Below are 143,242 nucleotides of genomic sequence, written 5' to 3'. Positions count from 1 at the left end.
AGGGGCAACGGTACTCATTCTTGGCCTTCAAGTTTGTATTTCAAGTCAGAGTAAATGTTCCAGAACACCTAGCTGAAGTAAGCCTCCCTGGTCGTTCTCATTCACTGCACCCTATGGCATTTCTTCGTAGCCCTTATCGGGGCTTGCAGTTAAAGCTTTTGTTCATTTGTTTGCACCTATGCTGCCTAGTTCCTCCTCTGAGCTATGAAAACGGAGGCCATGGGTATTTTGTTTACCAATACATCACCCAGCACAATGAATTACCCCTAGTAGAGTGAGAAAAGCAGCCACCTAATGCTGTGCTTCCAATGCCAGCTTCAGGCACAGTTGGATCCAAGTGGCTTCGTCATCAGGGGACCTTTCTCCGCTCACTTAGATCTGCTCTCCTCCGGCTGTCTTCATTCTCAGGCCTTTGTTCTACCAGAATAGCAGCTCCAGTGGGAAAAGAGCCTCTCTTAATCACTTCAGACAGAGTTGAGCCACTGTTTATCCATTGGACAGGCCTTCACACTTATCACTCGGCACCTACAATGTTCTAGGCACTGCTCTAAGAACTGGGGAGCCATCACTACACGAAAGGGACAGCGTTCTTGTCCTCTTAGAGCTTATGTTCTAGCAGTGGACGCAGACAACATATAAGTCAGGATAAGAAGGCCTCTAAAATAATTGTAGCTGAGAGGGGGTTGGAGAGTAATGGGCAGGAGGTAGCAGATATGTGGTACCTCTGAGTGCCCTGGCCGGAGCCACTGGCTCCTCAACCAATGTCATGGCAGTGAGAGGAAGGGGGGAATTGTTCCCCAAAGGAAGATGGGAAGGAAGATCCACCCAGAAAAGGGTGGGATGCGGGCAGTCAGGCAAACCCAGGAGATGCCTCCAGCAAGTGCACATGGCGTGTACTCCTCTGTGCCAACTATCGGGGAAAAGGCTCGGGCACCGGATGAGAGAGGTTGTTTCTGGCCCCATGGCTTAGGGTGGTGGTCCTCTCCCCCAGGGCGGGACGATGGTGTGTCAGGACCAGCCTAGAGACACTAGGGCACTCTAGTGTGTAGAGACCTGACTCGAGACAAATCAGAGCACATTATAGGAGGTCCCCACATACATATCCCTGGCAGTAAGAGAAACTTTCAGGAGCAGAAGAGAAGGACCTAGAGTCTCCCACGGGTGCATGAGGGCTGTGTGCACCATCGCCCCATTTCAGCCACACTGTGCCTGACGCAGCGAACTCACCGGTGGGAAGTGGCACTCCTGGTGGTGACCAGGACTTTATTTCTCTGTGGTTATGTTTTTGCAGCCTTAAAATCAGGCACGCCCGTGAAGGTGCATTGCCTTATCTCTTCTGTAGGTCTCAGAAGAGTGAGAGCCAAGAATTGCAATTGAGCGGTACTAAACGAAAATTGGTGCCAGAAAGGGTACCTCCCAGAAATAATTGTGCTTTTGGGGAGGCAGCCAGACCTTGGGTGGGGTTTGTTTTCAGCAGGCTTAGAGGCCTTTTGGGGTTCCCTCATGTCTTTGGGAAGTCATCTGAGGCTGTGGGATTTGTGACCAAGGGCTTAGAAACGTCGTCTTGTCCTCAAGATGACCCTCTGGGACAGGAGTAACACCTGATTTTTATCTAAATGCCATCTCAGAATGTTTGGAAATGACTGCCTAGACCACCGCGTTGAACACAGGCACAGGCTCAGCAGGGAAGTGTGCTGTGATCTGCTAGTAATGTCTGCCAGGGGCAAGGGAAGAGTGGGCTGTGTGCACAGACCAGCTATTTACCAGCTATTAGCTGATGAAATGGATAATCTCGTGCATCCTGGTGAAAAATGCCCAACTAGGAATAGACGCAGAGCAGTAACAGAGGGATTGTCCTGAGGCCCCTTGTCACGATGAAGGGCAGACTGAGTTCAGACTGCTCCTGGCTCCGCCACGTATGTCCCGCATGACCTTGGGCAAGTTACCTGCCTCTCATAGCTTCGGTTTCCTCGTCTCGTTACTACAGCAACGACATCGCTCCTGTCAAGTACTATTTTTTAAAGATTAAGTGCGATCATATATGCAAAACGATTCAATACGTTCTATGTCTCTGCTTCCCGCCCTGTCCCCCTGCCTGGGGGGTGAAGCAGGGGGGGGAGGTGAGAAGTCAGGAAGGGAAGGGAGAAGAGCCTGGAATAACTGGATAAGGAATGTGTGGAGGGGCTGATCTAGACAGGAACTGAGATTGGAACAACTGGAAAGGAACAGGAAGTTTAAAAAAAAAAAAACAAAACCCAGAGCTTCCACTAGAGATATGAGCTCATCTGGCTGGCACACAGCTGCCTGGAAAGGCGGTTGGGAGCTGTGGCTAAGAGCATGAGCTTTGGAGCCAGACTAGGCAGAATGGAAGCCCAGCTCCACCTCGTCCTGGCTGTGCACTGTCACCTCTCCGGGTCTCAGTTTTCTCATCTGCAAAATAGGAGCAAGTAAGGAGCCTTCCTCGCAGGGGCAGGGTGTTTATTAAAAGAGACCTGAGGGGCGGGGGGCTGGGGGGTGGGGAGACTGGGTGGCTCAGTCGGTTGAGCATCCAACTTCAGCTCAGGTCATGATCTCACGGTTCGTGGGTTCGAGCCCCACACTGGGCTCGCTGCTGTCAGTGCGGAGTCCACTTCGGATCCTCTGTCTCCTCCTTTTCTCTGCCCCAACCCTCAACTCGCGCACGCACTCTCTCTCCCTCTCAAAAATGAATAAGCATTTATTTTTTTAAATTTTTTTAATGTTTCTTTATTTCTGAGAGAGAGAGAGAGAGAGAGAGAGCATGAGCAGGGGAGGGACAGAGAGAGAAGGAGACACAGAATCCAAAGCAGGCTGCGGGCTCCGAGCCGTCAGCCCAGAGCCCGACGCGGGGCTCGAACTCGTGACCTGCGAGATCATGATGTGAGCTGAAGTCGGACGCCCAACTGACTGAGCCACCCAGGTGCCCCAATAAACATTTAAATAAATAAGTAAATAATGAATGAATGAATGAATGAATGAGACCTACGGAAAGCACCAGCACAGTTCCCGGCACATAGTCTATACTGCGATGATCGTAGTCGTAATTATTGTTATCATCATGGTCTAGCAACATTCGCTTCTCTGTGGCCTGGAAGTCCACCATGAGGCTCCTTCTTTCTGCCACGTCATCACCACATGAACCTGGGGAGATGGAATACCTCCCGCTGCGTCCAAGAGATGCACCGTTCCTGTGGTCTGGGGTTGGAGGGCGTCCAAGGCTGCTGGGTGACCACGCCATGCCGAGGCTTCTGAGTCCCATCCGGGCAGATGGCGTCTCCTGGGTCCTTCATTAATTATCACACAACAGAACATTGCTGCTTCCCACTCTGATGCCCTGTAATCAGCCAAGAACCCTCACAATTCGATATTTGGAAACAATCAGCCCAGTTCACGGCCTCGGCACCATCAATTAATGTGGACGTGGACATAAATTATGGGGAAGCAGGGATGCACACAGGGGGATGAGGTCACAGCAGCCACGAACCTCTGGCTCAGATGAGATTTCCCCTGGAACGGGGCTGATAGTGGGGTGCTTTGCCCCTCAATCCCACAGCGGGGCCGTTCTCCATCAGGGGCCTTCAGGGACCCAGAGGCAGAAGCCTGTGGCCAGGGCCTCAGGGCTCCGATCCAGGAGGATGTGGGAGGAGTCCAGGTCGGCCAACGCTCATACAGGCCACCTCGGCCATTCCCCTGCCTCCACTGCAGGCTGTTCCTAAGAGGAAGAAGCCACAAAACCACTTACGTCTTGGGACAGGTCTCAGCTTCGGATGTCCCTCTGGGCAAGACGACAACACTGATGCCCTCTTCCAGCCCGGGCACAGGCTAAGGGTCCTTCCTGGACCAAGCAAAGGGCTCCTTGGGGCCCACTTCCTGGGAGGCCCACCCTATCTGTTGGGAAGCAAAGGCTCAGAGGCCAGGCCAACTCTGTCTTGAGTCCTCAGACACGTAGCAGCTGCGTGACTGCGTACAGGTGTCTTTTTATTTATTTATTTATTTATTTTATTTTTTAAAAAAAATTTTTTTTTTCAACGTTTATTTATTTTTGGGACAGAGAGAGACAGAGCATGAACGGGGGAGGGGCAGAGAGAGAGGGAGACACAGAATCGGAAACAGGCTCCAGGCTCTGAGCCATCAGCCCAGAGCCCGACGCGGGGCTCGAACTCACGGACCGCAAGATCGTGACCTGGCTGAAGTCGGACGCTTAACCGACTGCGCCACCCAGGCGCCCCCGTACAGGTGTCTTAACCGCTCCCTGCCTCAGTTTTCACATCTGGAAGATGGGGATTTCAAAAAACCAGATGGACCGGTGGGTTTCACACAGCGCCTGGCGCACAGAGAGGACTCAGGCCGTGCCGGTTGCCCGCGTAACGGTTAACAGATGGCCTGCTAGCTAGCGTCTCAGAGGGCTTCGGAGCTTACAGAGCTCTTGAACACCACAGTCCCCGTGGATCCTCCGAAGGCCAGGAAAAGAAAGCAGACCAGGAGTCATCTCAAGGCGCCACCGGGGAGGAATCCACATCCAGGCTCGCTCACAAGGCTCTTGGCAGGCCTCGGCTCCTCGCCCCGTGGGCTTCTCCGTGGGGCTGCTCACAGCTTTCCCCAGAGTGAGGGCTCCCAGGGACCCGCGAGTACTGGGTCAGCCGCGTTGCAGCCATCGTCTTAATTAATCCTAAGGCAAGGGCAAGAGAAGGCAGGGAGACAGAGTTTCTTTTTGAAACCTAATCTCAGAAGAAGCGTCCGTCATTTTAGCCGTGTCATTAGAAACAAGTCACACTGAAAGGGGCGGGCCTCACAGGGATGTGGGTGTGACCACCAGGAGGCAGGGATCACTGGGGGCTCTGCGGGGGCCACCTGCCCCAGAGGGACAGTTAGCCAGGCACCAGGTTGAATGCTTTGCCGGCAGCATCCTATATAATCCCGATTTACGAGGGTGGGGTGGGAAAGTCTGCCAAACGCTGTTCCTCTCCCTGTTTTATAGGTGAGAAGGTTGAGGGTCAGAGGAGTCAGGTGACTGGCCCCGAAATCAGGAAGAGCGGCTGGAATTTGAACCGTGTTTTTGTCATTGGCATTTTGCTCCACAGAGGTCAGGCCAGTGTCCTCTGGGATGCAGCCACAGACCGTCTGGGCTGCCCTGAACTTGGGAAGTTGAATATCTGACTAATGGGGTCAGGAAGCCAGCCTCCTGGCTGGTCAGGGGAACCTTGCAAACGAACCGTAATTCGGTAATGCAATTTCCTTGACTAGGGAAGACTTAAGTCTTCTGGGCCAGCAGGAGCAAAAGACGTGCCCTGTCTGGCTTGATCTCATGGGACGCCTGAAAGTTACTGAGGAATTGCAACCGGCCGGCACTGCCTGCTCAGGTGAAACTGGGAGGGTGAAACTGGTCCCACTGGGAGGAGGTTGCCTCGGACCCCCAGAGATGGCAAAGCACAGTGGCCCAGCCAAGGAAGCAAAGGGAAGGGGCCTGTTCATTCCTGACCCCAGCAAGCCCAGGGCAGGGCAGACTTCCAGACGTGGGCAGAGCTCATACCCAGAAGGGACGGGGACCCACACCCCAGCCAGCCGGGTTCGCCATCCCACCTCCGGCACTGACTGTAGGACCCTAAGCAAGCCACGGACGCCTCAAAGCCCCGGTTTCCAGAATTGCAAAATGGAAGAGGCAGTTATCTAACCTCACAGGACCACCGTGAGGGCCTGCAAAGCACCCTGCAGAAAGTAGCTGTCTAGCAAACGGTGACTCTTTTCGGCGTGGGGGGGACACGCCGGGCAGAGCTGTGTCACCACCGTGCTTGTTTCCCTCGTGCCTGGCACAGACTCAGCCCTTAATCACGTTGGGCTAATCGATTAGAGAATCAAGGAAAAATGTAATTTCTGAACAGGGTGAGGGTCAGAAGCTGCACCTTCCAGACTTGGGACCTTTTCTCAGCTGCAGAGTTGACATGAAGTGGGTTGTAAGCCTATTCTATAGAGAGCTTTGGCCAAAGGCGTCAGCGACATGAACTCCCTGCTTGGCAATCACGTGTCCTTCAGCCACCTCAAGGGACCAGACTGCCCACGACACCTGAGGTGTAGCCAGGCTGGTAAGCAGGTCTTGTGCCTCCTTGAGAGGGCCCCCTGAGACCCCACGGGGATATGGATTAATCCGGGGTGCCTGCCCTATGCCAGCTCTACCCTAGACCCTTAGGGATGATCTGTGGCCATTCGCAACATACTAGGAAACCTGAAATAGTGTACTCGCTCTGTGACCTTGGGAGAAAGACTTGACCTCTTTGAGCTTCAGAAAACGGGACTCATCTCAGCACCTACAGAGCTGTCCTAAGGCCTTGAAGGTGACACAAGAATTGCAGTGCCTGTGCCTGATAGAAATCCTCAGTTACTGGTAGCTCCCCGTTGCTATTAAGAGATGTGCTTCTGTAGAGGGATTCTGCAGCCCTAAAGACCCCCTCGGGTCCCGAGGAATAAAGCTAGATGTGTTTCTCTGGAAGCGGATCAAGGAGGAGCAGGACATGGGCTGGAAGCTCACAGGAGGGAGAAGGGACTGGGGCCTTTCTGAAGGCTAACGGTGGGCTGGGGACAGCCAAGAGAGATCCAGGTGTCACCTTGCACTCCTGAATGTCTGCCCTGGGTGCATCAAGGCTCCGCTCACAGAAATTTTGGTGTTGGCACAGGGGACAAAGAGACCGCCCATCACAGCTCAGTACTCTAGGGAGTAGCAGTGACAGAGGAGAGCAGGCATGGGGCAGGGAGAGGGACACTTTCAGTGCTCATCAGAGCTCCTGGCACTCAGGAGATGGAAGCTGGGTGTGTGGGCGTGTGTGTGTGTGTGTGAGAGAGAGAGAGAGAGAGAGAGCCCATAGGACCAGCAGGGAATCCAGTGTGCAGGGCTGCTGGAAGAGACTTCTCATCCACCGGGAGGGCTGCCTGCCGAGTTCGGGGGCTGCTGGCTGCAGATGGTCAGATATTAAATTCTACTCTGCCTCCCATCTGGCGGCTGCACTGGCTGGCCTGGAGAATTCCCCGTAGGCCAGCTCTGGGTTCTGGACAAGCCACTCTGCCCCGACCCGACCCTCCAGTGACCCTCAGACAGGGCGGTGCTCGGCTAATCAGGAGAGTCCTCCCCCTCCTGCCAAGCACCCGCCTTCGTCCCCCCTCCAAGGCGGCCACCTCTGCTCTCCCCTCGAATCTGCTCATCCGGAGCAGGGGCTTAAAAGAACACAGGGTTGAGCATCAGATTCACGGGTTCTGATCGTGTTCTGGTTCCACTGGGCATTCACCTGGACCTCTCTGAGCCTCTGTTTCTTCCTCCATGATTCCTGTGACACAGGGCCATTGGAAGGACAAAATAGGGTCTCTCGACCTTGATGCTGCTGACTGATCCCCTGGTCTGGATCATTTTTGTGGTGAGGGGCTGTCCTGCGCTTTGTAGGGTGTCCAGGACCACCGTTGGCCCATCCTTGCCCATCCTTGACCTCAACCCACTAGATGCCGTGACAACCAAAACTGTCTCCAGACCCTGCCAAATGTCCCTGAAGGGTCAATGTTGTCCCTGCCAAAAATCACTGCTGTGGGTGTTTTGTACTCTGCCTGGCAGGTGGGGAACACTTGATAGACAGAGACTGCCCCAGACCAGCGTCCGGGGCGCTTAGAACATTTCCTGGCACACGGTAAATGCTCAACAAATGTTAGCTCTGACTGTTCTCTTGCCAAAGGACCTTTCCAGTCCTTGGAAAGCAGGCTTCAAAGTCTGTGGTTCAACATGCATACATCATGCTTGTATGGAGAGCTGTAGGCCAGCCTGGGATGGATACGTATGTGGACCCGGTTTAAGTAGGTAAGAGCAATGCGACCAGAAGATTGAGGGGGGAGGGGGGACACACCTGAAACACAAGAGGAGCACCGTTCTCGTCTCCATCGCCTGGTAGTTTTCTATCGCCACTGTTGTCCTTACTATGATCACTTAGCATTTGTTGACCACGGACTCTGTTGCAGGCAGTGTTCTAAGAACTTGAAACATTATCTCACGGAATCATCCGGATGACCCTAGGAGGTCACTCCTCTGATTCCGTCTGTTGTGCAAAGAGATGACGGTATTTCAGTAGCTTGCCTGAGGGCTTGTGACAGAGGGCTTTCTGCAGGGTCCCAGGGGCGCCGTGCAGAGAAGGGTTACCCAGCTGGCGGGTCAGGAAAGAGGGCTGATATCTGAGCTGGGTCCCGCGCCCTTCCCAAAATTTCAAGGAAAGGAGGGAGGGTGGGGAGGTCCAGGCAGTGGGTGCGGCCTGAATAAGGCTTTGAGGCTGGAAAGGTCAGCTTTCATTCCGCAAGACAGCCGACTTGTGGGGGAAAGAGGTGCAGAAAAAAAGACAGTAGCAGCCCTTCCTGTGCCTCTCCCTGGGCCTCTGCCCCAGCTCCAGCCGGGCCGGGTGGGCAGGACCACCCGCCCACCCCCCACCCCCCCCAGGGCCTCCAGTAGCCACATCTGTTCCCTACTCAGCCTCATTATGCACGGAAGTGTTAGGATCCGCTGGGCTACGGTGGAGACTGATGGTCCCAGGTTGCCCAGGACTGAGGGGGTTCCCAGGATGTGGAACTTTCTGTGCCCAAACTAGGATAATCCTGGGCAAACCAGCAAGGTCAGTCACCCAACCCGTGGCCCCTTTACCGGCCCTTTACACAGGCCACCCTGGGCTTCTGCGGGCGAATCAGCCCCGCTTTCCACCCAGCCAGCCTTCTGAGCACCCCCTGAAAGGGCAGGCCTGGGCCAGGCGGTCCGACAGCTGCTTCCCAGCTGCTTGGCAAAGCCCACCTTCCCCGGGGCGGGAGAATCCGAGCACAGCCGCGGAGGCCCAGAGAAGGGAAGGGACTTGCTCGGACCTGCGCCCAGAGGCCAGGTCTTCTGGGTAAGCAGGATAATCTCCCTTTAACTTTAAAGGACAATAATGATAGTAACTGAGGTTCATCAAGCTCTTGCTACATCACCGGTCCCATCATGAATAATTCACCAGCAACATGGCACTGAAGGCCCATCCTGACCCCAAAAGTCTTTTCTCATCAAGATCATTTTTACAGAAGGGGAAACTGAGGCACATAGAAGGTAAATGATGGGGGCAAGATTCAAACCCAGGAAGCCAGACACCCCAGCCAGAGGAGGTAACCATTGTGCCACATGGTCTCAGAGGGACAGCGTCTCACCTGGCCCCTGGTCGCATTGCTGTGGACAATGAGACCCTTTCAGAGTACTACAGTGTGGAACACGCACACCCCCTTCTGGGTCTTTTGTCCCATGGGACGCTTCCCTGACACTGGAAAAGTCACATGCTTAACATAAGGTCTTGACTTGAGGATCCGCATGGCCTTTCCAGCACTGTGGTAGGTCAGAGCCATAGTGGACGGGGACAGGGTGTGCCTCCCGCAGCTTCTCCCTCCCAACCTTGTGGGAACCAGTAACTCTCTTTGCAACTACAGGGCCCTGATGGATCGTGGCAGGGGACAGGAGTCAGAAGTGAAGGAGAGATGGCATTCATTCAGAACTCTTTATTTGCAACTTTGTTAGGCGTTAGAGAGCCGGCCAGTCAGGAACAAGACACAGACACAGAGAAGCAGCCAGGGAACCAAGAGGCGTGTGGTCTATGATGAGTTGGAGGTGAGCCCAGGAGACTCAGAAACACAGAGGGGGCACTCACCCCAGTCTCTGGAGGTAAGACAGGTCTCCTGCAGGGAGTGATATCCTAGCTGAGATTTGAAGGAGAAGTAGGGTTTAGCCAGGGAAAAAAGGTTAGGCAGATATTCCAGGCATAAAGAAGAGCTTGTGCAAAGGCCCAGGGATGGAAGACAATGGCCTATACTAGCAATTGTCAGTCACTTTATTCTCTACTTGGCCAAAGTCTGGGTCATGGCGGGGACAAGGGGAGAGGAAAGGCTGGAGAGGTGGGCAGGGATCAGATAGGGATCTGCAGTTCATTCTATCTTGAGGACAACAGAGGGCCACTGATGGGCTTGGAGTAAAAGCATGGCAGGATTGATTATGTTTGTGTGTCAGAATATCACTCTCACTGCTCTGAGGAGAATGAATTGGATAGATAGGGTGAAGCTAGTGTAAACGTGGGGTTGTATCTTCTTAATTCTCCATCTTCAATACTATTACAGTAGATGAATGGATGGGAGGGAAGGAAGGAAGGGAGGGAGGAAGGAAGGAAGGAAATGAATGAATGAATGAATGAATGAAACCCATAAAACAAATTAATAGGGGTACCTGGGTGGCTCAGTCGGTTGAGCGTCCGACTTCGGCTCGGGTCATGATCTCGCAGTTCGTGGGTTCGAGCCCCGCGTCAGCTGTGCTGACAGCTGAGAGTCTGGAACCTGCTTCAGATGCTGTGTCTCCCTCTCTCTCTGCCCCTCCCCTGCTCATGCTCTGTCTGTCTCTGTCTCTCAACAATAAATAAATGTTAAAACAATTTTTTAAAAACAAATGAATCAAGTTCAAGAAGGAAATATTTCAACTTAGAATGGGAGAGAATTTTTTTCATAACAATAAGAATGGAAACAAAGACAGAAAGAGCTGCCTTGGGGATATTGAAGCACAGAATGAGATAGGACTCAGTCTCACAGGGGTAAACCACAGCATTGGTATCTTACTTTGTATAGGACTTCACATTTCTAAAACAGTTTCATGTTCTTTGTCTCTTAATTGTCATAACACCCGTGTATCTTGACTAGCATCCGGAATATTATCTCCTTCTCACAGATGAGGAAATTCAGATTCACAGAAGTTAAGTGACTTTTCCAACTAGTAAGAAACAGAACTTGCCCTGGAAGCCTTCTCACTCCCAGTCCGCTGCTCTTTCCAGAGAGCCCCAGCTGACTTCGGAAGTTGCTTCTAACCCTGAAATGATGGATTTCTTAGTAGAAGATACTTATGCTTGCACTCACAATAGAAAATATAAGGTCAGCTCCAACTTGGAAAGCTGATTCGTCAGGACGGGCACAGTAGCACAGTGGAAACAGAACAGGTTGGGAGTCATCAAAACTGCCTCCTACTGGCTGTGTGGCTTTGGGCAAGTCTTCTCACCTCTCTGAGCCTCAATTTCATCTATAAAATGAGGGTTATTAATACCATTTTCATAGGGTTGTTGAGAGAGACAAGGTATATAAAGGGCTGTATCAGTCAGGATTCTTTTTTTTAAGTTTATTTATTTTTGAGAGAGAGAGAGAGAGGGAGAGGGAGAGCGGTAGAGAGGCGGGGGAGGCAGATGATCTGAAGATGATCTCTGTGCTGACAATAGAGAGCCTACTGTGGGGCTGGAATTCATGAATCGTGAGATCAGGACCTGAGCTGAGTTGGATGCTTAACCAACTGAGCCACCCAGGTGCCCCGGTCAGGATTCTTTTGGTTGCAAGTGACAGAAACCCAACTCCAGACAGACAAAAGGGAATGTATCGTGTCCCTCGTTCCCTCTGTTCTCTGCTTGTCTCTTCTTCTCTTAAAATGGAACCCTCAGTCTCTCCTCCCACAGATGAGCCTCTTCCAAATGGCGTGGACAGAACCACCCTCAGCAGAGAGAGAGAGCTTCCTTCACCTAGTAACAGTGTATCAGTCCCAGGGAAAGCCCTTGATTGGTCCTGCTTAGTCACATGCTCACTCTGCAGGCCAATCACTTTGGAAGAAGGGAATGAGGTACTATGATTGGCTACACCTTAGTCCTGTACTCACCACCATGGCCAGGACACATTACAAAAGGCTACTAAAACCCATTGCAAACACCTAGGACAGTGTCTGGAATGTAGTAGCTGCTCATTAAATGGGAATGTGGTTGGCACCATTTCCTGGGGGTGTCAGTGACAGCTTTGTTTGTAGAGAAGTCTGGAATTGTGACTTAAAATCTTGGGAAAATTCTAGCTGGGAGAGAAGGTCAGCTACATACGCCTTGTTAACGCTAAGTTCATGTTCACCTCCATGGAGACCATCGTAGGTTGCACCAGCATCCTATAGGTGTCCTCTGTAAAAGAATTTACATGTAGCAGAAGTAAAATGGGGGTCTTGGGAGACAGCCGGGCCACTCACCAAGGGTTCCCACACCCTGAAGCATGCAAACTTGCTTCTGTGGTTATTACTCTTTTATTCACCCAGTCCCTTTCATTCATTACTTTATTCAACAATATTTCTGTGCACCTTCTCAGGCCTGAGGATTCAGCAGTGAAGAAGACACAGCCCTCATGCTCTAAGTCTAGCTGACTCTCAGTCCTCACTCTTTTCCTCACCTGTTGATAAGCTTTCAATGTTTACCTCACCAATGAGGGGATAAAAAGTTGACACACAAATTATGGTTCACAATGTATGTGGCTGAGTCAAAGAACTTGTGTTCGTTCAGTAACAGTTCCAAAATGATTCTATTTCTTCCCCTTTGGGAAATTTCTTAGGAAGGAGGCACACACCCATTCCATAACTCCCTGAGGCTTTCAAGCTGGTTCCAAGCCCAGGGATCATATGCACAAGGCACATGCTCTTTGGCCCACAGATCACTCTTTAGATGTAATTCGTTGCCAGCGTTTTAAACTCAGTAGATTTCTAAAATCTGAATCTGAGGCTTCTCTTGGGAAGCCAGATAGACCTAGTGATGATGGATGCATGTTCCACATAGAAATGATTGGCTGGACCCACGTTGTATCCACCCCTTAAATAAGACCTGTACTCTCCCATTCTTCAAGGTTCCCACACGATGCATTTTTCTGAGTCATGATGCATTAACTGGCTGGTTCCTGCAGGCATTTGACAAAGTTTGCTATCCTGGGAGTAGAGAGCATTGGGGGAAAGTGTCAGCTTTGCCAAGAGTCTCTGCCTAGTCAAATTGCCTCCAAGCCTGCCCAGAACCCTTTCTCTCCGCCGTGGCTCCTCCAAAGCCTCCATGGAGCAAAAGACATTTAGCCTGGGGAGAGAGACAAGTGGCCTTATCCAGAGGCAGGTGAAGCCCAGACTTGCCTTTTTCACACTCTGTTTTCAAAACCCAGCCTATTAGGTGAAGCCACTTGAGGGAATAAAAGGCAGAGATTCAAGTGGTTTTCAGTGCATCAAAGATGAGTGAGTGTTTTACCCAATGTGTCAGGAAGGCAATTTCCAACATCGTCAGAATTACCTTCATTCAGCCTTTGAATGGCTGGATTCTCAGACTTCTCTGAGCTCAGAGAGCCTGTTCAATGGGCATATGAGAGCAGAGCAAGAAATGGATGGTTCTTTGGCTTGCTCTCAGGTTGGGGAGGGGTGTTCATCACTTTTGGGTGATTTGTGCCCATGGACTTCCAAATGCTAGCTAGAAATAAAGAAGAAATGATTCACGTTCTCATTCAGAGAGGGTTTATTAAGTACCTACTATGCACTTCAGATTCTGTCTACAAGACAAATCCGTAAATTACGTCACCAGCTCAGACCTCTTTTGAATTTTTATATCTTTCTACTTGACATTGCCATTTGAATGTCTCCCAGACTGCAAACATCCGTGTTCTAAATGCAGCTCTTTACCTGCCCCCGTGACACACACACAGAAGACTCTCTCACGTCTTCCCAGCTCAGGAAATATCAACTTCATCTCCGTAGTTGCTTAAGCTAAAACTTCAAGGTTGTTCTTGACCTCCTTCTCACTCATCCACAACAGCCAATTCCTTGCCAAGTCCTGATGGTTCTTTCTCCTAACTGATCTGTTCACTGCGTAGTTAAAGTACTGCTAGCTGCTCTAACAGATAGACCCCACGCTCGCAGTGGAATCCATAGAATAGAAATGTATTCTTAGATCAAGTAAAGTCTAATTAAGGACCCAGATGATGATTCGGGGACCCAGGGAGCTCCGATCTTATGAGTCCACCAACCCTTAAGGCATCGCTTCCAACCAATGGACAGAAAAAGAGAAGGCAGGGAAGACACATCTGCTTCTAGCCACTTGAGCCCAGAAGCGATGCCATCACTTGCATTGGTGAGACCCAGTCACGTGACTCCATCTAGATGCAGCGTCCCTGGGAAACGTGGTCTCTGGCTGGGCAGCTCCTTCCCAGCCACAACATTACACTATGGAGATAGACAGCCAGCCATCTCTGCCTCAGTTCCCTGCCACTTCCCCCACCTAAGCCCCCATCATGTGTCACTTGGGTGACTGAAACAGTCCCCTTCTGCTCTCCCTGACCTCATTCCTATTGCTTCTCTAGTCTTTTCTTCACACAGCAGCCACAGTAGCGCTTCAAACCATGTATCAGACCATCCATATCACCCTCCACACTCAGAATAAAACGCAAACCCTCACTGAGGCGTGCAAAGCTGGATTAGCCTGGTCCCTGTGACCTCTCCCACTTCGTCTTCTTCTTCCCCCATCACTCGTGCTTCCTCCAGCAACCACCCTCATCACTGACCTGTTCTGTTATCTACACTCGGATCACCTTTCCAACCGGCTGATCTTCATCTTCCAAGACTCAGCTCAAACATTAGCCATTTCTTCACAGAGGACTTTTCAGTCCAAATGGGACCCTTCAGGGAAGGGCTAGTTGAGTATTTGTGTGGCTCCTTGTTTATGTCCTTTTCCCCACATAGGCTATCAGTTCCCGGAGGATAAGAGCAGTTACCTGTTCTCTTTACTGCTGTGTCCCCAGCACCTAGCACATTACCAGGTACATAGTAGAGCCCAGTACATATTTGTTGAATGAATGAATGAATGAATGAATGAGTGAATGATGAATGAATGAATAACATGATGTCATTGACTCCCTGGCACAACTAATGTGGTAGGCTCTATTACCATTCCCATTCCACAGATGAGAAGATAAGGCCCAGAGACAGGCAGTGGTTTTTCCTCAAGGCACACAGCAAGGAAGTGGAGAATCTACAGCTCAGAGCTCTTTCTAGCTGGGGCTCTCCTTAGCAATCCTATTTGGAGGTACTTGGTGAGACTTCTCTTTGTCTTCTCTCAGACCTCCATTCTCTTCCCACTTCCCAAGATCCTGGGAAACTCACCACTCCTTCCGATCTCCTCTGGATCCTAGGCAGGTACAGCTCATGGCAGACACTCCTCCTGTATCAGTCAGGGCCCTGGCAAGAGAGGGATGCACACTCAAACTGTGTAATCAAAGAGAGACTAATGAAGAGTCTGTTTATGAAGGTGCGGTCATGGTCAAGAGAAACCAACAAGGCGCATACAGGAACCAGGACCATGGGGATCCTCACAGAGCAAGAGGAGGGAGCAGCCAACAGAGTGAGCTGTGTGGGAAGAGCTGCCTTTAACAGAGGGACATAGCCACTGTTCCCCCAGCCCACAGGGAAGGACCCAGAATGGAATAAACCCACCCTCACTGTCCTCCCAACTCCCACTGTTCTGCCCATGCTTTCCACTGGCTGATTCCAACCAGAAGCTGGAGGCAAGGGGCTCTGCTGATTGGATCAGCCTACAGGGGAACCAAACAGAGATGCTGAAGTGGGGTGAATAGACCTGAAGGAGCCAACAGCAGCCCATGAGACTTTCAGGTTGGAACATAAGAGGTAGTGCCATCCGTTAGGGTCTCTTTGGTTTCAGGCACCAAATGACTCTGGCAAAACTCTAGCAAAACCAAGAATGTACTGGAGGGATTCAGGTAACTCTAAGATTTCAAGAAAAAGCTGAAAAGCTGACCCTCAGGGGTAGGAACCCACACTCCAGGACTGTACCTGAAGGGGGAGGGGAGCTCCCCAAAGAAAATTGAGGCGCAATTGCCAGAAGAAAGGATGCAAGGGCCGGGCCCACACAAATGAATGAATGAATGAATGAATGAAAATAAAAACAAGAGATGTCCTCACAAGACTCACTGCTACCAAAAAGAAAATAAAACCAAGTCAGTTGAGAAGCTAATGTTTCATCAAACCTCAGAAGGATCACTCATTGGTGCTCAATCAACATTTGCAAGTTGGAAGAATAAATGAACCAAGGAATGCTAAAGAATGTGGGCTTTACCCAGAGGGCATTGGAGATGTTGAGGTGTTTCCAGCTCAGGAGGTGGCATGGTCAGATTTGCATTTTGGAAAGGTGTCTCTGACCTGCATGGGGAGACTGGACTACAGTGGGCAGGGAAGCCGTAGATGGGATGCCCTAGATGAGCAAGATGGCAGCTCAGACTGGAGAGCGGTCATACAGAAGGAAAGATAGAGTTTGAGGGTTGGGGCACATTCGGAGCCTTTGAGACTATAAACCTGTGACAGTTGATCAAGCTGCTAAATAAATGCAGCTTAGAGCCCCATCAATGGGCCTGGATGGGGCAGCTGCAGCCTTGGTGAGGTGATGAGGAGCGCTTGATGTGAGCAGCTACAGCTACTGATATGCTAGTAACTTGTCAGATGCTACAGTCACCTCTAACCCCCCCATAGCTGTGGACCCCCCAGGCCCATGCCATGAACCAATATGAATATCCCTCTATCTCCCAAGATGATGGAGACCCAGTCACTGGCCCCCAGGATCTTCTGTTCTGTTGGGCAGAGGGAGATGGGCACAAGGATAACCTTGCCACCCAAAGAAGGACTAGGGGATCACCCAGAATCATCTGCCAGGTGCCCACGCTCTGCTTACAGATTTCCGGGAAGTATGGTGCAGCCCAGAATTGAACTCTGGCTGCAGACACATGACCTGCTTCCTGCTGAATCCTGAGCCACACAAAATTAGGCAAGGGGCTAATTCTGCATTGGACAAAATGCAGCCTCCAAGGGGTTCCAGAATGTGCCATCACTTCTGGGTCTTTGCATGTTTCTGGAGTTCCTCCCCCTTCCCCTGCTCCCCTCCTCCCTTCCCTGGGCCAACTCCAATCTTCGCCAGACTTTGGCTTGGAAGTCACACCCATGGAATAGGAGTTTCTTTGTCCCAGGCTGGGTAGGCCTCCTTCCTGCTCCCACCACCACCTCCCATTATTGCCCACGATACCCTGCCTTGTCATTGTGTGACCTTGAGCCATTCCTTAGCCTTCTCTGAGCCTCCCTTTCCTCCCCCCTGGAAAACAAGGTCATAATAGCAGCCTCCTAACAGAGTCTTTATGAGCCTTAAATGGCGTGGCTCTTATAATGCATCTAGGAAGGTACATAGAGCAGAGCAAGCAGACAGTCAGTGTTAGCTGTCACTGGCCTCAGCCACTTCTTGGTCAGGAGACTTACTGCAGAATCTGCTACAGACCTTTGCTTTCCAGAGGCAGAGGATTTTTCCAAGACCTCGGATGGCCCCTCATTGATTCTGGCAAGACTCCTACTAGTATTGATCAAATATCATGGCTGCCTTCGTCTCAAGGGTGTTCATTGGCCCAAGAACTGTGTGCATGGGGACCTAACAGATTTCTGAATGAAATCGTGGATACCTTTCTCGTGGCATCACCTCAGACAGGGGTTAGCAGTCCTTGAAGGGCTTGGAAAAGCCTTCTTTTATATACTGAATGATGAGGTTTCAGAGGGATGGTGGGGTCTGGAGCCAACCGCCAAGAAAGAATACTTGAGATGTCTTTGGTGCAAAAAGGGTGATTTTATTAAAGCATGGGGACAGGACCCGTGGACAGAAAGAGCTGCACTGGGGTTGTGAAAAGTGTCCTGTTATATAGTATGGAGCTGGTGGAGGTAAAGTCAAGAGGAAGTTTCTTTTAAAAAAAATTTTTTTAATGTTTGTTTATTTTTGAAAGGGGGGGGAGGGAGTGGGGGAGGAGCAGAGAGAGAGGGAGACACAGAATTTGAAGCAGGCTCCAGGCTCTGGGCCGGCAACACAGAGCCTGACTCGGGGCTCGAACTCACAAACTGGGAGATCATGACCTGAGCCTGAGATGGTGACCTGAGCTGAAGTCAACCGACTGAGCCACCCAGGAGCCCCAAGAGGAAGTTTCTTAAAGGGATTTCCATATGCTAAAGAAGACTCACAGGAGGCCTAGTTATTGTCAAGCTAAGGTTGTTTTTCCCTCCAGCAAAGTATTATCATTAAGACAGTAGAGAGTTCCTGGAGATTAGGCTATTGATAAGATTGCTTTTTTTTTTTTTTTAATTTACTAAGATATTTGTAAACTGATGGAGACTCAGTGTCTCGAATGACTGTGATCTCTTACCAGTTAACCATTTGTTTTCCCCTTTCTTTTGTTCTTGGGGCAGCCAGGAGTGCCTGAGGGATGTCACACACCTATCCCCCTTGTTGGTGGGGGAGGGTAGCGTGTGCCTGGCAAGTATGCTTCCTTGGCCCTGAGCTTGCTTTATGCTCCCTCATCACTGAAGATGCTATCCTCTTCTGTGCTATTATTCATTGGTTACATAACTAAAGGTTTTACTTCCTGTGTTCATCAGCCCTTTATTGAGCACCAACTGTATGCACATCCTCCAAGAGATCTTTTCTGCCACCTTACCTACAATTACCCCCGGCCCAGTCCCCTCTCTGCCCCTTGCCCTGTTTTTGTCATAGTATTTATCCCAGTCTGACATCATATTACTTGTTTCTTTGCGGATGTTGTATGTTGTATGTTGTTTATGTCTTTACTTATTTTGTGGTCGGTCTCCCAGACCAGAGCGTCAGCTTCTTGAGGGGCAAGACTGACTCTGCTTTGCTCACTCTTATGTCCCCACAGCCTAGAACACACAGTTAGTGCTCACTGAATATTTATCAGATGAACACATGCCAAGCACTGGGCCAGGGATTTTGCAAGGGGAAAAAAATTTGAACAATAAGATGTGGATTCTGGCTTCAAAGTGCTTATTCATGGGGTGGTCAAGAAAAAACAATTACAATTCTGGACAGAACTTGGGTGTATTCTGAGAGAGAGAGAGACAGAGAGAGACAGAGAGAGAGAGAGAGACCTTACCATTCCCCAAGGGCAAGTGAAGAGAGATGGGTAAGAGACTCCTATACTGACCACAGTTAATTCTTCACTGTCTGTTTCCTCTCCTGGCCTAACTACAGATTCTAAATGGACAGCAGGGACCATGTCTGTCTGGTTAATCATTAATCCAGGCACAGGATGGAATGTGGCACATAGTCGCTCAGTCAATGTCTTCTTTTAGTTTTAGTTAGGAGATTGAGACTAGGGTTGGAGTGCAAGGGATTTCTTTGGGAGGTGATCCCAGAAAAATATGTGTTATCATGCAAGTTACCACGGTGGGAAATCAGAGCTTAATCCCGCAGGGGAGGCTTAGGAACCAGTGTAGACCACACATCTCAGAGTTACCTTACTCAAGGGGACTTATGTCCCAACTCCTGTCGGGCAGTGGTTGAAAGCACTCTAAAGCGGGCGGGAGGCGGGGAGAGTATGCTAATCCCCACCCCCCCCCCCCCCCGACATTTCTTCTGCAAAAGAGGAAAGGTGCTTCAAGCTAGAGTTTGGATCAGTATGTGTGAGAATTGTAGATGCCAAGAAGATACAGGTGGGGCACTGCTGGAAGGTGCTACAGTAATTGTTTATTGAATGAATCAATAATGGACGTTGGTTGGGTGCCTACTACATGCCAGGTGCCTTGTAGCCATTTATTAATATGATTTTCAAAGCTTTTGAAAGACAGGTAGATACTGGGGCTCAGAGAGGCTAGGTAACTTGCTCAAGGTCGCACAGCAAGCAAGAGGCAGAGCTTAGATTTGGCCCTGTCTTGTCTGGTTCCATGCCCATTCTCTTTCTTTCATAATGTCAGCTGGTGGGATACTCTGGGCTAGAAAATAGCAATGTGGATACTCTGGGCTAGAAAATTCAAGAAGGGTCACTGTTTGTCTCATTCATCTTGTTTATCTGTCTTCTTTTTGGGTCCAGGTGTGGGTCAGCCCAGCCTTGTCCCAAGCTTCAGCCAATGAACCCCCTTGCCCTGAGGTCACTATAACCCTCCAGGGCTTCACTTCAACCAAAATTCCCCCCTTAAGATTGGTGGGCTTTGGAGTCCAATAGATCTGGGTTCAAATTCCGGAGCTGCCACTACTTAGCTATGTGTCCTTGAGCAAGTCATTCTGCCTCTCTGTGCCTCTGTTTCTCCCCAAAGAAGGTCAATGATACCCAGCTGCAAGGTGGCTGTGAAGATTAAGAAGGATTAGCATGGCCCATAGTAAGTGCTCAAGAAATGGTAACCATGGCGATCTCCAAGAAGTGATGCTTACTTATTTGTCACTTGCTACCCCACCTTGCTGTACCCTGAGCTGCTTCCTTTACCCACTTCCTCCTCAGTATCAGCAACCAACATGTAGGGGTTTCATTGCACAGACCCTGGAGCCAGTCTTCCTGGGTTCAAATCCTGGCTCCTCCACTTACCAAGTGAGCAAGAGGTAAGGTGTAGGAAGTGCCTGCCATGTTATGAGTGCTCACATGCTACTACGTGTCTATCCAAGTCTTTACCACCATCATACTTCTTGTTATTGTCATCCTTAATATTACCTAAAAGTCCTGTGAGTCAGCAAAATACTATTAAACACCTACTGTGTGCCAAACACTAGGTGGAGCGCTGGGGCCCAAGACATGAAAAAAAAGGATCCCTGTCCCCAAGGAGCACTGGATCGGATGGAGACGCAGAGCCAGAGGACAATGAATACAGAGCAAACTGATCAGCACTGGGACAGTGGGAGGGCCAGAAGAGCATTGACATCACATCCAGTGAAAGGCCAAAGCGTCCAGACCCTTCCCTGTGGACCCAGACACAGCTTTCTCTGAACACCCTGCTATCCCCTCTGTCCATACTTCTCACTCGCCTCCAAAGCTCCCACTTCCTGCCCTACAGCATGGCTAAAGCTCTTGATGAGTCTTTATGCTTCTCCTTGGCAACCCAGCCGTAAGCCTTTCAAGGCCAGGGCGGTATCTTAAGTTTCTTTTCTATGCCATGAAGTAGCCAACACACAACGCTGCCACGGTTTTATGGATGCTGGCAGGAGACATGAGACTCCTGGGTCAGAGACATGGGATTTCATTACTCCTAGCAATAGTAGTAACCAGGGTATCAGCATTTGTGTCAGTAGCCCAAACCCCAGTTCCCACAGGGCAACACAAAGAGGACCAGGTGTTGTGGTTTGGACAACAGGAGAGGAATCTCACATTTAGAGAAACTGAATTATTTATAATGGGAGTAAGCAAACCTGCCCTTTGCTCTTGAGGAAGTCAGTGTCTTTTTTTTTTTAATTTTTTAATGTTTATTTTTGAGGGAGGAGGGTCAGAGACAGAGGGAGACATAGAATCGGAAGCAGGTTCCAGGCTCTGAGCTGTCAGCACAGAGCCCGACATGGGGCTCAAACCCATGAACCATGAGATCATGACCTTTGCCAAAGTCAGAAGCTCAACTGACTGAGCCACCCAGGCACCCTGGGAATCAGTATCTTTATTATACAGGACAGTAGGCATGCCTGCCTTTTGCTCTGAAGGGAGATACTATTTCCATTTTTCAAAACTGTTATACAAACATCTTGAAAAGAGAGTCTGGGGGCGCCTGGGTGGCGCAGTCGGTTAAGCGTCTGACTTCAGCCAGGTCACGATCTCGCGGTCTGTGAGTTCGAGCCCCGCGTCAGGCTCTGGGCTGATGGCTCAGAGCCTGGAGCCTGTTTCCGATTCTGTGTCTCCCTCTCTCTCTGCCCCTCCCCTGTTCATGCTCTGTCTCTCTCTGTCCCAAAAATAAATAAACGTTGAAAAAAAAAAAAGAGAGAGTCTGGAAAAAAGGCAATCAGTGCCTCTTCTGGCAAAACTTGCAGAAATGAATAAGATAGGTGGTCTCCCAACAAATATAGATGGATGGATGGATGGATGGATGGATGGATGGATGGATTGGAGGATGGATGGATGGATGGATTGGTGGATGGATGGATGGATGGATGGATGGATGGAAGAATGGATGGATGGGTAAATGGATGGGTGGATGGATGGGTGGATGGATAGATGGATGGATGGACAGATGGATGGATGGATGGATGGATGGATGGATGGACAGATGGGTAGATAGATGGGTGGATGGATTGGTGGATGGATGGATGGATAGATGGATGGATGGACAGTTGGATGGATAGATGGATGGATGGATGGATGAGGATGGGTGGGTGGGTAAGTGGGTGGATGGATGGATGGATGGATGGAAGAATGGATGGATGGGTAAATGGATGGGTGGATGGATGGGTGGATGGATGGATGGATGGATGGATGGATGGATGCACAGATGGATGGATGGATGGATGGATGGATGGATGGATGGACAGATGGGTAGATAGATGGGTGGATGGATTGGTGGATGGATGGATGGATAGATGGATGGATGGACAGTTGGATGGATGGATGGATGGATGGATGGATGAGGATGGGTGGGTGGGTAAGTGGGTGGATGGATGGGCATGAGGATTAAAAATTGTGATGCTTTTTAAGCTTTATTCCTAGAAGTCATAAGCACTTCAGGGCTTCCTTGGAGGAGGATACGGTAGTCAGGGATCTTGCCTCCTCCCCAGTGATTTCTCAGGAGTTCCTCCTTCACTTATTTTATATATTGGCTTCTGCCTACAATTCCATTTGGAAATTTAAAATATATGTATTACCACAGCTAAAACAAGTTTGGAAATCATTGGTGTAGAAAAGTAATTCTCAAACTTAAAAATGTGTCAGGATCACTGCAGGTTTGTTGAGACTCAGATTGCCAGACCCCACCCCCAGAGCTGCTGAGGACCACTTTTGCAGAGAAATTGTCCTGATTCTTCCATGCAAGAGAATTCAGTTTTTGAGTGCCTGGGATGTACTAGCAAACTGCGAGGCATATTGAAGTCTATACAAATGGATTCAGGCATGGCTCATACTTCTCAGAGATCTTCTAATCTCGAAACAGAGACAAGAACGCCCTACATATTAATAATAACAATAACAACAATAATAATAGGAGAAGGAGCTCTCACTGTCTGAGCATGTTCTATGTGCCAAAGACCATGCGAAGGGCTTCACATGCATTATCTCAGTTAATCAGCACAATTCTGGGAGGTAGGGACTGTCATCACCCCCATTTTGACAGATGAGAAAGCTGAGGTACGGGAAGGGTAATTAACTTGCCTAAGGTCACACAGCTGGGAAGTGGCAAATCCCAGGACTAACTCCAAAGCTTTTAAATCACACCATATCCTTGCACACTCCCCTCTTCCACACAATTAGAGTATAAGACAGTTTGCTTGAGTGTCAGATTAAATAAATCAAATGCCAAAATATATGAAGCTAATGGAGCTCTAGGCTGTCAGGCTGAGAGGAAGAAAGTGGGTTCTCTCATTAAGGCTTTAAAAGACAGGGTAAGGCCAGCAGAATCGCTTTCTGGGGTTCAGGGCGGTGTAGACTGCAAAGCATGGCAGGCTAGCAGGCTGGACTGTGAACTTATCTGACTTCCTCGTTGTACAAAGTCCTTCAGGAGCCAGGAATCCTGCCTGGGGGTTTTGGTTGCCCCAGCCCCTGACATAGTGCCTGTCAGTGCCACCTCCAGTCCTACCCCCTGAATTTTATAGATGGGAAAACTGAGACCCAGAGAGGGGAGGGGCCTTGCCCAAGGTCACGCAGTGAATGGAGGACAGAGTCAGATGAGAAGTCAAACACGTTGGCCCCAGGTTGGTAGTTTCCAGAACACTGAGCTGGCATTTCCATCTGCTCCTGTCTCTACCACCTCCCCATTACCCTCCCCCAGGGATTGGTCTCAGAAGTTTCCTAACTCTTAGAAATAAGTCCAAGTGTGTCATCTTTTTTATGCATGTCTCTGGTATGGGGGAAGGGTGGGGGGAGGAACAGAATTGCTAGATCGCTGCTCTGATGGGGGGAGGGAGCCGTCATTGTTGCTGAGAAGCTGTGTCATTGAACTCCAAGTTGCAAGTGGAGGTTGAGGATCCAGCCCAGGTCACTGGGGTGGCCTCGCTGGCATGGAGTAGCCAACCTGGGACCAGAAGACCGCCTGCCTCAGTTTCCCCTGAGGAGTTTGCTAAAAATTTAGCTTCTTGAATCCTCTTCTCCCCCCTCTGAGACCTACAGATCCAATATCTATGGAGGCACGGTCCAGGAACTGGTGGTCTTCTCAGGTAAATCTCATGCCCCTGGCATTTTAAGGACCACTGCTTTATGTTCCTTTTTTTTTTTTAAAGTTTGTTTCTTTATTTTGAGAGAGAGAGAGAGCATGCAAGCAGGGGAGGGGTACAGAGAGAGGGAGAGAGGGAAGTCCATACAGGTCCCATGCTGTCAGCACGGAGCCTGATGTGGGGCTTGAACTCACAAACCGTGAGATCGTGACTTGAGCCGACACGTAGAGTCGGATGCTTCATTGACTGAGTCACCCGGATGCCCCTGGGACCACTGCTTTATGTTCTCATTAAGACCTGCCTTGCACTCAAACATCGACACTGCCAGGTGCTGAAATCCATTCCCTTGGTCAGAATTCTTACACTGATGGCTGACTTTGAATGTGAATGCCTTCAGGTGGACCCTGCCCTCCAGTTGGCCACAGGTCCTACCGCTCCCTGAAGTCTCAGGGCCAGCCCACCTCATCTGTTCCCTGGAGGCACTGGCTTCCCCAGGTCTTTGCCTTCAAAATGCAAATACTTTGATTCCCATTCACACCCCCGTGTGACAGGCTATCAAACACTCCAGGGTTTGGAGGAGCCTGAGATATGGCACCTCGGGTTGAGATGGGGGAGTACAGGAGGGGGTCCTGTATTGGGGGTGCAGGGGAGAACAAAAGGACTAAATAAGGCTCCTTTTGAGTTTTCAGTTCATTCTCTGGGGTGCTCAAGACACCCACACTCTAATGCCCCCACCTTCACATCCTTTTTGGTGTCTCCTCTATGGACAGACACTGCAAGACTGAGTGGCAGCCAGAAGATACAGACAGCCCCCAGGATGACCCAACAGTCTCATGCCATTCAGGTCAGCTCAGCGTAAAGGGGACCCAGGCCCGGAGGTCCCCAAAGCTGAGTGAACAGGAGCAGAACGTACCTGAAGAGTCTCAGGAAAACAGGAAGGCTATAGTGAAGGTTTAGCGCCATCTGTCGGTCATCCGGGGAACTGCCTCTGCCGAAACGGCTGCGTAGAGCAAAGGGCAGCTGCAAACTTGCCTGGGGCGGGGTTTCCCGGGCAAGAAGTTGCCTCCATTTTGCCCATTAAAGCACCTGAAAGACCATTGGTTCAGTTTCTCCTGGCCTTTCCAAGGTTTTAGACTCTTTTAAAAAAGCTACTCAATACTGAAAACCCTCTACCCCAGAAAAGCGCACTTGGGCTTGATTTTGTGTATACTTCCAGGAACCATCTTCTGGTTCAGATCACTCTTCTGAGACTGAGAGATTCCAAGGGGTTTGTCCAAGCGCCCACAGCCCATTAGTGACAGAACCAGGCCTGGAAGCCAGGTGTTCCAGCTTCAAATCCAGTGTTTCCTAGGCCCAGGCAGCCTCTGTAAGCCTTAAAGGGCTCCTCCCTCGTTCTTCTCTGCAGGAGTCCTATGAATGAATGTCTACCAGGGGTGTTTGACCAGTCAGTAGCCGTCCTGGGGACTGTGGCACCCCCACCCCTCGCAGGAGTTCTAGGCCCTCAAACAACCTCTTTCCCTGCTCCCTGGCCCTGCTGGCCTGCCCTCCCACAGATGCCCTGGTGCCACTATGGTGACCCACCCCTCTTAGGGGCACCGGAACCAGCATCTCGAGCTGGGAGCCAGGACAAGGATCTTATAGGCCACTAACAGGCTGTTGCTCTTGGATCAATCACCAAACCTCCCTGGACTTTGGCCTCCCCCTGTGTAAAATGCCACGGCTGGGGACAGCCATCTCTAGGGCCCTTCCGCGGGCTGCCCCTCCCACTCTGTGCAAGACTGACCCACAGGCATGGTCCTTCATAAGCATATCTAAGTGACTTCCCAAGCCAGGCACCCAGGGACAGGGTCTAATTCTTTTCCAGAATTAGAGGACCTGCGTGGGTGGGCGGGGGGGAGGACAACTTAAGGGAAGGGGCATCTGTGTGCAGTGGGAGCAGAGGGAGGACACAGAGGAGGCACCCCCCCTGGGTCTTTCAATACTCCCTGTGGGTCTCCACGTCAGGACAGAGAGGCCAACCGAGGGGCATTGCTGGCGAATGGAGGGGTGGTGGAGGACAGGGAGTGGCTGGGAGGGGCACAGCCTTTGGTATACAGTTGGTGGCTAATTAGGGAGCTATTGCCATTTCATGGCTGGACCCCAGGAAGCTCTTCATTCATTGATTCAACAAACATTAATTTGGTTTCTGTTTGGAGCACAAGCTTTCCAACTTGAGCGTGGACCAGCCCCTCCTGAAGAACCTGCATAAAACACAGCTCGCTGGGCCCCCACCTCGGTGTCTGCTTCAGCAGGTGTGGGGGCAGGGCCCAGGAACTGGTAACTAAGTTCTAAGGGGATGCTGAGGCCTCTGGCCCAGGGAACATGCTTTGAGAAGCACTGACTTTGAATGGCGGATGAGACAGACCCTTGCTACCCTTGTGGGGCTCTTAGCAGCCCAGCAGGAACCCAGCAAATATCCCAAAGTGGGTTTCCTCAAGAAAAGGCAAGCGCAGGGCATTAGGGGAGCCCAGAGCAGGAGCCTCCCCGGAAGAGGGGGTGTTAATGCTGAATCCCGAAGGCTAACTAGAAGTGGCTCAGCAAAGCAGCAGAAGGGGGAAGTTTTTGTTAAACGCTTACTTAGAATGTGCCAGAACCCCTCTCATATTCCTCATCTAGTCTTCCCAGTCAATGGGAGGGAGGCAGGATTGACCCCACTTTACAGATGAGGAGGCTGAGGCTCAGAGAAGCAGAGGACTGGCCCAAGATCACGCAGTGAGAAAGCAGTCCCAGTCGGCCTGTGCATAGGACACCTCCCCAGCTGCTGCACCCCCGCCCCGTGCTGCTTCCCACCCCCCTCCCCTCCCCTGGGGGGGCTGCCACCCACATGCAGCTGCTGCCCGGCCTGCCTGCCGCTGACCAGCCGCGCTCTGCCGCTCTCCCCACCCCCACCCAAGCCCTTCAAGTGTTTTCACTGCTGGGTGAATTCAACAGATGCCTTTCGATCGCAGCCTATTAAATTAGCCCCTCTCTGCAGCCAAAAGAAGATAATTATGTTTTCATTAGCCCTGGATAATGTATTACCCCCTCAGTGGCAGCCACATCAGCCAACCTCCTCCTTCCCCCTCCTCCCCTTGGTCCCGCTGGAGCACTGTGCTCCCCTGGGCTCACCTCTAAGCTGCTGGGTGGGGACTGGTTCCGGCCCAGGGTGGCAGAGAGGGGGGACAGGCGGCAGCCTCCTTTCGGCCGGCAGAGGCCTTTTACACACCCACCATCCACACGGGGATCGAGGGTGTGGGCCCCAGAGAAGCTCCAAGAATAATTGTTCTCATGGTGACCATTTATGGAGAGCTTGCTCTGAGCTGACCCCTGGATGTGTCATAGCTGCTTGACTCCTACAGCAGTTGGGGAGAAGGGTGGCTTTACCGACATCCCCCCCCTGCCCCGCCCCGTTTTAAACACCACGGGGGTCCTGTTGGAATCAGCTTAGAGTGAATGCCCAAGCAGCCTCGGAGAGGAAGAGACATCAGGGGGCACCACGCATGAGCAGCTTTCGGGGACCGCCACTCCACATAGTCCCGGGACGGCCACGTGGCTGTGAGTCTCTGGTCCCAGCGCCAGTTGTTGAAGCCCTCCGGGGTCCATGCCCGGCACAAGCGAGGGGAGCCCCCCAGTGTCAGACACGCCCCCGCCATCCCGAAAGAAGGTCTCTGACTTAGTCACTCTCTTTCTCCACGAGGTGGCGGGGGCAGGGAGGGCCCCACTTCGGGATCAGCAGGACCTGAGTTCTCACAGTTGCTTTTCCACCAATGAACTGGGTGACCCGGAGCAAGCCTCTGTGCCTCTCGGAACCTCTGCTTCTCCGCCCCCCTCCCCAAATGTACGATGGGACTAAGAAAAGGAATCATCTCTTAATTTTTATGATGAGCCCATGAGATCTACCTATAAAATGCTTGGTTCACGCTGACAGCCATTATTCTTTCTACTGTGAGGACTATATTGTCCGAGTCCCCTAAGCCGATGGCAATAAACACAGTAAAGGAAGGGGAGTCCCTGCCTAAACTCCGCCCCCCGCCCTCTCTCTCTCTCATCTCTCTCTCCTTCTCTTTCTCTTTCTTTCTCTTTTGCTCTCATACCCGCACGCAGGACCCCTCAGGACGACAAGCTCCCACCCTGGGCTCCAAGGCCCCGTCTCCCCACACCTCTGTCTGGAGAGCCACATTCGGGGGACTTTGCCGTCAATTGCACCAGGACACCTGGCGGTGAGGACAGACCTGAAGGAGCAGGGTTTCTGTCTCCCTCTCCCCAAACCCAGGCCACCTCTGCCTTTTGCAGACATAGCTCAGCCTGGGCCCTGACCCCACCATCTCGTGGCTGCCCATTCCCCACCAGCCACCCCTCTCCCCAGATCCGGGCAACTGGTTCTCCAGGAGAGGAGGTGCCCCGCCTTAGGCCTATTTTGGGCCCAACCCCGCACGCAGGCGAGGTAGCTGCTTTGAGCAGGTGAACGGCCAGCCCAGCGGAAAAGTGGCTTCCCTTCCCCTGGCTTCCTGATTTTCCCCAGTTGCCATGGTAATTGAGGGGAGCAGCATTCTGAGTGTGACACCACTGAGAGCCTGTGCTCAACTTTGAAATGGTTCAGGCCGGGGAAGCTGGAAGGACTCAGCTGCGGCCCCACGTCCCCGGGGTGCCCCATCCAACGTTTATGTCACTATTAGTCTCGGCGTTGTTACTATCTTTTCTGGCTACTGTTTACTGAGCATTTACTATATGCCAGGCATTTTTGCCAAGAGCTTCACCAGCATCAGCTCATCGTACACATGTTCCCGACGACCTCAGGCCCATTTCACCACTGGGGAAACCGAGGCTCTGGAACTTGGCCCATGTGGCACAGTCAGGAAGTGGCAGCAGAGCCCTGGGGCCCAGAGGGAATTTCTGGCATCTTCTTTCCAGGACCAAGCAAACAGCTCCGTGTACCCGCCAGCTTACTCCTTATTCCTTCCTCCCCTCCTCATCCCCCCCATACCTCTCTTTCTGGCCCCAAAGTCACACCCCCCTCTCCGGAGCGTCATATGCAAGAGGATCTGAAAAGCATTTCTTAGTGACAAGGGGTGGGGGGGGGCGGTTTCTTCTTTGCCTCATCTCTGCAGAATTCAGAACCTGAAGAGGCTTGTTTCTCTCAGCAAGGCTGGTGGGGGAAGTCAGATCAAGCCACCTGGAGCCAGGTGGTGTGTGTGTGTGTGTGTGTGTGTGTGTGTGTGTGTGTGAAGTCTCCTCTCTTTCCTTGATTTGCTGTTTCCCCAAGAGTGTGTGAGCAGCAGTAACAGTGAAATGCAAAATCCTTTGCAATCTGCCCAGGAAAAGACAGCTTTTGAGACGGGTTTATATGGTTACCCATATGTTAGAGCCCCTAAGAAAGGGAGGAAAGCTTGGATCTCGATCTTCTCCTCCCACAGCCCAGCCCCGGCCCTCTCCCCACCTGCAGGCCCACTGGGCCACAGGTGAGCCAGGCCCCTCCCCAGCTGCCAGGCCTAAGTGCTGCTCCGGGGAAGACCAGAACAAGGCAGCGTTTCCAGAACTGGCTGCTTCTGTCCCAGTCTGCCCACCCAAGAGCCAGGGCCGGAACCCAAGCTGCGACCTCCTGCGGGCTCCTGGGGGCTTCCGGCCACGCCCCGCGTGGGGGAACCGCGGGGCCCACTGTCCCGTTAAGGAATCCTATCCAACACTGATGCAGAGACCGAAAGAACCATCCCCGCCTCCCATGGGGCCTTGTCTGCCCCCGAGAGCTGCCCTGTGGCCACTGCATTCAGCCCCCTCCAGGCTCCCAGAAATCGTCGTGGTGTGTGTGTGTGTGTGTGTGTTTCCTGATAGGGGGAAAAAAATGGAAATTAGGTTATATAAAAGATGTATGCTTTGGAGCCCAGAGCGGCTCTTTTAATGAGGGTTGCGACGTCTCCCGCCCCACACCCATAAACCAGCCGGGTTGGACGTCACCGCTAATTCGTTTCAGCGATGATAGGATAAAGGAGGGACATTAAGAAATAAATTCCCCCTCACGACCCTCGCTGAGCTCACGGCTCAGTCCCTACATATTTATGCCGCGTTTCCAGCCGCTGGGCGAGGAGCCACTTAGCGCGGCGGCTCCTCCGAGGGGCGGCCAGGCGGCGAGCGGCAGCCGGGCGGCCGGGGTGAGCCAGGGGCGCACGCGGGGAAGCCCGCAGCCTCCGTCCCGAACTTGGGTTCGCTGGGGCGGAGGGAGGGGAGGGGACTCGGGAGGGGTGGGGGCTCGGCGAGAGGGGGCGGGGAGGGATCAGAGAGGCACAAAGCGGAGGGGAAGGGGGAGGGACGCGCGCGGCTCCCATCGGGAGGTGAGTGGGTGCCACTGGCGCCCTCCAGCCGCGCGGGGCGGCGGACCGGGAGGATTCGGAACCGCGAGCGCGGCGGCCGCGGGCGCCCGGGAGGAGGAGGTGGAGAAGGAGGAGGAGGAAGAGGAGGAGGAGAAGGGCAGGCAAGCGGACCCGCGGCCGGGCGGGCGGGCGGGCGCGCAGCGCGAAGAGGCAGCCTCGGCGCTGCCCGGCTCGGCGGCAGGTGAGTTCTCGGCCCAGCCGTCCCGCGTCCCCTCCCGGTGCCCTAGGGCTCCCCGCCCCGGCGCCAGCCCCGGGAGTGCACGGGAGGCGCGGGGTTTGCCGCGCGTCCCAACTTGGTTCGGGCGACCCTGTTTTCTCCTCCCAGCGGGCGGCCCCAGGCCGGGGGCGCCGGGCCGGGGGTCGACGCGCCCGCCGCGCTCCAACTTTGCAGGGACCCGCGTCCCTCTCGAGCCGCGCGCTCGGCTGCGAGCTGCGCGCCCGCGGTAATGGCGGACCCCTTGGCACCGCTCGCTGTCCCCGGCGGGCAGCCCGCGGCTGGGGGACGCCGCTCCCCGCGGATCGCTGCACCTGCCCGGCCTCAACTTTAAGCTTTGCTGCGCGCCCGGCCCTCCGGAGGTATGGCACCTGCGCGCCCGCGGTAATGGCGGACTCCGCATCGCTGGCCTCCTCCGGCGGGGGCCCGGAGGCTGGGAGGGCTCCGCTCTCGGGAAACGTCCCTCCTGCCTGGCTTCCAACTTTGCGAGGATCCTCGTCGCGCGCCCGCGGTCATGGCGGGGCCGCCTGCACCTCTTACTTCTCCAGCCCGGGCGGGATTGGGGTGTAAGAGCGCCGGCTCCCAGAACCTAGGAAAGTTGTGCCTCTCGCTGGAAAAGAGGCTCTGGGGCTCCCGGCGCGCGCGTCCCCCGGACGGACGAGGGGCGCGCTCCGCGGTTGGGATTTGGGACCGGGCAGTGCACTGCGAGCAACGGCTTTGCTTCCAGGTGATCAAGGGTCAGGGCAGGGTCCCCGGGAGATCCAGCTTCCAGGACCACCCGAAGGTCCCTTGGGTCCGAGGGTCCCGACAGGGCTCTCTGGATTGCGCCCTAGAAACCTTGAGACCCTCGCCTCCATCTCGGGGTGGGGGTCGGCACTGCGGCCGGAGCGCCGCGGGCTCTCTGCGGGCTGGAGACCGTGCTGCCTGCGGTGGGCACCCGGAGGGAAGAGGTGCGCGCTGACAAGGCGTAGAGTGAGGACTGGGAGCTTCCGAGGGACACCCCTGGGCTCCAATCCTAGATTTACCTTTTACCGGGTGTATGGCCTCAGTTCTCTTGTCTGTAAAATGGGAAAAGCAATTCCTTTCTCGTGGGGCTGTGGTGAGGACGTTAAAAAATTATGAATGTGAATAAAGTGCTCAGTGTTTCTGATAGTTTATTATTATAACGCCCCTGGGCCAGATCCGGGAGACTCAGGGTCAGGTGTTTCCTGCCAGTAGGACCTACAGATCCGCCCCTCAAGGCCCCCAGGCTGGGGTCGGAGGCACTTACCTCTAGCGGAACCCGAGTAGTCCAAGAGAAGATGCATAGGGTTCTTCCTGGCAGATGAGATCCCATTCTGATTCCATAGTTTAGTTCAAACCGTGCACACAGACCCCAGAAGAATCTACAAGTGGCCAGTGACGGAGCACCCCCAAGGGGGTCCCTGAGCATAGATGTGGTGCTGGTGAGCCTGCCCAGGGCACATGGTCTGGCCTCCGGTGGCCCACGACCTTGACAGAGAGGAAAAAGGAACTAACCCCTCAAGCCAGCCCCCCTGAGGAAGGAGAAAAACCTTCTCCCTCTCTTCTACCCCTTTCTCTAATTGGGGTTGGGGCAAATGCTGCCGGTTCAGACTCAGGGAAGCACTGATTTTCCCCATTGTTATTTTGAACTTGAAGCCGGCAAGGGGCCTTTGTGCCCCAGCTGGCAGGGGTGGTGTCAATTCTTCTCTGCCCCCAGGCACCTCAGCAGACAGATCTGAGAAGCCTTGGCAAGAATCCTAAGGGAGACATTCTATGCCACCACTTTCACTACCACCGCCCCAGTCCTTACGAAGAATCCAATTTCCAGAACCCCTGAAAGAGTGCACGGCTTTGTGCCATCGCCAAGGGGAGGTCACATAATAAGGTATCCCTGGAATACCCCCAGAATACTCCCCTGAACTCCCCCAGGTTACCAGTGCAGTGATCTGAATCCCATTTTGCAGATGCAAAAGCTGAGGCAGATTAAACTCAGCAACCTGCCCACAGTCGCCTAGGTGGTAAGTACACAGCTGGAGAATTTAGTCTCAGGTTTTAGCTCTTTAATTTGCGGGAGGGGGGCACCCATGTCTGGACACCTAAGTGGTCTAACAAGTCCATGTGGGTGCCCTTGCACCCACAGCCTCATTTCCTGATACATCTGCTCAGCAAGAGACTACCCCAGTGGTCAGGGGCACGACTGTGTCTCCAGAAATTGTAATTTCCCCAAAGTCCCTGACCATGTAGAGAAACAGCTATCAGCATAGTAGAGAGATCTGGTGAAGATCTTTGCTTGAGACCAAGCCACTTAACCTCTCTGAGATTCAGTTTCATTATCTGCAAAATGAGAACGTAACTCCCACAGGGTTGTGTTGTAGATTTTCTTCATAATGTATGTGAAAGGTGTTCTGGAAACGATAGGTTTATGCCAAGATTGGTGATTCCAGAAGAAGTCTTCTGTCGCACTCTTTGGGGCCAGTAGTGTGGCTGTGGTTTCCAGACCGGTCTGCCCTATGCTTTTCCTGCCCCTTCTTTATTTTCCCCAGATGGCCAACGCAAGCCGTCTAGGAGGCTGTCATCCACAGAGAAGCACCTTGCAGGAAAGGGTGAGAGTCTAGGAGTGGTGAAGCGGGGTGCTTTTCTTCCTGAGGGCCTCTACCTCTGAGGCCCAAGACGCTGTCCAAGGTACCAACTGGACAACTGTCCCAAAACTTTCCTACTGGTGGGGTGCCAGTTTCCTAGGACATAGGAAGACTTGGGGGGGGGGTCAGTTCACCAGGGTATTGTGAGAATGCACAGATCCGGCTGTGGTGCCTTCTTGGCTGTATGTTTTGGGGTGTCTTATGACAAGACTCAGTATATTGCCCGTCATTCTGGTTCTGTGGGTCTGTGCGTGCCTTGGTAAGCTTTGGAACGTGGTTGAGAGCCATTGGCAACAGTCTGTGCCCATTAGAACCGGGGCTTTTCCTAATTAGAAACTGGAATGCGCAGAAGTTGAATTTGGCATTTTAGGACCAGTTTTCACCTGGCCCGTTTGAACAAAGGGGCACACTTCCCATTACAGGTCATTGTGGGTTGTGTGTTTAACAACACAGTGGCTACAATGACTGTAGATATGACCGTTTTTATCATCCTCATACATGATAGCATTTAGACCTCACTAATCCAGCAGCTTCTGAACGGCAGCCCAGTAGACTGTCGCCATCAGAACCCAGAAGCACAGATGCCAGATTCTGACGCCCAGGTCTAACGAGTCAGCATTTCCGAGGGAGACCTGAAGTTTCTGTGTTTTTAACATGACTTCTGCAGCAGATTCTAATCCCCTCAGCTCTTGTCCACCACTTCATCTTCCAGAGGGGGAAACGAAACTCAGAAAAGGTATGTGACTTGCCAAAGGTCACACAGCACTGTATTGACAAACCTCTGTGTCTTGACTCTTTGCCAGTGCTCAATCTGATAGCATCATGTTTACTCCAGGATAGAGAAGCCCCATAGTTTCCGAACTTAAAGGAATTTGATTACGTCTCTCTCTCTCTCTCTCCCTCTCTCTCTGTAGCTCGCTCTCTCTCTCTCTCCCCCAGTTGTTGTCAGATTGTTCAGGAGAGACTGATCAGGATTCCTTCCAGTCTGACCTTGTGGCGCATCAGCCCTATGACCCTGTGTCTTGTTGGGCATTAGCTCCGTTGGTGGACCCGTCTGTCCTTGCAGAGAGGATTTCATTTAAAAGTGATCTATTGGGTAAAATTTTAGGAGCCGAGTAATCACAGATGCTGATAAACCCTGTCTAACTACCATCGATTTCACCAAAACCATTGGTTTGAGCTCTTCGACAGCCGCGTCAGCCCCCGACCCAACCTTTCCAAGTCCTGCAGGTTTATATCACTCACAGGCCTGTTCCTATGAACAGCACTCAGCAATGCTGGAAGATTGAGTCTACTTGAATCTGTTAAATAAAAATGATCGATCAACAGAAAAGGTCCCTAAGTCCCCCATAAAAGTGTAGCTAACAGGGTGCAGCAGGCATGGGTCTTGGCATAGGCGTGTTTCGTGACGATCGGCCGAAGATGAGTAGCAGTTATCCGTGGCTCTGCGGCAGACGTCAGCACATTTGTCAAATGTGTAATGATGAGTGCTAAATGGCAGGCTCGGTGCCGGACCCCAAGGGCAGATGCTCAGATTAAGGTGGGGTGAGCCCTTCTCCGACGAAGCCTGTGGTCTGGTCGGGCAGTGGGCTCCAAACAAGCCTTGTGGCACGTGTGACGGTTCTGCGGGAGAGGCTGCAGTGAAATGTTGCAGCAGGCATCCCGGATGGACGACTGGGGGTATCCATGTAGGACTGCTCAGAGGAGGCAGCATCGGCCTTACTGATTCGTAGCATCCTGCCAGTGACAGGGTCTCCGGTGCCAAACTGGGTCAAGTGCAGCCAGGTTGAAAGGCAGAGACCACACGGAACATCGAGAAGGGATGTCATCTGGGGAGGCACCTGACACCAGGTCCTAGCACTTGTGGATTCTGTGACTCGGGGTGAGTGAGTTAACCTCTCTGAACCTCAGGTATGTCATCCATAAAATGGGGGTTATGGCTAGCGCATGGAGCTGTTAGGAAGATTCAGTGAGATAGTATATGTGGAACTCTGGAACGGGAAACAGCTTCAGGCCCGTGTTAGTGATCAGAACAAAGCAAAGAAATGGAAACAAGAGAGACCCCTTTAGTTAGCCCTCTGATGTGGACCATGCCTGTTCTCGCTCAGCGCCGATTTTCTCATCTGTGAAATGATGTTTAGCATTCAAGGGCAATGCCGTTCGGAAACCTGCAGGAATGTTCTGGCTGCCTGCTACGGGCTTTGCATTTTGGTCTGGTCTGGTTTAGTTTTCTTTTCTTTGCACCTTTAGGTCAGAAAGCCCACCATTAAATATTGTTTATGTCACTTGCGTGGCCCTTGAAGACATTTTCCATTTACAACCCCTCAAAGACCTTTTCCACTTTAACGTTCTGGGGCTCGCCGGAGACCAACATTTGCCCAATTCTCGTCTGTCAGTGGCATTCGTGATTTCTGCTGACAGTTCCTGAAGGAAGACTGGTCTGTTAGCACTAGAAACACAGGGGCCCTTGGCAGGGGTGAAGTTCTCATTTCCAGCCCGGGCAACGTTTTCTCTTTCCTCACCTCTGATTTGTGATGTTCTGCCCCCGACCATCATAAGGTCACCTCTTGTCAGTTGGGGTTCCCAGAAAACAAGGTCTTCTTTGTTTATTTGTTTGTTTGTTTTTTGGCCACTCAAGCTGCTTTAGGCATCTTGACTAAAGGCACCTAAAAGAAATTCCACAGATTATCAGGGGTATCCCAAAAAGTGTCTCAGCTTCTGCTGGGAAACTTGGCCCACTGGTGTTAAATAATACTCTGGAATGCCCTCCTTATTCAAAACTTGACAGCTACATCATTACCATGGGGATTTAAATGGTGGGCCTTTCTGGAACCTGTTTCCAGGTTGAAATGAAGAAGGGCACATGGCAACTTCAGATGCTGTGGATGACCAGTCAGTGCTTCTGAGTTAAAGGACTTCTTGTCGTGAACAAGAGTCTGGGCAGCCGTTTCTTCATCTAGCAAACGAGCCCCAAGCTCCCAGCTCTGTGACAGAGCCCCGCAGAGGCTGGGGCGTAAAGAAACAGAAGACGTTCTCCCTACCCTCAAGGGGCTCGGGTGTCCAAGAAAGCGACCAACTTGCCCATAACTAGAATGCAGTGGGGCACATGATGTGGGCAGTCCATTGCCTTGGGTCATTAAAACAGCCGTGTGGATTTCATTGTGCTGTATTTCATCCCAGGAATTGTAAGCCTAAAAATGTAACCTAGGGGGATAAATCAAAATACCACCTGATAATAACTGACATATTTTGGGCATGTTTCTTTTTTTTTTTTTTTTCCTTTGGATTTTGAGGCAGTCTCTTAGCTGTGACTGTTCAATATCCAATAAGGAAAATGAAAACAATTACGTTCATGTAACCAGAACGCAGGTAATGAAAATAGTCAATAACATCTATGTGCTAGTTCATTAAGATAAGTCTTAGCTGGAAAAACCTTCATCTGTCATTTCTTTCCGAGTATCACTGTAGTCGCTGAAATAAAATCCTTTTATTTCTCGCCAGGCAGGGCATAAAATAATGAGACAGGATGGATGTTTGGGGTTGATATTTTTATTGGTTTTGATTATTTTTTTAACAAGCATGCAAAACTCCTACGTGTAGGTAAATATTTCCTTAACTGCTGTCTTCAATGCACAGGATTTCTTGGGGGTACCTCCTTCAAGGCTTGCCTTCCGAAATTACACATTTCTTTCCGACTCTCCTGCCTAGTGATGGCTTCTTGGGCTTTTGTGGGGGGGGGGGATTTGCATTTCAGAAATAACAAGAAGTCATTGAAAGGCACATTTTGTGTTCAAGATGGGTGATTAAACGGGATGAAATCATGTGGAGATTCTGTCTTGAGGAGGGGCTCTTTTTAAAAAACAGTATGGTATAATTAGACTTGGAGGGTTTTTTTTTTTTTTGTCTGGTTCCAAACGGGTGTCTAAGTCAAGGATTGTGCTTTGTGCACTTGATCTTGCGACTCTGATGACGAGAACCAGTCCCCATGAAGCCAACAGTCTGTCTGCTCAGGAACCACTTGACAGCCTGTTTCCATGTTGCGATTGGCTTCTGTCCCCTGAGCGGTAGGGATTAGATTTAATACTTCAGTTGCCATTGTTTAAAATGTGACCTTAACTGAATATTTGGGGACCTTTTGCAAGTACAGGTAATTTTCTTAGGTGTTATAACAGCACTGTGCACCTTGTGAGACACTGTCTTTAAGATATGTGTGCTTAAGGGGCGCCTGGGTGGCGCAGTCAGTTAAGCGTCCGACTTCAGCCAGGTCACGATCTCACGGTCCGTGAGTTCGAGCCCCGCGTCGGGCTCTGGGCTGATGGCTCGGAGCCTGGAGCCTGTTTCTGTTTCTGTGTCTCCCTCTCTCTCTGCCCCTCCCCCGTTCATGCTCTGTCTCTCTCTGTCCCAAAAATAAATAAACGTTGAAAAAAAAATTAAAAAAAAAAAGATATGTGTGCTTAAGAGTTAGGGGCTGAAGCTTCATGACATTTGCAACTTATTTTCAGATGGGTCGGGAAAGATAGTTGCAGACCGAAGATAATAGGGTAGGTAGATAGATGAAGTCAGCGAGAGCTGATAGATGGATGGGTAGGTGGGTAGATGGACAGATGGACAGACAGGTACAAGCAGGACAAATATAGCAAATGGTAAGAGTCGTCCAATCTGGTTAGAGGTTCATAATTGCTATTGTACTATTCTTTTCAATTCTCTGTGTTTAAATATTTCATAATGAGAAGTGGGGTGGCAAGAATAGCTTTAGGCTTTCCTCTGTGTTGAATTTTCCCAAGTTTCTTACAAGAATAACATTCGGCTTCTCGTCTCTGCCCCCCCCCCCCCACACACACGCGTACGCACACATGCACACACATATACACACGCTCACAAGCACCGCTTTTCCTGGAAGAAATAATCCTGCAGTTTAGCAGAATGTCACTGTTTTTCATGGCAGCCTTTCTTTACATTTTCCCCCCAGCATTTTAATTAGGGCTATGAGTCACTGTGCTTTATGAAGGCTGGTGACAATGTCATTTACGGCTGTTTAGCATCCCAATCGAGCCCTCTTCTGAGGCGCTCATTACATCAGGGGCATTGAGCAGTGAGCAGACACTTCTCTCTGTCAGCAGCAAAACAGGTTCTGGGCCTCTTGAGGAATTCAGAAACAAGGTGGAGGTTCGTCTCTGGAATATCTTCCCAAGTTGCCTTTTCCACTGCGAGGCTTGATAGCCCGGGTGTGGTTTGAGTGCGTTTCAGCTCCAAAAGGTGATCCAAAATTGAGGATTTGACATCCTTCTTGGAGACAGCAGGCTCTTCTCCCAGGCACAGGGCTCTGACTTGCCCTGACATTGGCTTTTAGATGTATGAGACCCCTCTGGATATGAGGTGATGGCAGGAGGCAGGATTCTGGAGCCCATCCATGCCAGATTCGAATCCGGCCACTGCCACTTACTCATCCTGTAACCTTGGGCAGGTTATTGAATCTCTCTCTAAACCTCGTTTTCCTCTTCTGTAAGCGTGGGGATGATTCCACCTCACTGGGTTATTGGGACCGTTAAATGCTCGGTGCCTATTAGGTGTTCCGTGCATTTATTCGTAAGGACGAGGATCACCATTAAGGTAATCCAGTGTAGACATGCTACACCCTTGACCATTGCGGTTGCTTCTGGTACTCCTCATCCCTAGACCCTGGTCAAGGTTTCTCAGCCAGGGTCCAACCAGGAAACAGAAGACACCTGTAGCTGTGATACTTTGATTCCAAGATAATGTAACGAAAGTATTATTTAAGAATGCAATTTAAGATGCCAGCAAGGGAGAGTGAAGCATTCAAGGACCAGCAACTGGGCCAGTGATGACCACCCCAGGCCCAATGGAGCAGGGGGAGGGAGCACGTTACCGAAATCTTTGGGCCATGGAATGGGGTGTGGGGAGCTGTGCTCAGAGAGGAATGTAGACCTCTCCAGACCACAGCACTGAGATGGCATGGATCCCCCTCTCCCTCCTCCCCATCTCCCTTTTCTCCCATTGGCCAAACCCAATCAGAAGCCAAAGGACAAGGATCCTGTTGATATCCATAGAGGTCAGCCTCCTCCCGGGGCCCAGATAAGTTAGGAGAAGGATGGAGAATAGATCTGGGGCCAAAGGATAGAGAACAACCATCGCTGCACAGACAGAGAAAAGAGGAAGACCTTGTTGATTATCAGGAAGAAAGCCAACCCCAACTCGGCATCTTTGGGCAGAAACATGCTTCCCTCATCTGGGATGAGCTGGAGTGTCTCCAGTTTTCTGTAGGATCCCCATGAAATTCTCAAAATGGATCCGGCATTTACTTTCATTGCAAGCACCAAAATACATCCCAAGGTACTTTGAGGAAATGGGGAGTGGGCATTATAAAGTCCAATCCATTTCAAGGCATCATGACTTAAGCAGCAAGTTGTAGGGTAGCATCTTGGGTAAATAAAGCATGCGGTCTTCTGAGGAGGTAAGGCTTATTGGAGAGGCTGCTGAAATAGGCTTGGTGTTCAGTCAACAAGCAACCAGTTGGATGTCTACTCCATGATGCTCTGAGCACATAGCTGGAGGCGATGGCCAGGTATGACGTACCTGCCAGGTACTCATGTTGTGAAGCAGGAGTTCTTAGATGCCTTCGAAGCAAGGCATTCTAGTGGTGGCGTCCCAGGGACCCTGAAATTTTGTTGCTGGCCTTCGAAGAGCTGTAGATCAAACATGGAGGAACTTCTTGGCCAAAGCCCCATGATGATGTGGAAAGACTCACAGAGTAGGAGCCGGGGCACCGGTGGGGTCCAGCAATGATGTCAGCACAGGCCAGCATTCTTCGCATACATGCCGAGGGCTGGGTGCTGTGCTAAGCGCTGGGCTTGCAGAAACAGAACTTTTCCAAGTGGTCAATTATGGTAAAATTCACATAACATAAACGTATCATTTTAAACCGTATGATTTAGTGGTATTTGCATACATCCTCAGCGGTTTACAACCATCAATTCTGTCCCGCTCCAAAACGTTTCCCCACCCCAGTGGGAAACCTTATCCCCACTAAAACTTGGAAACAAGCATTCCGACAAAAACCTGTACGTGAACGCTCAGAGCAACACCATTCGTGATAGTCAGTAGGTGGAATCAACCCAAATGTCCATCAACAGGTAAACCAAAGGTGGTGTATCCGGCCGTAAAAAAGGAACGAATTACTGACGTATGCCACAATGTGGATGAGCCTTGACAACGTAGTGCTGAGTAAAACAAACCAGGCACAAAAGACCACATGTTGTAGGATTCCGTTTGTACGAAATGCCCGGAACAGGCAAATCCATAGAGACAGAAAGTAGATTGTTGCCAGGCGCTCGAGGGGGACGGGCGGGGAAAGGCAGGGGAGAGAGAGAGTGCTTCACTTGTACTCATTTTTTTAAATCTTTTATTTTGAAGTAGTCTTAGACTTACAGAGATGTTGCAAAAATAGTGCACCAAGTTTCTTTATATCCCTTATCCAGCACCCCCTGATGTTAACGTCATTCAGAGCTTTGGTACGATCGTTAACTAAGCTACCAACCTCACTTGAATCTCACTTTTCCCACAAATGACCGTTTTCTGTTCCCAGATCTTATCCAGGATCCCACACACCTTTCGTGCTAATTTCTCCTTAGTTTCTTCTCCTCTGCGACAGTTTGTCACAGGGGCTGCCTCTTAGGAGTTTGAAACTTCTGAAAGCTACTGGTCAGTTACTGTGGAGGAGGTCCCTCAATTTGACTGTATTCAATGCTTGTCTCACGATTGGAACACGGTGGTATCCCTTTTTTAAATTGACTCATTAAATACTTGTTTTGATCGATAATAGACAAATGTAGCTGGCATCTGTGTACCATGGTTCCGTGGATATTATTCCTTAAGATGGGGCTATAATAAGGGCGCCTGGGTGGCTTAGTCGGTTGAGTGTCTGACTTTGGCTCGGGTCTAATCTCACCATTCGTGAGTTTGAGCCCCGCGTGGGGCCCTATGCTGACAGCTCAGAGCCTGGAGCCTGCTTTGGATTCTGTGTCTCCCTCTCTCTCTGACCCTCCCCCACTTGTACTCTGTGTGTGTCCCTCTCAAAAATAAATCAACATTTAAAGTTTTTTTTTTAAAAAAGATGAGGCTATAATAAGTATTTAAGGTAAAAAGTGAGTCAACTGTGAGGAAGACAGATGATTGCATAGGTGAGGCGCAGGTGGTCGGGGAAACACGACATCGTTTTGTGTAATTTTCATAAGAGCCTCGCAAAGTAAATACTAGTATTTGCCATTTTACAGATGAGGAAACAGAGGCACAGAGACGCTAGATGTCTTGCCCAAGGCCACCCAGTCAGTAAATGGCAGAGTCAGGATTTGAACCCAGGGCCTACAGTCTTAACTATGACAATCCCCCGTAAGACTTCCTTCCTGCCTCTGTGATGTCAGCTTAGATGGTGCTCATGGTGGTTTTACTTTCCAGGGGGGACGTTCGCAGAGCTCTGCTCAGTAAGGCTGAATCAGGCGGGCATGTGTCGCTCAGGGCCGAGGGAGGGGTGTCTTCTAGGGGCTTTCCAGATGCACTGGTACAACATGGGATGAAGACCCAGCCAGTGCAGGGAACCCCAAGGTAGAGTCACCTAAGGAAAATGAATGAGATCTTGGACTGTGTGTTCCCTCTAAGTGAAGGGAAGCTGGTCTCTGTGCAGCTCTTGTCGGAACGAGTAGGCAGACTGCTTTGACGTCAAAAGCGAAAGCTCCATTTAGAGAGAAAGGTGTCACTCCAGGAAGGGTTTTGTAAACCCCTGCACCAAGTGGAGTGAAGCAGCAGCTAGGGAGTTAAAGGTGACTGCTGTGTGAAATGCTCCCCCGTTCTCGTAGCTGTAACCCAGGGAACATGAGGGCTGGATGAGCATCGGCCACGGGGCACAAGCGGGGACAGATGCAGAGGGCTGTCAAGAAGGTGGGCATCCCATTGAACACCCATATCAACCAGGGGCACCTATGGCAGGACCCAAGTCACTAAGCACATCTGTCCTTTCATTGGGCAGCTTCTAAAGGTGACCTTCCTTGTTTCTCTTAAAAACTCCCTATGTAACAGGGGTCCCACGGTCAAATAGATACCTCCAAGGTCCTGGCAAGCAACAAATGAGTGAGGGCGGCTGCATGGGGCTGAGGAGAACTGGAGAGCCCATGCCCCATCTACAGGGGGCACTGCTATGGGGCGCCTGGGGGGGCTCAGTTGGCCAAGCATCCAACTCTTGATTTCTGCTCAGGTCATAATCTCACAGTTCATGGGTTCAAGCCTCATGCTGGGCTCACCCTGACAGCACGGAGCCTGCTAGGGATTCTCTCTTTCCCTCTTTCTCTCTCTCTCTGCCCCTCCTCTGCTAATGCACATGTGCATGTGCTCGCTCGCTCTCTCTCTCTCTCTCTCAAAAAATAAATAAAAATAAACATTTAAAGTGGGTGCCACTACCCACCCCAGCTGTTTGCCGACATTCAGAAATGCAGATCGAGGACTAGCACACCATCCAGCATTCCAAAAAAACCAGAAATTTGCATTTCATGTGAAACTTCCAGGTTTTTTTACGTAGTGGTAACCAATTTGAAAAAAAAAAAATGTTTTTAGCTCTGTTGACCAAACAGAACTCATGTGTATGCCTATGGGCTGTTGTCTGTAGCATCTGACCTAAGACTTTTTGAAGCAAGTGATACCCTGGGTCTAAAGCACTTTTGTGCAGAACGGTTTATAGTTTAGGTGGAAATGAAATTTCACTGGCAATTGCCATTTTTGCAGGTCACAAAATAGGTGGATATCTGCAATTTTACTCGGTTTGACCTAATATTATTCTACCCACTTGACTCAAGTATTCTGCTTGAAGCCTGAAGGGACTGCAAAAGGGTAACACAGGCATTTAGAGTCAAAGTGGACCAGGGTTTCTCAAGACATAAGGGCACACCAATCGCCCGGGGTCGTCTTAAATTTTTTTTTTTTCCAACGTTTATTTATTTTTTTGGGACAGAGAGAGACAGAGCATGAACAGGGGAGGGGCAGAGAGAGAGGGAGACACAGAATCGGAAACAGACTCCAGGCTCCGAGCCATCAGCCCAGAGCCCGACGCGGGGCTCGAACTCACGGACCGCGAGATCGTGACCTGGCTGAAGTCGGACGCTTAACCGACTGCGCCACCCAGGCGCCCCCCGGGGTCGTCTTAAAATGCAGAGTCGGATTCCTACGTCTGGGTTGGGGGCTGAGGTTCTGCAATTCCTAACCAGCTCTCAGGTGGTGATTGCTGGTCCGTGGACCACAGCTTCTATATAGTAGGCACTGGACCGTGTCCATCACTGGTGACTTTACAAACTTTGTTGAGAACCCCCTCCTCTTTGCCTCTCCTTTTTCTGAATCCAAGTGTTCTTACCCGAGGACGTGAGGTCTCCTTTATTTGTTCTTTGATTTGTAATGGGCCGTGTTATCACCTTCCTGTAGCTGCGTGACAGCAACAAGTGAAATGACCCCGGCCCTGCCTTCCTGTGTGGCAGCCACCAGCCAAAATAGTGCTCTGGATGTGGCACGGGGTTCTCCAGGTCCCTACGGTCCCCCTCACTCCCTCTCACTTCCTGCCTGGGCTGCCTCCTTCAATAGTGTGGACTCAGGGATTGAGACTCTGATTTACTGAGCACCTACTGTCTGCTGGTCACCTTGCTGTGCCCCAGGGATCCAGTGGTAAACCAGAAAACCAGGGTTCCCGTCTTCAAGGAGCATACGATTTCATAATTCATTTAGGATGATAGGTTTGGGGAACAACATAGTTACTCAGTAAAAGCTGAGTAAAGGAAGGAGTTGTGGCTGGGGTCTCTGACACTACGATCTTTCTTTTTATTTCATTTTTTATTTTAAAAACTGTGTTATTGTTTGTGGCTCCCTTCATCAATACTAGACAAGTATAATCAGCTTTTTATCCTAACAATGAATTTGATCTTTTAAACATTTTCTTTGACAAGCAATTAGTATGGGGTCTATGGAACCCTACAGAGCTCTAGGGTATCTAGGACACCTGAGAATCCTGAAATTGCATGTGCGGCTTCTGTGATGATTTTCCCCCTGCCTTCACCTGTCATGGTTTCTTCCCACCCCCTGTTATCAACCCTGGATAGGCAGATAATAATTGGAGGTGGTTCATCAGGAAGGGTGGGGAGGGATAAGATACTTGACTGCTTGGATTTATTTTGAATAATCAAGAAACAGTACATCAAGGATATCTACTGAGGAGGCTGTGCCTCACATCCTGAGATGAGCATTAGTGTCAAATATAGGACCCTGAATACATTTCCTGATTTCATGGGGGGAGTAAGGAAAATAAGCATGGAACTTGAGGTTGAGAAGAAATCATGCAAGAGACCTGAATCCTAGTTCTGACTCTGTCTCTAAGAACCTTTGGCAAATCCTTCCCTATCTGTAAGCCTCAGACTTCTCATCTGTAAAAGGTAGGGTTAGTCCAGTGACTTCTACTCTTATTGCTTACTGGGTCATGGAGTGCTTAGACAATCATATTAGGGATTGTCTCCCCATGTAAACACACATATGCACGTGGTCACAAAAGTTGTGCACACAATTCCAGGATTGTCAGGGATCCCTGAGGCCTGCTGGGGGTCCATAGACTCCATATTATGAACAATTGGAATAGAAACCCCCTACAGTCCTTTCAGTGACCAATTACTAAAATTATAGGTAGTTATCAGGCCAGCTGAAATAAAAATACACAGTAGTATTTGGAAAGTGACAACAAAAAAGTCTTTGAACTGTCATTATTTGTAGGTGATATAATTATCTGCTTAGAAAATCTGAGACTAAAATTTACTGGAGATAATAAAAGAGTTTATCAAGTAAAAAAAAAAAAGCAACGACTTTGAGCTCAGACAAACTTGGTTTGAATCCCCATCATTGGCAGTGGCTGCATCAACTTCTATAATATAATTAATCTCTTTGAGCCTCAGTTTCAGCATCTATAAAATGGGAATCATAAGATCATGTCCTTCATACAGTTGTTGCAAGAATGAAATTAGGTAATTCAACAAAGTGTTTATATATACAAATGTTCAAAATATTGGGTTGAATTTGATCATTTGCAAAACCGCTAATTTAGGAGAGTTAAACCTAATTAATAAAAATTAAATTAAAGAAATTGCTGTGGATAGCTGATCATTTATTTAGTAAATATTTATTTTGTGCTTACCAAGTGCTAACATATTTTAAGAGAGTGAATTATATCTTTCAAATCAAAGCAGACCTAGGCTGCCTTTACAAATGTACATCAAACCCATACCTGCCTTGGTGAGCTATTTTTCCTCCTGTCTTTCACCCTTGTCCCCACATCCATGCTAATATAGGGCAACCAAAATGCATTTAGTTAATCTGAGAGTCTTGATCTTTTACTCAAGTTTAACCCATTTACATTTATTGTTTTTCCTGATATATCTGACATATGTGGTGTTATTCTTAATGTTGTAGTTTGCATTTTCTATTTAACATATTCTCCCTTTTGCTGAAATTCATTTGTAACTGATTCAGACCTATGTGGATACTGTGATCTATTTGCAGGGAACTTTCAAGTTAAGGGAGCAGATATTATCACTTCTTCCTTAAGATAACCACTCTTACTTCTTTTTCCTTCCATGGGCACCTTTTGCTTGACCCAGTTTCCCTGCACCAGGGACACCTGGGCATGAGAGGAGAAACTTGGTTGAGTCTCAAGTTAATACTGAGCAGCAATTTGAAGAGTACCATTCTTGATGTTGTCCTTGAAATAAAGACGTAGCATCGCCACTACAGTTGACATTCACAGTTTACAAAGTGCTCTTTACAGCATCTGTCTTATTTAGTCTTCACAAAAACCTTGGACATGGTTGTTATTACCTTTTCAATTTGACAAAAGGAAATTGAGATTCAAAGTGTTTAATGATTTGCCCAATATCAAATGGCTGGGGAATGAGCCAAATCAAGTGTACGTTTCCTGTAAATATACAGTGTTGATGTGTCCCCAAATTATGGAAATAATGATATCAGGAAATGTTGACTTTTGCAATATCCTAGACCAGAGTTAAATTATTTATTACTATGCAAGCAGGACAGTTCATCCAAATAAGATTCATTCATTCTTATCCTTTCTTTTACCCTATTTTTTCCCTGCCCTCTGATGCTCTCAGCCAGGAAATAGCATCACATTCCATCTACTTGTGGAAGCCAGAAGCTGGGAAATCACCATGGACACCTCTCTCTCCTTTGTGCCCTCTACCCACTCAGTCACCACATCTTGTTGGCCCAAACTCCTAAGTATCTTAAACCTACCCTAAGGAGCACCTGGGTGGCTCAGTCGATTGAGCATCTGACTTCAGCTCAGATCATGATCTCATGGCTTGTGAGTTCGAGCCCCATGTCGGGCTCTGTGCTGACAGCTCAGAGCCTGGAGCCTGCTTCAGATTCTGTGTCTCCCTCTCTCTCTGCCCCTCCCTCCCTCATGCTCTGTCTCTCTCTCTCCAAAATAAATAAACATTAAAAAGATTTTTTTTTTAATTACAAAAGGGGTGCCTGGGTAGCTCAGTCGGTTAAGCGTCCAGCTTTGACTCAGGTCATGATCTCATGGTTCATGGGTTCAAGCTCCACGCTGGGCTCTGTGCTGACAGATCAGAGCCTGGAGCCTGCTTCAGATTCTGTGTCCCTCTCTCTCTGCCCCTCCCCCACTCACACCCTGTCTCTCTCTCTCTCAAAAAGAAACATTAAAAACAAAGTTTAAAAAAATTAAAAAAAAAAAACCTGCCCACTTTCCCCCTTCCTCCCTTCACTATGCTAACCACTGTCATTACTCATCTCTGGCCTGCCACAGCCTCCTAACTGGGCTCCCCGTAGCCAGCCTTGCCTTTCTGACCCATTTTCCATGCAGCAACCAGAGTGATCTTTATCAACTCTAAACCTGACCATAGAACTTCTATCCTCAAAACTCTCCAGTGCTCGTCATTGCTGTAAGAATAAAGGCCAGAATCTTAGCTTAGCTCTCAAGAGACCTATGTGATCCAGCTTCTGAAGACCTCTCCAGATTTATAAGACATTGGCTTTCTTCTGCCACAGTGGAGAGGGCACAGTGGACTACCTCAAATGTCTGCTCTCTCCCTCTGCCTTCTCAGCGCCTTCTCTCCTCCCCTCCTCCCTCTTACCATCCACCGCTTCAGTCTGGCTAACTCTGACTCTTCCACCAGGAAGCCTTCCCTGACCACCACCACCTAGACTGTTTGGTTTCCTGTCCGTGTTCCTGCTAACAGCCTGTATTTCCACTTTGTTCTGCCTGCTGCACTTGTCACTAATACCTCTTTTCCACCCCACTCTCCCCCACCCCCAGGTTGTAAGCTCTGAGGGCAGGGAGCTATCTTATCCATCCCTGCTTTTCCACCGCCATCCTCCTTGCTGACCCAGGTGGGAGCTGTGTACACTTTCATAATGAATGAATGGATGGTGTGAATGGAAAAAAAAGGAAGGAAGAGAGGAAGGGAAGGAGAGAAAAGGGGAGGAAGAAAGAGAGAAAGAGGGTAAGGTTAATTGGGGGTATGAAATATGCACTAAGTCTTTGTAATGGTTCTTAAGCAATGTTTCAGAGCCCACTGGTAGTGCTTCATTTTTACAGTAATGAGGCCATCCTCTTGGCTGTGATTATGTTCACATATCTGGCCTGAAATTGCTCATTTTCCTTGAGGTGCAGTCGAAAGCGACTCTAAAAATAGTCACGGAGCAGTGCCACACGTTTCACGTAGATTATCCCATTGGATGTGCTCCCACTTCATTTCTACCTGAAAGGTAGAAACCATCATTGTTCCCATCTTACAGATGACAAAGCTGAGGCTAATAGGTAGTAGAAGTGGGTCACAAACTCTCGTCTTCTGGCTCTAACGCTCGCCACTCTGACTGCTGCATGACACCACCAGCAATGGAGCATGTCTGGCGAGGGTCGCGGGCAGTGGAGGTGCATCTTTGCGGATTTTTGTGCCACTGAGGGGTGATGGAAGGAAGCTAATTACCTTAGCCCCAAACCCTGGGGTTTTCTGTCTGTATGATGGATTTAGTGCTCTGCAGCTGACTGAACTCACTCATAAAAATGAGCTTTGCAAAATGAAGATGAAATGTAGGCTCCATAATTCCCCAGATCTATTCCAACATGGGGACGACAGCCCTGTAGCTCTCTACTGATGATGGACTGGACCCACGACACCCCCATCCCACCCCATGGTGGTGACTCATCACCAAGATCCGGGGCCTGAGTTTCTGGCTGCCTCTCTTGAGTTCCACATTCCAACACACCAAACCCTGCTCCTTTGGTGATGCGAGGACTCGGTGACAGGCACCCACTTTCACCCACTGAAAACCAAGACCAGCCTGTGTGTCCACGGCTTTTAGTTGTCCTTCGACACAAAGTACTTTAAGCCACGTATGTCCGTCCATTGACATCACAGAGGACCAAGAGCATAATGGCTGCCAGTGTGATAATTATTAGTAAAAGCAGTGGGAAGAAGATTCGTCTGATGGGCACTGACTGTAGGTACGGCATGTTGTAAGAGCTCAGAAAATATTAACTATTATTCCGTCTTCACGGACACCCTGAAGAAATGCTGTTCTCATCCCCATGTTATAGATGCAAAAACTGTGACTCAGAGAGGTTAAGCAAACTGCTCACTATCACAAAGCCAAGTGGAGAACCCAGAGTCCAGATTTAAGACAGTCTGGCTTCAAAGCCCACGCTCTTTGGTTTATATATGATACAAAAACAGAGTAAAAGATGAATAAGTAAGCATCACCAAAGAACATATAAAAAAAAGAATATATAATAAAAAGTAAGCTTTTCTCCCACCCACCCCTAGCCTCCCAGCCCCCTTTCCCAGAAGCAAGCATATTTATCAATATCTTGGGTGTTTTTCCAGAGATGTTCAATGCATCATCAAACTTCTATGGAATTATGAATGAATACATAGGATGGATATGTAAATATATTTATATGTCAGTGCTCTCCACCTTTTAAAATTTAATAGTGTATCTTGAAGCTGCTTCCCCATTGGTCCTTTTTTTTTTGAGAGAGAGAGAGAGAGAGCACAAGCCAGGGAGGAGCACAGGGAGAGGGAGGGAGAGAATTTCAAGCAGACTAGGGCTCAGCATGACCTGAGAGTATGACCTGAGCCTAAATCAAGCGTCAGATGCCCAACCGACTAAGCCATCTCCCCATCCCCATTGGTCCTTTTAGATCTATCCCCCACCCTTATTTAATGCCTACACAGGATTCCACTGCATGGATGTGCCATTGTTTATTTAATCTGTTGATACTCTGAACAACCCTGCAAGGAAGGTGTGTGTGTGTGTGTGTGTGTGTGTGTGTGTGTGTGTGTGTGTGAAGGATGTTCCCTCTAGTGTATCTGCAGGAGAAAGTCCTAAACATTGAATTTCCAGGCCAAAGATCTGTGTATTTTAGGTTTTAGGCTAAATCTTGCCAAACTGCCATTCAAAGAGATGGTACAGTGCAGCAGAGTGAGAGAGTGAGGGCTTCCCGAAGCCTCACGACGAGGCACACTATCAAACTTGAAACCCCCATGAAGCCTCATTCTGCTAACTCTGAACTACTTGTAAGATGTGGGCATCCGATCTGAGATCAGGGCCATCACCACCAGCAAGCTGTAGTCATGAAACTGGGGGAGTTACATGTCTCTGGGACCCCCAAGACACAGAACGCCAGCTCACCTCCTTGATTTGCAGAGGTTGGCGGGTTTGTAGCAATGACTTGCCAGCGTGGGAGAAAGCGTGTCAGCTTGATTCCCGGGTGGTGTTCTCTCGGGGGAAAGACTGCAAATTAGCAGTTCGGGAGATACAAGGAAGTTGGTTGTTTTGTTGTGTTTTGCTGTTGTTTTTTTAAAGAGCACGGTTGAGTTACGGTTTGAGTCTTTGGTTTTGTTTTGTTTTTAAGAGATGGAGACTTGGAATTTGTTCTTAAATGAGATTGAAGGGAGATGGCAAATGGTGCCATAACTCCGTCCGCGAGTTTGTGAGTGTGCAAGCAGAAAACACCCAGGAGTTCACAGGCTGGGTGCTGTTTCTTTGATACTGCTCACTTAAGAGGTAATATGTATGTAATTAAAAACATCATTTAAATGGTGTTCAAAGAGAAAAATAAGGTAGTCAGTGCAAAGGATGTCTCCCTCCTACTTCTGACTGCTAGTATTCCTTGTGAATTGAAACCAATTGCTACCCATTCTTTCCAGAATATTCTCTGCATTTACATGTGAAGAATTCACACATGTGCATCTTTCTTTTTGTACCTTGGAGCTCATTTTGTACCTGTGAATAGAGATCTGGCTCATTCTTTTTTATTATTATTTATTTTGAGAGAGAGAGCAAGTGCATGCATACATGAGTGGGCAGGGTGGGGGGGCAGAGAGATGGAGTCGGGGAGAGAGAATCCCAAGCAGGCTCTGCAGCTGTCAGCACAGAGCCTGATGCGGGACTTGAGCTTACAAACCATGAGATTATGATCTGAGCCGAGAAATCAAGAGTCAGACGTGTAACTGACTGAGCCACCCAGGTGCCCCTGTTCTTTCTCTCCTACTAGCCTTTGAAACCCAATGTGTGTTTTGCTCCTGCAGCAGACCTCAATGGAACCAGCCACAGTTAAGGAGTTCAATGGCCGCATGTGGCTAGTGGCTAGCCTCCTGGAGGGCACAGCCCTAGACCCCCTCCCCCCACCTGTTGTTAATCCACGTTGAATGAGTCTCTTGCTTCTCCAGGCCTCTGTTTGCTCATTTTTGAACGGAGGTTGGGTTGGATCATCTCATCGGCTGTCCTTCACCCTAATGTCCTCTGACTTTCGGTGCTACAAATGGAAAGTCACGGACAAGCCAGGACAGTCAGGTCTTCTATGGCAGCTTGATCTCCACATCTAGAAGATGGGGACAATCAATGGTGACCCTGATCAGAGTGAGGATGAAAAAAATATGGCAGCTGATGAGGGTGTGCTTTCGGGAGGAGGATAAATGAGGCGTGTTGGTGTTAGGGGTGGTGTTAGGATTAGGACCGACCCTGGTAAGCGCTCAGAATCCACCTGCTAGATGCAAGGTTGCCGCCTGGGTTCACCTCACCTTGTCCATGGGTAAGGTGGGGATAGCAGTTTCTCCTTGCGGTCCCTGCCAGGATCCAATAAGGCACCCGTGCCGAGGGCTCAGCGCTGTGCTTAGCACACAGGAGACTCTCCCTTCCTAGAGACTGCTGCCCTCCCCACCCTTCTGGTTGCAAAAATGCAGCCCAGAACGGGGAGCGGCTTGCCCAAGGTCGCACAATGAGATGGTACTGGCAGACGCTGGCCTATTTTGGCTCCCTCCTTCTCCCTGGCAATTGTCCCGAAAGTCAGCCGCTAATTTCCTCGCAGCCAGGTAAATGAAATAAATACCCCCGACACCACTGAACTACTCGAATGAGGCCCGGGTCCAAGTATTGTTTCCATGGTATGCACGAGGGCGTGCACGCATGTGATTTGTTTAAAGTCACTGCTCCAAAGGGTGGAGGCTGGGTCGGCAGGATACGCGGCCCGGCACCCGGCTCCTTGTGTTCAGAGCCCTGTACCTCGACCAGCGCCAGATTCCGCCGTGTGATTTCCAGCAAAGGACCCCCTCTAGATGGCACATGAACGACCTCTGGCAAAACTGCGATGGTGTAGAAAATTAAAATTAAAAGCCAGGAAGCCCGAATCGTTGCATATTATGTAACAATAACAGGAAGCCATTTCTTCTGAGCGTTTGCTGTGTGACATTGCTTGAGGACCCCGATTTTGCTATTTTATTTAATCCCCCTGGTTACCCAGGGAAGTGTAATTGCTTACCAACCCCATTTTACAGATAAGGAAATAGAAGTTCCGAGAAAGTAAAGAACTCCTCTGGAAACACACAGAGCCAAAAAGGCCCTCAAAAATCTCCCCTGTGGGGGCACCTGGGTGGCTCAGTCGGTTAAGCTCTGGACTTCGACTTAGGTCGTGATCTCATAGTTTGTGGGTTCGAGCCCCATGTTGGGCTGTGTGCTGACAGCTCAGAGCCTGGAGCCTGCTTCAGATTCTGTCTATCTGTCTGTCTCTCTCTCTCTCTCTGTTTCTCTCTCTCTCCCTCCCTCTCTCTCTCTCTCTCAAAAATAAACAAATATTTAAAAAATTTTTTTGGGGCGCCTGGGTGGCGCAGTCGGTTAAGCGTCCGACTTCAGCCAGGTCACGATCTCGCGGTCTGTGAGTTCGAGCCCCGCGTCAGGCTCTGGGCTGATGGCTCAGAGCCTGGAGCCTGTTTCCGATTCTGTGTCTCCCTCTCTCTCTGCCCCTCCCCCGTTCATGCTCTGTCTCTCTCTGTCCCAAAAATAAATAAACGTTGAAAAAAAAAAATTTAAAAAAAAAAAAATTTTTTTAATCTCCCCTGTGCCAGAAGGGTATCCAACCACCCCAGCTGACCCAGGAGCCTCCTGGACACTGGACATTCACAAGCTGGGACAAATCGGTCTCCCTGTGGCAACTTAATGTATTCATCTGTTAAATGGGGATATTTGAACCTGACCCTGGTCAGAGTGAGGATAAAAATATGGCAGTAGGTGAGGATGTGCTTTGGGGAGGAAAAGGAGGGAGACAAAAGTGTTGCGGGATTGTTATTAGGATCTAGATAGATCCTGGTGAGTGCTTAGAGTCTGGTCACTGAGACACAGGGCTTGTTCTCTCTCTCTCTCTCTCTCTCTCTCTTTCTGTCTCAGCAGACAGTGAATATCCCTGCTCCTCCCAAGCCCAGCCTCTTTCCGGTTGTTTCCAAAGATCAAGTTGCCTTCCTAAGGCCGAAGTCTGAGAAACAGCACCCCAATTTCCCAAGTGCCAACCAGCAGCCCTCCCGGATTTGGAAACCAACTGAGAAAGAGGAAAAACTGAGCGTGGCTGGGAAGGCGTGTGGATCGCTTTATTCTTTTCCTTTTCTCTTAAGCCAAGCCCAGGTTCTGTCCTTTCCAAGGTCTGGCCCAAGCCAGAAGTGGCAAAAAAAAAAAAAAAAAAGCCCTCGCGAACCTCGCCTCCCTAGAAGCTTACGTGCGAGTCCCTTCTTTAATTAATGAACAGAGTCCGCTGCCTAACTTTTGGACGCTCAAGAGAGATCTAGAGGTCCCGGCTGTCTCTGCTTCCACCTAAACAACGAACGTCCCGGGTTCAGTACCCAGAAGAAATGAGTGGAGGAAGCCAAGGGGTGGGGGGAGGGCCGGTCCTCCACGGTGAGGAGAGACACAGGGGCTCTGGGTGGTTTTCTCTGCAGAAAGAAGACACTTGGTTGGTCGACACACGGGCCACACGCGCTCACACACACAGCAGAGGAATGACACAGCATGAGGGCGATGCATGAATACACAGAGAGAAACACACACGCACAGAGACGCCAGATGGAGAGCGCAGCCCGGGCTGGGCCCGGGGATTCATTCTCCCCTCACCCACGCACAGGGACTGGTGAAGTTACATACTGCGAGCTGCAAAGGGGGAGGTGGACTTGCTCCCCGCCCTGCCTCGAGGGGATCCAGGAAGTGGCACCTCCTTCTTGGGGGTGTCTGCCCCCCCCCGCCTCCTGCTCACAGAGGCAGTGGGAGCCGGTCAGCTGCCTCAGCCCCCGGATGACCCCGGGAATTCGCCAAAAGGGAAACGAGGGAGTGTCACTTTGCTGGTAGTGGCAGATGGGGGCTCCCTCCCCGCGCTGAGTGTGGGGACGATGCCCGCAGGGAAGGGTGTTGGGATAGAGCTGGAACCAGGACTTGAACCTGGGGACAGAGAACGATGGAGGGGTCCTCTGCTGCCTCCCTCCTGCCCCCACTTCACCCACAACCCACAGACGATCTGCTCCAACCCAGACACGTAGGACTCACTAATAGCCGCCTGCTGTGTGTGCATTGCACAGGTGCACCCCCCCCCCGGGCCATAGCATCTTCAGCGAAGTCCCCTGTTGCGCCCTGGTACCCCCAACCATACCCCGTGTCTCCAAGCCTGGGGGAGCCAGGGAGAGTGAAGAAAATAACCAGAATATGAAATTTAAAAAATCAGAGTGTAAGTTTAAAAGCTCGGGCTCAAGAGTGGGGCACACCTGAATTTAAACCTCTCTTTGCCATCATTTCTGCATGACCTTGGACAAGCGAACTACCCTTCCCAGGCTTCTCATCTACTGAAGGGTAATTGTGAGGATCAAAGGAGAAAAAATATATACATTAGGAGCGTACATACTCAATAAGTGTCTGCTATGTTTAATCTTTTGGGATTTTTCTTCAGTCAACAAATACTCATTGAGCACATGCTGTGCGTCTATGCTAACCCTTAGGGGGACACAGTCGCTCTTCCAAATGTTTCCGCATTAGAGTTTCGGGTTGTCTGTGGAATGCAGATGCCCTCCAGAGTTTTGCGTGAACCCATGTCTTCCGAATTTATCACACCAAATTTGGTTTATACTGGTTTGTAATGCGGCCACGTCTGTCCTTTTGAGCCTGGAACAAGTCACTCATTACAAAAATGGTCAGAGAGGCCAATTGACATCATTGGTGGCCCTCCTCCTTCCAGTGGATTTGTGTGGGGACTTTGGGGGTAGCTGGGACAGAGGGCCCAAAGGTCCATGCCGGCTGAGCTCCTGACCCGTGAGCGGAAAATGTTTGTAAAACACAGAGAGCCAAAGACCACGTGACAGGTTGACTTCACGAGGTGGGAAAGAGATAAGAGATAAGATCGTGATTCTTGCCATCTGATTTCCACAGTTATCAGTGGTTTTTCAAGGAGACCCTCGGTCTTAGAGGGCTTTGCTCATGGGAGATGAAACCAGGCAATTTGCAGCTCACTAGGAAGGTCCCCCCACTCCCCTCGAGGAGGAAGGATTTCATTTCTAGGTTGGCTTCCAAGCTCCAGCGTCTCGTGGTTGGACTTCTCAGTTGGCTGCATTTTCCATCTCGGTTTTGAAGGTGGTGTTGGGCACTCCACATCAATCTCTCTTTTGTGATTCTCTCCACCCCCTCCCTTGTTCCTCCTCTCCAGCACGGGTCTGACGGGCTGGCGGCGCCCGGAGAATAGTGTGCCGAAGCTTGCGTCACCTCTAGACACATCTAGACACATCCACCAGACACATCTCCTCCCCAGTCTGCCTGACCTGTTGCTTGGGGACACGTCCCACGGCTGGTCCTGACGTCCGCCTGATCAACCATCGCTTCCTAGAGAACGAGGAGGAAGGCAGACGCAGGAGATCATGCCACCGATGGCCGGACGGCAATGAGCGGGTGATGCCGTGTTGACGTCAGAGACGGAGAAGACAAAGCCCCAGAGCAGCTCATTCCTGAGACGCCTCAGCACCAGCCCCCTCTTCCTCCGAGCACGCCCTGAAGCCTGGCTCCTCCTGGTGAAACCATCTTGGCTTGACGCATTTTGAGGTCTTCAGACACCTGGGTAGTAGACACCATGGAGAATCAGGTGTTCAGCGTTCAGCAGATCCAACCCAACGTCATCTCCGTCCGCCTCTTCAAGCGCAAGGTGGGGGGCCTGGGGTTCCTGGTGAAGGAGCGGGTGAGCAAGCCGCCCGTGATCATCTCCGACCTGATTCGGGGGGGTGCCGCGGAGCAGAGCGGCCTCATCCAGGCCGGTGACATCATCCTTGCAGTCAACGGCCAGCCCCTGGTGGACCTGAGCTATGACAGCGCCCTGGAGGTGCTCAGGGGCATCGCCTCTGAGACCCACGTGGTCCTCATTCTGAGGGGCCCCGAGGGCTTCACCACTCACCTGGAGACCACCTTCACCGGGGACGGGACCCCCAAGACCATCCGCGTGACACGGCCTCTGGCTGCCCCCACCACCGCTGTCGATCTGTCTCACCAGTCATCGGCCAGCAGAGAGCACTCACCGGCAGTGGACAGGGCCACGGGTCCTGGCAATGGGCCGCAGCACGCCCAAGACGGTGGGCAGGAAGCCGGCTCTCTCCCCCATACCAAGAGCCGGGCTCCCGGGCCCCCGGGCCAGGACTCTGCCAAGAAGAGTATCCAGGGCAGCCAGCACAGTGATTTGCTCAAAGAGATAGAACCTGTACTGAGCCTTCTCACCAGTGGGAGCAAAGGGATCAATGGCGGGGGACCTTCCAAGGCAGAGACGAAGGATGCAGAAGTCCAGGTGGACAGGTAAGCCCTGTGTGTGTGCATGGATGTGTCGTACGCAAACGTGTGTCGCAACTCAGTCTCATAGCCCAGAAGCCGACCTGAGCCGTCCCAGACACCTGCAGAGGCACATGCCCTCAACCGCTCTTGCCTCTTTCTCTCAAAACTGCAACCGTAGGAACAGAATGGGCGTAACCTCCAGCCTGTATCTCTTGCCACGAGACCCCGCTGACAGTCGCGGTGGCTGATGTCACGTCTTCCAGCAACCCCTCACTCAGCATGAGTATTTTTGCGATCCGCAATTCATGGGGCAGAAGACTGAGGCTCAGAGAGGAGGGGCCCTTCCCGAGTCGCCCCGTGAGCGAGAGCCGCGTGTCCGCGGCGGCCTCCGCGTAGGGTGAATGCCAAGGTCCTGGGAAGAGAGAGGGGATGGGCTGAGGCCTGCACAGGCCTCAGCCTAAACCAGCTCTTGCCTTGGGCAGCCGCTGGAGAGCAAGGGAGGTTCTAAGGGAAGGGAATGGAATCGAAGTAGAGGCCCTGTCCGTCCCCCCCCCCCAAAACGGCGCTCTTGCTCAGAGTCTGCAGGAACCGAGGCGAGAACAGGAAAACCCGGGTCCCGGCCCCTCTGTGTTTGCCAGATTGGCATTTTCTGACTCTGTGGAGGAAGAGAACAGGTGACACAGTGGGCGATTCTAGCTCCTTCTCTGGGGAGGAGTGGGCAGCTGGGCCAAGGGGTCAGAGAATAGTGGGTCCAGGGACAGAGGAGAGAGGCGAGCTTCTCTGTGCGCCCATTCTGGTCTCAGGTTAGCACAGCCCCCACTTCTTATCCAGCCCCCGTGTGGGGCCACCCAGAAACCCAGGACAAGATTTCCCACCCACCCACCCCGTCCCCAAGGATCCCTGAGTGTCCAGAGAGCACTTAGAGGTCCCCAGGGTGTCCCTCAGGAACCTGGATTAAAGCAACTCTCTCCAGGCCCCTGCACTGGTTTCATTTAACATATGTTGGTTGAAGACAAACCCGGCACCAGGGGTGGAGGGAACACGCCGACCCTCTGACCTTGTGAGTGAATGAAATAGACAAGCCCCGTGAGCTTGGGGACCTTACAGTGTCACGGGGAAAAGGCAAAGAATCAGTGAGATAAAAATGTTAACATAAGTAGGCCGTCAGATATGTGCTAAGGAGATACACGGAATCAGACGGGGGTCAGGAAGTATTGCGGAAGGTGGATTTCAGAGAGAGAGGCTGGGCAGGTCTCAAGGAAGCAGATGTTGGAAGACCCGGAGGGAGTCGAAGCTTTATGGAGGAGGGGCATGCCGGGCAGAGGAATGGCAGGTGCCAAGGTCCTGAGGTGGGAGGGTGCCTGATGTGGTGGAAGGCCTGCGTGGGACCCAGTCTCCCTTCCTGACGGGTCAGCCCCCCAACCACCCTTTGAGGGGGGCCCTCGGTCTATGGCACCGCACCTCAGGCCGCCGTTGCATCCTGGAGCTTTTCCAACTTCTCCCACCTGAGCAAAAGCCCAGCTGATTCCAGCAATACCCCGAGCGGGAAGGTGGGGTCTCTGCCAGAAGCCCCAGGGGTTCCCTGGTGCCCTTTGAGCTCCTGTCCTCCAACCTGCTTCTTCCCTCTTCTGTGAGCTCCTGGGGGGGGGGCGCAGTTTGGAGTCTCCCCATACCTTTGGTCCCATCTCCACAGGAGATGGAGAGTCTCGGCCCCAGTACACAGGACGTGGGGTTACCCTCTCGGTGGGGCAAGTGGGTGGGGGCCCCTATTGTCCTGACCTTCCTTGCCAGAGCTGGGGGCTGGGACCAGTCCTCAGGGCTGTCCTGGCATACAGAGATCTGGGGCCCGCTTCACCCATGACTAAACCTGAAGACCCTCCCCACCAGGCTAGAGCCGGGTCCTCAGGGGAGCTGCCATTTCCCAGGTGTCCCTACGACAGCACCTGCAGCAGAGATAACATATTTTTGTTTTGAGATAACATAGGTCTTGATGTAGTTTCTGGGCAGCCAGCGGCCCCCAAGTCTCATCCGGTGGGCTTAAATCCTAAAGCATCTATAGAATCCAGAATCAATCATTGGCCTGGTTTTCTAGGAGGCACCAGATTCCCCCCCCCCCCCCCGCCAATGAAGTCTTCTGAGCACAACCTCTTCTTCCCCATTCTGGATATATGTGCCTCCCTGCTCCTCAACACCCCCTTCTCCTAGGAAGAGCAATGGGGCCCTGAATGAGTGTGACAGTCCCCTCCCGGAGGCTGTACTTAATGCTCCAAACGCTTGGTTCTGATTCTCAGCTGGGCATGGGGTGGGCATGGGGTTGTGAGCATCAGAATTCCCTGGGGCTTTCCTTCAGCCCCGCCCCAGACCTAGGAGCCTGAATCTCCCTGTGTGACATAGAGAAGTCCCCCGGAGGGTCCCTCTTAGCATTGGGAGCTCGGCCCTCCCCCTCCGAGAAGCCAGTGTGACCCTCTCCCAGCTGGCAGTGCGGGATGCAAAAACCTGATGCAGGACACTAGGCTTGGGTGAGGTTGCCGAACGTGAAGGACTTTAACGGGAGCCTGGCCTCAGGGGCCCCTCCAAACACCGCCTCCGAAAAGCAGCCTTTGTTTCCCCGAGGACCGGGGCAGGACATGCTGGTCTGACACGGGGTCTCCTCCGGCAGACCTATTTTCCCAAATTGGGAGGCTGCACCTCAGCTCTCAACCCGCCCTCATCCATCACAGTCCTCCCTCCAGTGACCAAAAGGAGCAGGAAACACTGCTTTGGAAGAAAGTGGCCCAGGGCAAGTACAGGGGTCCATGAACCCTGCTAGGGTAAATGGTTCTCATCAGGAGTATTATCCAATAATAGTGCATGGTCCCCTAGCACAGTGGCCCACGCCTGTGCTCAAAGCTCCCCACCCCCCACGTTAACAAATATTTTTAATTTTTTTAACGTTTATTTATTTTGAGGGACAGAGCACAAGCAGGGGAGAGGCAGAGAGAGGGGGGGAGACACAGAATCTGAATCAGGCTCCAGGCTCTGAGCTGTCAGCACAGAGCCCAACATGGGGCTCGAACCCATGAACCATGAGATCATGACCTGAGCAGAACTCAGACGCTTACCCGACTGAGCCACCCAGGCACCCCCACAAATGTTTTTAAATGCCCCCTTTCTTAACCAGGAGCTAATAATGCCCTAACTATAAACTAAAGGAGACCAGGCATAAAAGTAATTTATCATAACAGAAGCTGTAATTTCATCTATCAGCGCTCAGCTATTTGCCCCTAAACAGAGAATTGGTCCACTCACGACCGTGTCAAATGCAGGTGGAACCAGGTGTATTGTTTTGGCCACTCAGATGTCACCAGCGGTGTCTCCTTGGTGATGTGATCTTCCGAAATGGTGACAGACTCCCAATGAAATGATGTCCTGTCTTTTCCCAATGGTTGCATGCACGGAAAACTGAGTGCGTTTTAAAGCCATGTTTTAGCGTAAGACTGAATCGGGGTCTTGACTCAGAAGTTTAAGCTTGCTTTTCATCTTGGTTGATGTGCTAAGGTCGCATGGCAGGCAGGACCCTTCTTCCTTGTGTGGGTTTGCCCCTGGACCATCCCCAATGCCACCTCCTTTCCACCGTGATGCCAGGGACCCTCACCATCATTGGAAAAACCAAAAGTGCCCTCAGAAATCACCAAACTAGGTGACAGGAATAAGTGCCTTGTTAAGTGTCAGCGTCCCAAGTCAGGAAATGCAAGCCCAGAGACCGAAGGGTCTTCAACGTCACTCTCCGGGCTTGGCGGGCTGGGGACGATTCCAGCCCCTCGGAGCACGTGGCCGCCTGGAAATTACTCAGCCTTCCAGTGGCTTCCCCATCCAGGCTGCTTTTTGGGGTGGGGGTCAGAGCTGGCAGCCTGGATTCTGGATGCCCAGTGAGGCCGGCTGCCTACCAGGCCTGGAGCCCCACATCCGGGTCACAGCCAGCAGGCTGTGGCTTCCGGGGGCCAAGCAGAGGCTGGGGCTGTCCCTGGTTCTCAGCGGTGCCCTTGACTCTCCTGCTCTCTTGGCCTCATTTCCTTCCTTCCGTCTTTCCTCTTGGACACGGACCTATTCACCTGCTTCATCTAACTCCTTGCCCTCACGGGGCGTCCCTAGTCCTGTTGTTTGGGAATGCTGGCCCTCCGTTGGGGAGAGAAGCGATGTTTAGTCTAGACACAGTCTCACCCTTGATCCCAGGGGGAAGGTGGGCCCGGCAGGTGGTGGCAGTGTGCGGGGAGCGTAAGGAAGGGAAATCTGGGGGCTTCTGGGACCTTCGGCACTTGCGAACGGTCACTTTAAAATGCTGCGTGTCAGAGGATATCCAGGTTGTTCAGATTGCTGCCCTGAAGGAGGGTTCTAAAGAGGCCAAGGTCCCTGGTCCAGCATCCATCTGGACCAGCCGGTCAGCCTCGCCCTGCGTTCTGATGACTTCTCCACTCGCAGGGCACTCGGTTACTTACAGAGAACCTTCATAATAGCCATCTCTTCAGAGCTTGGGTGAATTCAGCCCTGCTTCCTAAGTAGGTTGTATGGTTTGGGCCGCCTTATAGGCAAGGAAACTGACGCTCAGAAAGGTGGGGCAATTTGCCCAGAGTCACACAGCCCTGGCCACAGAGTGCTCATCTTGGTTCTGCTAGAAATCTCACGGTGGGTGGCTACAGTTGACACGAAACCGGGCGAGAAGAGGTGGCTGGAGGCTCAGAAGTCAGTTTCGATCCTAGAGAATGAGCTTAACTGGGGAGAGGAGGTCTCCTGTGACAAGCCTCTGTTTTATGACCAACATACTAATCAAGCTGTACTGAGCCCTCCAGGGGGGCCTGGCCGCACACTAAGGTCTTTACATCAGTTACCTCATTTGCTCCTCGTAGCACCCCATTTTCCTAGTAAGCAAGCCAAGGCTCAGAGAGGCACAGTCACATGTCCCAGCTCACAGAGCCAGCAAATGACAGAGCCAGGACTTGACCCCAGGCCCATGCTCTTGGCCTCCACTAACATAGATTACACTGTTGGCCACAGTGCACTTGACCACTAGCCATCAAGTTTCTGAGGACTTGGGCTTTTTTCTCAGTCTGGTGCCCTCCACGCAAGATAGCACCCCAGGAGAACTGACCTCAGACCAACCAATGACCGCACTGATTCCAGGACTGTCTGCAATAGAGGGTCTTCTCCGTGACTGCACTTGACATGTCTTATGGCTTTGAATCAGTCCGTTGGCATTGACTCCAATGACTGCCTTCACACTGAACCTCAGTGCAAGTTTTCATTCTCACCTTAACCATGTGAACATAAGGGGCTTCCCCAGTCCGTCGTTTCCTGGGGAGGGGAGAGAAGTCCTGGTTATAGAGCTATTACTCTTACTTTGCACTCTCTCCTATCTGTGTCCCCGCCATCTTGTCAAGTGGCACCCAGCCCCTCATTCTGAGGAGGAGCTATGGAATGAGCCCACGCAGCCACCCATTCATCCCCAGATTGTGTGCAAGGAAGGGGAGCTTCTCACCATCTTTCATTCAGCAAATATTCACGGAGCATCTTTTCTGCCCCAGATACTGTCCTTGGAACTGGGGATCCACTGATGAGCCTGTGCCATTATGGAGTCACAGACAAGAAATGAATGATAAACAGATAGACTCAGGCTCTCAGGCAATCATGTTAGATAGTGACACATGCTATAAAAGAAATGAAATAGTGATTTGAAGAAATATGGCTTGGGATTGGGAAAAAAAAAAAAAAAACTAGATCAGAGGGTCAGAGAAGGCCTCCCTGAAGAGGTAACATTTATTCTGAGGCCAGAAGGTATGAACCATGTGAAATCTAGGGAAGGGCGTTCCTGGCAGAAGGTACAGCAGGAGCAAAGGCCCTGAGGCAGGAACAAGGTTGAGATGTTCAAGGAACGGAAAGAAGGTCTGTGGGACGTGAGTGTAGTGAGTAGGAAGAGAGAGCTAGGCGCGCATACACACACACACACACACACACACACAGCCCAAGCCATCCCTGCCCCTGCCACCAAATATTCATTGTATCCATTTCCCTTTGCAGTCGTAACAAATGACCACAAATGTGGTGGCTTGAAACAGTATACATTTATTCTCTTACAGCTCTGGAGATCTTACATCTGGAGGCTCTAGGGACAAATCTGTTTCCTTACCTTTTCCAGCTTCTAGAGCTGCATCCCTTGCCTTTCTTGGCTGGGGCCCCTGCCTGCCCCTTCCAGCATGAGCATCTTGCTTCTGGAGTCTCATGGCCTTTGTCTTCCATGGCAGAACTCCCTCTGCTTCCTTCTCATAAGGACACATGTGATGGCATCCTTACGGCCATTATAGTTAATGGCCCATCCAAGATGATCTCCCCAATTTCAAGATCCTTAACTTCATCACCCCTGTAAAGACCCTCTTTCCATATAAGGTAACATATGTGGGTTCTGGGGATTAGGATTTGATGTCTTTGGGGGCCGTTTTCAGCCCCCCACCCCCATCCAACAAGCCCTACTGAGCAATTCTGTGGCCAGACCCTGGACTGGCCATTACTATGAGGTCTCATTGGACTGGGCTCAGTGTCCTTCCTTCTAGACCCCCCTTTGCCATCATTAGCTACATATTTTAGGAAAGCCCCTTGACCTCTCTGGGCCTCGGTTTCCCCATGTGTAAAAGTAGCGTGTGGGCCAGATGAGCCCTAAGATTCCTTCCAGAACTACCATTCGGGGTCCTCCTGAAGGTCAATGGTGGGCACGCTCATCACAGGCCAAGCAACTGACCGGTCCACCTCCTGTCAAACCCACCTGGAAGGTTCACTGCTCCATTCGACCTCCCCAGACCATCACTCCAGGGAGAGGCACTCAAACACCGCTTTAGGTCAAAGGTCACAAACTGGGGACCGAGGGTCACAGTCAGATCTCCCTCGCGTTTTATCGGGCCTGCGGAGTTTTCTGAAAAAGCGATTTTGTGGCAAAACAGAGAAATCAAGAGGTTTCACATTAAACCTGATTTCCAGCCTCTCAAAAATAAAGAGAGCATCGGAAGAGCTATTAGGACCAAGTCTCTATTGTGGGGAGACAACCAGCCTCGGGAGCTGTGCGGGAGCTGGCATGGGCTCTCCAGTGGCCCAGGATCCAAAACCAGCCAATCTGCTCAGCCCAGACGCTGCAAACACTGGAGGTTGAGGATCCTGCCCAGCATTTGTGATGTGAGCAATTACAGTCGTGATTGCTGCTGAGCCCAGAGGCCCTCACCTCACTTCTCAGCTAGAGGATTGCGGTAAAATTCCAGCTCTCAAGAGCATACTTTTCTCTCTCACAACCTTCCCCCACCCCAGCACGAAGAGCTCTAGAACAAAGCTTTGCAGAGACCCCAGATTCATTTTCCACAGCCCTGCCCGGTTGGGCCAGAGCAGGTGGCCCCCACTTCCAGACTGTGCCCTGCACACAGGCTTGGCCCTCCTGCTCCCCATCCTGGATACTTGGGGTTGGTTGGTGGTCAGCACTGGGCTGATCAACACATGTGCCAACTTCCTGTGGAGTAGAGCCCACCCCCTGTGTGAGAATCCGAGGCCTGGCCCCCAGGAAGCCCCCCAGTTGGAAGGATTTGGCAAAGGTTCTTAGAAGGTCTAGAGATGCCAGACTGACTGTTGGCTTGGGTATGATTGTCTAGCTAGCAAAGTGGAGGAAAAGGAGCTTTAGTTTAGTCCTTGCCAGAAAGGATAGAAAATGCTCGCCAAGTGGGAGTTAGATTTCCATGCCTGGTTTTATGGGGGGGGGGGGGGAAGAAGAGAGGGAGCTTGGGGGATATTGATATTTCTGACCAGGAGGGCGCCTTGCTGTTCACAGCCAAGAGTCAGGCCCAGAGCCCTCCCAGGAAGGTGGGTCTTCAAGGAGGTCTGTGAACCATGTGGGGTGCTTTTGATAATGCAGGTTCCAGGGTTCCCTGGGGACCCAGACTCTCCAAAGGGCGAGTTCAGGAGAGTTTTAACAGTTGATGCTGATGCACTCTGAAGTGAGAAATGCCAAACATGATGGCATGATGGCTCCGGGGTTACTGGTCCACCTAGAATGCAAGCCCACTGGAGGATGGCCTTTCCAGAGGGCTAAGGACACCTGAGAGGAGATAAAAGCCACTTAGTGAAGACAGTCTCTTCAATCCCATCTGGGAACAAGGGACAACTGGTAAATAAAGGCTTGTAGACACAGAGATGGGATGGGTATAGAACAAGGAAGGGAAGGACTGGGAAGCATGAGATCGGGGTCCTCAGCCACACCCAAGCCAGTGCTTCTCAATAAGGAGGAGTACATTTGGTTTCCTCCCCAAAGGGACATTGGGCAATGTCTGGAGAGATTTTGGATTGTCACAACTGGGAGGGACTGTGGAAAGGGAAGGAGTGTTACTGGCATCTAATGGGTAGAGACCCCCTAGAGAACGCTGCTAGACATCCTACAAGGAACAGGACAGCCCCCCACAACAAAGAATACCCGGCCCCCCAAATATCAATAGTTCCAGTTTGAGAAACCCTGATCTAAACTGAGACCACTCCAGGCAGCTGGAAGGACCCACACTCATGAGTATGGCAAAGGAAAGTCGCCATCCTGGCTTCTAAGAAGTCAAAACAGTCCCCATCTACCTCCACCTATGGACTCCCAGTATATTTATTTAAATGAAGAAATGATGCATTAAAGTTACAAAAATCTCATTCAACAGATAAAAACATTCAACACCCCTACTTCATTTGGAAGGAAAAATCAATACCTAAATTTGAAGCTCTTCAAAAGTATGAGGTTCAACCAAATGGCCCCTCTACTACCCTCTTAATCCCTGTTCTCAGTGATTCTCAACCAGCACAACAGCAAGAAGGAAACACCTGACTTTCAGGCTTTCTCCACTGCTCATTGGTGCTGTGACCTTTAACAAGTTACCTAATCTCTCTGAGCTTCAATTTCCTTAGTTGTCAATGAAGATGCACATGTTTAGTTAGTTCTGACTATGTGTTAGGCATTTTACATGCATGACTTCATTTAACCCCCAGGAGAGGAAGAGTGTGAAGTGGGTGTTGAAGGTTGAGTAGGAGTTGGTTCCTGGCAGAGGGAAGATGAAAGGGCATCCCGGGGACGGCGAGTATAAAGGTAGGAGTGGACAACAGTGTGCTCCTCGGGAAGAGGGGAGAGTGGAGATCAGGACTGAGAATAATGGAAGTTGGGAATCTAGAATGGAAGCAGAGAATTCCCAAAGTCCTGTGCTCTGTGAACAGCTTAGAAAAGGTCCTGTCTGAGGACCCCGATCTCATGCTTCCCAGTCCTTCCCTTCCTTGTTCTATACCCATCCCATCTCTGTGTCTACAAGCCTTTATTTACCAGTTGTCCCTTGTTCCCAGATGGGATTGAAGAGACTGTCTTCACTAAGTGGCTTGGGGTATCTCTGTCTGTGCCCCCCAACCCCCAGGGAAGATGCCCTTCTTGGCTAAGAGCTACGTGCGTCCGTTCCCCGGTGTTGAGGGACGTTAGGCTTTGAGGGATGCTCACTGCTATAACCAATATGTCCAATGCTACAACCACCAGCTACATTCGGCTACTTAAACATGATGAAAGTTAGATAACATTTAGATTCAGTTTCTCAGTGACCATAGGCACATTTCAAGTATTCAATTGCCACATGTGACCAGTGGCTATAAGACGGGAGAACATAGACGTAGGATGTTCCTCTCATCACAGAAAGTTCTACTAGACCGTGCTTGCTTAGAGGAATCTTTTTTGTTATTATTATCTCAGAAAGAGAGAGAGTGCATGAGTGGGGTGGAGGGACAGAGGGAGAGAGAGAGAGAATGAGAATCACAACCAGGCTCCACACTGAGCATGGAGCCCGATGTGGGGTTCAATCCCACAAGTCTAGAATCATGACCTGAGCCAAAATCAAGAGTCAGACACTGAACCAACCAACACACCCAGGTGCCCCTTAACTGTTTCATAGAGAACTAGCATTTCCCTTTTTCTGTTTCTGTCTGATCATCCCATACATTAGCAGTAAGAGCAACCACCAGTAGGTACCACACAGCTAAGGGCTGTAAGCTTTACCTTATTTAACTTTGCAGCAATCCCATGAGCAAGGTATTATTAACCCTATTTTAGAGATGAATAAATGGAGAATTCGAAAGTGTGAGTATCCAAAGTTGCACAGCTTATAGCCAGCAAAGCCAAGAGTTGAACCCAATGCTACCCAACCCATAGCCCATGCTCTTAACCAGCAAACTACCCTGCCTGTACGAACCCCATCAAGCAGCTAGATCCCAGGGTGAGCAAATTTGCAGCAATAAGCCAGATATTTCCCTCAGACCTGGTTATCACTGTCAGACTGAGAGTTGGGAAATACTGACGTGTACTTCTGTTTTTGCTCCTGGGTGAATAGAAACAAAATAGTTCAACCTGGATGTTCCCTCTGGTCCCATATTAAAAATATTCTTCCCCTGCTCCTCGCACAGGACTCTTAAATAAGTTTGTTGTTGACAAAACACTTCAAATGCATTATTTAAACAGAGGTGTTAAAGGCTTTTTACAAAGGGGGGAACTGCAACACAGAAGTAGCTCTCCCTGAAAATTCACACAAGACAAGCCATTTTGGAGTTGCTTAGGTAATTGTTGCCTGTTTAATTCTTGCAAACTGGCCTCATTCAGCAAGAGATGTTGCATTACTTGCTCCTTAGCCTCTGGCTTAGAGTAACTCGTTTTTCCTGTCTCTGTTTTAAAAAAGGAAGGATCTGGGCCAAACATTATTCAGACCTAGTTTCAAATCCCAGCCCTTCTTTGTCTTACTGTGGGAACTCGGGAAACTTACATGACCTTTCCAGGCTCAGTTTTTGCATCTGTAAAATAGGGCTTTTGTTGTCTGTTGGGATAAAATGAAGTAACATCTGTGCAAGCACCTGGTATGTTACACATGCTTCAACAATGCTAACCTCTCTTCTCCGCTGAATCGCCACTTATAGTCATGTGGTATCATGGGATCAGGACTTTCAGAGCTGAGAGGGAGCAGAGTGACATTTAGAGCAGCCCTCTCAACAGACAATTTCTCTGTTTATCACCATGTAGGTGAGCCGTTGACTTGTGAAATGTCTGTAATCAAGAACCACTCCCCGTGTGTTTTGGTGACATTTTTAAAGAGGGTAAAACAGAATGTTCCCTCTGACAATTGCAGACCTCTCCGACCAGAAGAGTCAAAGTGGCTCTGACGCAGGCCACCAGGACTTTTGGAACATTGTGAGGAGGAGAGGTCTGGGTGGCCCCGAGTGAGCAGCCAGAGGGCTTGAGCCCTGGCTTCCGATTGACCCCAAATGACTGTCAGCGCCAGACTAGAGGGTGGGGGAAATTACAGAACCAGGATTCTAAGTCCCCAAAGCTGGGAATGTAGAACAAAGGGCTAGGTAACAGCTTCCACACCTGGGACCAAAACCAAGAGGGGCTCCAGAGTAAGCCACAGACAGATGCTATAATCAGAGTAAAAGTGGACGGGCGAGTTCAAAAGAAGCCAGTTGTCAGGAAGCAGGGGGGCAGCGCCTGGAGAGAGAAAGAGGTGAGGGATGGTCAGGAGGTCTGGATTTTGAGGCAAAGTCAGTCCCATCTCAGCCATGACTTCTCTCCTTCTTAGAGGATGACCAGGCTGTGGAAACTAGCTAAGATAGTCTCCCCCTGAATCTGAGTTCAAGAACAGAGAGCCAGGAAAACTTTGCCGTTAAGAAGCCAGCCTTTTGAGTCAGGAACCAGTCTGGGTTTGAATCCCAACTCCATCATCCCTGGCTGTGTGACTTAGGCTAGTGTTTTAACCTCTCTGAGCCTCAGTTTCCTGATCTTAGGAAGATTCTGAGGATTATGATTATAGTAATGAAGATGCTAATGACGGTGATGATGGAGGAGGTTGGTGATGCTGGTAATGATGGTGATGATGGTGAATATTATGATGTAATGAAGGTGATGATAGTAATGATGACATTGATTATGGCAATGGTGATAGCGATAATGGTTATGCTGATGAGAAGTTGGATGAGGAAGATGGTGGTGGTGATGGTGATGGTGGTAACAATGGAAGTTTGGATGGTGGTGATGATGGTGGTGATGGTGATGATGGCCATGGTGATGGCAGTAATGATGGTGGTGATGGTGATGATGGTGGTGGTGGTGATGATGGTGATGATGGTGGTGGTGGTGATGGTGGTGATGGTGGTGATGGTGATGATGATGGTTGATGGTGACAGTGGTGGTCGTGGTGATGATGCAATCGTGATGGTGATGATGGTGATGATGGTGATGATGGTGATGATGGTGGTGGTGATGGTGGTGATGATGCAATCATGATGGTGATGATGGTGATGGTGTTGATGGTGAGGATGATGGTGGTGATGGTGATGGTGGTGATGGTGGTGATGATGGTAGTGATGATGTTGGTGATGATGGTGGTGATGATGGTGGTGATGGTGATGATGGCCATGGTGATGGCAGTAATGATGGTGGTGATGGTGATGATGGTGGTGGTGGTGATGGTGGTGATGGTGATGATGATGGTTGATGGTGGCAGTGGTGGTCATGGTGATGATGCAATCGTGATGGTGATGATGGTGATGATGGTAGTGGTGATGGTGGTGATGGTGGTGATGATGGTGGTGGTGATGGTGGTGATGATGCAATCATGATATTGATGATGGTGGTGATGATGCAATCGTGATGGTGATGATGGTGATGGTGATGATGGTGGGGGTGGTGATGATGGTGATGGTGGTGGTGGTGGTGATGATGGTGGTGGTGGTGGTGATGGTGATGGTGGTGATGGTGGTGATGATGATGGTGACAGGGGTGGTGGTAATGATAATGATGCTGATGAATGGTAATAATGAGAGCCCCCACTTCAGAACGGGTGTGAAGAGTGGGCGGAAAAACTGTGACCTTGAGCATCTTAGCCTTTGTCTCACTTACACCGTCTATAAAATGGTGGTTAATATTCACACCCACCTCACAGAGTCGTCACAAGGGTTAAATTAAAACATTTGTAAAGTGCTTGACACACAATACGTGCTCAATAGACACTAGCTATCATTCTTAATGGTATTTTATTTTTTTGCTCTGTTCCCCTCATTTTCAGAATCATTTCTGTTTCTCTTGGGCTGGTATCATTCGTCTTATTATCCGTGTTTATTCAGCACTGAGATAACTTATCAGCCTGGACCCCAGGACTCGTTATCTTATCTGTGGGCATTAAGTTGTCCAGGGGGGTCTGCCAGGAGATGAGCCTTCTGCGTTCCTAGGTCTTTGAAACGGGGAGGGAGGAGCAAAAGCCCTGTCATGGTCATTCTGAAGGGATATCCACACGGTGGGTGCACGCCACCCATCGGTGCCGACGTCAGTGCGCTTTGTGCTTGACGACGGGGCTGCCTTCCCACGTGTTGCTGGCGATACTACCAAGGGGCACGCTGGGTGCCCACAGCTTGCTGGCTCTACATAGAGTCACGTGGGTGAACCATGGAGGTTCTGTACAGACTCGGAACTTTGAGGGCAGGGCAACCGGCCTGTCGTTCCTGATGTCTCGCCTTTCTCACTTCCCCTGCTTTGCCTTTCAGAGGTATGGATGGCAAGTCACACAAGCCACTGCCCCTGGGCGTGGAGAATGACCGAGTCTTCAGTGACCTGTGGGGGAAGGGCCACGTGCCTGTCGTCCTCAACAACCCGTATTCAGAGAAGGAGCAGGTAAGTGGCTCTCACACTCTACCCGCGGTCCCTGGACCTTCTCCGGTGTGAAGATGGGGGGAGGGATGCCAAATGGCCAGCCATGTGGGGATGGAAATGAGCCACCATGGCTGAGGGGCGTTGAGGCCAGGAGTGTGTATTCTGGGATATGGATTTTGCCTTTGTTTTGTTTTGTTTTGTTTTGTTTGTAATCTTGCTGAACCTCAAATGTAATTCTGTTTCCACCAAGAAAGGCACTCACATGCCATTTGCACTCCAAATTTAGAAGGTAAAGACACATGGTAAAAAGTTTTCTTCTCTCCCCAAATCCCAGCCACACAGTTTCCCTCCACCAAGGCAAGCGATAGTCATCATTTCTGTGGTCCTTTTAGTAATACTTTATGCATAGACTGACAAAGACACACACATATTATTTTCACACAAGTGAGAGCACATTATACATGTTGCTTTGCACTTTGCTTTTTTCACTTACCGCCGTATCTTGGTGATGAGTCCCCATTAGTGGGCAAAGAGAGCCCTGGTTCTTTTTCATGGCTGTATAATATTCCATTGCATGGCTCTGCCGTACTTACTGAGCTCATCCTCCATAATGGACACTTCAGTCACTGCCAGTATTTTGCCGTGACACCCATAAATGCCTTGCTGTGGCACATGGACAGACTTTTCAATAGAATAAATTCCTAGAAGTGGAATTTCTGGGTCCAATATTACATACATTTGTGGTTTTGGCAGACATTGAGAAATTGCTCACTGTAAGATTGTCCCAAACCTACCAGCCAAGCAGGAGAGTGGTGGTTTCCCCATAGCCCTGCCAACCTAACGTATTACCGAATTTTTCGGTCTTTGCCAGTTTGTGGAGATGTGTTTTGACAGCTGAGTCGATACTGTTTCTGAGCACGGATAGATTTGGCCACAGATCAGCAGTGCCTTTTTGTTACCTTTTCGGGTAGCTAACGGACCAGGCCGGCGCAACCCCATTAAAGCATATGAATTTCCCACCCAGCCTCTGCACTGCAATAGAGTATAGGCCAGAATGACAAATGCGAGGTCAGAACCGGGAGATGGCCCAGGTCACTCAGCAGGCCACCTTCTTCTCTCCATCTGTCTCAAGCCCTGGACGGCATCGGGCAGGTTGCCAAATTCTGTCTTCTGATGCGTGTATGTGGATGGCACCTTTCACTACCACCAGTTCACCTGAGCAATGACCCAGAGCCTCTCTGTGTAGCCTCAGGGGAGGATGGGACATTCCAGAGCCTCGGTGGGGATTGCTTTCCTCAGCTGCTGATAGCTGGCCAGGAAGATAAGGATGTCACGGGTCTGCGGTAGGTCAGAGCCGTGCTCCCACCGGCCAGTTCCTCTCTCTCTTGCAGTGACCTCTGAATGCTTGGAAGATGAACAGCATCGTAGACTTCTGCTCTGCTGTCCTCAAAAGTCAGGGCCACTCTGTGAGCAGGAGGGGACTACTTTCCGTTCATGATTAAATGAACAAAAAAGTTAGCATTTTTCCTTGTATTCTCTTTAACTTACAATAAAGGGGTATTGGCATAATTCAGACCCTCCCAAGACAAATAAAAAGGACGGAAAGAGGCAGCCTCAGGCTAGATCCAGGCTATGGACATGAAGTGTTAGGTCTGCACTCTAGAGTCCTAAGAGAAATTTATATCTGTACTTTGAATCTACTGCCAGTGTTTTGCAATTTTATATAAATATCATAATCACAGCTTCTCTTAACAAAATGTGGACAATCTGACCACCTCGAGCCTGTGTTCTAACGGGACGATAATCTGCATGGACTGAGCAGCAGCTGTCCCTCCAGACAGAGCAAGGACTCCCTAGTTTGTCTCAATCCCCTCTACTCCATATCACATCCCTCTTGTTAAGGCTGTTGTCTGTTGTCACCTTTTGTAACATCAATGCTGTTGATTTTCTTAGGACGAAAGGGAAATATTTTCACATCCATGACTTTGTGATAAGTGGCAGTTAGAGTTAGACCAAGAGATTTATATGTTTCAGGAGACACGAGGAAGATTTCGTGTCTTACAACAATGAAGAATATTCTTTCATGCTTACCATACATCCGTCTTGAAGTTAGCCAGGCTGCCTTGCTGGTTTACCTTAGCTTCCTACCTGTCCCCTCCAGGTATCGGAGTTTATAATCGCTGGTCTGCAGTAACCCCCGAGATCTGACTCACAGAGACAAAGCAGAGGAAGCCTTGACCCCACTAGAAAGACCCTTAAAGTCACTGCCGAAATCGGGGCAGTGGCAGGACGAGAGCCATCTCCTTTTATGCTGTCCACCTCGGTTAGAGAGTCACAGCTTGAAAGCCATAACCTCGAACACCAAGCCTGAGTAGTGAGGTTCTCAATGTTGGGAACAAGGCAAGAGTGATTAATAGGACCGCTGACCACCCCCGTTTTTGGAGCTTTGTGATGAAATGATCAAATGTCTTAGGTCAGGCAGGCTGCTTTATTTCCAGAATTCCATAAACTGGGTGGCTTACGAACATCAGGTATTTATTTCTCACAGCTCCAGAGGCTGGGAAGTCCAAGATCAAGGCACAGGCAATTCAGTGTCTGATGAGAGCCCACTTCCTGGTTTCTGGCAAGTGTCTTCTCACTGTGTCTTCACAAGGCAAAGGGGCATCTCTCTGGGGTCTCTTTTATAAGACATTAATCCTCTCCATAGGGGCTCCACCCCTGTGATCGAATCCTGTCCCCGAGGCCCCACCTCCCAATACCATCGACCTGGGGATTAGCTTTCAACATATGAATTTGGGTGGGGGACTCAAGTGCTCAGTGCGTAGCCATCAGGGAGAGGTGCTGTGAGACCTTGTCTCAGGGCCCCCTCGAAATGGCAATTCCCTTTGCTTGGAGAAGTAGAGAAGGTGCTAAAGAGAGAAGAAAAGACTGCATCTTCCTGAGATGAAGGCAGCCAGGCAGTTTTAGAATTTGGGAGCCCCTGGACGTATGGGATACAGACCAGCAGTGGTTAGGATGTACATTCACTCCTTTATCATGAGCAAATCCTTGGTGTCGTCCGTGATCCCCAAACCACTGGCCAGCGAGATCATCCTGGCTCAGTTGTCTGAGACTCAGTGTTCGTATGCCTCTCAGAAATACAGCTGGAAGGGGACAGAGATCCAAGCGCCTGGTTAAATTGGAATCCAGCCCCAGAGCTAAAGGAAGCAGCCCTGTTACCTCCTGCGAGACATCTCCATAGGCACAGTGCTGAGAAATGTTTCCCAGGCTGAGCAAATTAACAGAAAAACGTAACGTTCTTCGTTCTGTCCTAAAAGATCGGCGTATGTGCTTAGTCTCTTCTCTACCTGCTCAAAGCCCCTTTACCTGGAGCTCCTGGGATCGGCTTCCTTCCTCCCAGTTGTAACCCACATTTGCTGCTTTTTTAGGCATCTGTGGGGAATAGCATTGTTAATAACACAAAGAGAGACCCGGCCGCTACCTGCCTTCGTGAGTCAGGAATAGACAGCAGAAAGTGGAAGCATAGCTGGTCCGCATCTTCCCCAGGGACCCGGAAAAGGCAACAGAGTCCAAGGGAAGCAGGGCGGATGCCGGTTAGACAAGAGAAAGAACTTCCTGATTCAGAAGACTGTTAGCTCCCCAAAGGAATAGTGAGGTCTGCTTCATCCTTCTTGATTCTCTCCTTTGTCCGAATTCAAGTAAAATCAGCCACAGAAGCACCTTCTCTTAAACCAGTCTCACGAGGCTGAAATGTCAATCTGTATCTAATGGTTATTTCTCTTGCTAACAGTCTGGTTCAGCAGTGGGCATAGCCAGTGAGACCCAAGTCCCTGGAACACTGGGTGTGATTCTAATTCTCATCTTTATTTGTATCTGGCATGTGCTGGTGGATTAAAAGGATCAGTTTACCCATCACCAAACATTCACCCCATGCCTGCCATGTGCACAGCTCTGGTAGAAGCAAAGATGAGTAGACATGGCCCTCCCTGCCCTTAAGACCTTCGCAGACAAATGTGGGGAGACAGACACAGATACAGCGCAATTAATCTAAAACACAAAGGGACACGAAACACTTGGGGGACATAAATACCTCAGCAGGTATCAGGAAAGGTTTACCTAAAGAAGGGACATTTGAACTGGGTTTTGAAGATCACGTAGGAGTTTGCCTAGTAGGAAGTAGGAAAAGGTATTCTAGTAAAAGGAATAGCAGTGGCTCATACACTGCCCTTTTTTTTTTTTTTTCTTGCTAAGGATCATTATTGAACCTCTGAGGTTGTCTTTAGCGTTAATACCAGCGGGGACACATACTGAATTTTGACACCATGCTAAAGGCCCTTTACGTAATAACCCTCTTAAGTGCAAATGCCATCCTGGGAAAGTGACTTGAGAAACTGCCATTGGTCTATTCTCCCTGCAAAACCTAGAATTTGAATCAAGCCCTTCTCAGCTTCCCTTCTTATTTTTTTTCATTAAAAAAAATTGAATGTTTATTTATTTTTGAGAGAGAGAGAGAGAGAGAAAATCCAAAGCGGCCTCCAGGCTCTGAGCTGTCAGCACAGAGCCCGACACAGGGCTTGAACTCACAAACTGTGAGATCCTGGCCTGAGTTAAGTCAGACTGAGCCACCCAGGTGCCCCTCAGCTTCCCTTTCATTAAGCACCTTACCCGCCTGGTTTGCTTTCCTAAAGGGGGAAAGGGTGTCCGCCTTAAGGGCAGAATGTCAATTTTCAGATGCTAATTAAGCATTGGTCGTCCAGTCCTTAGTAGATGTGAGGGAGGGTCTTGAGCCTGGGGGAGGTGGGATGTCCACTGCCACCCTCCCCCCATCTTATTCAGCCTGCTGCCTGTCTCTCCAGCCTCTTGCTGACAGAGATGATCAGGTAATCAGAGAGATGACTGTTTCATCGAACAGTCCCCCTCCCCCTGCCCGTACTACATCCGGAGCCTGGCATTTCCTCACCCCTGGGGACCTGGGGCTGGCTGGCTGCTTTCAAAATGTCAAAATCTGTTGAGAAGCTCTTCTCTACTATGAGGTACGCGTCGGCATCATCCCAGTCTCTCTGGGGAGCCCCAAATTATGAGGCATGTGGGGAGTGCTTGCGGATCCCCAGTCTTGAGACGATCAGAGGAGGTCTGGGCCCCTCTCCACTCAGGCACAAGCCCCAGCTGGCCAGCAGGTGCTGGCTTTGCTGGAAACCGAAAGGCGAAAGGCGGCAGCCAGCCCCACCCCGGCTGCATCCGAATGAAGGCAAACCAGCAAAACTGTCTGCCTCTCGATGACAACCCAGCCTGCCACAGGGAAAGCTAAGTCAGCCCTGACTCACCGCGCGTTCACGATGTCAGGACAAAAATAACAATAATGAGGATTCCGACACCACCCTGTGCGGTGTGGCCATTGGAACCCTCAGACTCCCCACCCTCAGCACGGGGCCAAGAGCTCAGCTCTGGGGTCCGCTGGGCTTGGGCCTCATCCCACTGGTGACCTTGGACAGAGAACAAATTCGCACCTGCACCGAGGCTCTGTTTCCTAACAGATTCATCCAGTCGTGGGGAGGTAAGGTGTGCAATGGCAGGATCTGTGGCAATAGTCGCTGATATTTGCTGAGCAACCTCAGGCACGGTGCTGGGCGCTTCGGGTCCGTGGTCTCCGTTAACCCCCAGCCCAATTCAGTGAAGTTCTGTCGCCCCCATCTGACAGGTAACCAAACTGCGGCACAGAGGGTTAGCTGGATGAAGGTCACGTGACTAGTGCGTGCTGGAAATGGGCCTTGAACCCAGGCCACGGAGCCCACTCTTAATTCTTAAAGGTCCGGCGCAGAATAAGCGTTCCAAAAATGTGCGTGATTATTATCGCTGCTTTTGCTGGCGTTTCATCTGGCTAATTCTCACGTTGCTGATTCAGATGTAGATTCACTGCTAATTGTTATATTGCTAACAGGAGGCACGTAGGGCGGGAAGCACGATCCCCGTTATGCAGATGACACCCATGGGGCTTAGAAAGGGAAGGTAAGTGGCCACGGAGTCACCGAGTGACACAGCTGGACCTGTCTCCCTCTGTGACTCCGTCGTCGTTCTCATCGATTGTTGATCGAGGCAGTGTGTGTATCTTTCTGCCACTGCTTGAGGCCAGGCTCTGGGAGGATACACTGCGAGCAGCCTGTCTGCAGTGGGAAGGCGGGGGCTTTGCGGGCCCAGCTCTGTTGCCTGTCAGCTGTTAATTTGAAGCCTGTCATTGCACCTCTCAGAGCCTCTGTTTTCTCCTCTGAAAAATGGGTTTATCATGAGGATTCCGTGAGCCCCTGGATGCGCAGTGGCCTGGCCCCAGCCGGGCACCTAATAGGCATTCACGGACCGCCGCTCACGATGGAAGGAGATGGGACATGATCACTGCCCTGGAGAAGTTCACCGCCTGGGCGTCGTCTTTTCGTCAAATAGTTGCCTCGACCTCCGGAAACTTCCATGTCCGGGACAAGCTACAGACATCACATACACGCACACATGGCAGTTATTATACCGTGATAGTTGGAATCTCGTAGAATCACACTCAGACGTTCCCCGCAGACCTGCCTGGCGGGCGTTAGCCAGAGACACTGGCTCCATCGGGCTGCCGGTGGATTATTCCCTTCCCTAAGCCTCTCTGAGCACTTAAGGAAACTCCTGTGTTTGGAGATTAATCTCTCTGTGGGAAGGTGCCCAAATCCCAAGCGATAAACAGCTACTGAACTCATTATCGCCCCCAGCTCAATCGGACTAGCTATCCCTTGGTTGGTTCCAGCTCGTGACCAGGATAAGACCATCTAGGCTGGATTTCCCCAAAGTGCCTTCAGTACCCCCCTCTGTTACGTTACCCAGTGTTCCAGGGACGCCCTCAAACAGGGGACAAAAACAGCCTCAACAAAGATACTTCTGGGAATTATGTGGGGCAGAGTCTTCGTCAGGCCCCAGCGGCAGCCAAATCCAAACCTTGTTTCCCTCCACCCACGATGTCACCTGCTGGTGACCCTCAGGGTCTTTATAGGTCATTTAGCCATGAGATCAGCCTTCCTATCCTGCCGCCCCAGGTGTTCAGAGCCAGGGAGGAGCCAGGAAGCGGGGCCTGAATTGATGGGGGTTTGGGTTCAGCCCTGCAGGAATTTCCACGTCTTTTGCTAACTGTTTGTTTTAATAGTGAGTATATTCAAAGCAAGCCGTCCTGGCGCTTTCCAGTGCGACAATGATGTCTGGTTCAGGAATCCGTGACACCACTCCGCGTGCTTATTCATCGCATCAAACCGTATTCCTATTCTTTTCCCAGATAAGCCAAATTCGGTCAAAGTCACTTTTCTTCCTCTTTGTGGAAACTGGTAGTTCTCCAAGCAGATCCTTAGAGGTCGATAGAGCCCCAACCCACTTCCATTTTCCGAGGGTCCTAGGATATTTTAAAAGGTAAAAAGGACAAAACATAATCACCAAGCTTGTTGTGCATTTTAAATATTTACCTTTAGCAAGTTAATGCTCTCATTTAAACACGCACACGGTGCCAACAGAGCAGAAGGGGGTTAGGCCACAAGGTAATTCCAAGATTTCTTTTAAAGTGAATTCGGGGCGCCTGGGTGGCTCAGTTGGTTAAGTGTCCAACTTCAGCTCAGCTTATGATCTTGCAGTTTGTGGGTTCGAGTCCCCAAGTCGGGATCTGTGCTGACAGCTTGGAGCCTGGAACCTGCTTCGGATTCTGTGTCTCCCTCTCGCTTTCTACCCCTCCCCCACTCGTGCTCACGCGCGCGCGCGCGCTCTCTCTCTCTCTCTCTCCCCCCGTCTCTCCCTCCCTCTCAAAAATAATAAAATAAACATTAAAATTAATTCATAATGCACAGATACATTTTGGTCTGGTAATGGGACCACATTTAGAGTTGTCTAATAACATTTAGTTGCCTCGCAACATCAGTGCAACTTTAAGCATCTACTCAACAAAATAACTTAAAGACCCCTTATCTGCAGCGGCCCTTGTCTGTGGATCCAAACACTGATGGTCTGACTGTGGAGTACCTCCTTTCTTTAATCATCCTCTACAGAAAATGGACTGTTGAATCGGGGGGAGGGGGGTAGAGAATAAACGATTTCAAGCTTCGGTGGACTTACTATAAAGAATGAATCACTTTAGAAATAACGCTTGGAATACACTACAAGGAAATTATACTCCAAGGTACGAAACACAGTTGGTTAAGTTTTTCTTTTTTTTTTTTAATGTTTATTTATTTTTGAGAGAGAGAGAGAGAGAGAGCACGTGCACAGGATAGGCAGAGAGAGAGGGAGACAGGATCCCAAGTGGGCTCTGTGCTAACAGCAGAGCCCGATGCGGGACTCAAACCCACGAACCGTGAGATCGTGCCCTGAACCGAAGCTGGACGCTTGGCCAACTGAGCCCCCGAGGTGCCCCAGTTAAGTTTTATAAGTAGCAATTTTTTTCACGGCACAGATGGGCACATACCTGCTGGTTTGCGGGTCTGTGGTCCTGGCCCCTGAGCTGCCACAGCTCATAACCGGGTTACACTTGCTGCCCTGGGGAGGCGGTGCCCACAGGCTGCGACAGTGCTGCTTGAGGCTGCAGCTGAGGGCACGGCATGCGGCATCTGGCCCCCCAGGGTGGCTGGCCTGACGCCCGGCTCAGCCCGAGGATGCTGCCCTCGTTTTAGGACAAGCCAAGTGCCGTGGGTTGCTTGCTGCAGGCCCAGGAGGGAGAAGCTGTCCCTGGTGCTGACGGTCAAAGAGTAAGAAGTTACTTGCCTCGTACAGGTTTGGGCTTTAGCTGCTGGGTTCGTTCCCGGGGCTGTTCTAACAAAGCATGACAAACTGGGTGGTTTAAACAACAGAAGATGTATTGTCTCATGGTTCTGGAGGCTGGAGAGCTCCTGGAATCAAGGTGTTGGCAGGTTGCTTCCTTCTGAGGGCTGCAAGTGAGAATCTTCCTCAGGCCTGTCTCGTTGGCTTGGGGATGCTCACACGGCTTCTTCCTCTGTGTGTGTGTGTATGTGTGTGTGTGTGCCTCGAAATTCCCTCCCCACTTTTTTTTAAAAGTTTATTTATTTTTGAGAGGGAGAGAGAGCAGGGGAGGGGCAGAGAGAGAAAGGGAGACACAGAATCCGAAGCAGGCTCCAGGCTCCGAGCTGTCAGCACAGAGCCCGACACGGGGCTTAAACTCATGAACTGTGAGATCATGACCTGAGCTAAAATCAGATGCTTAACCGACTAGGCACTCAGGTGCCCCCAAATTTCTCCTTTTTATAAAGGCACTGGCCATATTGGATTAGGGCCCACCTGCATGACCTCATTTTAATTTAATTGCCTTGTTTAGGACTCCACATAAGGCCGTATTCTTTTTTTTCTTTTAATTTTTTTAATGTTTATTTATTTTGAGAGAAAGAGAGAGTATGAGCAGGGGAGAGAGAGGGAGAGAGAATCCCAAGCAATCTCCACACTGTCAACACAGAGCCCAACGCAGGGCTTAGTCTCATGAACCGCAAGAACATGACCTGAGCCGAAATCTAGAGTCAGACCCTTAACTGACTGAGCCACCCAGGTGCCCTAAGGCCATATTCTGAGGTGCTGGAGGGTTAGGACACCAGCATATGAATATGGGAGAGACACAGTTCAGCCCATTAATGGTTCCTAAGATGTTGTGTCTCCCAGGGGCTTCCCTCCCTGCTGTCAAGCTCTTGGCCCCATCCCTGGGGAGGCCCCTGAGAGGCCCCTGACTGTGACAGCCCACAGTTGGGGGAGGGCAAGGTGCTTGGCCTCTATTTCTAGATCTCCCAGATTCTGATGTCTCGTGTCTGTCTTCCTGCCTTCAAATCCCCCCTCCCTCCACCTTGCCATCTCTTCTGCTCCTTACTCCCTAATCTCTGCTAGAAAGCTCCAGAAGGTTCCAGAAGGCTCGCCATACTCCCACTCACGAAGAACCTGCGAGTCAGTGTTGACTTGGTCCCTTGCCCTCCCACCCTCTCACACCCCCAGGCTGTCTTTGCTGCTGCTGGCACCCCAATCTCCAGCTCCTCCCACCCCCCTGCAGCTGCAGCTGTGTTCCGCCTTCCCACCTGCACATGGGTCTCTCTGCCCTCACCCTCTCCCCACTGCAGCCCTTGCAGTCATGTGTCCTGAACTAGAGCTTTGATAAGCTCCCCCCTGCATCAGGCAGCTTCCAGGGTCCCCCCTTCTCTACTAAGTCAAGACAAAAGCCTTTGGCTTAGCCTTCGAGGGGCTCTATAATTTTGAAATGCATTTAGACCTGGCATCCATCAGCATGGGCTACCATCACAAAATACCACAGGCTCTGGGGCTTAAACGTAGAAAGTTATCTCTCATAGCTCTGGAGGCTGGAAGTCAGAGGTCAGGATGCCGGCACAGTCACATTGGGTGAGGGCTCCCTGCTTGGCTTGCAGACGGCCGCCCTCACTGTGCCCTAACTCTGCCTTTCTGTGCGTGCGCTGAGAGAGAAAAAGAGAAAGAGAGAGATGTCTCTTCCTCTTCTTATAAGGCCACCAATCCTATCAGTTTAGGTCCCACTCTCATGGCCTCTTTTAACCTTAATTACTTCCTAAAGGTCCCGTCTCCTAACAGAGTCATATGGGGAGTTAGGGCTTTAACGTATGAATTCAGGAGGGACACAGTTCAGTCCATCGCAGACCTCAAGTGTTTGTAGCATATGCAGATAGAGCTAAGTGGACAGCGGGTAGAGAGAAAACTGTATCTATATCCAATTATCTGTATAAGACATAGAGACATAGATACGTATGCATTCACCTACAGAAACATATATACTCATAAATTGCAGGCAGGGATAAGGGCCTTGAAGAAAAATAAAGCATGATAAGGGAACAGGGAATATCAGTGGTGGGGTGCTGTTTTAAAAGATGATCGGGAGAGATCGCTAATGCAGTTGGAGACATAAGTAACATAACTTAAGCATTCAACCACTGGAATTCGATTCTTTGGATCAAGAGTCCACAGACTTTTCTGTAAAGGGAGAGGTAGGAAATATTTTTGGCTTTTGTGGGCTGTATGATCTTGGTCTCCATTACAGCTACCCTGCTCTGTTGCTGTATCACAAAAGCCTCCACAGACAATATAGAAACAAACGCGTATGGCCATGTGCCAATAAAACTTTATTTATGAACACTGAAATTTGAACTTCATATACCTTGTATGTGTCATGAAACATTACTCTTTTTTTTATATAGTTTTATTCAACAGGCTAAAAATGGGAAAACCATTCTTAGCTCACGGGCTGTATAAAAATGTGCAGGGGACCAGGTTTGGCCCCCGGGCTGCAGTTTGCAAACCTTTGCATGCAACCTTATGAGGCTTCTCCCAATTGTGGGATGAGAGTGGGGACCACTGTAGGGCCAAGAACACAGGTCGCTGGCACACAACAGGTGTTCGATACGTATTTATTTTTTTGTTGTTGTTGTTCTTAAGTAGGCTTCATGCCCAGCGTGGAGCCCAATGTGGGGCTTGAACCCATAACCCTGAGATCAAGACCTGAGCTGAGCCAAAGAGTCTGATACTCAACCGACTGAGCCACCCAGGCACCCCTCGATACGTTTTTTTTTTTAATTTTTTAAATGTTTATTTATTTTTTAGGAGACAGAGACAGAGCATGAGTGGGGGGAGGGGCAGAGAGAGAGGGAGACACAGAGTCTGAAGCAGGTTCCAGACTCCGAGCTGTCAGCACAGAGCCCGACGCGGGGCTCAAACTCACAGGCTGCGAGATCATGACCTGAGCCGAAGTCGGATGCTTAACCGACTGAGCCACCCAGGCGCCCCCCTCAATATGTACTTTTTGGAGAAGAGAGAGGAGGGAGGGGGCAGAACGAAACAGGGTGCAGTCAGTTAAGTGTTCAGAGCCTCCTGTCTGTTTTTAGGGGCAAGCATCTGGGCACCCCCCCCCAGAGCCCACCAAGACCTAGCCCGTGTCTCCTGCCACCTGAAAAACTTCCACTGACTACCCCAGACACGAATCTAGAAGAGGACACGCGTAGCCACAGCCCAAAGCCTGCGTGTGTCCTGTCCCCAGCTTAATAACTCACAAGTGCCACTAATGCGCATTTTTAGCGAGAACCTTTCAGTCCCCACTCAGAAAAGTCATTTGCATCCCCCATGCAGGGCCCCTGACTGCTATATTAATCTCCTCATTTGTCCCCTCCTGAGTCATCTAATATGACTGCTGGCTAATTAAAACATCAAAGCCCCAAGTACAACAGCCCCGCCAGAGGCCTCCTAATGCTTGTTTTCAGGGGTGCCGTTGGGCGCAGCCCAGGGTGGAGCGGGGCAAGGCCCACGCCCGGGGCCCCCAGGTTCTGGGCTCGAAATGACCACCCCTCGCACATCGGGAGCCTCCACAGATGGCCTTTTTCATTATGCCTGTTACCTCGCTACTTCCACACCCTGCCGATGAGGGCTGCTCGCTGTCCCCCCCCCCACCAGCCGCACCCCACACCTCTTCCTCCCGCCTCACTGTGCTCCCCACCGTCTGCCCTCGCACCCCCTCTCTGGGTCCTAGGCCTGACCCCAGTGCCACCAAGGTGCCTCTTATCCCCCGTCTGGGATTCCAGCTACTCCTCAGCCTCTGGAACATCCTTAGGGATGGTCAAGAGAGTTTGTAACCTGGCTGAGTGATGCCCAGTATTTAGGGAGAGTGGCCGGGGTGCTCCATAACTTGGAGCTGAGCAAGCAGAAAATGTGAACGGGAGTGAAGGGAAGAAGGATCTTCTCCTGCCCCCGGGGTGGCAGGACTATAGTGATACTTGCGGCAATGACCCCAATGACCGCACTGGCAGGTGCCCTAAGGGTAGCAGATTCTCATGCCAGCAGCAGGAAGTGATGGCTGACACTCAGGAGGCGATTGCATTCATCCAGGTGAAAGATGATGTTGGCCTGGCCAGGGGGCTCGCCAGTTCGATGGGAAGTGAGAGGAGGCGGTGGGTTCTAGAGCTGTGGAGAAGCTAAAATGGTGGGACCTGAGGAGGCACTCACTGCGGGGGATGAAGAGAATGATGTTCAGGACAGGCCCCAACTGTGGCTTGCACAGGTGGTTGGATGGTGATGCCCAGCACTGAGACGGGAATCGCTGGGGATGACCGGATCTGGCCACAGCAGGGAGGTGTGGAAGATGAGGAGTCATGGCACCTTCCATTTGTTCTCCGCTAACTCTTGCATGGTTCTGGAGAGGTCTTTAACATGCTGTTTACCTACCCTCTGGGCCCCAGATTCCAACATGGCGGCACAGACGCTTTAGCACAGAGCTTCTCTAGTCTGCTGGCCAGAAAGGTGGCTGTGGTATGCCTCTCACCTCAGGACCTTTGCGTAAGCTGTTCCTTCTGCCCACAAGACCTTGCTCTTCTCTCTTTGCCGGATTAATTCCTACTTGTCCTGCAGGTCTCTACTTAGAAGCCAAATGCTCTGGGTCAGGTGCCCCTTCTGTGGGCTTCCACAGTGCCCTGTACACAACCAACTTCTCACGTTAGGGCAGCCATTGCACCTGGTTTTAATGACTCGTAAACTGTCATCCGTCCCCTGACCCCCATCTTGCACAATGAACTCCATGAGGGCAGAGATCACATCTGTCTAGTTTGTCACTGTAGGCCTGGCCCTTGCTACCTTGCTTGGAGCATAGGAGATACTCAATAAACACATGTTGAATGAATGAATGATGCATAATGGCCAAGAGGCAGGAGAGTCAGCAGTTCAGGACATGGTTTGAAAGACAGACTGCTAGGATTTGACTCCTGGTTCCAGTTTACTAACTTTGTGACCTTGGACGACTTAGTTAACCTCTCTGTGTGCCGCAGTTTCCTCATCTGTAAAATGGGCATGATAAGATTTTGCTTGGCACATAGTGAGTGCTTATTGAATGCCAGTTTCCAGTAGTAGTCCTTCAGTGTGCTCCGTGATTTCTTTCCCGGACTTCGTCCAGTTCATTGGAATTCACAGCTTCCTCACCATCCTGAGCCCCTCAAGCTGATGAGATGACGATTCGGCCTCCTTTCTGACTTCATCTCCTTGAACTAACCGTACTCACGCACTCCAGCCACACTGGCCTCCTCACTGGCCCTTTGAACTTAACAAGCTCATCTGTACCTCAGGGTCTTTGCACTTGCCTTTCTCTCCTCCACTTAGTCATCAATGTATATCCTTACAACCAACTGATATTATATCATTTGGGTGTTGGTTTACTTATAATTTATCCCCATTTCTCTGACAATAATGTCCCAGAAGGGCGAGGGCACTCTCTGTCTTGCTCATTACAGTGTCCCCAGTGCCTAACAGGTCTAGCCCATAATAGGTCCTCAATAAATACTAGTTGAGTGTGAGCATGCCCTGACACAAGGTCACTACCCAGTGCTCCGATCTTTGGTATGAATGTCACTCCACATTGGCTTGCCTTCTCCCTTCTCTCACTCAGCTGTCATGTCAAGGTGTGCCTGCTGCCTCTCCCTGACAGCCGCTGACTGACTGATGCTTGTCTGGTGCAAAAGCAGGAAGACAGTTCCTCAGAAACACCCAAGACAGAATGTGATCCTTAGTAATGAGGTCTCAAGTGGATGGGCCACGATGGTCAGCCCAGGACTTATCCCCCACCACCTACTGGGCAATTTGTTTATAGAAGTGAAGACAAATGGGGTACTGAAGGTGCTCAAGACAGAGGAGCAGTCAGTGCAAAGGCCCTGAGGCAGGAACGCACTGGGCATTTTTGAGAGGCAGAAACCTGAAGTTTGGGGAAATATTCATGCTTCAAAACTATCCAATTAAATCTTTTCTGTTTCCCCAGTACTCGCGGAAATAGTGAGTTTGGGCTGTAGCAGGAAAGCCCGGAAATCCAAGTAACCTGACCGAGCTTCGGGTGTGATTCCTCAGGCCTGAAAGCCAGTACCGTTCAGAGAGGCTGATGGTGTCCCTTGCTCATTTGCTCATTCAACAAACATTCATTGAGTCCCTGGTGTATGCTAAGACCTGTGTTAGACACCAGAGAGACCACCTTTGAGTTCCTGACCCCTCTCCCCAGAACGGAGCCCAAAAGGCTTTTCCATGGTGCCTCCTTCTTCATAGGCAGAGGGACCAGGTTCCCAGCCACCTTGCACGTGTCACCCCGGGAGAATCGAGTCCTCTCTCTGCAGACCCTTGGTAACTCTGGCAGATTCCAGGAAGAATCCCAGAGGACAGTTTTCGAGTGCCCCCCGAGCCCCGTCTCATGTTCCACCCCCAATCTCTCCTCCAGCCCCCTGCCTCGGGAAAACAGTCTCCTACAAAGAACGGCAGCCCCTCCAAGTGCCCCCGCTTCCTCAAGGTCAAGAACTGGGAGACCGACGTGGTCCTCACTGACACCCTTCACCTTAAGAGCACATTGGTGAGTACCCCAGCAGGGCGTGGCCCAGCCTCACAATTAACCACATTTGGCATTGGCTAAGCCTTTGTTGTGGGGACCGCCCCGTGCACTGTAGGACGTTTAGCATCACCCCTGACCTGTACACGTGAGATGTCAGTAGCCCCCCTGAAGTTGTGACCACACCAAAAATGTCTCGAGATATTACTTACTGTCCCCTGGGTGGGAAGTCCCCTCCCATTTGAGAATCACTGGCAGATACTTACTCACTCATGGAAACACTTTCTTTTTTAATTTTTTTAATGTTTTTATTTATTTTCGAGAAAGAGAGAGAGACAAGGTGCGAGAGAGACAAGGTGTGAGAGACAAGGCGGGGCAGAGAGAGAGGGAGACACAGAATCCGAAGCAGGCTCCAGGCTCTAGGCTGTCAGCACAGAGCCCGACGCGGGGCTTGAACTTATGAACTGTGAGATCCTGACCTGAGCCGAAGTCAGATGCTTAACCGACTGAGCCACCCAGGTGCCCCTATCATATTTTTAACAGTCAGCAAATCACCATATTGCTTTACATTTTTGTTGAAATTGAGCTTCTTAGAAGAACATTGTGTCGGTGAGTTATAGCCGTGTAACAAATTTCCCTGACATGCAGTGGCTTGAAACAGCCACCACTCATTTTTCAAAAGTCCACAGACTGCCTCGGTGGTCCTGCTGGTCTCAGTTGATCTCAAGCATCTGCAGTCATCTGAGGGGTCAGCTCTGGGTGGGCTGGCTAGGATGGCCTTGGCCGTGATTGCTCACCTGTTTCATGTGGTTTCTCTCATCCTCCAGCAAGCTAGCACGGCCTGGTTCCCGTGGTGGTTGCGAGGGTTTCAGAGGAAATGAGCAAAAGCATGCTTGATCTCTTGAGGCCTAGTCATGGGATGGGCACAGTGTCACCTCTGCCATTTTCTATTGGCCAAAACCAGCTCACATTCAAGGGGAGAGGGGAGAGGTTCCGCTTCTCAATGACAGTTGCTGCAAAGCCACATTGCAAAGGGTGTGGATGCAGGGAAGGGAGGCATTGGGACGGCCTTTTTTGCAGTCAATGTGCCATAGACGTGTTCAGCCATATAGTAGTTCTTCCTTGATGAACACGGGCTCAGAAAATACTCGAGGATTCGGTAGGAATGAGTCTGATTCCCAGGGAGTGCCAGTCAGAAAGCCCCTCTTCCCCTCGTTGGGTAGAGCAAACACTTTGGGGACCTTCGAATGCTGCCCATCATTCCTTACCATGCCTGATGACCACACCCTACAATGACTTGAAGCTGAATTAAAGGCCAAGTCAACTCCACCACAAAGGTCAGATCCATGGCCCCAGCCCCCCACGTGCCTCCAAGTGGTAGCCCAAATCTCTCTTTTCCCTCCAGGAAATGGGCTGCACCGAGCACATCTGTATGGGCTCCATCATGCTCCCCTCTCAGCAGATACGAAGGCCTGAAGACGTCCGCACAAAAGAACAGCTCTTCCCTCTCGCCAAAGAGTTCATTGACCAGTACTACTCATCAATTAAAAGGCAAGTGTATGTTGACTCCGGGGACCCAGGGCGAGTTCCTGAGTACCAGGGACAAAGACTTCGGCTCCAGCAATGCCAACAGCTGAACCAAGAGTAAGGGCTCCGCCCACCATACACACACAGGTTGGAAACTAGCAGCCCAAGGGCCAAATCTGGCCCCCAGAAATGTCTTTGTCTGGCCTGCAAAGTGTTGCTTCAATTTGAAATATTTCAAGCAACTCCATGCCTAGGTATACGTGCCCGAAAGAAACTCTCACACGTGTTCGCCAGAAGGTATGCGTAAAAATGTGCACTGAAACATTGTTAAATTAGGGGAAAAAATTAAAAAGAGAGAGCCAACCAGAAACCTCCTCGACTCCCTCAACGGGAGGATGCATGGGTAAGTGATGGTATTTTCTGAGTCAGGGAATATTACACAGCTGTAAAAAGGCGAATGAGTTAGCGCTCGGCACATTTGTGGGAATGAAGCTCGCAAACAAACTGTGCAAAAGGAGGAAAGGATAAGTTTGTGCAAGAATGCATTCAGGGTAGCATCATTTATGTAAGCTTTTTGAACATACAGAACAATATTGTATGTGATTTAGGGAATATATACACGTGTGACAAACATATGAAGAAAAGCGTGAGACACTTCCAGGAAGAAAGTGGGTTATGATGGGAAAATAGTCCCCAAGGAATTATAAAATCATTTCTCTTCTATTATTTTTTTAAGTTTTATTTATTTACGTAATCTCTCCACCCACCATGGGGCTCAAACTCACAACCCTGAGATTAAAAGTCATACACTCCTCTGACTGAACCAGCCAGGCGCCCCTCATTTATTATTTCTTGGGCTTGAGTATTCATCATATTGTTTTTGATACCTTTTTGTAAGCCCCACATTTTTTACAATAATTTTTTCAGCTTTCTAAACTTGAATTCCTTGTCATCATTTAAAAATTAGGAGAGTCCCCTTTAAAAATCAGATTTCCAGGGGTGCCTGGCTGGCTGAGTCAGTGGAGAGAGTGACTCTTAATCTTGGGGTTGTGAGTTTGAGCCCCGTATTGGGTGGAGACATTACTTTAAAATAAAAATCTTTAAAAATAAATAAATAAAGGGGCACCTGGGTGTCTCAGTCGGTTAAGCGTCTGACTTCGGCTCAGGTCATGATCTCACAGTTTGGGAGTTCAAGCCCCGCGTGGGTCTCTGTGCTGACAGCTCAGAGCCTGGAGCCTGCTTCGGATTCTGTGTCTCCCTCTCTCTCTGCCCCTCCCCTGCTCATGCTCTGTCTCTCTCTGTCTCAAAAATAAAAAAAATAAACACTATATATATATATATATATATATATACACACACACACATATATATATATACATATACATATATATATATATATATATATATATAATAAAAATAAAAATCCAATATCCAGTTTCTCTTGAAAGGAGACCTTTGGTTTTATTTGTTTGTTTGTTTTTTTAATCAAATTTTGTTTGTTTGTTTGTTTAGAATAGAATTTAGTGATTCATCACTTACATATAACACCCAGTGCTCGTCCCATGAAAGGAGACCTTTGAGCCAGACACGGGCTCGCCTGTTGGCCACAGTCTCCACCCAGCCAGTTTAGTCCCTGCTGGGCCTTTGTGGACATTGGAGTTTGCAGTCTGCTTATGCTTGAACTACTGTCTCCACATATGGACCCAGACTTGCTGCAGCTTCTGGCCTCCCGGAATGGCTCACTCCTTCCACTGACCCGTAACTCGGGAGCAGAGGTGACACTCCCATGTCCCTTCCCTCCTCGCTCAGGTTTGGCTCCAAAGCCCACACGGAGAGGCTGGAAGAGGTGAACAAAGAGATCGAAACCACCGGCACCTACCAGCTCAAAGACACGGAGCTCATCTACGGGGCCAAGCACGCCTGGCGGAACGCCTCCCGCTGCGTGGGTAGGATCCAGTGGTCCAAGCTGCAGGTAGGCGGTGAGGCTCTTCGGTGGGTGGGGAGGGAGGGAGGGATGGAGCTGTACAAAGGGTCTGCTCTCGCCAGGGCCACCTGGAGGGTATGGCGAAGTCCCAGATAGTAGGCATGGGGTCCCAGATTCTCGGATCGGGACTCAATCTGCTTCATAGTCATGTCTCACTTAGCCGACATGCTGGGGATTTTTTTAATGTTCACTTATTTTTATTTTGAGAGAGAGTATGAGTGGGGGAGGGGCAGAGAGAGAGGGAGAGAGCAGGCTCTCTGTCCCAAGCAGGCTCTACACTGTTAGCACATGGAGCCCCCTGCGGGGCTCGATCTCACGAACCGTGAGATCGTGCCCTGAGCCGAAATCAAGAGTCAGACACTCAACCGAATGAGCCACCCAGGTGCCCCAACACGGTTTTTTTTTTTTTAAAAGCAACTTGTGGGGCGCCTGGGTGGCTCAGTCGGTTGGGCGTCCGACTTCGGCTCAGGTCATGATCTTGTGGTCCGTGAGTTCGAGCCCCGCGTCGGGCTCTGTGCTGACAGCTCAGAGCCTGGAGCCTGCTTCAGATTCTGTGTCTCCCTCTCTCTCTGACCCTCCCCTGTTCATGCTCTGTCTCTCTCTGTCTCAAAAATAAACGTTAAAAAATTAAAAAAAAAAAAGCAACTTGCTCGTCTCTTGGTAAGGCTTATGCTCTCCAGTTTACCACAGACCCCACCACTCTCTTTTGTATTCCACCTACTCTCTGCGTATTTATATTATCCACCTACTCCCTGACAGCATTAGATTCTGTGTCTCCTGATACGATTTCTGCCCCCCTGGGGAATAGTTTGAAGTCAGACATAGAATAGTTATCAAGGTCAGCGGGGTTCTGTTTGATTTTTCTTTGTTTTGTTTTGAAATCCCTCATCCCTAGTAACCTAGCAGGAAATACATGCAGCCCACTCAGGTCTCCCCTTTGCTCATCACCCCTTAACCACGTTCATATACACACCAGGCCTGCCTTCAGGGGATTCTTCCTGGTTTGACTGACCGTGGTTATTAGGATGGGGAAAAGAAACCGTAAAACCCAGCCCTGATCACATTAGGGGAGTGCTCCCTACTCTGGCGGGACAGCAGGTGGCACGGGCTCCGGGTTCTCGTCCCGTGGGAAGGCTGCACTGGGGGAGCTGGGGAGGGAAGGAGGAGGCACCCGTTCTCACCGTGCATCCTTCGCAGGTGTTCGATGCCCGCGACTGCACCACGGCTCACGGGATGTTCAACTACATCTGCAACCACATCAAGTATGCCACCAACAAGGGGAACCTCAGGTGAGCCCGCCAGCCCCGGGGAGGGGGGTCTGATGTCCCCAAAGCGTCGACCCTTGGGTGTGGAGTTGGCTCACCGGCCGAGGAAATGCTCTCCCTCTCCTCTCGGGGAGACGTGCCAAGCCGCGAGAGGCGGCCTGGCTTCTTGTCCCACCTGCCGTGTCCTGTCTCTTCCGGGAGACACAGACTCTTGCGTGGCTTGCAAAGCTACAGCAACCCAAATCACGTTCAACCCTCACAGTTCAGTATCACCTGTGGAGGGGGCAGGAAGGGGTGTTTCCCTTTCCAGGACTCGGAAAGTCCCATTGCCAACAGTGACCTGCTTTTACCAGCTCTCCGTCTTTTGCCTGCATTTCAAAGACAGTTTCTCTTCCTGCCGCTGGGGGCACTGTTCCTTCAGGTTCGGCCAAGCCAAGCCACACCTTGGGTTCCTCTTGCCCCAAAGAACAAAGCCCCAGGGAGGAAGCGAAGGCAGGGAGGCACCATGTGAGCTGGTGGCTTCCACACTGGCAAGTTGCAGCTGGAAGGCGACAGCTGGGGCCCCGCAGCCCGACGGTTAGACTTGTTAATCCCGTGCAATCAGTCCTTGTCCCAGCTGCTGAGGACCAGCCCCACGGTGGGGCCATGTGGGCCTCTGCAGGGATATTCCCACAAGCCCCAGGCTGCACTGCGTCACCCCCATAGTGGCTTGTTTGTATGAAGCATGGGTTTTCCTGGATGTGTCCCTTCCTTGAGAAGGAAACAGTGTCCCAGCTGAGCCTACCAGTAGGAAAAGGGCCTGTAATATAAGCCCAGAGCCTGCTCGGGGAATTAGTATTTAGATCTTTTCCTGAAAGACCTCACCCCCCAGAGAACATCTTCTTGAGATCTTCTATTTAAGAAATATTCAGCTGATTCCTTTTTTTTTTTACACTTTTTTTTAAATTTTATTTGGGAGAGAGAGAGAGAGAGAGAGAGAGAGAGAGAGAGAATCCCAAGCAGACTCCATTTTCAGCATGGGGCCTGATGGAGGGCTCAATCCAACAACCATGAAACAGTGACCTGAGCCGAAATCAAGAGTCCGACACTCAACTGACTGAGCGATCCAGGCACCCCATTTTTTTTCACAAGTTTTTAAAAATGTTTTCAATATTTATTTTTGAGAGCGAGAGAGAGACTGAATCTGCGAGGCGAGGGAGGGGCAGAGAGAGAGGGAGACAGAGGATCTCTGCACTGACTTCCCGAGAGCCCCCACGCGGGGCTCAAACACACGAACCACAAGATCATGACCTGAGCCAAAGTCAGACGCTTAACCGATGGAGCCACCCCAGGTGCCCCCACAAGTTTTAAACCACAAATCTGGATGTAAGAGGGTCTTAAGGGAATGTGTACCATCTATAGAAATTATCAAAACATAACAGAGGAAGGCAGGCAAGGGAGAAGAAGGGAGGGAAAGAGGGATGTAATTTAAACGGAGCAGGCACTCGATCTGCCGTTCAGTGAAATAATGTTCAGGAGGCATAAGTGTGTTCTATTTCTTCCGTTGGTCTCCGTTCCCGCACAGAGAGTAAGCATTCCACACGCTGTGTGTGAGTCTGGTGTTTCTGAACATGCTTTTTAAATACATATATTATACAAACACCCTGTATTTGGTGCTCAACCAAAGAAACGGCAATGTGTTTTGCTGCTGGAGGGAACACTGACCGTTTGACTCGTTCTGTGTTCATCTCCAATATGGTGCCTTTGCTACAAGATTGTTAAGAGCCCTGTTGGCCCTATACGACTTCTGCCTTCAGCCCCCGTTGTAGACTCAGCCCCAGGTACAGCGTCCCATCCCTGCAGCATTAAATGCAATACTGTAATGTGCACACGGCAAGACCTACATGGGCTCAGAAGGAAGGTAGTCCTGGGAACAGACGAGACAGGAGATGCTTTGTGGACGAGGTGAATCTGAGTCTGGCCTTGAACTTGGGTACGTGACAGCAGAGAGATGGATTCCAGCCAAGATGGGTAGCAGAGCAAAGTTCCAGGGGCAGGGTGTGTACAGAAGGTCTGCAAGCAATGGGTTGGACCTCCCATGTGACCCTCATGTTGACACAAGCCAGGGTGGTGTCTCCCATAGCCTGGGATTGAGTCCCCTGATGAGACTGTTGAGCCGGGATGGCAGGAACTCCTGGGATGAAATAATATTGAAATCACGTCGTAAAGAAGTCATTCTCCTTTCAGTTGCTTTCAGTCCTTCTGATGATCCCCAAATCCCAGTTTGATGGTGAGACATCATTAACACCTAACACTGCTGATCTCTCCCTTAGGGGAGCCAGCTGGGCACCAGCTCGGTGCCTTCCACAAATGACAAATCTTCCTGCAACATAATAACAGTGTATGGTCTCACAGTTGCCAGTTTAGGTAGGTGAGGCCAGTGGCGATCTCCAGTTTTCCTTTAGAGTAAATGAGTGTGAGTACAAGGGAAGTTGATTTCTTCTCAGTCCTATGTCTGTAGACTTTGGTAGGGTACAGGGAGGGGTGGGGGTGGGGCAAGCAGGGGAGAAGTAAGGATGGCGGTAAGAGCAAGAGTGGAAGTTGGGGGGCACCTGGGTGGCTCAGCCGGTTGAGCGTCCAACTTCGGCTCAGGTCATGATCTCACGGTTCGTGGGTTCGAGCCCCGCGTCGGGCTCTGTGCTGACAGCTCGGAACCTGGAGCCTGCTTCGGATTCTGTGTCTCCCTCTCTCTCTGTTCCTCCCCTACTCTCACTCTGTCTCTCTCTCTCTCTGTCTCTCTCTCTCTCTCTCTCTCTCAAAAATAAATAGAGATTTAAAAAAAATTTTTTTTAAAAGAGTGGAATTTGGAATCAGTGGTATTCACTCTTTGTGGGGAAAGAGGGCCCCCCGTTGTTTCCCTGGAGATTACCGGCTGCCCAAGAACCACTGGAAAGCTGGCCCAAGTCAAGGGTGTTTCAGAGTCTCCAGTTAGAGCAGCATTCTCCACTCAAGCGAGCTAGCGTGGGGCCCCCCATATTCCACCCTTCCTCAGACCAATGGTCCAGTGGAGGGACAGGGCACGGTCCCTCCCTTGCAACAGCGGCTCCGTGGGCCCTTGGGGACCTTGGCACAGAGGTGATCCACCCTGAGCCTCTGTTGGTGGCCTGGATGGCGCCCTTTGCAGTACGTCCAAAGGTGCAAGCCCTGCCCCGATACCACGTCTCCCTCTCTCCACCACAGATCCGCCATCACCATATTCCCCCAGAGGACGGACGGCAAGCACGATTTCCGAGTCTGGAACTCTCAGCTCATCCGCTATGCCGGCTACAAGCAGCCTGATGGCTCCATCCTGGGGGACCCAGCCAATGTGGAATTCACAGAGGTGTGTGCCCCCCACCCCGCCCAGTCCCCCAAACTGTCTTCAATAGGCTTTTCTTCGTTTCCTGTTATCATCATAGGGAAAGCAGCCAGTGGGGTACCGTTTACTCCTCTGCAGACCTCCTGCTCCTTCGGGCGGCCCCCAGTCCAGCTGGATCCCTTACAGCTGGTCATTTGGTCGTTTCCATCCAGATAGGAGCTGTCGTCACCACCACCTCCCCATTCGGTGGCGACGCAGACGGGTAGCACAGGTTAGCCACGGCAGCTTCCGGCGTCTGTGCCCAAGGGAGACGCCACGGGCACACCCCTGCCTAGAATGATCTCAGGCACACAGCCCGGCACCCCTTTTCCTGATCGCTCACTCATCCCTGGCCGAGGTTCTTCTCTGTTCTTTCCTCAAACGCCACCCCGGGACCTTCTTCAGCACTGAGCTGGCCAGACCAAGCCCTGCTCCGCTCCCTGGCTGGCGACTTCATTTGCATGCGGCTTTTCTTATTAAAATGTTATTACCGAGAAGAAGGGGCTGTAACCAGGGCGACCAGGAGTTGCACCTGTGCGGGTTTAGACTCAGCCAGACCCGCGGCTCCACTTGGCTGAGCGCTAACTGCATAGTTGGCTGACCTTGTCTTCATGGCCACCAGAACATAAATGCCACAGCCCCTTCCTTCCCTTCTGTCTCCAGAAACCTCGCTGACTGCACATGTTTGCCTAAGCCCCTGATTTCGGGCTTCCTCTTTCTACTAACACAGCAGAAAGAATCACCCCAAACATGACCGCGTGACCGTATCTTTCGAAACCCTCTCCCTCTGCCCTGGCCAGTGTGGCAGCCGCTGGCCACATGTGGCCAGTGAGCCCTGGAAGTGTGGTGAGTCCAAATGGAGGTGCGTCCTAAGTGCAAACCACACACCGGGTCTCAAAGACTGAGAACAAAACAGAGAGTAGGAACCACCTCATTAAGAATTTTTATCTCAGTTACCTATTGAAATAATATTATAGATAACGGTAGGCTAATCTATTATAGTTATTAATAGTTAATACACCTATTGAGTTAATAAATATATTAAACTTTATGTTAATGTTAAATATCCTTATTATGGTAATATTAATAGCGTATTTAATCATTTATCATTAACAAATTAATGGTGATTAATACACTTAATTGTATGTTACCCAGTATATATTTGACACATTTGTTGGACGAATATATTTCATATTTAACTTTAATGTCAAATATATTCATATATGGATAGCAATACTTTAATTCAATACTAATAAGTTGATATTATTAATCTAATATTATAATTATGATGATTAGTAACTAATAATCAAATAGTGTTGAAACTTTGAAATTGTTGAAATATTATTAAGATGAATATACTATTTAAATTATTTCACCTGCTTTCTGTTTGGACTTTTGTTTACTTTTTCTAATGTGGCTACTAGAGGAATGTGTTAATTCCCTATGTGGCTTGCTTTATATTTTGATTGGACAGCTGCTCTAACAGATGCATTTATGCACAAATTCTGATCATTCTGCCCTCCTCAAATATGATAGGCTTTCTTTATCTCTCAGGGTGCTCAGTGCAAACAGTTCCAGAGCGAGTTTCGTAGGACATGCCAGACCCTGTGCTCGAGGGCGTTACAGATACCACAATCAGATTCAGCTCTTATCCTCGGGGAGTCCCCGGGCCACAAGAAAAACTCAGAAAACATAACAAAGCACAGTGCGGGAGGACAGATTTGCCTTCTGTCCTGTGGACCGGGAGACGTCACACAGACGTGTGATGTCAGAACTTTGTAGAGGAGGTGGCGTGGCCCAGAGCCTCCAGAGAAAGGTGCTGTCGGCAGGCTTGCGTTGGGATCTCTGCCCCTCCCCCCATTGCCATAGCACCTGGAGGGGCTGGGGACGGGTCGGCGGTGGCCGTGGTGTGACCTGGCCATTTCCGGTTGCAGATCTGTGCGCAGCAGGGCTGGAAACCCCCAAGAGGCCGCTTCGATATCCTGCCACTCCTGCTCCAGGCCAACGGCAACGATCCCGAGCTCTTCCAGATCCCCCCAGAGCTGGTGTTGGAAGTGCCCATCAGGCACCCCAGGTAAGAGGGACTGGCATGGGGTGGGTGAGGGTGGGAGGATTCACCCAGTGCCTCCCCCTGGCCCCCTAACCCCCTGACTCTCCCTCCAGCCCAGACAGAGGCTGAAAGGGGGCCTTGGTTCCTTCCTGGGCCTGGGCAGAGTGGGCCTCCCCAGGAATGAGCAAATCCTCCTGGACCAGCCAGGGGGCCACCATCTCTTCTGAATCAGAATCTTGCTCCTCCCCCTGCTCCTAAGCAATCAACCAGAACTTGCCCTTTTTCCAGCCGTATGGGTAGAAAAGCAGAAACACCTCTTGTCTTGTTGTGAGCACTAGAACTGTGTGACCTGATGTGGGTCAAGTCCAAAAGGAATTTGGAGCCAGGAAGGAACTACAAGGGCTGCGCCAGCCGCACCAGCAAAACTCACACTTTGAGGGGCCCCTGGGTGGCTCAGTCGGTTAAGCGTCCGACTTCGGCTCAGGTCATGATGTCACGGTTCGTGGGTTCGAGCCCCGCGTCGGGCTGTGCTGACAGCTTGGAGCCTGGAGCCTGCTTCGGGTTCTGTGCCTCCCTCTCTCTCTGCCCCTCCCCCACTCATGCTCTGTTTCTGTCTCTCAAAAATGAATAAATGTAAAAAAAAATTAAAAACAAAACACGCTTTGAGAGTGAAGGACATCCTTAGGGAGACTCTATCCTTGGAGGCAAAATCGAGGGGCAGGGTAAGGGAGGGGTGCCCCAAAGCTCAATAATCAAGATAAATATTATTTTAATGTAATATACTTATCAAAATTAATCTCTATATCAAAAATTGGATCCAAATGATCCAAATTTAAATTTTTTTATCTGAAAATTTCAACGTTTATTTATTTTTGGGACAGAGAGAGACAGAGCATGAACGGGGGAGGGGCAGAGAGAGAGGGAGACACAGAATCGGAAACAGGCTCCAGGCTCTGAGCCATCAGCCCAGAGCCTGACGCGGGGCTCGAACTCCCGGACCGCGAGATCGTGACCTGGCTGAAGTCGGACGCCTAACCGACTGTGCCACCCAGGCGCCCCTATCTGAAAATTTCAAATAAAGACAGGATCCAGTTCAGGGCTGAGATTCAGGTGAAGCAAGCAAGGTAAGTTATGCATGTGCAAGGTGAGACCCGTCTTTATTTAAATTTAGGATATTTTGTTCGCTATGGATTTTTTTTAACGTTTATTTATTTTTGAGGGAGAGAAAGACAGTGTGAGCAGGGGAGGGGCAGAGAGAGAGGGAGGCACAGAATCCGAAGCAGGCTCCAGGCTCCGAGCCGTCAGCACAGAGCCCGACGCGGGGCTCGAACTCACGAGCCATGAGATCATGACCTGAGCCGAACTCAGACGCCCATCCAACTGAGCCACCCAGGCATCCCTCATGATGGATTTTTTTCCATATAATTTTGATGTTTTGAAAAACGTTGAGTCAATTTAGAATATAATGTGAATAAAAAGTACCATTAGACTCAATTCCTCGTTTTGTTGGTGCACCCTTAAATTTTGCATCCAGGGCTAGTGCCTTATTTATTTCACCCTAGCCCCAGCCCTGGAGAGGAACCAAGTGTCCTGAGGCTCATGACACTGCCCAATATCTGGGAACTCACCCAGTCTCCCTGGTGAAGCCTGGCCTACATTCATTAATGCATTCACTTACTCATTCGCTCATTCAACACGGTTTATTATTCCTGCTCTGGGCCGGCCATTGTAGCTGACTTCGTTTCTGCCTCCATGACACTTTTGATCTCAAGGAGAAGAATTTGCACATACTGTTACCCAGATAACCACTTAATTCCAATAAAGTGCTGCAAAAGAAATTTTATGATGCCCAGAGGGACAAAGTTGCCCGACCCAATCTAAACTGGGCATCAGAGAAGGGCTTCCAAGAGTAAGCAACATTTTAGCTGACAATTTAAGTCTGGGTAAGGGCTGGACAGACACAGAAGGAAGAGAGAAGATCCCAGAAGAAGGGACTGCCATGCAAAGGCCCTGAGGTAGGAAGGAATTCGGCAAGACTCCCTTTTCTCCTGGATTAACTTTCAGGGTGGGTTTGGGAGAGAAACAGCAGCCTGGTGCACTGGTTCCCAGGCCTGGATGTTCACCCATATCACCTGGGAAACATGTTTAAAATGCATATTATCAGACCCAGCTGTGGAGACTGGGATCCCACAGGTCTAAAGCAGAGCCCAGGAGTCCGGTTCTGACACAGCAAGTCCCGGGAGGTTGCTGGCATTTCCGCATCCCCAGACCAAGGCTGTCCTGCCCACATGTCCGCCTGAGAGACTCCTGCCCCATGGTGAGCGGGGCTGTGTCGCTCTCCACAGGTTTGAGTGGTTCAAGGATCTGGGCCTGAAGTGGTATGGCCTCCCCGCTGTGTCCAACATGCTGCTGGAGATTGGCGGCCTGGAGTTCACCGCCTGTCCCTTCAGCGGCTGGTACATGGGCACAGAGATTGGCGTCCGCGACTATTGTGACAACTCTCGATACAACATCCTGGAGGTGAGGTCCCTCCCCCGCCATCGCGATGGGCCAGCAGAGGGCAGAGGGCGTGGGCCCCACAGTCCTTCCCCACAGCTGAGCTTTGGGGCTTGGAAACTTGGAAACTTCCGCAACCTCGGTGGAGCCCCTGGCAATCCCAGGGCATCCACAGCGTGAACAGCACATGTCCTGTTCCAGGCTAAACACTGTTCCAGGCACCTTGTGTGTGTGTGCTCAGTTAATCTCAGCACAACCTCCAGGTATGATAACCCCCATTTCGCAGATGAGGATGCTGAGGCCTTTGGGAGGGTTAAAGTGACAAGCTCAAAGTCACACAGTGGCAGAGCTGGGAAATGAACCCCGTCGGGCTTTAAGGTCCAAGTTCATAACCACCCGGCTACACGGCCTCTTGTTAGAAGGGTTTGAAAACGACCCACGAACCTGGGACATTTCTTGCCTCTTTTCTGAAACACAGGGGAAGGGGGTTGGCAGTGGTTGCCCAGCATCCACATTTCTGGCTGGAGGATCTGATTCCCTCCTGGCTGAATCATCCTCATCTGCTGAAGGCTGCTGGGGTGGAGTCCGGAGCTCAGATCTGGAGAATGCATCGGGATAGCTGTGGTCTTGCCAGCAGCCGTTGTCCCTAACAACTGTCTGCTGTGGTGGGTCTTGTTTCGAAAGGAGGCACTGAGAAACAGAGAGGTTAAGCACTGGGCCTATGTCACACAGTAAATAAGGCAAGATTAGAACTCAGAATCAAGGGGCGCCTGGGTGGCTCGGTCGGTTGGGCATCTGACTTCGGCTCAGGTCATGATCTCATGGTTCGTGAATTCGAACCCTGTGTCGGGCTCAAAGCCTGGAGCCTGTTTCGGATTCTGTGTCTCCCTCTGTCTGCCCCTCCCCCGCTCACGCTGTGTCTCTCTCTGTCTCTCAAAAATGAATACACGTTAAAACGTTTTTTTAAAGAACTCGGAATCAAGCCTTGATTAGGTTTATATGGTTAAAATCCACGGGCGTTCATGTGGATGGACCTTGAAGACATTACGCTAAAGTGGGTTAAGTCAGACAGAGACAAATACTATATGATACATACCGCTCATATGTGGAATCTAAAAAAGCCAGACTCATAAAAAAGAGAATTGAACGCTGGTCACCGGGAGCTGGGGGGGTGGGGGGGGAGGGGGAGTTAGGGAGGAGGTGTTTAAGAGTACAAACTTGCAGCGTAAAGATAAGTAAATTCTGGAAATCTAAGGCACAGAAGGGTAATTATAATCCACGATCCACTGAATTGCACACTTCAAAGTTGCTAAGAGACTAGATCTTAATTGTTCCCACCACAGAAAAAGAAATAATAATTATGTGACATGACAGAGGTGTTAGCTCGCAGTGGTAATCATATTGCAACACATGAATGTATCAAACCAACACCTCGAATTTGTACCCCTTAAACTCACACAACGTTGTGTGCCAACTGTGTCTCAACGTTTTTTAAAAATTCCATAGGTATTAGCTTGGAAATCGAAGCCCAGGGTCCTCAGCCTTGCCACACACCGGAGTCACCTAGGGAACTTCATTATTCCCAGATTCCCACTCACCGGGATTCAGATATCGTTGCTCAAGGATGGGGCCTCGATACCAGCATTTTTCAGAGCTCCCCAGAAGATTCTAGAGGGCAGCCACTGATCTGTACAAACTTCTGGCAGGAAAGGAAGAGACATTTCAGGCAATTTCCATAGATGTGCCTCAAGTCACATTTGGGGATTTTTAAAAATCACATAATCTTTTTTTTTTTTTTCCCGCAAATGCGTTCCATTCTTTTAAGCAAAAGAATGCTGTAGGAGTAACAGTCTCAGCATAATGGCTACACATGCTTTCCTCTCTCACAAAATTACTCGAGTTTTTTATGTATTTATGTAAAGCAGCGAATTTCGTTCTTTCTGTGTGTGTGTGTGTGTGTGTGTGTGTGTGTGTGTGTGTGTGTCACTATCAAAGGACCACAGAGGAACCCAACGCCTCGGCCTCAAAGAATGAATTAATATGAGATCTGCTTTCATGATTCCTGCTTATGTTTTGATTGCAGAGAGTTGTTCCCGAGTAACTCGGATGAGATCTTCTCCCACTCCAGCCCTCCAGGCCCGACGGCTGTTATGTACGAATGTTGAGAGCAGGGCTGGGAAGCAGTTTACCCAGACCTGAGAAACTGTCGTGTGCTAGCCCCGTAATGAGACCTGGGCTCCCACAAGTGACTGGAATTGACAGAGCAAGGAACAGCAAGGCTCTAATTAATGAATTTGCTGTTGGGTGTTTCCCACTCCTGACATCAGCTCCTGAGTCGTAACATAAATGTCAGGAGGTTTTTGTTTTGTTTTTTTCCGATAGTTTTGCCAAAGGAGTCGGCCGGCTATGGCGGCAGCTCTCGGGTCCTTGGACGTTATGCGTCTGCCTGGGCTCCGGCTCTGAGGCCAGCTGGCTCTCTGGACCTCTCTGAGCCTCAGTTTCCTCATCTGTTAGATGGAGTCAGACAGGTGTCCGCCTGAGGTCAAAGCGCCCATGATCTGGATCCCAAGTGTGGCTACCCCAGGCAGGAGCAGGATCAGTGGAAAGCTTTTCCTTCTAGAAGGCAGATGATGTCACTCTCAGACCCGCTCTTCTGCTTAGAACCCTCCGAAGACTCTTTCCATGCTACAGTATTGGGAATAAAATCTTGACTCCTGGGCTCATCCCAGATCCTGCATGATCCAGTCCTGCCTTTATCTCCCACCAGCTCCCCTAGCTCACTACCCACCCCTCAATACACCAGCCTTCTTTCTGTATCTCAGATGGTGGAAGCCTGATCCCACCACAGGGTCTTTGCATATACTGTCCTCTCTGTCTACAGCCTTCCTCCGTAGATCTGAAGATGTCTTGCTTCTCATTATTTTGGTCCCACCTGGTATGCCACCTCCACAGTTGGTCCTCCCTGACTGTCCTGGCTAAATCCGGCCCCCGTATTCCTCTTCATCTCATATCCTTGTCTTATTTTCTCCCTAAATAGTAAATGTCTCCCTCCCCCACTAGAAAGTAAACTCAGAGGGGTGGCTGGGTGGCTCAGTCAAGCGTCCCACTTCGGCTCAGGTCACGATTTCGCGGTTCATGAGTTCGAGTCCCACGTTGGGCTCTGTGCTGCCAGCTCGGAGCCTGGAGCCTGCTTTGGATGCTGTGTCTCCCCCTCTCTCTCTGCCCCTCCTCCACTTACATTCTGTCTGTCTCTCTCTCTCTCTCTCAAAAATAAACATTAAAAAAGTTCAAATAAAATAAAATAATAAATACATAAAAAAGAAAGAAAGGAAACTCAGAAATAAAAGGGCCGTCCACGTCTCTCTAGTTTCCTGCTACCAGTCGGTTCTCCATTAAAAAAAAAAAAAAATCTTTTGAATGAGTTCATCAGTCCGGTAATGAGTTGACTAATTCGTTAAGGAATTCATCAGTGACCCCCAGCTAGCCCTGTCTCTCCACGGGTGCCCCAGCCTGTGAGTCTGTGTTTCCTTCCTCTTCCAGGAAGTGGCCAAGAACATGAACTTGGACATGAGGAAGACGTCCTCCCTGTGGAAGGACCAAGCACTGGTGGAAATCAACATTGCTGTTCTCTACAGCTTCCAGGTAGCACGGCACACACGTCCCGGAGGGGAACTAAAACGCCTCCAAGGTGTGGAGCAGACGGTCGTGAGACCTGGCTCCTGGGGGGGGGGGGGGAGCATCTGTCCACTAATGAGGTCCACTTCCCATCACGTACACCTAATCTCCATTTTGGATCTTGGGTGGGGACCACTGGAGGAAGCGGTAATAGGTGGGGGAGGGGAGCTGTGACCTGTTGCTTATGATCGATGACAGCTGGGCTGGCAGGCCGCCTCCTTTGTGTCCTGCCCACCTCTTCGGGGTTCAGACTATCACACAACAGACACAAGTACTCATCCTCATTAACCAGACACGCACAGGCTTCTCAATGTGTGGCGCTGTGGTAAATGATATTTTGTAGGATGAGTTTAGAATTTACCATCTAAACCATGATACTCGTTTTTAAGTTTAGTTTATTTATTTTGAGAGAGAGAGAGAGCATGCATTCAAGCAGGGGAGGGGCAGAGAGGGAGAGAGGGAGAGAGAGAGAAACCCAACGCAGGGCCCGAACTCATGAACCGTGAGATCATGATCTGAGCCGTAATCAAGAGTTGGACGCTTAGTTGACTGACCGCCCGCGTGCCCCAAACCATGATCCTTTTGAGGGCAAAAGGAAGACACTGCTGATAATAATGCCAGGGTGATGGGCGTAAGCTGGCGTTCTCCTGGGCAAACCTGTCGACTGCAGAGTAGAGCTCACGCTCTGTTAACAGAGCTCAGCTCTATCCTCTGGGGGCTGAGTCTGGGAAGCTAGACCCTCCCAGACACGCACGGAAGGCACACAGAGAATGAACGCGTCACGTCATTGGTGGACACGAATGTGAACTGTAGGCCCCCAAGTCAGGAGCAGGGAGAATGGATACACTGAGTAATATCCCAGGGAAGAGACAGGCTGAGATGGCCTGAGACGGAAGCAAGCCCCCTCTTCTCTCTCTCGGCCATGGGCGAGTGAGGCCTCGGGAGACGTTGAGGAGGAAGGAGTGTGGTTCAGTGGGCTTGAGACAGCAGGGATGTGAGCAGGATGAGTGGCTGAGGACAGGAAGTGGGCAGAGAGGGGAAGCACTGTTTACACATGGTGGGAATCCAGACCGGCCCACCAGAGGGGGCCCCCGGGGCCGGTTATCCAGATTTGCCGTCCACCCACCTCTATTGCGATTTCTGCCTCGCGGTGTTAATAAACCCATCCTTGGGGCGCCTGGGTGGTTCAGTCGTTAAGGCATCTGACTTCGGCTCAGGTTATGATCTCACGGTTAGTGAGTTCAAGTCCCACATCGGGTGAACACGAGCCCCACTTCAGGTGAGCCCTTTCTCTCTCTCTCTCTCTCTCTTTCCCTCCCTCCCTTCATCCCTCCATCTCTCTCTCTCTCTTCCTCTGCCCCTTCTGGGATTCTCTCTCTCTCTCTCTGTCTTCCCCCTTGCTCACTTGCACCCTCTCTCTCTCTCTCAAAAACTAAATAAATGGATAAATAAACCCATCCTTAATACTTAAAATTCTTTACTTTAAGAGGATTCTGTATCACTGCCATAAATGGAGAGTATCGGTTGCCATAAATAGAAGGTAATTATAATATTAAATTAATCAGCAAATAAGCAGAAGGAAAACAACACAGAGTTGTCAAATTCTAGCTAAATGCTGCCTGAGGGTCCTCTCTCTTATTTAAAAAAAAAAAAAAAAAAAGGAGGGAGGGAGAAAGGAGAGAGGAAAATTGGCAAGAGAGGTATTAAAAGATGTATTAGCGTCAAAAGGAGCCTCTTCCCTGGATGTGAGTGAGAGAGAGATGCAGAGAATCAGCTCACGAGGCCTCGCAGCATCTCCAGGACCACCCTTTGGGAAGCGCTCCCCGTGGAGAAGGGAGTCCCGGAAACACCCCAGCTCCCCTCCCGCCTGACTGTGCCCCCTCTCCTCCCGCAGAGTGACAAAGTGACCATCGTTGACCACCACTCTGCCACCGAGTCCTTCATCAAGCACATGGAGAATGAATACCGCTGCCGGGGGGGCTGCCCCGCCGACTGGGTGTGGATTGTGCCCCCCATGTCTGGCAGTGTCACCCCTGTCTTCCACCAGGAGATGCTCAACTACCGACTCACCCCGTCCTTCGAATACCAGGTCCCGCCCCTTCCGGCCTCTTTTGTGCTAAGTCTCCAATACCTGGTATATGCATGTTTGGCTCCAAGCATGTCTCAACTCAGACTTCCTCTGCGGACGCCCAAGTGCTCCATAGTCCACGTGGCTAGCGGCTACCATATTGGACAGCGCGGCCCTAGCCAGAACACTAATGGAGACAAAGGGAGTGGTCAGGGGTCCCCAGGAGAGGGCTTCAGAGGGACCAAGGGCTGAGTGAGAAGGTCTAGCAGGACAACACAGGCAGACTGGACCGGCCACTCGGGGCAAGGACCGCTGTGGTCACCGCCGGCAGATCTCCTCCCTTCAGGGGCTGAGGGTTGGGCATAGCTGGGCAGCCACAAGTACCCAGGGAGTCCCGAGCCTCTCCCAAGAGGAGCCAGATTCGCTCACTGCAGTGACCATCGTCCTCTCTTCCAGCCTGAGCCTTGGAACACCCACGTCTGGAAAGGCACCAATGGAACCCCCACAAAGCGGCGAGCCATCGGCTTCAAGAAGCTGGCAGAGTAAGTCTCCTGGAAATAGGTGGGGACTGGAGGTGCCTCCAAACTCGGAGAGCGCCAGAGAAGGAGGCTGGGCAGATGCCTATGCCTCTGACCTCTTGTGCGATGTGAGTTCTCCATTTTCTCTGACCACCTCGTGCCTTCTGTGCCTGAGGGCCTGAGATATGGATGTTGGGCCAACCTTTTTTCCTTCCCAACCTCACTTTCCTCACCTCTGTTTCCTAAATTCTTGTCTTGGAGGCAATGGCGTTTTGATAAACCAGCTGTTCTAATAATAATAATAACAACAACAACAACAGATGTGTAACATTTGTCCATTTCCAGGGTGTAAATACTCCCCCCATGGCCAATTTCAAGCTGCTAACAGGAAGTCACTGAACCCAGAGGAGGGAGGAGCTGGTACAAGCCAACCCGGGAGGGCTCTCTCTCGCTCAGGGCTGAACTCTAACATCGCTCCTTCAGTCATTCATTCATTCATTCATTTGGCCAACAAGTGAATACCGAGTGCCTGTTCTGTGCCAGGCACTGTGCTAGGCTCCAGCAATGCCTGAGCAGCCAGTTAAATGATGTTCTTGTCAAAGCTCAAAGCCATTCACTTGTCCCAGAATCACACAAATACAGTGCGCCATCGAGGAATGGTTTCGTGGTGCCGTAAATAGACCGAACCCAGTTTGGGAGGTCAGAGAGGGCTTCCTTCAGAAGATGACAATTGGGCTGAAGAATGAGATGAATAGACTAAGCTGAGCAAAGGAGAAGAGGGAAGGGGCTTATGGGCCAAGGCCACTGAAGAGTAATAGGCCTGAAGAATGTGTGGCCAGCCAAAGGACCCGCTGACAAGTGAGGTGGGGCTGACCGAGATGATCGAATGGGGATGCCAGCCTTCTCCTAAAGAAAGCGAATTCCACTGGCCCCTTCAGCAGAGACCCCTGTTTGGAGTTAAAGTGCTGGCACAGAAGCTAGGCATGCACTGAGCTGCTCCTCCATTGGCCCTCTTGGGTCCAGAACTCTCTGGATACAATCCCTAGATGTACAACAGGTGCCACGCAGGCCACAGACCCCAGAAGCGAGGGCTGTGGATCCCGCAGGGACTCAAACCCAGGTCCTGGCTCCATTCCCATGGCCCAGAGCACCTGTCTCCCTCTCTCCCTCCTTTCTCTCTCCTTCCACCTAACCCCATCTCCCAGCCAAAAGAGAACACATCAGCAGCCATTCTTTCCTAACAAGAGAATCACAGATATTCTCAGGGAGAGCAGCCTTTGGCTTCAGTTCGGTTCAACTGTTTCTGGGAGAAGAAGGGAGGAAGAAATCTAAAACATTAATTGCACTATTAAGTGAGGGGTAGAAACAATGGGAGTTAATTATAGATGCTTTTTTATGCTCCAGTCTTTCAAAGGGAATCCTCCAGGCACCTTTTATTCTTTTCTGTTTCTCCCCCTTGGCTCAGAATGCTCCTGCAATGTGGGTGGTTTCCCTGATTCTAAAAAAATGATGAATTTACCATCAATAATCCCCAGGTGGGGGTAATTAGTGATTTGTCTACTCTGAGGTTCCTAATAGAGCCGGGATGCTGGCTCAGAAGGTGAGCCCAGCCATTCCCGAGCCACTGCCTGTCTGCCACCCCCAGTGCCCTGGTAGATGGGAAGAAAGGAACACTGGCTCTGAATTCTCCATTTAGCAAGAAAGAGCCTTGACTTGATATTTCAACTCCCCAGGGCTCCGGTGGTAGCAGCATCTTTAAAAATCATCCCTTCTTTTGATATTTATTTAGCACCTATTAGATATCAGACTCTGTGCGAGACTCTGAATATGCAAGCCTGACTAAACCAGACTAGTCCTTCCTTTGTGGATCTATAAACCTCTAAATTTCCTTCTAATTCAATGCCTGGTGATTTATTAGTGATTCTTTCTCTCTCTCACTCTCTCTCTCTCTCTTTCTTTCTCCCTTTCACACACACACACACACACACACACACACACACACACACACAAATTGATTTATTAGTGATTCTTTCTCTCTCTTACTCTCTCTCTCTTTCTCTCTTTCACACACACACAAATGTAAGCCCCGTGACACCTACTTTTTTATGTTCCTTAGCTCCTATAACTATACCTAGCAGATGTTCTGCACTCAACAAATGTTTAATTAATGAACAAATGAATGAATGAATGAATGATTGTCTTTGGGGGCAATGCTTGGCAAACCAAGGTTCTCAAGACTAGGTTTGGACAACCAAGCAACAAACTAACAAAACCAACCATGGTTTTAAACTTGGGCTTCTAGTGTCCCTAAAACCATCAGAGATCAAGAGAGTAAGTTCTCTCTCGTTACATTTCGAGGATCATGGTTCTGGCCCCAAAGTCCCAGCCTAGCATCTTCCCTTTTTTCTACATTTCCCATTTTCCTCTCCATTCTTTTCTCTCCAGAGCCGTCAAGTTCTCAGCCAAGCTTATGGGGCAGGCAATGGCCAAGAGGGTCAAGGCGACCATCCTTTATGCCACAGAGACGGGCAAGTCGCAGGCCTATGCTAAAACCTTGTGTGAGATCTTCAAACATGCCTTTGATGCCAAGGTGAGTAGGGGGAAGCGCCAGCTCCCTGGCCCCCGTGGTACGTATAGTTGGAAGGGGAGAGAGTGGAGTCAACAGAGAAGAACCTTTGAGAATGGATGATAGCACATCCCAAGGTAGCCATCAACACACATATGCACATCCACCTAAATTTCAGGGGACTTTGATGTCCTCTCTTCCCATGACCTTCTAGGAGTCTAGGAGTCCACAAATTGAAACCCCATCTCACAGCAAAATCTTAGAGGGTTTATGAAAAAAAAAACATTCTGGGGTCAGCTTGGGAAGCTCTGCATTAAACACAGTTCAGTGGGTTTCTTTGCTGAATGACTTCTTGGAGGCTTGAATTTGCAAGTCTGTACAGCTGACCCTTGAAAAACATCGGGGTTAGGGGCACTGAAAATCCACATGCATCTTTTGACTCCCAAAAACTTAACTACCAATAGCCTATTGTTGACCAGAAGCCTTACTGATAACATGAACAGTTGATTGACATGTTTTGTATGTTACATGTATCATTACCATATTCTTACAATGAAGTAAGCTAGAGAAAGGAAAATATTATTAAAAAACCATAAGGAAGAGAAAATGCATTGACAGTACTGTATTTATTAGAAAAAATCCACGTATAAGTGGACACACACAATTCAAACCCACGTTGTTTTAGGTCAGCTGTATTCTAATCTCCCAATGAGAAGGGGATAGAATATAAACATGTTTGTGCATGGCTCACTTATTTTCAAGGAGCCTCTCGGAAGTCTGGGGTTCCCTAGAACCTACTTGGAGAAATGTGGCCCAAGAGATGCTAAGATAGAGGGCAATAATCTTCCTTAAGGCAGGGATCTCGGACTTACTTGGCCCAGGCCCCATACTGCTGGAGGGAGGATTAGCAAGGAGACTGAGCAGACCTGGTCAGATCCAGCCGGGCCATTCCCAGCCTAAAAGTGGTCAAGAAGATTCCCGGATCAGTCGGTTATAAGAAGCCCAACGATCTCAATCAAGATCTGTCTCTATTAGCGGCCAACCCCTTCCACCATTGCCCCAGGTTCTTTGTGGTCCTTCAGGCCACTGTGACTTTAGAAAGGTCCCACACTACCAAAAAGCTTTTAGTGCTACCCACTTGAGCCCATTGAATAGTGACACCCAGAACTGTTGGTTCTTCTTCCAAGGGAGATGGCTCAAGATGACTCCTCTTTTTCCTCTCTCTTCTTCTCCTTCACTTTTTGTTCTCTCTTACCTCTTCTCCTTGTCACCACCTCACTTCCTCTCCCCCCACCATCCCTTCCCCCTCACCCACCTAGGTGATGTCCATGGAAGAATATGACATTGTACACCTGGAACATGAAACTCTGGTCCTAGTGGTTACCAGCACTTTTGGCAATGGCGACCCCCCAGAGAATGGGGAGGTAAGACGAGCTTTCACCTGTTCTAGCATGTTCCCCGTCAGGGGGAAGAAGGAGGGGCCTCAGTTACACCTGCCGTTCAGTTAGCAAATCCTCCCAGAGCCTCAAAGCCCATGACTTGGATTTGGATCCAAGTTCACAACGATTTGGGACAATTCCAAGACCTCAGCCTATTGGTGCCCACTGATGAGCCAATCTTTAGTGACAATGCTGTCGCCTTAGTGAGCGACTTCTTTTGGAATGGATGCTCCAATGAAGAGCTTGGCATCCCCTGCTCCAGATGAGAGAAGTAAAGTCAATACTACTTGGCAATGAGAAAGAATGAAATACGGCCTTTTGTAGCAACATGGATGGAACTGGAGAGTGTTATGCTAAGTGAAATAAGTCATACAGAGAACGACAGATACCATATGTTTTCACTCTTATGTGGATCCTGAGAAACTTAACAGAAGACTATGGGGGAGGGGAAGGGGGAAAAAAAGTTAGAGAGGGAGGGAGGCAAACCATAAGAGACTCAAAAAATGAGAATAAACTGAGGGCTGATGGGGGGGGTGGGAGGGAAGGGGAGGGTGGGTGATGGGCACTGAGGAGGGCACCTGTTGGGATGAGCACTGGGTGTTGTATGGAAACCGATTTGACAATAAATTTCACATTTAAAAAAATTTGTAAAGAGAAAGCCACAATGGGGATTTGTGTGCTGGGAATTGGGGGTCCACACACTGTAGCCCTTTTATCAGCTGGCCCTTTCACACGCATCTGCTGCCCAGCCTGAACCCCTAACCATCTCTAACATCCTGGCCCCCAGAGGCATCAGGCTCCTCTTTTACCAGCCAGGACCCCAGATGCTCAGTGCCCTACCCTATTCTGGGTTCATAGACCCATGCTTCACATTTTACTCCTCTCTTGGCTTCCAGAAATTCGGCTGTGCTTTGATGGAAATGAGGCACCCCAACTCCGTGCAGGAGGAAAGGAAGTAAGTGAATGACCCTCCAGGGTCACATGACATACTCTGTGGGTAACTGAAGATTGTCTTTTGGCCTCTGGGGTTCACATTTGGGTTCTGGCTGGGTTTTGTGACCTAAAGCCCCTTTGTGATGAATTTTAGCTGGTGGGTGTCTGGAGTCCACTGGGGCTGATATTTTGGCCTCTCTGGTAACTTCACAGCCCCATGTCTCAGTTTCCTTGTCCATACAAATACCTGCCTTAACTTCTTGTAAGAATCAAAGGAGAAAATAGATATAATAGCTATAAGCGTCTTATGAACACTTAGAAGCCCTATGTAAATACCAATTCTTATTATCTTTCCCCTTTGGAAACCTACATTCAAAAACAGCAAAAGTGAGCTCCTTTCCCTAAAACGTTTCCATCAGACGCTCATGGTGGAGTTGTAGCTAATGTAGAGGTTGAGTTCAGTAGATAAGATACCTCATAAGGCAAAAATGAAACAAACCAAAAAAACCTGTAGCCAAAAGACATTCATGCTGAAATCGCATCCCAATGTCAGGTTGGGTTCTAAAGATATTTCCTAAGGTGACAAATACCTGTAATGATGACCACCCTTGCGAAGCCTGTAAGTCCCCCCTAAAGTAGACAACATATGGCGTGTGCATGTTGAGCTGTCTTTCCATTAGGCCAACACGGCGTCTCCTCCAGTGTGGAGCAGAGCAGACGCCACAGCTGACTGGTGTTTGGAGACGGCGGTCTGCGGAAAACCTCTCCTGGGTTTCTCTTAGCCAAGCACCTGTTGCCAAACTCACATTCGTTCCATATCCAAGGGGTAGCTGAGTCCCTCGTGATCGGTCATCTTTGACCATGAGCACCTGAGTCCTCGCTCTCCCTGCCCTTCTTTCCCAGGTGGCCATCACAGGCTCCCCCTCACCCCTCCTTCAGGGAGAGAGAGGGCACCATCCATTCTCCCCTCTAGGTACCCGGAACCCTTGCGTTTCTTTCCCCGTAAAGGGCCTCCCCTCCCCCAAGGTGACACAGAAGTCCATGGTCTGGCTGCAGCCCGTGACAGCCAGCAGAGGTAGAGTGCGTGTGTGCATGTGTGTGCAGACGTGCGTGTGTGTGCACATGCATATGTGTGCGTGTGCATATGCGTGCGTATGTGTGCAGGCATGCATTATGTGCACGTGTGTGTGCATGTGTGTGCGTGTGTGCATGTGTGTGTACATGTGCATGTGTGCACATGCGTCCGTGCACATGTATATACCGCGTTCATATGTGCATGCAGGCGTGTGTGTGCAAGGCGTGTGTGATTGTGCACATGTGCACGCATGTCCGATGCCCAAGCATCCAAAGTCACCTCTGGGTATCAAGGAGACCTGCCCTCTAACCCGGGCTGTGCCACTAACTCACTAAGCAGGCTTGAGCAAGGCGTTTGACCTCTCTGGACCTCAGTCTTTCTCATCTGCCAAATGGGGAGAACCCATCTCTGCCCTGACCACCTCTGGGACTTGTTGAGAGGATCAAAGGATAAAAACAAAGAGGAAAGCATTTGGAAAAACCTCAAACCTCATACAAATACATGTGCTGTTATTTTTAACCCACAACCATCAACCATCCCTCCCACGCTAACAACACAGCCACCCCCTGATATGTTGCATGACTTATTTGGAGAAGTGAGTCAGTGTGAGACTATTTTAGGGCAGAAAATACACTTACATATATTTAGAACTTTCCTGATGCTGGAACAAAAACTTTGAAGAACATCCAGCTTAGAAACCCTGCTGCCAGAATGCACAGTGTCTTTTTTTTTCTTTCGTCTTCTGCACTCATATTTGTTAAGCTGTTGTGTTTGGTTTTGGTCTCTTGTTTTGGGGGGAGTTGTTCTGTTTCATTTTTTTGGTCTGGGGATTTTGTTTTTGTTTTTATTTTGTTTTTGCCTTGTCTGAGAACAAACCTTACCACTTTTAGAGGAAAACGGGGAAACTGGATCTTTTTTTGAAGTCTCAAAGCTCCTGAGCCTCTCGTGCTGACGTCTGAGTTCCAGTGACATCTTCCTTCCCCTTCAAAATCGTTTAATAAGAAATTCAATCTCTTTTTATGCCGTGTCTCAGTGCGGAACGTTTTCCACATTGACTTGAAATGGGAAATGTGACAGATCCTTGAAACATCCAAGGACCATAACTTGATGAAGAGACAGTATTGAATGGGAATTGTCCAGCACGATCCAATGAAACTTTCTAAATGCTCTATGTCTGTGCCATCCGATAGGGCAGCCACTAGCCACACGTGGCCCTTGAGCACTTGACATGTGGCCAGTGCAAGTGAGGAACAGAATTTTTAACTGTATTTATTTTGAATCAATTTAACTTTACTTTTAAATAGCCACATGTACGGGCGCCTGGTGGCTCAGTTGCTTAAGCGTCCGACTTCGGCTCAGGTCATGATCTCACAGTTTGTGGGTTCGAGCCCCACCTTGGGCTCTGTGTTGTCAGCGCGGAGCCTAGAACCTGCTTCGGATTCTGTGTCTCCCTCTCTGCCCCTCCCCCACTCTCTCTCTCAAAAAATGAATAAACATTAAAAAAAAGTTTTTTTTTTTAAATAGCCACACAGAGATACCAGAGTGGACATCACCAGTTAGTTCCTGGCTACTCAAAGTGAGGTCTGGGGATCGGCAGCATTGGTGCCTCTTGGATGCTTGTTAGAATGCAGAACTTTAGGCCCTGCCCAGATCTGCTGAATCAGAATCTGCACTTTCTGGGGCGCCTGGGTGGCTCAGTCGGTGAAGCGTCCGACTTCGGCTCAGGTCATGATCTTACAGCACATGGGTTCGAGTCCCTCATCCGGCTCTGTGCTGACAGCTCAGAGCCTGGCGCCTGCTTCAAATTCTGTGTCTCCCTCTCCCTCTCTGCCCCTCCCCCGCTCATGCTCTCTCTCAAAAATAAATAAACATTAAAAAAAATTAAAAAAAAAAAAGAATCTGCACTTTAACAGCATCCCAAGATGATTCTTGTGCTTGTTAAAATTTGGGAAGCAACGAAGCGTTCTCTAATGGTTAGGGGGTGGTCTGATCTATTCGTGACTTTTTTGCCAATTAAATCGTTTTGGCTGTCTGGCTCTCAAGATCCCTGAGTTGAGTATGGTCGGAAACCTCTTTAAATACAAGGGGGGTCATGCGCAGGTGGCTAGCTCTAGTGGTGGGTAAGTTTATCCATTCTGGAAGAGTCCATGGAAGTGTTATGATCTCAACCAACATGCAACAGAAGGTCCTTGAAACAGGACCTCAGGAGGAGGTTCCAAGCCAGAGCTCACAGGGTCTCTTCTGTTTTGGCAGGAGCTACAAGGTCCGATTCAATAGTGTTTCCTCGTATTCTGACTCCCATAAATCATCAGGCGACGGGCCAGACCTCAGAGACAACTTTGAGAGTGCTGGACCCCTGGCCAACGTGAGGTGAGCAGGGGTCAAGGGCCTCGGGGAAGCCATCTTGGGGAACTGGATTTAGTTGCAAAGCGGGCTTAAGGTTCCTCCCTTGTATTCCTGTCCATCTCTTGAATAACCAGCTGCACTCTAGCTCTCTGGGGACTCCCCTTGCCCCATTAAAGCACACTACCCAGACCCCTTCCTATACACACTCTGTCAGAGCCCCATCACCCTAATCTCGCCCCATCATCAGCACATCATTTGTGCCCAAGGATGTTAATCCCTGGAAATTACTCAGTAAGCTGCCCTTCCCAATGATATGTTACACCTAATAGAAACTTCTGGAGACACCCTGCCATGCCCCAGTGGCTCTCAACCTGGGACACACATCAAAATCATCTGGAGATGTTTGCAATATACTGATAATCAAGCCCCATTTCCAGAGATTCTGATGTAATTGGTCTAGAATTGGGCACGTATTGCCTTTTTTTTTTTTTTTGTTTAATTTCCCCAAGTGACTCTAATGTGCAGTCTGATTCAAAAAATACTGGCCTAACCCCATGTTTACCAAAGGGCAGTGGTCACATACCAAGAGATCATTTTATATGGGATACGGGCAGATATTTTATATTTCAACAGTTGGGAATGCGGTCCAATGAGCATTTAGAAAGAAAGAAAACTGCAGATCCCTGGTTTCACAGATGTTGGTGAAAACAAGGTTGATGCACACTGAGTATCCGGGCCTGGCCACAAATCTTTCCGACCTTTGCTAACCGAACCTTTTCCTACCTGCTCAGGACAGTGCTCAGTAGATGGTACACGTCACGAAGGGTCCTGGATATTGAAGTCTTATTCCCAGTAGAGCACGTTGTAATAGACTTTATTTTTTCCAAGCAGTTTTAGGTTCACAGCAAAACTTAGAGGAAGATACAGAGAATTCCCATATATCCCCTCCCCCAACAGAAACAGCCTCTTCCAACCAGCAGCGTCTCCATCCAGAGTGGTCCATTGGTACGGTTGATGAACCTACACTAACACATCATCATCACACAAAGTGCATAGTGTACATCCGAGTTCACCCGTGGTGTTATTTTCTATGGGGTTTGACATCAGTGCGTTGTTTTAGTTTGACATTGAAACACCGGTTTTGTGCGTTGACAGCCGGACCCGTTTTTCTCTTGTTGAATCTATCACGGCTCAGAGCAGGCATTGGCAAGCTGTAGCCTGGAGACCCAATCCAGCCTGACCACTGTATGTTTTTACACAACCCATGAGCTGGGAGTGGTTTTTGCACTTGAACATTGGCAATTCACTTGAGGATAGAAACTGTTACCGTTGAACCCCAATTAAGCAAAATGTCACCCACCCCCCCAAACAAGGAACCCCAGTCTCATAGGTAGACATATTATTAAAAAATCATCCTCAATAACTGTAATTAATAATTTTTTAAATGTTTATGTCATGAATAAAAACGTGCAGGAATTTGTTTTCTCTCTGTTATGTAGGCATCCACATAACAGCTTTGATTTTGTTTCTTGGCCTAGAAACCTAAAAATATTTACTCTCTGGCCCCATGTCTAATAAGTTTGCCAATTCCTGGTTTGGAGGCTTAAAATGGGAAGTTTGAAACCCCCAGGTGAAGGTCATAATGGAAACGTGAGTCTAGGAGATGACTGGGAGGCAGGTCTTTAGGTGCATCGGGAAACGTATTAATGCATGAATTACCCGAACCACCTGCTAGTGAACACAAGTGGTTTTGGTGAGGTGGTGAAGACAAATTCAAAGCCAGCTAAACAGCGGTAATAAGTAAATAATAGTATCAGCAGTGGTCACATATGGTGACGTCGTGAACGTAAACATCGCATGTTTGAGGAACAACGGCTTAACCACAAAGCCATTACTCATGCTGGGAATTTCCAGTCTCCACTGGGCTGACGTTAAGGGGGGCGTGGCTTGGGAAAGAAGTTCCTGGCCCCCCTCCAACCAGTCCACTCCTAGTTATCAGCTCTCCTGTCACACCATCACCCTTGGAGGAAAAGGTGAGGAACCCACCTCCAGGAAGGGCATGAGCGGGCAGGTGGGGGAGGGGGGCTGAGGGGGCAAACACTGCCTAATCCCATGTACTTTCTTTAGAAAGTCTCTACAACCAGGGAAAGAAGGGCAGGAGAGGAGAAGAGGCCCAGAGAGGAAGCATGCATGTGGGATTAAAAGAAGCAGATGTTAACCCATGCTAACCTTCACCTGACCCGTGAGACCCCCGGAGCCATGTCAAGTGCATCCTCCAACGACAGAGAGAATGGGAGTCCCTTCCCAGATTCCCCTCCTCCTCTCTGTTTCCCCCATCTCAATCTTCCGCCAACCTGACCCCTTCATTCTAAACAAACGGATTGGGAGGCAGAGGCAGAGACAGTATGGAATAGCCCACACAGATCCACGCCTGGGCTTGTCTGAGATGACAGTCTCCAGCAGAAAACTCCAGGCTAGGAAAGACGTGGGGTGGCGCGTTCTCGTCCAACTTGTGTGAACCTGTCACTTCTGTCCCAGTGACGTCGAGACCCACAGCCAGGACCAAGTGTCAGTCGGACAGCAAACTAGCAAGAGCGGCCATCTGACACACAGCCCTCCCCTTCTCATACCTCAGTCAAGGCCACCCCACCTTCACAGAGAGGAAAATCTCATTAACCTGACCCCCGCTGATTCAAGCAGCCACGTGTTCTTGGTGGTACCTATGCAGAGAGGGTTTGTGAGGCAAATTAATGTCAGAGACATTGCAAGGGGTGGAGTCAGCATCTTTATAAATCTTCCATCCCCTTGTAGAAGCACCTGTTTACACACCAACATTTGATGTGGGTTTTTTAAAGTTTTTAATTCCAGTTAGTCAACACACAGCGAACATTTGACGTGCTAATGACAAGGCCTTCTGATCTCGTTAATGCAGGTCCCTGAGGACTTCTGTGTTATGGTTTTCATTACCTGTGTACTTAAAACTAATCTACTTGTGTCCCTTGTAGAATTCAAGCCCTCCCATAAAATAGACTAATTTCTCCAGCTTAGAAAGGGGCACACAAGACACAGCCAATGGTTCTGGGTCATCGCTATCCCCAGCTCATCCTCCTTAGGACCATTGGGAATTTTCTCCTGAGGATGGTCATACCTTGCAGAGACCAGAAGGAGAGGAGAAGAGGCCCCAAGGGCTCCCAGATTTTTTAAAAATGGCCTAACCCAGGTGGGCTTGGGGCTGTCTGACCACCATGGGCTAATGGAGATGCTTCTGGAGATGCCAGATGTGTTAGTCTGCTCAAACTACTGTAACAAAATATCAGAATGGGTGGCTTCAACAACAGAAATTTATCTGCTCACAGTTCTGGAGGCTGGAAGTCCAAGATCAAGGTGCCAGTAAGATTGGTCTCTGGTGAGGCCTCTCTTCCTGGTTTGCAGACGGCTGCCTTCTTGCTGTGCCCTCACATGGCCTTTCCTCTGTGCACATTCAGAGTGAGAGAATGCTATTGGGTGTTTCTTCCTCTTCTTCTAAGGACACAAGTCCCATTGGACTAGGGACCATCCTTATGACTGTATTTAACCTCAGTTACCACCTTAAAGTCCCCATCTCCAAATACAGCCATCTTAGGGGTTAGGGTTTCGATATATGAATTTAGGGGAGACATGGAGTCCAAAAAACCAGACGCCCCTCATGCCCCACAGTCCCCTAACACAGACCATCTGTTGTCTCCTCGGCAGGTTCTCCGTATTTGGCCTTGGCTCCCGGGCTTACCCTCATTTCTGCGCCTTTGGACATGCCGTGGACACCCTCCTGGAGGAACTGGGAGGAGAGAGGATCCTGAAGATGAGGGAGGGAGACGAGCTCTGTGGGCAGGAAGAGGCTTTCAGGACCTGGGCCAAGAAGGTCTTCAAGGTAACCACCTGCCCAGATCCCAGAGACCCAGGGGGAGAAGTCATGACCCCCGAGACCTCCAAAGACAGAGTGCCTACACCATATGAAATAGAAGAAACCTGAGAGAACTTCTGGTATTTCCCCACCGTGTGTCCAGCCAGGATACAGCTTTAAACAACTCAGATGAGTTTGGGTGGCCTTAAAACACACATTCTTCACCCAGACTCTAACCTCCTGCATCACGGGCAAGGAGTTGGTCTATAAAACATTGTGCTCTTGGAATTTCAGAGCTGGGAGCAATCCATCCCTCGCTCACATTTGGTAGACAAGTAGACAAAAAAACCATAAAGTAGGTTAGCCACACCAGGGGGCTGTGCCTCGACCTGGAACTCAGATCTCACCGATTTGTCTACTTTGACATACTTATCCCTCTTGAGCTAGATCTTTGCTGACCAATGCAGGAGCCGCCGGCCCCATGTGCTACTTAAATGTAAATGTGAATGAATTCACATTCAGTAGGATGAATGGACAAGTGAATATAGTATGTCTCTACAGTGACATATTATTTAGCCATAAAAAGTATAAAGAACTTATACCTGCTACAACGTGGATGGACCTTGAAAGCATTATGCTAAGTGCAAGAAGCCAGACACAGAAGGTCTATGATTCCGTTTAAATGAAGTGTCCACAATAGACAAACCCATACAGACAGAAATTAGAGTAGTGGTTGCTAGGGGGTTGGGGCCGTGGTTGTGCAACTTTGTAAATACACTCAAACCCACTGAATTGTACATTTGAAAGTGATGAATTTTATGTTACGTGAAAAATTTCTAGGGGCGCCTGAGTGGCTTAGTCATTTAAGCATCTGACTCTTGATTTCGGCTCAGGTCACGATCTCGTGGTCATGAGATCAAGCCCCACGTTGGGCTCTGCTCTGATAGAGTGGATCCTGCTTGGGATTCTCTCTTTCTCCCTCTCTCTCTGCCCCTCCTCCCCCTCTCTCTTTCAAAATAAATGAACATTTAAAAAAATTTTGCATATGTATATGTACATAGAAATAATTAGGTGATTAATTATAATATATAATATCATATATGAAGACAGAAATATATATTGCATAATTGCAGAAATATATTGATATTACATAAAATAATTAAATATATACTATAATAGATGTATAAAATTTTAATTTTTCATTAAATATGTAACTGTTTAATATGCACATATTAAATAGAATTTTTAAAACTCTATTTAATATACACATATTATATAGAATTTAAAATCTCATTCCTTGGCTGTGTATTTCATATTTTCAGCAGCCACAAATAGCTATTGGTTACTATATGAGACAGCACAGAACATTCCCATCATGATGGAACCTCGTATTGCACAGGGCTATTCTAGACATGAGGTCACAGGGGCAGAAATGCATAATGGCCTTCTATCTGCATGGGGGCATGATTCGATTGGCCATCCTGGGAAAAACGGAAAACCATGAATACAGACCTGCCACCTGTCACCTGCTCCTTCCTCCACCCTGGAATGCATTCTCTTCAGCAGCCCCAGGAGAAAGCGGATTAGGTAGCTTCCTATCATCCAGTTGGCATTTTCCATCCTGCATGTAAATGCAGATAGAAAGAGGGGAAACTGAGGCCCCTGAGCTAGAAGGATATTTATGGGGGGAGGCTGTGTCCATAAGCCTCTTTCTGGATTTCTTCCTAGATGAGGAGAACTGAGATAACTCGGCTCTTTTTACCTTGAGAAAACTATGGTTCTTGACTTCGTCAGCCAACTTCGATTGAACGCCCCAGAGTCAGGGTCTGTTACAAGCCCCTATACCCTTTGGTTATCACCGCCCCCCTCCCATCAAACTCCCAGTCCTGACAACCGCTAATCTACTTCCTGTCTCTGGGGAGCTGCCTGTTCTGGACATTTCATATGAATGAAATCATTTAATATGTGGTCTTTTGAAATCAGCTCATTCACTTAGCATGTTTTCAAGGTTCGTCCACATTGCAATATATATATTAGTACCTCATTGCTTTTTATGGCCAAATGATACTTTGCTGTACGTATATATCATATTTTGGTTAGCCGTTCATCAACTGATGGACATTTAGATTGTCTGAAAATCAACGCAAGGCCAAAAAAGGGTTAAATCTGCCCTTAAAAGCTTTTTAAGTATCCGTGGCTTTTATTCCAAAAACCTGAATTCCAAACAGTAATTCTTAGGACCACTAAAGTCGGAGAACTTATGAACTTGGCAAAAAAAAAAAAAAAAGGAAAAGAAAGGAAGAAAATTTCATATGCAGGTATTCAAACATTCAGTATGTTCTGCTTTTAATGTAATTTTTTAAACCTTTAGAGGAAGATGGATGGGAAATTCTAAGGTGTTTATTTTCTTTTTTAATGTTAGGTCTCTACAAATATTGGTTTTAGGAATAAATGACGTAGAAGTTACATGTTAAGTAGAGGTTAAATCCTAAACTTATTAGTAAATATGATATGTCCAGCACATCAAAGGCGTTCAAAAAATACTGGATGGATTAGTGGATGGATTGATGGATGATTGGCTGGCAGGTATGTGGTGGGATGGAGAGATGGATGGGTAGGAGGGTAGATAGATGGAAGGAGGGAAGGAAGGAAGGAAGGGTAGATGGAGAGATGGACAGATGGATGGATGAATAGATGGAAGGAAGGGAGGGAGGGAGGAGTGAGGAAGGGAGGGTGGAAGGAAGGAAGGAAGGAAGGAAAGGAGGGGGAGAGAGGAAGGAAGGGAGGGAGGGAGGGTGGAAGGAAGGAGGGAGGGTGGAAGGAAGGAAGGGAAGGGAAGGAAAGGAAAGGAAAGGAGGGGAGAAAGGGAAAGGAAGGGAGGGAGGGAGGGAGGGAGGGAGAAAGGAAGGGAAAGGAAAGGAGGGGGGAGAGGAAGGAAGGAAGGAAAGAAGGGAGGAAGGAAGGAAGGAAAGAAGGAAAGAAGGGAGGGAGGAAGGGAGGATGGAAGGAAAGGAAAGGAAAAGAGGGGGGAAAGAGGAAGGAAGGAAGGAAGGAAGGAAGGAAGGAAGGAAGGAAGGAAGGAAAAAGAAAGGAAAGGAGGGGGAGAGAGGAAGGAAGGAAGGAGGGAGGGAGGGAGGAAGGGGGGGTGGAAGGAAGGAAGGGTGGAAGGATGAATGGGTGGGTAGGCGGAGGGATGGAAGGATGAATGGACAGATGGGTGGATGGATGGATGGAAGGAAAGAAGGGAGGGAGGGAGGAGGGAGGAAGGGAGGGTGGGAGGAAGGAAGGGTGGAAGGATGAATGGGTAGGTAGGCGGAAGGATGGAAGGATGAATGGACAGATGGGTGGATGAATGGATGGAAGGAAGGAAGGGAGGGAGGAGTGAGGAAGGGAGGGTAGAAGGAAGGAAGGAAGGAAAGGAGGGGGAGAGAGGAAGGAAGGGAGGGAGGATGAATGGGTGGGTAGGCGGAGGGATGGAAGGATGAATGGACAGATGGGCGGATGGATGGATGGATGGAGGGATTCATGTCATGGTTTCGAGCTGTTGGTGGAGAGTCCCTCTTGGCTGAAAGAGGTCACCGGAAGCCCTGTGTGTGCCACAGGCAGCCTGCGATGTGTTCTGCGTGGGAGATGACGTCAACATTGAGAAGGCAAACAACTCCCTCATCAGCAACGACCGCAGCTGGAAAAGAAACAAGTTCCGCCTCACCTACGTGGCCGAAGCTCCGGAACTTACACAAGGTACCTCTCCCCCCGCTCCTGGGGAGGCACGCAAGACGGGGGTGGGGGGGGGTGGGGGGGGTGGGGGGTGGGCAGGAAAGACAGGAGTTCTCACCTCCACCCACTTAGAGGAGGTGGGTTTCATTGCTTACCTTTCGTGCAGTCCTCTCAAAACAAGTCCACTGCCAGTGCCCCCCCCACCCCTGCTCAGCCAGGCGTGTCCTTGGATGTCCCTCCCTCCAGCAGGAGGATGTCACTCTGACCTCTTCTTCTCAACTCAGCTCGACCAGATTTGCTTTTCCTTCGCATTCTCCACAGCCGGCACCACCACCCCCCCCCCCCCACAGTCTTTTCTTTCACCTCTTGGCTTCACTCTGGGGGACAGTGGAAGTGTGAAGAGAGGGTCAGTAGAAGCTGGAGGGTTTGCACCGACCACAGTTTAACCCCATCTCAGGAAGACTGTTGTTTTGCTCCCTGCAGGTCTATCCAATGTCCACAAAAAGCGGGTCTCGGCCGCTCGACTCCTCAGCCGCCAAAACCTTCAGAGCCCTAAATCCAGGTAGGAGCGCCTTTGGTTGGCTCGGGGTTACCCCCGTGCTCCGGGGGTCACCCACGATCGGGGCGGAGAGTCCTGGTTGGCTCGGGGGACTGGCTTCCCCGTTACTCTTCCAAGTGCCACGGAGACCCCCCTGCTGCCTTGCAGCATCGACATTTTCCTGCTTTCCCTTTGCCAAGCTCTGACCTAGAAGGTCCAGGAACGGAGATGGTGGCGACCATCGCGGAAAGCAGAAACAGGAAGGATTTATGAGGGCATTTTTGATGTCGACCGCACCCTTGTCAGACTGCTAATGTGCATCGCACCCCAGCATCCCGGTCAGAGAGCATTTCCTCCTTGTGGGTCCTTCTTCTCTGTGGAGTCTTGAAAACTGGCTACCCGGACTCCGTTGAAATTCCTCTGGGACGACAGGAGGTTCGTCACCTCACAAAACAGCCCGCACTGTGTTTCGAAGTGCAGGTTGTTAGAGATTATCTTAGTCTCGCTATGACCAGAGGGCATCTTCCTAGCACTTCCTTTTGACCCCGGTTATACTCCAGCGACACCCAAACCAGATTCAGTTCTTCCAAATGAGAGACCCGCTAAGAGCCAAAGCCACCAACGAGCCTCTCCTGGGGTCTTGATTCCTTCCTGTCGTTCTTCCTAAGGCCTAGTTTCCCGAGCCTTTCGCTTTCGTCAAAGGACACGCTGTGCCCTGCCGGGGATGTCGTTGTCAGACCTGGTCACAGTGCAGTGGAGGACCTGTCGGAGCCGCCACGGGCCCCGAGGCTCTTATAACCGTATAACCACCCCCGCCCCCGTTTGAGCGGGACACCCTGAGGCCGCCCAAGGTGTCAGGCGTTGTCCTGATTGCCACGCTGCTCTCGCATTAAGCTTGCACCCTTGCTGCTCTTAGACATCAAGTGTTTTCAGAGCGATGGAGCCAGGTCCGTCCATCACTGTCCTTGAGTAAATAGTATTTGTGGCCTTAATGAAGTCCTTTGCATTGATCCCTATTGAAAGGCATTTTTTTTTCACTTTCCAGTTACAGCCCACAACGCTCTTTTGAAATCTTGATTCTTTGCACATGGCATAGTGCAAAGAGTAGGCTCGCAAGCTGGACAGCCCTGGGTTCTGCTGCACACCAGCTGTGTGACCGTGGGCAAAGTCACTCAGGGCCTCGGAGCCCCGTCTCCTTATGTCAAAGGAGAGGGGTGGCCATAAAGATCGCTGATGGTTAGCTAGTGCTTTGTGTGTGCCGAGCACTGTGTTGAGTGCTCTGTGTGTGGGATCTCCCAGAACTCTTTGACCAGCCCAGGAAGTAGGTGCTCCTCTGATCATCAACACTTTAAACATGAAGAATGGCGATCAGAAAATGCAAGTGACTTTTCCAAGGTCACGCAGACTCGGTTCTCTGACTCCAAAGTCTGTATGCTGGATGGCTCCACATGTGACCTCAAGAGCATTGCAAAGCTGTTGTATTAAGGACAAGGTGCACAAAACAGCCAGCATATCATACGTTTCCCTTCTCTTCCTTGTCTGTCCCAGCATCAAACACCTGCAAATTTAGTATGCATGCTTTCTACGTGGGCTCCAAACCTCTGATAAAGTTACCAGCAGGATGAAGCCCCCAGAGCTCTCATGTTCTCTCTTAGCTCCTCAAGCATGAAAGAAATGGATTGGGAAATTAATCCCTTTGAATAATTAGTTAAATGCTACATTCGGAGCATAATGATCTCTGATACAGGGAGGGACTCTGTATCTGAAATACGCACCCTGCTTCCCAGTCTGCCCTGTGGAAAGCGATGACTTTGGTAGCCCAGAGGAGAAGGGACCGAGAATCCACTGGAAATTTCCTTTAGCAACAAGCTCTGAAAAACCAGATCACAAAAATTACTCCCTAAACCATAAAAAGCAAGGTCCTTTGCAAATGTTCTGCATGCTAAGTTGGACCGAGTCCCAGAATAACCCCCACTCACCTCTGGAAAGGACAGCCGACTCTATGCTGAGGGAGAGAATACTTCAGCAAGGTTAGGACCTGGAACGTAGTATTAAAATCAGTCATGAAGCAACACAAAAGGAATCAGATTGTATACAGGTGTCTACGTCTTTAGAAGCACAATCCGTAACACTACCTCTTTTCAGGCTTACTATCATCTCCAGCTTTATAAGTTGGGGTTTTTTTTTAAAAGGATGATTGAGGCAAAAAGTATGATACTCTCTCCCATTTTCCCCCTCCCCAAGTTGGCACAAAGTCACAGTTTTGGGGCCAGGAGGCCATGAGCAAGATATCACAAATCTTTCTCCGCCCCACAGACCCTTAATTGCAGGCAAAGTGACCTGCAATTTCTCTTTCTCATCGAAAGAGAAATATGACCACGGTTACTGCCTGGCCAGGAGATACACTTTTTAGGTACACCAATTAGCAAACAATAGAGAAGCAGATATAATGGAGTGGTAATGGGTAATCGGGTTGGGTGATCTTAAGTCCCAGATGTCAGAAGGAGGAAGGAAGACACAGGGTAGGCTTTAGAGAGGAAATGAGGACAAAGGAGGAGCGTCTAGGCAGAGGCTGGCAGGAGCCAAGGTGCGGCAGGGGTCCTGAGCACTGAGGCATCGTGGAGGGTGGCAGGACATTACAACGGACAGTTCCTGGTGGGGGAGCTCTCGATTCGTGTCTCGCCTCGGATGAAATTGCTTCTCTCCAACTTTCCCGCTTCGACAGAGAACATCGACATTTGGCTTAACCCAAAAACTCAAGCGTCCATCTTGCCTCCTGCCCCTCCCTTACACTGCACATCCAGCTCACAGCCAGTCCTCTGGTCCTATGGGACTTGGCTTTCAACTTCGTCTCAGACCTACAGCTGCCACCTGGAGCAAAGCCGTGTTCATCAATGGTATTTGTGTCCTTGTGTCTTGGCTTTTCTCTCAAAGATACGTTTCCAAACAGCAGCCAGACCAATCTTTTAAAAACGTAAATTGAATCCTCTGGCTTCAAGCCCTTTAGTGGCTTCTCACTGGATTGAGGAGACCTTCAAACTTCTTGCCATGACAGGTCATAATGAGGCCTTTGTGATCTGGCCTCTGCCCGGCTCTCTGATCTCCTTCTCCCACCTCCAAACACTCCAGCCTTCTTTCCCTTCCCCAAACGTGCCACACCTTTTCATACCCCAGGGCCTTTGCACATGCACACTCTTCCCAAACAGATCTTTGCATGTCGCCTTTTTCTCTTTGTTCAGGTCTCTGCTGACATGTGACATCACAGAGGGCTCCCTGACCATCCTTATCTGATGGTCACTCGGCCCGCTGCCCCCAGCCCATCACCACCCACCCATCCACATCACCAACCCCCTCTGAGACCTTTTTAAGTTGCTCCTCAATGAGAATAGAACACTTTGTTGTGTGTCCATCACTGTCTCACCAGTGCCTAGAACAGTGCCCGGCACTCAGTATAAATTTGCTAAGCGAATGAAACTTGAAACTTACAATATTTACTCTTGACACTGAAGAATGAAAGTAGCTATTTTTTTTTCCATCTAATGCTGGATGTTAGCTGACTGTTGTTTCATCTGTGAGCCCGTCAATGAGCCACTGCCAAGCACACGTGTGTGTTATGCTTCTGTGTGTGGATATAAATCACAAGCAGTGGATACTCTGGAGGAGGGGATGGTAAGGCTCCAAATGACCGCTACCTTCCCATCCCTCCCTTTCTCCCCTTCCTCTGTACTTCTCAATGGCCCATATGTGTCCCAAGCTTTAAAAAAAAAAAAAAAAAAAAAAAAAGCTTACAAAATCCTATACAATTCTTACAAACCCCTCCCCCCCCAACTGAGATTTAAGACAACTGGTCTCCAGGTTAGTGCAACTGGGAAGGGGTTGGGGGGAAATCTGCTTCCCCCACAAAGTCTCAAGGACCAGCCCATCAGGGTGTCCTGGGGCCACGCAGCCATTCAGCGCTGGGCTTAGGAAGTCATGCCTGATCAGAGGCTTGCAGAGTCCCCGGGGTTAAATTCCCAGCCTGGGGCACAGCCTGGGCCCACCCAGCTAACCTGCCAGCTGCCTCCCCATTCCTGCCCCTTGGCGGCCTGACCACCTTATGTCACGTTCAGGAGGACTTGGGAGAAATGACTGTGAACGTGAGCCAGCTCAGCAAGTACGGGTCCTCCGCATTTCTATTTTGTACCGCCCAGAACGGAGGCAAATATACTTCTGAAAGAAATCGTGATGATCTAGGAGAAAGTGGGAATTGATTTGCGGGCCTTTCAAAGGCTTCCTGTGGTTGGCGCGAGAGGCTCCGAAATGAGCAGCCCCACAGCGCCCCCTGCTGGCTCTCAGCCTCTGCTAATTCCGATCGTGGAACTGGCAGGAGGTGATGATGTCTTTGCTCTCCAGGAACCAGAAATCCCTATGAACTCAGAGCAGAATCAGTCGAGCGAGTCCTTACAATTGACAAGATTAGTGTCCCAGGGATAGCAAAATCTGCCCAGGAAAAGAGAATGGGACCCCAGACCCTGACAGCACCATTCACAATTTCAGCCACCAATTTCCCCACCAGACTAAGGACGGGGGTGCCTTGCTTCAAGAAAATACTTGCAAAAGTGAATGTGCCAGCACAACTCTTTTTAATAATGGTGGCTATTTGCAGCACAAAAGGCTTCTTGGGTGTGCCAGAGACTCCTTTAAATAGCGAGTCCCATTGATCTATTCAAGTGTTGATTTACATTCTGTGGAGAATGTAGAAACTTCACATTGAATACGAAAGGGTCTCTATCAACTGAGAACCAATTAGCAACGAAGAAAAGCAGGTCGAAATGCAGACTCAAAGAGTACGAAGAATCTGATTTTCAAAGTGTGATGGGGCCCCCAAGTTTCCAGGTGGATCTGTACTAAAACTTTGTAAAGGACCAGAATGATCGTAGTCTGTGAATTCATTCTTGAAGCCTTCACTTGGCATACGCCTTCTGCCCTTAAAATTCAAAAACCAATGCAAAAGAGAAGTACCTGACAGATATAAATAAATTTCTCTCTGCGTTTTCTCCTTAGATCTCTCAAACTTATATTGGTGGATTTGCACATAACAAAGACCAATTATGTTTCTCATTTCCATGACAATATGGGGACCCTCCACTTACAGAAGAGGGGTGGAGCTTGGGATTCCCAGGAGAGCCGGCCTTACGCAGAATGGGGACTCGGCTACCTTGGCTCCAATGGGGTAGTGGTTCCTGGGAGAACCCCAATTAGTACTGAGAACAGAGTCTGTTATGGTGGCTGGTTAACCCTGGGAGTCTGAGGTCTCTTCAACTAATAAATATTTCTTGAGTACCAACGATGTGCCACGCACGGTCCTATTTGCCAGGAATAGAGCAGTGGAGAAAACAGATTCCTTGCCGTCTAGAATCTGCATTGCCCTGGAGGCCAGGGGGCAGGCAGGGGGCCAGACCACAAACCACATGACGATGTAAACTCTACTAGAGGGCAGATGGCGGTAAGTGGTTTGGAGAAAGGCAGGTGAAGGAAGATAGAAAAGCAAGGAATCTGAGGACTGAACCCTGAGGTACTCTCATGCCCAGAGTTTGGGGAGACAAGAAGGAGCCGCCAAGGAGAGAAGATCAGGAGAGCCTGGGGTGCTAGAATCCAGGACAAAGGAGTTGAGAAGGAGGAAGTGAGCAGATATGCCCAGTGCGTCTTCCATGACCAAGAGGAGCGCTCGGAACTTTCCACTGGATTTGCAATGCGGAGCTCATGGGTGCCGAAATCTGTGGTGTGGAATGATGGGGGCAGAGGACTTGGGGCCTCGCGGAATGGAAGGAGGGGGATTGCAGCCACAAGAAGAGACAAAGGAGCAAGGAGAGAAGGCAGTAGCTGGTGACCCTTATCCAACTGTTCCTCCACTTCCCCTCCAGCCGATCAACGATCTTCGTGCGTCTCCACACCAATGGGAATCAGGAGCTGCAGTACCAGCCTGGGGACCACCTGGGCGTCTTCCCTGGCAACCGCGAGGACCTCGTGAACGCCCTGATGGAGCGGCTGGAAGATGCTCCCCCAGTCAACCAGCTGGTGAAGGTGGAACTGCTGGTGGAGAGGAACACGGCTTTGGGTAACTATGGCCAGGGCCGGGCACCCCACCCGGCTGCTCCCGAGGCTCCTCCCCTTCCCCCGGGGGCTCCAGGGGCAGTGCGTGGGGGGCGGGGGGAAGACCTGTCCTTCTTCCCCATCACCACGCCAGGTGGCAGAATGGGTCTCTGTCACCTCCAGTTTATGAGACTGAAAACTCCTCCCGGGCTCATGGCTGAACAACCTTGGCCCAACTGGCTGAGCCCGCGTCCATGGACCAGCGTCCATGATACCAGGACACCCATAGCTCATCCCTGGGGGCGGGGCTTCTGCCTGCCTTCATCACCACCGCCTCACTGCCCACCGAATAAGTCGCAGCTGAGTGCCCCTCCCTCCTCTTAAAATGAAAAGGCACTATATGCAGCTCGATGGCCCACTAGAGGTTGAACCACGTTTCTGGCCTCATTAGATCAGGTTCCGGTCGTTTCGGTGACCATCCTTGACATTCCTGTTGAAGAACTTTCAAAGGCAAATGGGTCTCGGTGCTTCAGCTCAGTAGGCGCAGGTAAGCCTAGGGCTCAGGTACGAGGAACCACAGTGACCTTACGTGACAGCCCCTGATTTGGTGACATATCACCTTTCCGAAGGAGTTAGGGTGTACCGTCAGAGCAGAATGTGGAAGTAGCATGTGGTCAGAGCCCTGCTGAAAAGCCCACCGAAAGATACCACTTTGGGGGCGCCTGGGTGGCTCAGTCAATTAAGTGTCCAACTCCTGATTTCAGCTCAGGTCATGATCTCACGGTTCGTGTTCTGTGCTGACAGCGTGGAGCCTGCTTGGGATTCTCTCTCTCTCTCTCTCTCTCTCTCTCTGCTCCTTCCCCGCTCAAAATAAACATTGTAAAAAAAGAAGAAGAAAGATACCACTTTGGAGAGACAACACTTTATCTTCATAAATCCTACCCAGCCAAGTTCTTCCTTGGTGTTGGACTAGCACCTTTTTTATCTTGGGTTGAACCCCTGATATAAAGTAAAGGCTTGTGTTTAGGGGCTATATCAGGTGCAAATTACACAGACGCCCTACAGTGCAGTAGTCAGAACGAGGTCTGGAGCAGTGCTGCCTGACTTCACACTTACGAGTTGTGTGGCCTCGGGCAAATCCCTTTACCTCTCTGTGCTTCTTCCTTTTTTCTCAGTGGCAACACGGGGATGATGATAATAATAGCACCAATCACCTAGGATTGTTGTAAGGACTAAATGAATTACTGGAGAATTGCACTTGGCCTAGAGAAAGCACTAGGAAAGTGTTAGGTATGTTTGCAGTTTTAAATACTGAAATCCCACTGAGAGGTTTGAGAGGCTGGCACCATGAGAGCGCAGACAGAGCCAAAATAGACCCATAGCTTGTGTTCAGTAGGGGGGCTCACTGCATAGAATGCCATGGGAGTGCCTCATGCTATTTTAATAATGGTTTATTCTTTTTATTTTTGAACTGGTTTGCTCAGTTGACTTTGCATATGCGCCTTGCATAGATGAGGTGATCGTGTGGTCCCCAGAACCCTGGGTGTAGATGTGGAACATGGAAGGTGGCAAGCCAAGGCTCACCGGCCCCGTCCTCTGTCCCAGAAGCAAATCTGGCCTTCCTGGCCTGGACCTAAGCCCTCGGAGCTCAGACTCTCCTTCCCCCGTCCACCCCTCACCTCCATAGGCGTCATCAGTAACTGGACAGATGAGCACCGCCTCCCGCCCTGCACCATCTTCCAGGCCTTCAAGTACTACCTGGACATCACCACGCCGCCCACGCCACTGCAGCTGCAGCAGTTTGCGTCCCTGGCCACCAGCGAGAAAGAGAAGCAGCGACTGCTGGTCCTCAGCAAGGTGGGTCCCTGGCCTCGTACAACCCCCAAGGGCACCTTTCACCTCCTAGTTGGCGGAGAGTTATAGAACTATAACCACAGCTGTCCAGCAGGTGGCAGGGTTGAGCAAGAGTTGCCAATTTTTGTTTGCAGGCGGCCGCCATATTGGCTAGTCCTGACCATCTCCCTTCATTCTAAGGTCTGACAGAACGAGGGTAACTCTTTTGAATCTCAGAGTTCTCTGGCCTAGTAGAAATTGCTGTGCTAACTCTTGTTCCTCCTTCCTTCGCAACTCTTGAGTTTCCATGAGTTCTATCTGAGCCCATACTTAGGAGGAAAAGAAATAGAGAATCCCACTTGCCCTGTTTTAGAGAGAGGCCTTTCCCAAAGCAGAGGACTTATTGGTAGGACTGCAAGATATAGGAGCCCCTCTGATGGTAAAATGAATCAAACAAACACTTCTATCATCCTTGCTTTGAAGCCTAGGGCTTCCTTGCCCCAAGCTGCTGCAAAACCTGGCTCAGTAGAATCCTACCCAGGGGGGCCACCCAGACTTCTCCCAGTGGGGGCTCCTCTCCACTAAGCAACGTTGGTTTAGCTTTCTTCCGCTGTCCAGGAGAGGGCACTGAATGATGGGCAGAGAGGAAGAGGCTAATTCAAAGAATGCATATTACAGTCGACCCTTGAACAACACCGGGGTTAAGGGTGCTAACCACCCCCCATGTAGTAGAAATCCACATATAACTTTTGACTCCCCCAGAATGGCCACAAATATAGCCTACGGTTGACTGGAAGCTTTACCAGGAATAATAACGGTCGATTAACACACATTTTGCATGTTATATGTAGTCTATACCGTATTCTTATGATAAAGTAAGTTAGAGAAAAGAAAATGTGTTTGAGGGACCCGTGTTGTTTGAGGATCGCCTGTATTTAGAAGTGAGAAAAGTAACACCAAAAGGAACATTTATAGAGAGTTGTAAGGGGTTAACTCTGGAAAGTTGGAAACAGATTGGAGAAGTCAGAGCATTAATTTTCATCATAAGCTTTGCAGAATTGTTTCACTTTTTACGCTGTGTACATGCATAACTTTAATTTAAAGGTGTAATTGATGAGTCAGGGGCTGCTATGAAGAGGGACCAGAGATCAGCACTGTTCGGACGGGATGATTTCAAGTAGAATTTGATAAACTGTATGTCTTAGCCCGTTTCTTCCAAAGAGCACAAACTCTAAGGCGGGATTAAATGAGGGAGGATTTTTAACAAGGGAAACACCTGTGTGAGAGAAAAATGGCAAAGACTCAGGTAAGGCTGGGAGAACCATCAGACCTCTAACAAGTCTGACCCCAAGTGAAGGAGAGGGAAGGAAGTTTGAATGGAAGCATCTAGAACGGCAGCTGCAGCCTTCGGAAGGACCAGCACTGGTGACCCATGTCTGTTTCTAGTGGGTGTCCATTTCAGACAGCAGTTCCTGAGGCTCTTGGCTAATTGCACCCTTGTAAGCCAGAGATCAGTGAGACTGGAGGTCTGGGGGGGCACGTCCTTAAGGGTGCCATACCCTATCAATAGAGCAAGGGTCGCCTTTAGGAACATGGGGGAAAGCTTTGTTATACGATGCACTTATAATAGGCTTTATTCGTCAAAGTCTGAGCATCGTGTAAGCAATAAGGGAATGCCCAGGGCAGCTTCTGAGATGTAGGAAAAATAACTCCAGAGCCCCAGAGGGGCTGTGCTGTCCACATGCCCCTGAACATGGTCCTCCACACCCTAACCTTTTCCTTTGGGGCTGTCATTCACCATCTTAAACTTGACCTATGCTCTCTGCAGATACATCGTCTCCAGCCCTGCAAACTCACAGATCACAGCTGAGTTCTGTATCAACGAGTCACACCTCCTTCCATTTCCAGGTCCTTCTCTCTTGACCTTTACATATGGCAGGACCTATAATAGTTGGGAGCACAGATTCTGGGGCCACACGGCCTAAAGTGGGTGTCAGCAACCTTTTCCCATAGACAGCCAGGTAGGAAGTATGTTAGGCTCACGGTGCCTGAGGTCTCTATCGCAACCCCGTAAACTCTCCCGTTATAGCCCAACAGCATAGACAGCACCTAAGTGAGTGGGCGTGGCCAGGGTCCAATCAGACCTCATTTGTGGGTGCAGAAATTGGAATTTCATATCACATTCTCGTGTCGTAAAATAGTATTCTTTTGATTTCATCCCCAGCTCCCATCCGTTCAAACACGTAAAAACAACTCTTAGCTCCTAGGCTCCTACGAAACAGGTGGTTAAGCCACATTTCCCTGTCGGGCTGAAGTCTGCCACCCCCCACCTGGATTCAAAACCCAGAATCACTGCCTTAAAGCCAAAGGGCGTCCATATTTGTCCGTTGCCTCATACGGTCGTAAGAATTAAAAGCTGGCACGGAGTAATTACTGCATAAATGTTAGCCATCATTTATGATGGCTCATTACCTTCCCTGGACATCCTGGCGCCCTCTTTGGAAGTGTGTACCGGGGCGGGTGCGAGTCCTGTGTCCCTCTCCTTGGCACAGGGCTTGCAGGAGTACGAGGAATGGAAATGGGGCAAGAACCCCACCATCGTGGAGGTGCTGGAAGAGTTCCCGTCCATCCAGATGCCCACCACCCTGCTCCTGACCCAGCTGTCCCTGCTGCAGCCTCGATACTATTCCATCAGTTCTTCCCCAGACATGTACCCTGACGAGGTGCACCTCACCGTGGCCGTTGTCTCCTACCACACCCGAGGTGGGCAAGGGCACTGGGAGAGCCTCCGGGTCTGCGTTTGCCCCCAGGGGCCTCTGCAGGTCTGCCAAATCCCAAGTCCCCAGGGAGGAGACCCATCCCCAAGGCCAGGAGCTGGGAAAGGGGCCGGGCAGGTGGATCGCCCCTTCAGGCAGAGCCAACCCGGTGCAGAATCAGGAAGCGAGAAGGATGTGCGCTTGAAATTCTTCTCTACTCCCCAAGCCTGAGAGCCCTTTTACTGTCATCTCCTCATCGCCGTCCCCCCCCCCACCAAGGCAGCGACTCAAACAAGCCACCCCCACCCATCCCTCGGGGCGGGGAGCTCCCTACTGCGTGATGTCCAGCTGGCTGTAGGTCAGTCAGATACCCTAGCGTTTTCCTCCTGTATTTTCCCTCCTTGATAAAGCAGTTAAAATGCACAGTGCCCGGGGGAGCTCTGAGACCGGCATCCTGGAAGGTCACCCAGAGCACACTGACCGTGACCTCAGTCAGTGGCAGGATCTGAATCCAACCCACCCTTACCCACAGGAACCCTGGGCGGTTTCACAGCCGTGAGCTCACCCCAACCATACCATGTCCAGACAAGGAATTCCAAGGCACAGACTTGGCATGGGGCTCTGGGCCTTCTGCTCTGGAGGGAGCGGGGAAGCCGGGGACGGGGTACCTTGGGGACAGGAGGCGCGCCAGACCGCCTTGGTTCCTCTGCTAGATGGAGAAGGACCAATTCACCACGGCGTGTGCTCCTCCTGGCTCAACCGGATACCGGCTGACGAAGTGGTCCCCTGTTTCGTGAGAGGGTGAGTGGCAACTGAAAAGGAATGACCGTTGTCCCAAATCTGCATGTGGATGTCCTGAGGTGGGGTAGGTGGACCAGCCCCGCGGGTTCTAGAGAAATGGCTGAGTCAGACAGAATGGAGATCAGCAAACACTCCGAATCACTCCAAGTTGTTAAGTCAGTGGGATCATGGGAGGGCGACGCAGCAGAAACTGGGCAAGCCCTCCAGTTCAAGTCAGGTCAAGGTAACAAATATGTATCAAGTGCATGTCCTGGGCTGGATGGTGGGGCTGCAGGAGACGGCCGGGCAAACGCAATATCCGCTTTCCTGGAATCGGCAACCTTGTGGAAATTCTATCTGATGTCTCCCGGCCACCCTATCCATTTCCCACTTTCTTGGAGATGGGGAAGATCCAAGCCATCCCCCCACCCCCACCCTGCATCGATCAGAGCTGTTCCTCCCAAACTCACTTTGATTATTTTTTTTTATTTTTTAAGGTTTATTTATTTTTGAGAGAGAGAGAGAGAGAGGGCACGAGTGGGGGAGGGGCAGAGAGAGAGAGGGAGACACAGAATCCGAAGCAGCTCCAGGCTCCGAGCTGTCAGCACAGAGCCCGACACGGGGTTCATACCCAAAACCGCGAGATCACGACCTTAGCCGGAGTCGGACGCTTAACCGACTGAGCCACCCAGGCGCCCCCAAACTCACTTTAAAAGGGCATTCCTGCCTACGGTGAACAGTGCTATACTGTGCACTTAAAAATTTTGTTAAGAGGGTAGGATTCATTGAAGTGTTCCTACCACAATCAAATAAAAAATACAACTTAAAAAGTTTTCACAATAAAGGATATACCTGAGCCCACGCTAGGTTCCTGCTTTGGTACCCAGTAATTTCCCTACCTGAGCAGTGGTCTCGACCAGTGGTTTTTCTCAGCTGCTGGGAGTAGAGTGCTCATGGGATGGTCCATATGCCATCAGCGTGAGAACCCCCGCCGTGGTGCTTCAAAAATACAGTATCCTGAGCCCAGACTTGCTGCATTGCCCAAAATTCGGCACTTTAAACACCCTCCCCCACCCGTGGTTCTCTTACACACGGTAGTCTGCTCCCACGGGTGGTTAAATCGCTGCTTCTCAGAGCGGGGGATTCTCCCCCTCCCCCCGTCCCCGCCCAGGGCACATTTGGCAAATTCTGTGGACACTCTTGTTTGTCACAGATAGAGGGTGCTCCTGGCATCTAGTAGGTAGAGGCCCAGGGGGTGCTGCTCAATATCCTACCACGCACGGGGCACCCCGCCCCCCCACAGCAGAGAAATGTGCAGCCCCAAATGTCAGGAGTGCTGAGGTTGGGAAACCCTGAGTTAAATCGATCCCACTGCCCTTTGCGGCTTAGCCCAGCAACGAGGAAAATCGGGAATTGGAGTCGTAGCCAGACTACCTCCTGTTTGGGGGATTCCCCAAATCTCTGGGACCCCCCCCCCACTCTGATCAGACCCCACATGAAGAGTGCGATCCCACTGAGTTACCAAGACGGTCAGGCATCCTTGATCAGACTTGGGCTCAGCCAGCCTTCTGATTCTCTCTTTCTTGCCCAGAGCACCCAGCTTCCACCTGCCCCGAAATCCCCAAGTGCCCTGTATCCTCATCGGCCCAGGCACTGGCATTGCCCCTTTCCGAAGCTTCTGGCAACAGCGACAATTTGATATCCAGCACAAAGGTGGGTCAGAGTTCAGCAGCCGTGGGGTTTCCACCCCGCCTGGACCCGGGGAGACCCGCCTGTGTCCCAGCCACCCGGACGAATGATGGCGTTACCTCTCCGTTGCATCACTGCCTGGGGAAGGGCGGGGGGGGGGGGGTCATAGTACTGACCGGACCCAGAGGTGAGGTCCACGGTTGTACTCCAAAGGACACATCCAAACAACTCTCCCAACCCAGTTCACCCTCGGGCCTGAAATTCCATCCCCAGAGGACATTTCTTTGACCGTCAAGATAGGACCCATCTGAAACGTCACGCAGACCTGGAAGAATAAACCTTAAGCCTTCTCAAATGCATGTGTGGGTGTGGGATCGTCCCAAAGGTGGTTACCCGAGGGCAAGCCTTGCTGTGTGAGAGACACAACACATCAGCTTTGGGAGGAGAGAGAGCAAGAAACCCACAGTGGCGGTATGCATTAAATGGGGATTTATTGAGCGTGTAAGAAATGCCAAACGCTGTTGTGGGTGCCACAGGCACAACGATGAACAAGACAGGGAAACAAGTTAAAAAATAATATTAATAATAATAAGCTTCCGTCCTAGACCAGTCATTCTGGTTGGAATAGCTAATACCGATAAAGGATTCGCCGCATGCTGGGCTCCCCTGTTTTACTTCTCTGTCACCCTGGAAGATGCTATTTTTATTTCCATTTGCACCTGGGGAAATACACACCCAGAACATTAAGTAAGCTGCCCACCATCACACCGAGCTGGGATTTGAACCCAGGTAGTATGGCTCCACAGTCTAGGCCTCTAGCACTACCCAGTTGGGGGAGGGGGGTGCTAAATAGCCAGGGGGTGGGGGCAGAAGGAAGGATTGAGACCCTGAGCACACCGTACCTGCTTCCCTCAGTGTGTGCATGCGCGTGTGTGTATGTACCCCAGCCTGTCCCCGTGCTTGTGTGCCTGTATCCGCAAGGTACACACCAAGGCTTTCAGCACCCCACCCCTGGCATCACCACCCACAGCCCCAGGTCAGGCCTCAGAGCTGTCAGTGACACGAGATCTTCCCGGTCCCCAGGAATGAGCCCCTGCCCCATGGTCCTGGTGTTTGGGTGCCGGCAATCCAAGATAGACCACATCTACAGGGAGGAAACCCTACAGGCCAAGAACAAGGGCGTCTTCAGAGAACTCTACACGGCCTACTCGCGGGAGCCAGACAAACCAAAGGTAACATCCGGCCCGTTCACAGTCCCCACGCCCCAGCCCAACACCTGCAGACACCCCCACCTTTCCCGAATTCTCCTGCGGAACATTGCTCTGTACTTCAGGAAGCAGGAGCACAAAAATACCGATTCAAAATATTTAACAGCCCATATCCTCTGATGCCACTTCTATGAAATACCCGGAACAGCCAAATCCGTAGAAACAGAGAGCGGATTTGTCGGTTACCAGGAGCTGCGGGGACGGGGGGCTGACTGCCGATGGGCACAGAGTTTCCTTTGGGGGTCATGAATAAGTTCTAGAACTAGACAGAGTGATGGTGGCCCAAGATTGTGGTATACGAAATGCCACTGAATTGTCCACTTTAAGAGGGTTAAGCGGTTCATTATATGTGGTGTGTATTTTACCAGAATAAAAAAAATACTTAAAAATATGAATAATAAAAAACCGAAAAACACATTTAACAGTCCATTAGAGGCACTACCCGTCAGAATGGTCACAGGCCACCGGACTGGAGCACGCTCCTGCTGGGTCTTGGGGAGACCCAGGGGGCGGTCCCCGGAAAGGGCCCAGGGCAGCTGGGGTGGGGTGGGCACTCAGAGGGTCCGGGCAGCGGCTGTTTGACAACCCGTGTGCTGGGTTTGTGCGGGTGTGAACTGAGAGCCCCTCGCCCCTCCCGCCTCTTGCTGTCTGGCCGGGGGGCCTCCCCGGGACCCCAGCCCAGGATGACCGCAGGCGCGAAACCCGCACCTCGCGGAGAACAGGCGTTCCCACCCCGTGGGTGACCGCTGGCCGTTGCAGAGGGGAGCAGGTAGATAGTGCCCTGCTCTGTGCCGCTCCAGGGGGTGGCGCTGGGGTGTGTCCTCCCCCCAGAGGGTCCTTAGCACAGCTGAGCCCCATTCACACACCCTTGGCTTGGCTTTCGCTCTCTTACTCCTCCCGGTCCCCTGGGGTCACGGGTGTCCGGCTCCGCTCCCCTGGGGGAATGAGCTGCACCGGACCCCAGCTCCTCCCCATGGCTCTTCCCCCTCCCCGCAGAAGTACGTTCAGGACATCCTGCAGGAGCACTTGGCAGAACCCGTGTACCGAGCCCTGAAGGAGCAAGGGGGCCACATTTACGTCTGCGGGGACGTCACCATGGCCGCCGATGTCCTCAAAGCCATCCAGCGCATCATGACCCAGCAAGGGAAACTCTCAGCGGAGGATGCCGGCGTGTTCATCAGCAGGCTGAGGGTGAGTGACAGGCCGGCTTCTTGGATCCCTTTCCTGGCATCCAGTTCCCGTCTCCTCCTGTCTCAGTGATCGGGGGAGCCTTGATGACATCCCCGGCTGCTCCTTTTTCCCATGTGTGGCTCAAGGTGGAGGATACTGGTGGCCCCAGACCATAGTTGAGAGAGAAGGAAGGGGTGACTGGGCGCTGGGTCAGTGCAGGCGCAGGTATTAAATAGGGATGGCGGCAGTGCTGTGTGAAAATAACAAGTGAGTGGGCTGCTGGGTGGCTCGATAGAAACCGTCCACACCCAACTTCTCCTGCCCCCAGAACCACGCTGCAGCACTGCCCTGCGTGGTGGTGCAGGTTGAACACTGCACCAAAAAAAGTTTGTCTAAGGCCAGCCACCCTGTGTTTGCACAGAGCCACGTACCTTGGCACGGAACTGTGTCTACCCCAGAAAGAGGGGTACTTTCACCTAATTTGCACAGAGGCTAGAAGCAGCCCAGCAAGCAGAGTCCTGATTGAGTGACCCGCTGCCCCAAATAGGAGGAACCGAGTCCCATGCCTCCACAAAGCTCCAGAGATGATCCCATCCTTCCCCCTTCTTCCCTAAATGAGCATTAAACATTTTTTTGCACAAGAAGTCTTGCCCTAAATCTAATGCTAAACCCCAGGTGGTTAAAAAAAGAAGAAGAAGGAGGAGAAGAAGAAGAAAAAGAAAAGAACTTTCTGGTAGAAATGCCACAGATCCAAAGGGAGCGGCAGAGAGCTCCTATCGCTCAATCTCTTTGGTATGAGCCTTGGAGACACTGTCATAGATTCCCGGACCTCTGCAGAATAAGGTTCAAAGACTACCCCAACTAAAGGTGAACCCATTCTACTAATGTGCAACTTCCTTCAGGACCGAAGGGTGCCACAACTGAACTCTGTGCCTCGTTGTGCTTCACTGTGATTCCGCGTTGTTCCCCCAACCAGTGCCCTGCCTCAGCAGTGGGGCACACTTTCCCCTTGTTGAATCCTCAAGGACACGGCCCTGGGAGGATGTTCTTGCTGCCTGCCCCTCAGTTTGCTGAAGGAGCTCCCACTTTCTCCAGAAACTCTTAGACGCCAGAGATCAGTCATCACTTGTGCTGTTTCTTGAATCCCCAGAGGAGATTCCTCTTTTTTGGTTGTTTATTTCTGCGCAAAGATGCCCGTCTTTGGATAAACTCATGTGTGCCCGCCAAGTCTCCACTCTGGTGGCTGTGCAGTGTTCCCTGAGTGCTAAACGGGCACTTTTCTCTTCTCCCATCTCTGCTGGCTTCTTTGGGCTGTGATGCCTTTCACACTCCACCCAGCCACGCCCAGAGCTGAACTTTGCAGGAACAGGAGGAGGGAGAGAAGGGGAGCGAGGTTTCCCTTTGACCTCCTCACTCCGTCTGTCCTCAGAATCGGCAGCTCTGTTTCTGGATGCAAAGCGAAATGTTCTTTGTCCCCGGGCTGGAGAGATGGCTCTGCTCTGCGCTGGAGAGCCCAGGGTCTTGTGAAACGCAGCCCTGGAGGCCAGAGATCCTCCAGGGGGCGCTGGGTTACACCTTGTTTCTTTAGGAACTGACTTCTTTTTTTTTTTTTTTTTTAATTTTTTTTTTTCAACGTTTATTTATTTTTGGGACAGAGAGAGACAGAGCATGAACGGGGGAGGGGCAGAGAGAGAGGGAGACACAGAATCGGAAACAGGCTCCAGGCTCCGAGCCATCAGCCCAGAGCCTGACGCGGGGCTCGAACTCACGGACTGCGAGATCGTGACCTGGCTGAAGTCGGACACTTAACCGACTGCGCCACCCAGGCGCCCCAGGAACCGACTTCTTTAGGGATATTCCATTCCAGGGTTTCAGCGTTGCCTGTCCCTTTCCCGCCTTTGGCTGGCATTTGAGGGCTGTTTCTGTCCCCCAGGATGACAACCGGTACCATGAGGATATTTTCGGGGTCACCCTGCGAACATATGAAGTGACCAACCGCCTTAGATCTGAATCCATTGCCTTCATTGAGGAGAGCAAAAAAGACACTGATGAGTAAGCAGCCTCCATCCTGTGGGCAAGGGGCGGGCAGGGGTGTCAGGCTTCGTTTGACGCTGGCTTTCCCACAATGTGGGGGGAGGGGAGAGGGAGGAGGGCAAATGCACATTCTCAGGCCACCCCACACCTGCTGACTCTGAAACTCTGGAGCGAGAACCCCGGTTTGTGTTTTAGAAAGCCCTCAGGGGATTCTGAGGCCCCTCCATGTGTGGGAACCCGGGCTTTGGGTGCCCAGCGTCTGCCTGGGGCGCCCCCTAGTGGAACAATGGCTCCAGCCTCTGGGAAGGCGTGTTGGAGCCACTGCTCCCGGCATTTACACCGCCTCCCACGCCCCCCAAGTCGCTCAGAACATTCTCATCCACACAAATCCCAATTAGTGTTATTATGACAAGTTTACCGGCCTTCTGGAAGTTGCTGGGAACAGTCAGAGGCGTCGCGAGACTGGATTGAGTCTCAGGATTTCAACCTTATCTGAAGGCCTTGACCTTTGAACTGCGACTGCAACGTTGCTCACCCTATGCCCGCCACAGAGAACTTCCAGACCACCACCGGATGCCCCTTGTGTTGAATTAAGTGGGAATTCGGCTGTCTTGTTTTTGGTAGCAGAGGGAAGACACCCCGTTTCTTTTTTCCTTAAGTTTGTTTATTCTGACAGAGAGAGAGAGAGAGAGAGAGCGCCCATGCGCATGTAAGTGGGGGAGGGACAGAGAGAAAGAGGGAGAGAGAGAATCCCGAGCAGGCCCCGCGCCACCAGTGCAGAGAGCCCGATGCGGGGCTTGAACTCACAAACCTCAAGATCATGACCTGAGCGGAACTCAGATGCCACCCAGGAGCCCCAAGACGCCCTATTTCTTAAGCAGCCTCCTTTCTCCCCCCTTAGGATGACATATTTCATGTCCAGTAGGCCCACACTTGATTGCCTTTCAGATTACAACCCCTCTGGCTGTCAGAAAGCCCCTTTCATTGTCCCTCTTCCTGGCCCTTTGTGTTGTTCATCCCAGAGAAGCCCCAGCTGGGGGCGAGGAGTGGGGGGGGGGGGGGCTACAGAAGAAACGGCAGAGCTTGGTGCCCTGTGCCCAGAGCTTGGTGGCTTCCCTGGGGCTCTGCAAGGAAACAGAGCAGCTCTGTTCTGTGACACTAACTCCCTCCCTCCCTGTCTTCCTACAGAGTTTTCAGCTCCTAACTGGCTCCTCTTGCCCAGATGGATGGCCGGGGGGCTGTCCCCTGTGCTCCGGCAGGGGCGGCTGCAGGTTTTCTAAGCGTGGACACTGCTGAACCTTCCCTACGGGACCCCACGTGGCCCCCGCTGTCCCTCTCGTCCTGTCACCGTGGTTGTTCCTCTTCTGGGTCCCCACCCCTCGGTGGTTTCCTTGGCCCTCCTGGGTTTTCTCCTTGAGTTTTCCTGCCGCAATGCAATGCCTTTATAATCCACAGTGGCTCTTCCAAAACTGTGTCCCCCTCTCTCTCTCTCTCTCTTCCTGACAAGGGCAAATCACTGGTGCATGAAATCACTGGAACATGGCCGTCGCTCCTATTAGGGCTTGTTTTCTGGGGTTTCCCCTGGAGAGGCTGCAGGGACTGGTCAGGAGAGTCCCAGCCAGTCCCTCTGCCGCTGAAGCCCCCCCCCTTATCCTTTTTTTATGATGACGTCCTCGTTGTGTGTGTATGTGTGCACGTGTGTGCACGCATGTGACAGGCCTGGGTCCCCGTCGTCTGCCCTGTCCCCTGGACAGGCGTGTTGCCGGCAGCCTCTCAGTGCCCCAAACCGTGCCCTGGCCTTGTATTGGTTCCTCACGTGTCCATAACTTAAGATCTGTGCTCCGTGTTCCTGAATTCTTATCCCTGAAGCACCTTAACGGTCCCCGGTTGCAAAGGGCAGGGAGAAGGGAGTGTGACGATTAAGGGGAAATCTCCATCAAAAAGGGGCTCACGGAATTGCATGCGTTTAGATCCCAGCACGCACCAGTGAGCAGCCCTCTCTGGGAAACTAACCCATCTCAAGGATTAAGCAAACCCCCTCCCTGATCCTACCCTGCCCGAGCCAGATAGGATCACCTGATTTGGCCCTCCCCAGATAATCCTACCTGCAAGTCTGGGAAGTAATGTTCCTGTCTTTGCCACCAGGTGACTTGGGGCAAGTCACTTGTCCTCAGTTTCCCCTTGTAATGTTATGGAGCTAAAAAAAAAAAAAAAAGAGTATGAATAGATGAAACTTTAAAGTGGTGGAGACTGGAGAGCATCTCAAGGAAGAGTCTCATCGCCGGGTTTTTTGTTTTGTTTTGTCTTGGGGTTTGTTTTTTTTTTTTTTTTTCTCCAAATGGGGACTTGCCGATCTGCCCTAGGAAGGAAATCACAGAAGCCCGTCCAAAAGGGTAGTTGGAGAGGGAAGCCATAACGAGGCTTCACATAGCTTCTTGTACGGGACCACAACCCAGGGTGGCCTGCCCCACACACTCTTGGACTTCTACGAGTGATCCCGTGGTTTCAAGCCTGATAAAATAATTTTGACACGTTAACGAACTTTGACTCCAATCAAAAATGGCCATCAGTCTTCAGTGCGAGGGGCCTGCCCTGGGTCCCCAGGGCTGGAAGGGGAGCCTTCAGACAGTGGGTGCTTCTGTTTGGCTGTGTCCTAGCATACAGAGAGACAGCTTCGCCTTTCTGTAGGGCACAGTGGGCATTTCCTGATGCTCCGCTTGGGGGGCCTGCCAAAGAGAAAGTGCCCCCGACCCTCTCTAGAAGGGACTTAGGACAGGGGGCGCCAAAGAGGCGTCCCCAGGAGGGGACAACCTCGGAGATTCTTAAAGGCAAAGGGCAAACTAGACCTCGCCTTTCTCCACCCGTCATTCAAGGAGGAATTCATCAGCGCTTCCCTCTCCAGACCAAGCTCTGCGCGTGCTTCTCCGTCCCCAAATAAGTTCTTGTGTGAAGTTCCTCTGTGCATCTTCTTCGTATAGCCCTGCCCTTCTAGTAGCAGGCAGGCAGCGGGAAACATCATCTCATTGTGTCAGGGAGTCCGAAGCAGCGATTATAGAACGGGGATGCATCTTTCGTCCCCAAAAAGGAGTTTTGTTTTTAGAGTAAACGCCTTTCAACTCCCGACACAAGCTGCTTCATGATGCCCGGGGAGAAGACTGGAGATCGGTCTGATGTGTTTCTCTCCTTTGCCAGAATCCCTGTTAGGAAAAACCTCGCTGTTATGAGCCTATCGGGAGGCAGAGTGAAGTCCAGGTTCAGGGTTTAGGTCTGATCCAGGGTGGGTAAATGCTGCCCTCTTGTGGTGGTTTTTAGTTCAGTCCCAGTAGCCAAAACGAGGGGCCCAATTTGGCTTCACAACAGGTGAGCAGAAAGTAGGATTCACTGGGCGTTTGGGGGTTACCTAGGCTACAGCCCTTTTGGTCCCTCTCCGCCTTGAACTGGCCTGCCGTGGCTCCAACCGCATTTAACAAAAGTGAGTTTGGCCAAGAGGAAGGAGACATCCCCAGCAAACAGGAAAAGGTGAAATGGTCACGCTCCCCATCTTGATGATGAATCCATAATCACGTCTTGACTATGAATCCCGCACCTCGTGTTATGAAAGAAGAGAGGTAATTAAACTCCCTGAGCGGAGGAATGTTTTCCTGATTGGTTTCCACAGAGTGAGGCAGCCCGGGACCTTTCCGTTCGGGGAAATGCTTCGGACTTACCGAAATGGAGCTTTTTGGAAACGGACCCGAGTCCAAATGCTAACTCTATCGCCCCTCCTCCCTGTTTCCACAGACAGCTCCGGGCTGGTGACTTAACCTTTTCAAGTCCATATACAGCACCTATATAGCAAAGTGGGTTAAATGAGATAAAGCCCATAAAATAACCAGTTATGCCTCCTGGCCCGCTGACGCTTTTGAATTTTTTTTTTTTCACTTCGTCAGTAACTGTATGCAGAAGGCGCAATGATGTGTACAGAACAATATACAGTTCCTGTTTGTGGAAGATTAGAATCTCGTATGTGGACACACAAGGCTTAGAATCAACATACATGTCTGGGGTTCGAGAACTGGGTGGATTGCACCTGCCGGCCTGGGGACACCAGGTTTCGAGGAAGTAGGAAGAGTGGGGACGAAAGGCACAGACTGGGAACGGTAAATCGGGGCTGGCTTCAGGCGTGGCTTTGGAAGGCTGTGGAAGCTGACGGTGGTGAGGCAGATGCCTGGCAGGTGAGCAGGGGCCAGGTGCTAGGGAGAGGCGAGGGCATGTTGAGGAATTTTGACTTCATTTGGTAGGCAGCAGGAAATCCCTAAGAACGTTTTTTTTTTTTAATGGGAAAAAATAAGGCGACTGGAATTGCGCTTGGAAAAGAATATTGGGGCTGCAGCACAGAGCGTGGATGGCTGGCCTGTTGAACTATCTGTGGAGTATTGTGGTTACCAAGACTGGACTGAGGGAACCAGGAACTGGAGACCTATCTGTTGCGGAGAAAGTCAAGAGTCTTCCCTCTAGGCTGAGCAAGGAGCCTCATGAGGAAAAAACAAAACAAAAAACAAAAAAACCAGCCTCATGGGAAAGAAGAGTTTACGCTTGTTGCCATGATTACCAGCCAATGGGGTGAATCCCTCCAGGCTCCGGCCATGCGTGCATGCACACAAAGAGAACTGACCCCAGGCCAGTAGACATTGGCCTTAGAACACGGGATTTTCTTGCCAAACACATTCTC

At 50.3% G+C, this 143,242-nt stretch overlaps 1 protein-coding gene across 1 annotated transcript; it reads left to right on the top strand.

The window, feature by feature from the left end:
* Positions 1-55,736: 55,736 nt before the first annotated feature.
* NOS1 (nitric oxide synthase 1) lies at positions 55,737-138,553 on the top strand. Its single transcript, XM_047088501.1, has 28 exons — positions 55,737-56,446; positions 70,016-70,142; positions 85,372-85,500; positions 86,882-87,027; positions 88,813-88,975; positions 90,185-90,276; positions 93,472-93,613; positions 95,563-95,702; positions 98,024-98,198; positions 101,715-101,816; positions 103,744-103,938; positions 104,374-104,459; positions 106,881-107,025; positions 108,321-108,425; positions 109,337-109,395; positions 110,347-110,448; positions 112,702-112,818; positions 116,527-116,701; positions 120,277-120,415; positions 120,875-120,953; positions 126,833-127,026; positions 128,689-128,858; positions 131,387-131,597; positions 132,304-132,391; positions 133,962-134,083; positions 135,143-135,291; positions 136,324-136,518; positions 138,431-138,553. The coding sequence occupies exons 1-28, from the start codon at positions 55,737-55,739 to the stop codon at positions 138,551-138,553; spliced, it is 4,380 nt and encodes a 1,459-aa protein (XP_046944457.1).
* The last annotated feature ends 4,689 nt before the right edge of the window (positions 138,554-143,242 follow it).

This window comes from Lynx rufus, unplaced genomic scaffold, assembly GCF_022079265.1.
Source record: "Lynx rufus isolate CCGP_SWC_20201006 ecotype Redwood Valley unplaced genomic scaffold, mLynRuf1.p SCAF_24, whole genome shotgun sequence".
Lineage (NCBI taxonomy): Eukaryota > Metazoa > Chordata > Mammalia > Carnivora > Felidae > Lynx > Lynx rufus.
This window is presented reverse-complemented; position numbering and strand designations above follow the sequence as displayed.

Coding starts and splice junctions, on each gene's coding strand:
- NOS1 (XM_047088501.1), top strand. CDS start 55,737: ATGGAGAATCAGGTGTTCAGCGTTCAGCAGATCCAACCCAACGTCATC. Junction 93,614..95,562: donor CCAATGTGGAATTCACAGAG/GTGTGTGCCCCC, acceptor TTCCGGTTGCAG/ATCTGTGCGCAGCAGGGCTG. Junction 136,519..138,430: donor TGTTCATCAGCAGGCTGAGG/GTGAGTGACAGG, acceptor TCTGTCCCCCAG/GATGACAACCGGTACCATGA.